Source organism: Pan paniscus, chromosome 18 (genome assembly GCF_029289425.2).
Source record: "Pan paniscus chromosome 18, NHGRI_mPanPan1-v2.0_pri, whole genome shotgun sequence".
NCBI lineage: Eukaryota > Metazoa > Chordata > Mammalia > Primates > Hominidae > Pan > Pan paniscus.
The window spans coordinates 16,693,968-16,838,146 of record NC_073267.2 but is presented as its reverse complement, the minus strand read 5'-3'; the positions used below and the strand labels follow the sequence as shown (position 1 = coordinate 16,838,146).

Sequence of the window (144,179 nt, the reverse complement as noted above, 5' to 3'; positions counted from 1 at the left end):
CAGGCACGGTGGCCCACATCTGTAATCCCAGCATTTTGGAAGGCTGAGGCAGGAGGATTGCTAGAGCCCAGGAGTTCAAGACCAGCCTGGGCAACATAGTGAGACCCCCGTCTCTTAATAAAATAAGAAAAAAGAAAAGAAAACCTTCCTTTTACATGAAGGCATCATACTTTAAATGTACACCCTATCTGCCCAGGAGGCTCACCTCTAGATTTGCATCCTACTGATGAACACACACCAAGATGGACATACAAGCATAAAGTGTGGAGAATGACAGAAAATATCCTGAATGTCCACCATGAGGGAACTGATTAATTTATACACATCCGTATACTGGAATATTACACAGCTGATAAAAAGAATAAGGAATGTCTATATGGACTGCTATGCAAAAACCTCAAAGATATATTGTTGAATGAAGTCAAGATGCAGTGTAATATGTACAATGGGCTATCATTTATAAAACTGGGAGGAGACATATATACATATATTTTTCTATATAAAGATTGTATCTCTGGAAAGTTTCAAGAGAAGCCAGCAACACTTGTGACCTTGGAGAAGAAGAACTGGTGGTTGGGATGGAAAACAAACTTAATTTTCACAGTATACTTTTTCTGGTACTGTTTAATTTTTTTTTTTTTTTACCATATGCACATGTTTCCTATTCAAAAGAGAATGTTTTTTAACTGGAAACAATGAAAAATCTTATAGGCATACAAACTAAATTAATTAGCCATCCCTATAGCTTCAACATGCATTTCAATTTGCAAGCACCCTGGCCTCCAAGATTGATTGATTGGCTGTAAATTGAGAACCTCAGCAATTTCCTTTCACACGGACAGATGTTGACATTGTTCCTGTGATTTTTCACAGATGTTTGCCTTCCAGCATCTTTAAAATCGAGTTTTCCGTCAATTTGGAAATCCCAAATTTCTCATATCAAATCGAGATGACAGGAAAATCAAAACCGTTATCACGTTTTGAAAGAGTTTATGGATGGCAAATGACACTGGGAAGGGAGATGTTTAAGGAGCAGCCGACGTCTCTTAACCCTTTCTCATCTCTTCCTGCCTCCGTTTACCTAAGCCAGCAAAAGGGGAAATTTGATTCAATATACAGACAAGGGCTTTAGAGTCTGCGTAGCTGTGCGATCTCACTTTGGCTCCAACTCTCTAGCTGTGATACTTTGAACCAGTTCATTAATTTGCCCAGCCTCCTCTCTCTCATCTGTAAAACGGGGATAATATCCCCAGCCTTGCAGTGTGATTTTACAATTCACTGATGCAAAAATGGAAAATGCATGGCATTTAGCACCCCCTAAATTTTTTTTCCTTTTTTTTTCCCTTTCCCTCCTCCTTCACCAATCCTCCAAGCAGCTTTTCTTCCTTCTTCACGTCCACATTTTGCTCATGAGATTCCAAGATTTACCCACTGAAGCTCTCATGAGATTCCCAGATTTACCCATTGTTGAGAAATCAGACAGAAACATCCCCCACCCCCTAGAATTCTCCTGACCTGTGTCCCTTCCCCTTAGGACTCTGCTCTCCCTCAGTGACAACAGGCAGGAATATGATCTACTCATACAAACCAAACCTCTGCTGTTTGTACATCTTAGCTAATGATGCCCAACACGCAGCCAACATTTACTAAGTCAGGCTCTTGAGAGCCACTTCATCTGCATGACACCACAAAATCCTCTCAGCAACAAAAAGGCACTATTATTATTTCTGTTTTAGAGATGTGGAAATGAGCACCAGAGGTAGATGTAACTTGTCAGATATCTAGGTGGTAGATCTGGAAATCAAAGAACCCTGAACCCCAACCACAGACACATCTTCAGTTCAGGCTGGGTCTCTACACTTTGTTATTTTTAACGGGGCATTACGCTCCCTGGATGGCTATGATGCTGCGGTTAACTCTGCTCTTGTGGATGAATGCAATTATCTGGGGAGCTCGCACTTATAAGATGTACAGCTATGGGCAACCTAAGGCACATCGTGGAGTCTTAATTTCCTCATCTGTCAAATGAGAATAGCAAGGATGGCAGGGAGGGATTAAGGAGCATTTTTGGAAAAGGAAGTGCTATGAAATGAATGTTTGTGCCTCCACCCCCAAACTGATATGTCGAAGCTGACACCCTAATTACCAGTGTTACGGTATTTGGGTATTTGAAGATGGGGCTTTGGTGATTATGTTTGGATGAGATCATAAGCGTAAGGTCCTGGTGATGCGATGTGTCCATATTAGAAGAGACACCAGAGATACCTTTCTCTCTCTCTCACTCTTGCTTGATCTCTCCCTCTCTCTCTTGCACTCTCTCTCATGCTTGCGTGCTCTCTCTCTCTCCCCTGTGAGGATACAACAAGAAGGCTTCCAACTGAAAGCCACAAAGAGGGCCCTCACTGGAGAACCGAATCACCCAGCACCTTGATCTTCGAATTCCCAGCCCCCAGAATAGTGAACAATAAATGTCTCCTGTTTAAGCCATGTAATATGTGGTATTTTGTATGGCAGCCTGAGCAGACTGCGACAGTAGATGGTTGGTCCTTCCTCCAACCAATAATAGATGGCTTGTCCTTTCCATCACCCACCTTGGGCAAGGCAAACAGGACAGTGAAGGCAAGCACATCTCACAGACACCAGCATTCATGTGCTAATGAGGCTCACTACTAGTATTGGAAAGATGGGAAGTCAAACAGAATTATGTCCTTGCGAACATACAATAACTTGGAAAATTTTATTGAAAGACATTAAGTTTGCATACACACAAAAATGAGTGAAGAGTTTTTTGTTCCATTGAATCATTTACAGGACATCTAAGAGAACACAAGTTTGAAATCTTATTATATTTTGTATAATGATACATAATAATTTCCATGATAAAGCTGATGTGTATTGAGGAGATCATATGTGCCAAGCACTCACTGTGTGTTAAGCATATTCTATTCATTGTACCATTTAATCCTCAAAATATGATCACCGCCTGTATTGATTGGGGTTTTCCAGAGAAACAGAACCAATGTCTAAACAGAGAGAGAGATTTCATGCAATTATGGGGGCTAACAAGTGCTGTCATCTGCAGGGTGAGGCAGCAAACTGGAGACCCCAGAGAACTGATGGTGTTAGTTCCAGTCCTAAGGCCAGCAGGCTCGAAACCCGGAAAGAGCAGTGTTTCAGTCTGAGTACAAAGGCAGAAAAAAGCCAATGGTGCAGTTTAAAAACCTTCAGGCAGGAGGAATTCTCTCTTACTTCGGAAAGGACCGACTTTTATTCTATTCAGGTCTTCCGTGGATTGGATGAAGTCCACCCACATTAGGAGGGGCAACTGCTTTCCTCAATCTGCCAATTTAAATGACAATCATCCCAAAACGCCCTCACCAACACACCCAAAATGATGTTTAGGCAAATAGCTGTGCACCCTGTATCCCTAAGAGTTAACACATAAAACCTACCATCCCATCACTCTTTCCAAATAGAAAAAGTGAAGCTCAGAGAGGTTAAGTCACTTCCCCAAAGTCACAGAGCTTCTTATAAGTGGTGGAGGGTTTGACTGAGGACCCATGCTCTATTGTAATCATAGAAAATCCTAGTGGAATTTTCCAATAGAATAAAATGCCTGCCCAGCCGCAGCCAAACGTTCCATAGACAATGTCTCTGGGCCTTTTGTGGCAGAAAAACCAACATAAGGAAAAGAAGGCTGGAGATGCCAGTTTTATCAAACTCCCATAAGGTAAAGGGAAATATCTTTCTGGAGAAAGGAGACTAAAGGAGAAAATTAACAGCCACTTTTCAGGGAGAGAGAAAGAGCGGGGACCCAGCCCCTCTGAGACTGTGGGCTGGGTGTGGCCTGAGCTGATTGGCAGCTCCATTGTAACTATACTGGAAAGGAATGACTCTACCAAAACTGAGCTAAAGCAGAGTTTGAAGCATTTTTAAAAACTCTGCCCAGGCCAGGCGTGGTGGCTCATGCCTGTAATCTCAGCACTTTGGGAAGCTGAGGCGGGCAGATCATTTGAGATCAGGAGTTCAAGACCAGCCTGGACAACATGGTGAAACCTCATCTCTACTAAAAATACAAAAATTAGCTGGGTGTGGTGGTGCACACCTGTAATCCCAGCACTTTGGGAGGCCAAGACAGGTGAATCACCTGAGGTCGGGAGTTTGAGACCAGCCAGGCCAACATGGTGAAATCCCATCTCTACTAAAAACACAAAAATTAGCTGAACATGGTGGTGGACACCTGTAATCCCAGCTACTTGGGAGGCTGAGGCAGGAGAATCACTTGAATCCAAGAGGCAGAGGTTGCGGTGAGCCAAGACTGCGCCACTGCACTCCAGCCTGGGTGACAGAGCGAGACTCCATCCAAAAAAAAAAAAAAAAATTCTCAGACAACAAGCAGTGATACAAGAGGTAAAAGGCATCTGGCTTTACGCTGCAAACAAAAGGGAAACAGGAAGTGAGAAAGCAGTTGGCCTCTAAGAAGCATCCATTTATTTTACCCTGCCAGGTGCCTACAAGGTGATGGTTTTGCCTCCCAAATATAATCAGGAGCCCAATCTCTGCATTCAGAGAAGTATATTTCAGCAACCCATAAGTAATCCAAAAGCAGTTCCCCACACACCAGCTCAAACAGTGTTACAGGGCAGGCATTCTTGGTGCCATCAGATCCAATGTCCCATGTTTTAAACAACAATTGAAAAGCCCTCTTTTTTTTTTTTTGAGACGGGGTCTCACTCTATAGTCCAGGCTGGAAGGCAGTGGTGGGATCTTGGCTCATTGCAACCTCCACCTCCTGAGTTCAAGTGATTCTCGTGCCTCAGCCTCCCGAGTAGCTGGGATTACAGATGCGTGCCACCATGCCCGGTACATTTTTTTTTTTGTATTTTTGGTAGAGACAGGGTTTCACCATGTTGGCCAGGCTGGTCTCGAACTCCTGACCTCAAATGATCCACCAGCCTCAGCCTCCCAAAGTGCTGGGATTATAGGCATGAGCCACCATGCCCAGCTGAAAAGCTCTCTTTTCTATCCTGAAAAAAAAAAAATGTGCTGATCCTATAACCCATCTACTCTTCTAACCAATCACAATTGTGCCCTAATTATAATAAAAAGGAGAAATGAAATGATGAGGATTTCTAATGAAATAATATATAGAGAAATGATATGGGTTTCCACCAGGAAAGACGGAGCAAAGCAGACAAGTGCTCACACACATGTGTGTAGAATAACCAGTGACAGTCACAAACACAGACAGCGTGGTGTGTTGTCACATCGGCTTTACTGAGAGTGCCATGTTCTTCAAAAGAGTGGCTCTTTCTTGATAAATTCCAGTACCAAACAGAGTCAAATCTTCTCTTGATTTACACCATAGCTGCTGCATTCTTGGAAACATCAGTGTTCATTCAACAGTTACATGTAAAGTAGAACATGTAAACATATAAAATAGAATAGGCAGATAAAATAGAAGAAGGTTGGACCGGGCGTGGTGGCTCACACCTGTAATCCTAGCACTTTGGGAGGCCGAGGTGGGCCGATCACAAGATCGAGACAGCAAGACCATCCTGGCCAACAGGGTGAAACCCCGTCTCTACTAAAAATACAAAAATTAGCTGGACGTGGTAGTACCCGCCTGTAGTCCCAGCTACTCCGGAGGCTGAGGCAGGAGAATCGCTGGAACCGGGGAGGCAGAGGTTGCAGTGAGCCGAGATGGCACCACTGCACTCCAGCCTGGGTGACACAGTGAGATTCTGTTTCAAAAAAAAAAAAAAAAAAAAAAAATAGAACAAGGTTATAGACTCTGATAATCATGGTTCTTCTAACCCATATGAATTTGGGATCTACACATATATATATTCAAAAAACTGCCCCACACCGTAATGACTCCCCCATCCCTATCATTAGGGCAACCAAAAGCTCTCTGCAGATTTAAAACACACACACACAAACACACACACACACACAAACACACACACACGGGACAATTCAGTCCCCAGTGAGAACCTCTGTAATAAAAGGTCCAATTCCTAACCCGCAATAATATTCTTTTTTTTTTTTTGAGACAGAGTCTCGCTGTCGCCCAGGCTGGAGTGCAGTGGTGCGATCTCAGCTCACTGCAAGCTCCGCCTCCCAGGTTCACGCCATTCTCCTGCCTCAGCCTCCCGAGTAGCTGGGACTACAGGCATCCGCCACCATGGCCGGCTTTTTTGTGTTTTTAGTAGAGACGGGGTTTCACTGTGTTAGCCAGGATGGTCTCGATCTCCTGACCTCGTGATCCGCCCGCCTCAGCCTCCAAAGTGCTGGGATTACAGGTGTGAGCCACCACGCCTGGCCCACAATAATATTCTTAAAGTCCCCTTTCCTGCCTCCTCAGTTCTCCCACAATTCCCAGTGTCCCCAGAACAAACCCCAAGAGATTTCTCTGCCCTTCCCCCAACCCCCAGGCAGAGACGTCTTCCAACTCTTCCCCAGCACTGTAACTCTCCACTCTGGTCAAGAGGACTCCACCTTGGGGAAAGAATGTTTGTACCGGGCACCAAACTAGACTTTGGAGATACACTAGTTCTTAGTATCTGCTAGTATCTGCTAGTGTGATAATTAAGGTAATTATTTAGACCAGGAATCTGCAAAATACAGCCTGAAGGCCAAATCCGAGATGCCTGTTTTCCTATGGCCTGAAAGCTAAGAATGGTTCTTACATTTTATTATTATTATTATTATTATTATTATTATTATTATTATTATTTTGAGATGGAGTCTCACTCTGTTGCCCAGGCTGGAGTGCAGTGGCACCATCTCAGCTCACTGCAACATCTGCCTGCCAGGTTCAAGCGATTCTACTGCCTCAGCCTCCTGAGTAGCTGGAATTACAGGCACCTGCCACCACACCTGGCTAATTTTTGTATTTTTAGTAGAGACAGGGCTTTACCATGTTGTCCAGGCTGGTCTCGAACTCCTGACCTCAGGTCATCCGCCCACCTCAGCCTCCCAAAGTACTGGGATTACAGGCATGAGCCACTGCGCCCAGCTAGTTCTTACATTTTAAATAGTTAGTGGGAAAAAGACAAAAGGAATAATACATCATTACATGAAAATTATATGAAATTCCAATTTCAGAGTTTATAAATAAAGTGTTGTCTGTGGCTGCTTTTGCACTACAACGGCAGGGTTGCATGGTTGCAAGAGAGCACATGGCCCCCAAAGCCTCAAATAATCCGCTATCTGGGCCTTTACAGTAAGGTTGTCAGCCCCTGGCTTAGGCACTAAACAAGTGCTTTCAAGCACCTACTATATGCCAGACACTAAGGTAATAGAGAGGGGAGACAATCAACAAGAGGCATTCTTTCTCAAAAGTTTTAGGCTGGGCACAGTGGCTCAAGCCTATAATCCCAGTACTTTGGGAGGTCGCGGCAGGAGGGTCAATTGAATACAGGAGTCCAAGACCAGCCTAGGCAACATAGTAAGACCCCGTCTCCTTAAAAAATGCAAAAAAAAAAATTAGTTGAGCATGGCAGTGTGTGCCTGTAGTCCCAGGTAGTTGGGAGGCTGAGGTGGGAGGATCACTTGAGCCCAGGAGGTCAAGGCTGCAGCAAGCCTAGCCATGATGGTGCAACGGCACTGCAGCCTGGGAGACAGAGTGAGACCCTGTCTCAAATAAATAAATTAATTAATTAATTAATTTAATTAAAAGCATGTTATTCAGAATCACATAGACTTGGGCTCAGCTCTTCAGCCATAAGCATGTTTCTTTTCTCTTTTTCTTTTTTTTTTTTTTTGTTGAGACAGAGCCTTGCTCTGTCACCCGGGTTGGAGTGCAGTGGCACGATCTTGGCTGACTGTAACCTCCACCTTGTGAGGTCAAGCGATTCTCCTACCTCAGCTTCCTGAGTAGCTGGGATTACAGGCACGTGCCACGACGCTCGGCTAATATTTGTTTTTCTTTTTTTTTTTTTTTTTTTTTTTGATACAGAGTTTCGCTCTTTTTGCCCAGGCTGGAGTGCAGTGGTGCAATCTCAGCTCACTGCAACCTCCTGCCTTCCGGGTTCAAGCGATTCTCCTGTCTCAGCTTCCCGAGTAGCTGGGATTACAGGCGCACGCCACCACACCTGGCCTAATGTTTGTATTTTTAGTAGAGACAGGGTTTCACCATGTTGGCCAGGCTGGTCTCGAATGCTGGACCTCGTGATCTGCCAGCCTCGGCCTCCCAAAGTGCTGGGATTACAAGCGTGAGCCACCGTGCCCGGCCCATGAGCATGTTTCTTGACCTCAGTTTCCCCTTCTGTAAAGCATGGTGTGGATTGTTCACCTCGCATGGGCATGTGACTATCAAATGAGACATCCTGTGCATGAGCCTCAGACAAAGAAAGGAGATCAGCAAGTAATATTTCCTTTCTAGTTCATCCTCTCTTCCCATGTATGCCAAGAAAGCAGGCGAGATTGAGTGAGGGAGGTCACATCCTCTTTGTCTAAATGTTTTCTTGTTAGAGAACATCTTTCTTCTTAACATCCCTTCCTACATAAAGAATCTCCGTCAGAGGAATATTAAAAGGCCCTAACCTACAGTTAGATGGAAGGCGAGACTCCGATCTCACAGCTGAATCTCTTTAGTCTACCTCTCTACCCATCTAATATTACCCCCTTCAAAAATAATAATAATAATATGAAAGTTGGGAAGTGGAAAACCATCCTCTGGAGTTTTCAAAAACTAATTCCGTTGTAATCATAGAAGACTGAAGGCAGGATTCATGACACATTTCTCTTCCTCCTGGGCAGATGAATCTACGATTTGTATTTGATTTTAAATGTGATTCTCCTGCATCTTCAGTGGGTTTGATTGATAGAGCACATGAGGCCACTCAGTAAAATGATACAGTGGAGATCAAAGCCTGAAAGATAATTTTTGCCAAAATGTCTGCAGCCGACAGTGAGTTATAAGCCTTTGTCTCCCACTTTATGGAATACAATTTTATTTAAAGCCAAAATCTGTCACTTTGGTATTGTTTATTGAAATGCATCCCACACCACGGTCCCGTGAAGAACAATGTCAAGTCAAAAGGTAAAAAAATCCAATGGTTACAAACAGCCCAGGACCAAATAAAGGAGGGAGAATGCTTCCAATCTGCATAAATATTACCCACCAGTGATGCATTTGGGGCAAGAAATGAAGTCATTCATCTGCAAAGTAAATATCTGGCATTGTCAGAGGTGCCTGACACAGCCCCATAAACTCAGTGAGTTCTGTTCCATTCAGCAGCTCACACATCTCTATTTGATAACTTTGCTTTATTTATGGGTCCACGATGAGAGTCATAACGGGGTTTTTATCTTTGCACAACTTTTTTACTTTATTTTTTGAGACAGGGTCTCACTCTGTCACCCAGGCTGGAAGTGCAGTGGTGTGATCACAGCTCACTGCAGCCTCGACCTCCTGTGCCCAGGCAATCCTCCCACCTCAGCCTCCCAAGTAGATGGGATTACAGAAATGCACTTCCACACCTTGCTAATTTATATTAATTTTTGTAGAGACGGGCTCTCCCTAGGTTGCTCAGGCTGGTCTTGAACTCCTGGGCTCAAGTGATCCTCCCACCTAGGCCTTCCAAATAGCTGGGACTACAGATGCACACCACCATACCCAGCTAATTTTTAAATTTTTTATAGAAAAGGAGTCTCACTATGTTGCCCAGGCTAGTCTCAGACTCCTGGCCTCAAGACATTCTCCCACCTTGGCCTCCCAAATTGCTGAGATTACAGGTGTGAGCCACTGTGCCCAGCTTGCACAGCTTTTTTAAACCTTTTTTTTTTTTTGCATTCATTCACGCTTTTCATACATCATGATTGAGGATCTACCCTGCAGACGCTATGGAGTTATCTAGAAGGCAGGAAGGCAGAGAATTAAGACCTTTGGTTAAAATATCTGGGGTTGAGCTCAGTGTTTCCTGCTCTCCAGCTATGTGATCTTGATCAGGTCTCTTCACCTGTCTGAACCTCAGTTTCCCCACTGCAAAGTGGAGAGCAAATGAGACCATGGACTTGGAAATGCTTCATACATTTCTGAGTGCCTCACAGATACGAAGCCCAAAGATAGCACCATTGTAGGCTCTGTCAGGACAATGAGGCCAAAGTTGTCACTGATGCCATAAAGTTGTCTCTACAGCAAAAGGTCCCTGGAATTAGCAGGAGGCTTTTGTGGAGCAAATGCCTCCTTTTCTGCGTAGAAAGTGAGATGCCTCAATCACTCTGCCTAGATGCCTCTAGATGCCTCAATTCCTCTGCCACCAACAGACTCTGTGACATTGGGTCACTTTTGAGATTTCTGGGTCCTGCCTACTTCACCAGAATGTCATGTTCTGGAACCTTCTCAGTCTCCAACCTCATCATTCACAAGCTTTTCTTATGCTTTGATAGAGGCTACGATTGCTTGTCAAAAAAAGAGCCTCTCTTCTCCTTTGCTAAGAGAACCCCAATTTTTAAAGTATTGAACAGTCACATGCTTTAGGAGAAGTTGCCCTTCTGGGCCTCAAGGAGTGAATCTTGACTGACCTAAACTAATCATAGTAATACTGACCCCCTGTCTAGTGATTGCTTAGGAATAGGCACGTGACCCATTGTGACCAATGAGAGTTGATGGAAATTTCCTCCTTGCTGTCAACAATGGACACAGGGAAGACACATTTTCTCCTCTGACCTTTGGACATTGACCGTTATTGTGTTAGGATGTGATGTATGGTGCTGTGGCACCCATTTTGTGATCATTAGAGGAAAAGACTGGAATTAAGCCCTTGCTCTGTAAGTCAGAGCAGAAAGATGGCAAGAGCCCAGGTCTTTGATGATACAACTGAACTACTGAATAAACCAACCCTAGACTCACCTACCCCCAAATTCCTTTTAATATGAGAGAATAATGTCCCATCTTGTTTAAGCAATTTCAGGTTTCCATTACTTACTAATGAATATATTTGGATTTCAAGTTGTTATTTCCTTGCATGGAATGCTTCTGACACAACTCACCCTTGCTAGCCTCAAGGGTGGTGGCCGAACTGGGGAGGGTCCAAGAGGAATTGCAAAAAACAGAGCTGCAAGGAGCAGCCTTATCTCTGACCGCTGTGGTGAGCCCTCCACTTTGTACACCCTCCCCCAACCGTGTGACTCTGGATCAGCCAATCAGGTGATCTCTCTTGGCACCTTGACTCATGATGCAAGAACACAGGCCCTATTGGGTTTCCATGAATTCTCTGCAGGGAGAGCAGGGGTCCCCAGATCAGCCTATCCCTAACGCATGCCCTTGGAGGAGTTGCCGCTACAAAGCCGTCTGGAGTCACCTTGTGTGGAGTGTTTTCCAAGGCTGGGCCTTCAGCAATGCTTTCGGCATGTTCTGTTTCTTTGGTAAGAGTCAGTTTCTGGGGTGAACAACTGAGAACTCAGGGACATAGACAAGAAATCATGTCTCATTCTTAAAAGCCTCAGCACAAGTCCTGGCATAGAGTAAGTGTTGATGGGAGGTTGGATGAATGAATAAAGGAGTGAGAAAGTTAATTGCTTCCCTTCTCTGGGCTGCTGTATCAATCAAGGTTGTGGCAGGAAATACATAGTAAACTCAAATGGGGTAACTAAAAAGAGTTTAGCAAAGGGCTATATATAGCTGTATAAGTGGGATTAAAAAAAAACAAAAACAAAAAGGAAGGTTGCAGTAGCCCTAACTAGCAGCAGTGAGGAGCCATTTCTACCCCTAGACCTGGAGGGGAAATAGTTATGGAACCCAAGGAGAGTAGCCACAGTCTTCAGGGAAAGACAGCTGCCTGGCAGGAGCTTCCAACCTATGGCAACCCAACAGGAAGGAGCCACAGAAATAAATATCTGAATCCCTCTCTCCTCCCACCTTCTAGTATTCTATGATCCCCACCCCATTGGCCAAACCCAAGCAGCCACAAGAGGATGGGAGACCCCATGTGATGTAGTCCATAGAAGTCAGCCTCCTGGGGTACAAAGCAGGAAATGGGGGTGGACAGTGGATGTAAAGGAGCAAATACAAAATATCCAGCACACATATTGCTATGGTTTGCATGTGTTCCCCAAAGTTCAAGTGCTGGAAACTTAATCCCTGATGCAACCGTGTTGAGAGGTGAGGCCTTCAAGAGGTGTTTGGATCATGGGGACATCATCTTTCTGAATGGATTAATGCCTTTATCATGGGAGCAGGTTGGTTTTCACAGGAGTAGGTGCTCTCTCTTACCCTCTCTCTCACCCATGTGATGCCTTGGGTCACACCATGATGCAGCAAGAAGGCCTTCACCAGATATAAGCTCTCAACCTCGGACTTCCCAGCCTCCAGAACTGTGAGCCAAGTAAATTTCTATTCATTGTAAATTACCTGGTCTGTGGTATTCTGTTATAGCAGCACAAAATGGACTAAGACGGATAGTATCTAGTGATAGGATAGACTACAAGAATCTCTTTCACCCAGATCCTGCAGCCACAAAAGGGCCAACGCTCTTTGGAGAGTTTATCTCTCACCCAAGCAGCCACCAGCATCATCAGCAAACAGCAATGTTCCTCTACACGCTTGTGTGTTTCCTTCATTGGTACAAGTTTCCACCATTGTTTTGTTCATAAGAGAAACCATTCTCCAAAGCCCAGAGTAATTATAGAGCCCAGAAGGCTTGGGGCTTTCTGAATTTGAAGCAGATTCAGGGCTCAAGAGAGCCAAGAAGTCATATCAATGCCAGGAATCTGGACCCCAGGCAGACAGCGTGGATAACCTACCCCAACAGAGGGGCAGGCTCTCTTCCTTTCACCCAAAAAATAGCAAACACATTTATTGATCACCGTGGGCCCTTTCCTTCCACCTGGAGGTTAGCAGGAACTTTCAAAGGTTTAGTGTCATCCATATCCCATTGTCTTCTTCATGCACAGAAAAGAGAATCTTCTTCATCTCTGGGCAGGAGACATGGACTCACACTCCCCTTATTCTGAATTTTTGCCCACTAAGCCATTTCACAGGAAGTTAGCCATGGTTTGTGGATTTTTAAATGCTTCTGGGAGGAGAAGGATTTACTAGTGATAAGAAAAAAAAATGCAAATGTTTTACTGATGAGATATGCATGTAAAGTGCTTGATATAATGCCTGACATGGAAAAACACTCAATAAATGTTAGTCATCAGTATTTATATCATCATTCCTTTTAATACACACCATCGACTGGGTGCAGTGGCTCACGCCTGTTATCCCAGCACTTTGGGAAGCAGAGGCGAGAGGATCACTTGAGCCCAGGAGTTTGAGACGAGCCTGGGCAACATAAGAAGACCCCATCTCTATATAAGAATCTTTAAAAATTACCTAGGTATGGTGGCATGTGCATACAGTCCCAGCTACTCAGGAGGCTGGGGTGGGAGGATCAATTGAACCCAGGAGGTCAAAATGAGGCTGCAGTGAGCCATGATAGTACAACAAAATAGTTAGAAAGAATGAATAAGGCCAGGCGAGGTGGCTTACTCCTGTAATCCCAACACTTTGGGAGGCCAAGGTGGGTGGATCACGAGGTCAGGACTTCGAGACCAGACTGGTCAATGTGGTGAAACCCCGTCTGTACTAAAAAATACAAAAGTTAGCCGGGCGTGGTGACAAGCGCCTGTAGTCCCAGCTACCCAGGAGGCTGAGGCAGGAGAATTCCTGGAACCTGGGAGGCAGAGGTTGCAGTGAGCCAAGATCGCACCACTGCACTCCAGCCTGGGTGACAGAGCAAGACTCCATCTCAAAAAAAAAAAAGAATGAATAAGACCTACTATTTGCTAGCACAGTGGGGTGACTATAATCAAAAACAATTTAATCGTACTTTTTAGAATAACTAAAAGAGAATAATTAGATTGTAACACAAAGGAAAACGCTTGAGATGATGGATACTGCATTTAGCCTGATGTGATAATTACACATTGCATGCCTATATCTCACGTAACCCATAAATATATACACCTACGATGTAGTCACAAAAACTAAAACTAAATATAAAACAACAAGCATTTATCACCTAATTGTCTGGATTTGGAACCCACAAGCCAACTCAGCTAAGTGCTCTGGCTTAGGGTCTCCCATGAGGCTGCAGGTAAGTTGTCAGCCAGGACTGCAGTCATCTGAGCGTTTCTGGGGCTGAAGACTAGGCTTCCAGGCTCACTGTGTGGTTGTCTCTATTCCTTACTGGCTCTTAGACAGAAACCTCAATTCCTCACCACGTGGGCCTCTCCGTAAAGTGCCTTAGTGTCCTCAAAACATGGCAGCTGGCTTCCTCCAAAGCGACTGATCCAAGAAAGAGAAAGAGCCAACAATGGAAGCTGCAGTCTTTCATGACGTAATCGCGGAAGTGACATAACATCACTTCTGCGGCATTGGTCACACACAAGCCCCAACATGGATCTTTCCAGCGTGGGAGGGGACTAAACAAGGGTGTGAATGGCAGCAGTCAGGGATTGTTGCGGGCCATCTTGAAAACTGGTTCCCTCAGAGGAGAGCTGGAAGGCTGGGGACAAGGACACAAGAGAGGCTTTTTTATTTTTTTATTTTTTTGAGACCGAGTCTCGCTCTCGTTGCCCGGGCTGAAGTGCAATGGCGCGATCTCAGCTCACTGCAACCTCCGCCTCCCGGGTTCCAGGAATTCTCCTGCCTCAGCCTCAGCAGGGTTCCCCAAGGGTACCTGTTGGCCTAGTTTGAGACTCTTGGCTCTGTTAGTGGGAGTCTCACACTATGCTCCAGGCTGCTGATTGTTCTGAGGGATTTCTCTCTCTTTCTTTCTAACACTAAGAAATAGGAACTTGGCCTCCCAGAGTGCTGGGATTACAGGCGTGAGCCACCGCACCTGGCCTGTCTGTAATCTTTAAAAGTAATAGCATATTAGCTCTGAGGGTCGGTTGGATTTTTTTTTTTTAAACAGTTGGCAGTCATTTGTAGCCAAGTCAGGTGAAAAGGGTAGGTGATCAAGCTCATTACAATTTTTATTGAAATAAAATTTATCTTCAGTAACGAGATTGATTTTTTGTGTGTGACTCCGGAGGGCAGTTTGCGCAGAGCAGTGGTTTTCAAACTCTTAACAAACTATCCCTGAGAGGAAAAGAGAATGAATTCATACTCTGTGGAGTGTAGCCCAAAATAACCTCTGCAAGGGTGAAATTTTCTTTGAAGTCTTATTTTACCTTAGGTATTTGTGAACTCTGCGTTCTATTTTGTGCCACACGTGTTTTAAATTACTATTACTCTACTAAAGTTTATTCATCCTCCAGGAAGATGATGATGTTTGTACTGTAGTTTTTTATGTCCCAGGGATACAGCAGGGTTCCCCAAGGGTACATGTTGGCCTAGTTTGAGACTCTTGGCTCAGTTAGTGGGAGTCTCAAACTATGCTCCAGGCTGGTGATTGTTCTGAGGGATTTCTCTTTCTTTCTAACACTAAGAAATAGGAAATATAGTTTTCAGTTTAAAAATAACATAATTAAAAAGTGTAGAAAAGTCTCTCTTGGCCGGGCACGGTGGCTCATGCCTGTAATACCAGCACTTTGGAAGGCCGAGGTGGGTGGATCACGAGGTTAGGAGTTTGAGACCAGCCTCGCCAACATGGCAAAATCCCATCTCTACTAAAAATACAAAAATTAGCTGGGTGTGGAGGCAGGCGGCTGTAATCCCAGCTACTCGGGAGGCTGAGGCAGGAGAATCGCTTGAACCCAGGAGGCGGAGGTTGCAGTGAGCTGAGAATGCACTACTGCACTCCAGCCTGGGTGACAGAGCAAGACTGTCTCAAAAAAAAAAAAAAATTACAGGCAAAGGAGGTTGCCCATGTTCTCATCGTTGGCAGCAGCAGCATCAAAATATGGCACCCACTCCAGTGATGCCTTTCCAGAAGAAGCAACACTCATGTGAAACCACCAGCTTTGCTTTGTTTTTGTTTTTGTTGTTGTTTTTTCAGAGACAGAGTCTCACTCTGTTGCTCAGGCTGGAGTGCAGTGGTGGGATCATAGCTCACTGCAGCCTTGAACTCCTGGGCTCAAGCGATCCTCCTGCTTCAGCCTCCCCAGTAGCTGTGGCTACAGGTGCACACCAGCACGCCTTGCTAATTCAAAAAAAAAAAAAAAAGAAAAGAATTGTAGAGATAGGGTCTCGCTATATTGCCCAGGCTGGTCTCAAACTTCTGACCTCAAGTGATCCTCCTGCCTTGGCCTCCCAAAGTGGCAGGATTACAGGCATAATCCAGCCATTGTCCCTGGCCTGGCTTTTTTTTTTTTTTTTTTTTAATGTAGCTCATGACCACAAATGGAGTTTCCTTGCTCTCTCTTTTTCCCATTTGGTACTTTTCTTTCTCTCCCATGCACTCCCCTTCAAACCAAAAGTGAATCTTGTTATTTCTTGAAAAATGTGTAGATGTTGAAGGGATGAAAAACCTGAACTCTAACGTCTGACTATCTGAACCCAAATTCTAGCTGCCCCACTCAGTTGCTGTGTGACTGTGAGTAAGTTCTTACCCTCTCTGAGCCTGTTTCTTCACTTGGAAAATAAAAGTATACATATATACAGCTGTTAGCCAGAACTCAGCCTAGGGTAACCTTTCAATAAATATCAGCATCATCAAGGAAATCGCTTGACAAATTAATTTTAATTAAGCAATGAGGGTCTATAACAGTGATGACTTCTGACCAACCAACCAGCCCAATGGCTGACAAAGGACTGATAACACTTTACATTTTTATAATTTCCCTAGATTTCAAATTCTCCATAAGGAGCAAGTACAGTTTTTATAATCAGACATAGAATTCGCATTCACTCTGCTCATCCTGACCCTAGCCACTGGCCACCAATTTCTGGGTTGGCTGCTCCAACCTGAGAGCACAGCTACTGGAATCAGAGGCAGAGGAGCTCCTCTTGCGTTTCGTTGCTGGTTTCCCTTGGTTTTGCAAAAATAAATAAATAATAAAATAGGGATACACCCTTCAGACAGCAGGTAACTTCCTAAGCTAAGATGAACAGGAGGAAATTTAAATGTCTTTCCCTGGTTCAAATCCCCTACCCTCTCCCATCTGCCTACCCTGGGCTCCAACACTCGGGAGAAAGACCATAAGTCGTTCAGATGATGCTTTGGAGCTGGACAATCAATCGTGATCAAAAACGGGGCATGGGAGCCCTGCTAACGTGGAGTGATGAGAGAAAATCAGGCTGAATTAGAGAAGGGTACATTCTGGAGTGTGTTTTACAACCCCATTAGTTCTAAGCACATAAGGATTTCAAATCAAGGAGCATCCACACACACACAAACTCTTGGATTACTTAAGAGATAAGGCGGATCCAAAATTAGCATATAGATCAGAGGCATGCAGTTGAGTGCTGCTAAAGTGGGCTATAAATGCTTGGGGGAAAATAAATCAGTTGTTTTTCTGAAGAAAGCTTTACAACATTCCAAAATCTTGTCCAGGAAGTGTGAACTCTAAGTCCAATGGACTGAACTGTGTCCCCTCAAAATTGATATGTTGAAGCCTTAACTTCCATTATGATGGTATTAGGAGGGGGGCTTTTTTGGAAGACTATTAGTTTAGATGAGATCATGAGGATGAGGTCTTCGTGATGGAATTAGCATCCTTAGAAGAAAAGACACCAGACGCCTTGCTCTCTTGCTCTGTCTCTCCTCTTCCCTCCCTCTCTCTCTCTCTCCCTCTCTACCTCTGCTCCCCTCACCCCCCACTTCCTCCGTCATGTGAGAATGCAGACAGAAAGCAGCTTTCTGCAAGCCAGGAGGAGGGTCCGCTGGGAACTACATCAGCCAGATTGTGGCACTTCTCAGCCTCCAAAACTGTGAGAAATAGATTTCTGTTGCTTAAGCCATCCAGTTTATACTATTTTGTTATTGCAGCCTGATATGGTTCGGATTTGTGTCCTGACCCAAATCTCACCTCGAATCGTAATCCCCAGTGTTGGAGGAGGGGCCTGGGGGAGGGGGATTGGATCATGGGGACAGACTTCCCCCTTGCTGTTCTCATGACGGTGAGTGAGTTCTCACAAGATCTGATTGTTTAAAAGTGTGTAGCACTTTCCCCTTTGCTCTCTTCCTCCTACTCCAGCCATGTAGGACATGCCAGCTTCCCTTTCACCTTCTGCCATGATTGTAAGTTTCCTGAGGCTTCCTCAGCTATGCTTCCTGTACAGCCTGCAAAACTGTGAGCCAATTAAACCTCTTTTGTTTATAAATTACCCAGTCTCAGGTATTTCTTTATAACAATGCAAGAAGAGACTAATACATAGCCCAAACTAACTAAGACAAACCCACTCTGACCCATTCTGACACCCAAACTAACTAAGTCCTGGTTTGAACCCTTCACTATTGTGTCACCTTGGGGCAAGTCACCCAACTTCTCCAAATGTTTGTTTCCCACCAGGAAAATGGAAATGACAGTATCTCTCTTTCCTACCCTGCAAGCCTATCAGGAGGATCAAAAGGGACATGGCAAGCAAATACTTTCTAAACTGTAAAGTGCTGTGCAAACGCAAGACAGCATTACTCTCTTTTTATGGAGTTATTTATACTCTACCTGGTTACAGCAGAGGATTTATGGTAGATGTCAGTAAGGCTCTTTATTTTGAATTTTAAGAGAGAAATAAGAATCTTTGTTATCTGTAGAGAAACAAATATAATTTCCATGGGGCACTAATATAATATAATATAAATATATCTTACCGAATAAACCCTTTGCTCAGACGTAATGAAAAGATAAATTCCCCTTCAACCTAATGAAGTTTCAGTGGCTCACATATTCTGAATTTGCCGAACAGAAATGCGATCAGGTGCCTACTAAGTGCAGTACCCAGCACAATGTCTAGCATTGAAACATACAGTGTATACACTAGCACCTCCACCAAACCCATATCCAGCATGCAAAACATACCCTTTTCAAGTCAGAAGCACATAGATAGATTTTTTGGAGTTCAAAAGGTCTTAATGCAAACTGGCTCCAATTCCTTTTTTTTTTTTTTTTTAATCTTTGAAACATTGGTTAAGTCTTCTCAGAGCTATCATTTTGCACACATGGAAACTTTAGGCCACCCATCCTTCAAGTGTCTTGGGGTAATGAGAGATGCTGAAGGTTAAGGACCTAGCGTACTACTAATAGATTTTCAACAAATGGTAGCTACTGTTATTTCTCATCATTGCAGATTTTAGAGTGCCAATTCTCAGAGAACTTCAGATAAAACTCCTACCCTTCTTAAGGCAAAAAACAACGGCATTAACTTTTTTTTTTAATTAACCTAAGTTCCCATTATGTTTAGAGAAGAGATCACAATGATAAATGCTTGCCCTGTCTCTCTTTTTTAAAAATTTACTGTTCTTACATGTGACATATACTGTGGTACTTAGTGTCACCCTACAAAGAATAAATTTAAATTGAAGAAACAGAAACACGGGAAAGTCCTTGTTTGGGTTTAATTTGTATTTGACTACAATAAAATTCTATCCTGGAAGCTAGAGTCATAAAACTAAAAGTCAGGAAGGAAAAGAATGGCTAATTAAGCTCTGAAACTAAAAGCTCTTTCTTTATTGCTATTTCTTTAAGTCCTAACAATTGGTCAGGCACAGGGGCTTAGCTGTGCCATTCTAGTTAATGGTCGGTTACAAATTTCCACCATAAACTCATCTTCCTTCTAGCAACTTAAATCTCAGGCACTGGGATGTAATAAGGAGAGAAAGCTCTTAGGCCCAGGGCAATCTCTCTCTCAATCCCAATCTCCCTTCCCCCCATCCCTATCCCACCACAATAAATGTTAGTAAGAGCTTTTGGTTGCATGCCCAGAAATCTAACTCTAGCTAAATTAATCAAGAAACGAATATACTGGTTTATCCAGCTGAGGTCATTTACGGAAAGGGAATGCTAAGGTTTGAATGTGTCTCCTCCAAAATTCATGTTGAAACTTAATCCTCATTGCAGTGGTATTAAGAGGTGGGGCTTTTTAGAAAGTGATTCAGTCAGGAGAGCTTGGCCCTTAAGGAATGAATTCATGCCTTATAAAGGGGTAGAGGGAACTAACTTAGGCCCTTTTGCCCTTCCACCTTCCACATATGAGGATACAGCATTCATGCCCTCCAGAGGACACAAGGCACCACCTTAGAAGCAAGGAACAGAGCCCCTTACCAGACACAAAATGTGCCTGTGCCTTGATCCTGGACTCCTCAGCCTCCAGAACGGTGAGAAATAAGTTTCTGTCCTTTATAAGTTATCTAGTCTTGGCTATTTTGTTACAGCAGCAAAAACAGACTAAGACAGGAAGAGAAAAGAACCAGAGCCCCAGGGACTAGAAACAGGACTCACTGCCTCAAAGTACATGTATACTCTCTCTCTCTCTCTCTCTCTCTCTCTCTCTCTCTCCATTTGTCTTCACTGTTTGTCTTTGCTCAGCCTTATTCTCCATCTCTCTCCATGTGGGAGGGCAAGTAGAGGCTGGCACCTCCAGATATATATCCTCTCTGTTCAAGAACCACAATAAATTAATCCCCAGGGAAGATTCTGATGCCTGTGCCACTCCATGGTCCAACACTGCTGGGTGGATAGAGCCTGATGTTTGACCAGATATGTGCCACTTACCAACCATAGCAGACACTGGCAATGGCCACCCATGTCCCTTGGACCCTCCCCATCCCATACAAGCTGAAGGCATCCCTCTGCAAGCATGTGCAACTCCCCACCTGAAGGCCTTTTCTCGGCCTCGGCGAGACAGGCCAGAAGTTCAAGGATGTCAAAGTCCCTGAGAGCATCCCTTGGTCAATGTCAGATGAGTGATGAAAGATAAATATCTCAGTTTTCTCAACACTCAGGCGGGACACTTTGAGGTGTGTTCCGTGCCATCAACCAAAGCCCACCAAAAGGACCAAGCCCCGGCTGCCCGTAGAAGTAACTTACTCATTACCTTGCTCTATTCTGGTTTAGATTTCCTTGTCTCATTTTGCCCTGTGATGGTTAATTTTATGTGTCAACCTGACTGGGACGCTGAGTGCCCAGATAATTGGTAAAACATTATTCTGGGTGTTCCCGTGAAGGTGTTTTCAGATGAGATTAACATTTAAATGGGTAGACTGAGGAAAGCAGGTTGCACTCCAGGTGTGCGTGGTCCTCATCCAATCAGTTGAAGGTCTAAATAGAACAAAAGGCCAACCCTTGCCTGAGTCAGAGAGATCTCCTCCTGCCTGAGGGCCTTCAAACTGAAACGTCAAAATTTTCCTGCCTTTAGACTCAAACTGAAACACGGCTCTTTCTGGATCTCAAGCCTGCTGGTTTTCAGACTGGAACTACACCATTGGGTCTCCTGGGTCTCCAGCTTACTGACTCATCCTGCAGATCTTAGGACTTGTCAGCCTCCATAATTGCATATACACACACACACACACACACACACACACACATATAAAAGTGCATATAGATACATATATGTATGTGTATGTATATATACACATATACACACATATATGTGTGTCGGTGTGTGTGTGTGTATATATATGTATATGTGTGTGTGTGTATATATATATGTGTATATATATATATACATATATATATATACATATATATATAAAGACCATAGGGAAGTCTCTAAGCCAAAGCTGGGGACAGGGGAATCCTGTGTCTCCTGGGGAGGGGTCTGCTTTAGTGTCCCTACCATGCTCAGTCATTAGCCAGGAGCACCTCATGGAAGGAAGCATATGGATTCCCCATATGCTTATAGATGTGTGTGTGTGCGTGTGTGTATATGTATATGCATATGTGTGTGTGTATGTGTGTGTGCTATTCTATTGGTTCTACTTCTCTAAAGAACCCTGACTAATACACCCCCATTCTCCTACTGGTGCTTCCCAGAGTCACCCTACAAATAAACCATTACATGGAAATCCTCATCACAGGATCTGCCTCTGGGAAAACCCAGCCTAAGACATCCATGACTTTCATAGGAGAAGAAAGAGCTCTAGAATTGGCAGCCTTACTGAACCATGTGGAAGAGGAAAGGAGAGCACCTAAACAAAAGGGTATTAACCAATTAAAATAACCTAAACCCACACTTGTCCAAATTGCTGAGCAAGTGGGATGGGATGAAACAACTTTCAACCAGTGTCCAAATATTGCTGTGACTCCTAGACTGGCTTGACACAAAGGCAGTGTCCACCAGCTCTAAACATCCATCTCAACTAAGATTTCTCCAGGAAGGCTAGAACTGACACCCTCTGCTTAGGTTCTCAGTGACTTCACCCAGCCAGCAAAGGAGCTCTTAGGAAGGCAGACAAGCCTTGAAGTCTGTCTGCTCAGACTCCAGCTACCTGCTCTATTCCTGCTTTATCAACCTCTAGCTTAGTCGCTCAATCTCCAGCTTTGCTCCTTCCCATTAGATTCTATGGCTGAACCTGACTTCCACAGTTCGTTTCTCAGATGAATTTAAGGCAAGGGTTGCAAACTTAAATGCACACATGGGCAGACAAGTAACACAAATGAGTGAAGAGTACAGATTAGGGCAACTGGGTCTGGTGGAGACTGTGGCAAACTAGAGAGCACACACCCTATCTAAGGAGGCAGCGAGGACTCAATTTTGCAAGATTTGTGGAATGGACTCCCAATGTTGCCAAACTGCCACTATTTTTTAAAGAGAAGCAGGAAATCCAGGGGTTTTTTAAGATGTAAAACACACAGTTTGTTGAATGCTGGCAACTGATTTTTTTTTTTTTTTTTTGAGACAAGAGTCTCACTCTGTTGCCCAGGCTGGAGTGCAGTGGCATGATCTCAGCTCACTGCAGCCTCCTCCTCCCACATTCAAGAAATTCTCCTGCCTCAGCCTCCTAAGTAGCTGGGATTACAGGGGTGCACCACCATACCCAGCTAATTTTTGTATTTTTAGTAGAGACGAGGTTTCCCCTTGTTGGCCACACTGGTCTCCAGCTCCTAATCTCAAGTGATCTGCCTGCCTTGGCCTCCCAGAATGCTGGGGTTACAGGTGTGAGCCACAGCACCCAGCCCTGATTTTTTTTAATGTAAATACTGTATGAACCCAGACAAATGTTCTGCCAGGCCAGTGCTGCATGGCTCACCACGTGCTGGCCCTGAGAATGGGCCTCATCGACCTCCCTCTACAGGGAGTGTAATTAACCAGGGCCCCAGCTGCTGCGCTGGGGAATCCATATGCTTCCTTCCATGAGGTGCTCCTGGCTAATGACTGAGCATGGCAGGGACACTAAAGCAGACCCCTCCCCGGGAGACACAGGATTCCCCTGTCCCCGGCTTTGGCTTAGGGACTTCCCTATGGTGTTCGCACCCTAACTTTTTTCTCCTCTCTCTTTTACTCAGAGTCAGACTTGCATTACTGTCTCAGGTTCTCCCAGCTTCATGTGGCACCTTCTTTGCTTTCTCTCAAGGGCATTTCCCTTAATAAAAATCACATATGTGTAATCCTGTATGGGAGTTTGTTTCTCAGAACTGGGCTGACACACCATCTTGCAAACTCTGCTTTCGGCATTCAGCTCACACTTACTTACACCCTCCAAACTCCAACTATTTAGGGCTAATTCCATTCCAGCTCCCACCCCTTGAATCCCTTCCCCCCTCCCCCCGCTTCCTCCTCCCATTCTGCTTTCCTGGAAACAGCATTTCCACTTACTTTTGAACAATGGTCCTTCCTTCACTGTTCATTCATGGAGTTTGGATAGCACCATCTTCTAAAGCTAGGGCTGAGCACATGATCAGGACTGACTAATCACCCTCTTCTACTTCCTTAGCCACAATAATTCATTCAGAGATGGGCACCTGACTCTTACAATGCAATGAGAGTCAGCTTCTTATGCCAGTGCTTTTGGCAAAGGTAAGTTCATTTTCCCCTGGGATTACTAAGCTGGTAGGAGGTAAGTCAGCAGCTGCTGATGGCATAAGAAAAGGGCCTGATAATGAAGCCAACATGGATGAAAAGAGAGCTGAGAAGTAGAGATCAGACAGATTTCAAAGCATATCATTTAAGCATCTGGATCCAGCCATACTTGAAGTCCAGTCTATCTGTGGGCTTTGAAGTTGCATGGAACAATAGCAAGATGTAGCTGAGAGAGTTTTGGCTAATATACCACCTCACCTCTCGTTCAGTTTCATGGAATATAACAGACATTGCCAACTAAAATTTACAAACAGCATTGATATAAAAGCTCCGCCATTTAAAAAAGGAAACTTTCTTATTCTTTCACTGTGTGGCCTTGGGAAATTTCTAATCCGTTCTGAACTTCAGCTTTTTTCCCTCTCAAATGTAGCAAATACAACATAACTTGCTTGCCATGGAGGGAAATCAGATGCCCTTATCTAGGAAAGTAAAGATAGAGGTATAAAACATTGTTATTTCAAAAAAAAAAATCCAGCACATAAGTCTAGGAGCATTGAACAAGGGTCAGATTGCATGGATTCAGATTCCAGCTCCATTACTAACTGGCTGTGTGACCTTGGACAACTCAATTGACCTCTCTGGCCCTCAGTTTCCTTATCAGTAAGATGGAAACTCCAATCATATCTATTGCACGGGATAGTTGTAGAAATTAATAGATACATAAGTGCTTGGTGCAACATGTGGCACTCAAAATATGTGTGGTATGATTGTTATTGACACAATGGTTGACCCATGAATGATTGTGATGCCAACCCCCTCACAGTTGGAAATCCACCTATAACTTTTGACTGCCCCAAAACGTAGCTACTAATAGCCTATTGTTGACCAGAAGTCTTACCAATAACACAAACAATATACACATATGTTGTATTTTATATGATTATACACTGTATTCTTACAATAAAATAAGCTAGAGAAAACAATATATGATTAAGAAAATCATAAGGAAGACAAAATGTATTTATTATTCATTAAGTGGAAGTGGATCATCATAAACGTCTTCATCCTCATTGTCTTCACATTGAGGAGACTGAGGAAGAGGAGGAAGAGGAGGAATTGGTTTCGCCGTCTCAGAGGTGGCAAAAACAGAAAAAAATCCATGTATAAGTGGACCCATGCGGTTCAAATCCATGTTATTCAAGGGCCAACTGTATTTATATTACAATAAATGCTGTTAATGTTGTCACTGTTGACCCTTCTATTCCATTCCCAACATCACTTCCTACGCCCAGTGGAAAATTCCATCTTAAAATCCCCCAGCCCAACCCCTCTTCAGTAGACTCAGATAGATGGCTTGTCAAGGGCATGACTTAACTTCTCCAAACACAACCAGCCCAGTTTCAACTGCCATTTGGGGAACTTTCCCAATTATCACATTTCCGCACATCAAGTATGAATTACTTTAATTGCCCCAGAAGAACGCACTGTTGAAACATTTGACTTGCCCAGAACTAATTGTCTGTCAAAAAGATATTTTGCAGCCAAGCTAATCTCTTAATTGGACATCTAATTTAACTGAAAACCTTTTTCCCTGCTTATTTTATGCTTTCTTCTCCTGTTTTTGCCAAATTCTGGATGCTGGGCACTGCTTTCAGAAATTATCTTGTTATTTTCTATTATAAAAGTAATACATGTTCATTATAGAAAAACTGGAAAAAAAAAATTCCAAATGAAGAAAAACAGTTGATCCTAGACTCATTGCCCAGAGAAAGACTATGAACATTTTAGCAAGTCTCCCTTCCAAGTTTTCCTGGAATAGATGTCTCTACATAGTTAATAAAAACATATATTCAATTTTTGCAGCTTTTTGTTCGACTTTACATTTTAAGTTGAACGTTTACACTTCCCATTCCAAGATCTTCAGAAACATGTTTAGAAACAGAAGAATATCCCAACAACGGTCTGTTTAACCTCTTCCCCTAATGCTGAACTATTGTTGCTTTAAGAATACATTTTCTGTGTGTGTTTCAGATGTAGTTTCCTTAGGAAAGATTCTCTATGCTGTGCAACAATTCCCCATGTGTCTCTTACATTTCTGCACATCTTGTGTCAGCTTTTGTTCTAGACCGTCTTTATAAGGATGTTTGTATAGCTAATAGCATTGGAAGATAGGGTTAATATAGTAGAAGACAGATTTATTTGCTGATTAGGATTATAACAATAATATCTCCGGACCAGGCACAGTGGCTCATGCCTGTAATCCCACCAATTTGTGAGGCTGAGGCAGGCAGATGACCTGAGGTTGGGAGTTCAAGACCAGCCTGGCCAATATGGTGAAACTGCCATCTCTACTACAAACACTTAAAAAATTAGCTGGGTGTGGTGGTGGGTGCCTGTAATCCCAGCTACTTGGGAGACAGGTGGGAGAATTGCTTGAACCCAAGAGGCAGGGGTTGCAATGAGCTAAGATCATTCCACTGCACTCCAACATGGGTGTGACAGAGCAAGACTCTACCTCAAAAAAACAAAAAACAAAAAAAAAGAAGAAGAAAAAGAAAGGATTATAATGACAATGTCTCCCTCCATCCAGGGTAAAGGTTGAAAAGACCAAGATTCCTAAACTTGGGGTTCCTCAGGTGTGATGCAAATCCACTGCAGGCACAGATTCTACCTGGATCCATCCGTGTATTACTCATTTCTCACACTGCTAATAAAAACATACCCAAGGCTGGGTGTGGTGTCTCACACCTGTAATCCTAACACCTTGGGAGGCCGAGGTGGGCAGATTGCCTGAGCTCAGGAGTTTGAGACCAGCCTGGGCAACATGGTGAAACCTCATCTCTACTAAAATACAAAAAATTAGCCAGGTATTGTGGTGCACACCTATAATCCTAGCTACTCAGGAGGCTGAGGTGGGAGAATCGCTTGAACCCGGGAGGTGGAGGTTGCAGTGAGCCAAGAATGCGCCACTGCACTCCAGCCTGGGCGACAGAGTGAGACTCTGTCTCAAAAAGAGAAAAAAAGAAGGCTAGGCATGGCTGTAATCTCAGCACTTTGGGATGCTGAGGTGGGCAGATCACCTGAGGTCAGGAGTTCAAGACCAGCCTGACCAACATGGAGAAACCCCATCTCTACTAAATATACAAAATTAGCTGGGTGTGGTGGTGCATGCCTGTAATCCCAGCTACTCAGGAGGCTGAGGCAGGACAATTGCTTGAACCTGGGAGGCAGAGGTTGGGGTGAGCTGAGATCCTGCCATTGCACTCCAGCCTGGGTGACAGAGCAAGACACCATCTCAAAAAAACAAACAAACAAACAAACAAAAAACAGGGGCAGACACTGTCAACACCAAAAGTCATCCTCTTGTCTTAATTCTTCTTGCTAACAGAACCCCAGTTCTTTCAAGGGTCCCTATCTCAGAAGTTGGGCTCAGTCCCTAGAGGGGGTGGGCATGCAAACCAGGTCTAGTTAATGAGCTATTTGAGGGAGGGGGCCCTCTGGGGGTAGAAGGTTAATAAAAAGTTTGGTTATTTTATTTTTATGCTTTTATTTTTTTAGAGACAGGACCTTGCTCTGTTGCCCAGGCTAGAGTACAGTGCCACAATCATAGCTCACTGCAGCCTCGAACTCCTGGGCTAAAGGAAGGTGGGGACTAGAAGATGGATAAGCACTCCACACTTGTTAGCTATCTATTATTGCTGTTAGCACTGTCATTATCAGTTTTTTTTTTTTTTTTTTTTTTTTTGATGGAGTCTCGCTCTGTCACCCAGGCTGAGTCACTGCAACCTCCGCCTCCCAGGTTCAAGCAATTCTCCTGCCTCAGCCTCCCAAGTAGCTGGGAGTACAGGCGCCTGCCACCACGCCCGACTAATTTTTGTATTTTTAGTAGAGACAGGGTTTCACCATATTGGCCAGGCTGGTCTCAAACTCCTGACCTTGTGATCCGCCCGCCTCGGCCTCCCAAAGTGCTAGGATTACAGGCGTCAGCCACCACGCCCAGCCCTTTTTGTTTTTTTTCTTTTTGAAACAGGGTCTCGCTCTGTCACCCAGGCTGGAGTGCAGTGGTGCAATCTTGGCTCACTGCAACCTCCACCTCCCAGGTTCAAGCAATTCTCCTGCCTCAGCCTCTCGAGTAGCTGGGAGTACAGGCACGTGCCGCCACGCCCAGCTAATTTTTGCATTTTTAGTAGAGATGGGGTTTCTCCATGTTGGCCAGGCTGGTCTCGAACTCCTGACCTCAGGTGATCTTCCCGCCTCGGCCTCCCAAAGTGCTGGAATTACAGGCGTAAGCCACCACACACGGCCCTTTATCGGTATTATTATTATTAACTTTTACTAAGGAAAGAGGGAGGCCCTTGGCCAGGCCCTAGGATTGCTGGCCTTCCAGGGAGCGTGTTACCCAGGGAAGTGGCATAAAATTACAGAATTGGGAAGCTAAGAGGTAGCTCTAGACATCACACCTCTAACCTTTTTGATATTCTGTTGCTCCATCTACAAATGGCATTTAGAACTTTTGTTCTTAAAGAGTCACAAATCACATGCAGGAAGCTTGAAACCAGTCCTGTTACCTTCCTATGCTCTGATGCCACCTGGGAATTTGAGCTGGTGTTTCGGGTAAGAGAACAGCTTATAACCAGGCTTTTCAGGACAATGAAGACTGCCTTTCAGTGGGAAGATGAACAATCTGCCTAAGTCATAAGAATGTTACAATGGACTTTGGGGACTTGGGGGGAAGAGTGGAAGGGGGTCGAGGGATAAAAGGCTATAAATATGGGGCAGCGTATAGTGCTCAGATGATGGGTGCACCAATATCTCACAAATCACCACTAAAGAACTTACTCATGTAACCAAATACCACTTGTACCCCAATAACTTATGGGGGAAAAAATCTACCCAAAGAATAAAACTAAATCGAGACTTTAAAAGTGAGACATTAAGGAAGTTGACTCTTAGCTGACCTGGACACAGGCCTATCATGGTAAGTGCTGCAGGTGAACAAACAGCAGCAATTTGACCCTTCTTCCTTATACATCAAATTCCTTTTTTTAAAAAATTATTTTTGAGACAGAGTCTCGCTCTGTTGCCCAGGCTGGAGTGCAGTGGCACGATCTCGGCTCACTGCAACCTCTGCCTCCCGGGTTCAAGCCATTCTCCTGCCTCAGCCTCCCGAGCAGCTGGGATTATAGGCACCCACCAGCACGTCCGGCTAATTTTTGTATTTTTAGTAGAGATAGGGTTTCGCCATGTTGGCCAGGCTGGTCTTGAACTCCTGACTTCAGGTGATCCACCCACTTTGGCCTCCCAAAGTGCTGGGATTAGAGACATGAGCCACTGCACCTGGCCCAAATTTCATTTTTTTTTTTTAGACAGAGACAGTGTCTTGCTCTGTCACCCAGTCTGCAATCAGTGGCGTGATCATAGCTCACTGCAGCCTCAAACTCCTGGGCTCAAGAGATCCTCCTGCCTCAGCCTCCTGAGTAGCTGGGACTACAGGTACATGCCACCATGTCCGACTACTATTTTTATTTTTTGTAAAGATGGGGTCTCATTATGTTGCCCAGGCTGGCCTGAAATTCCTGGGCTCAAGCCATCCTCCCACCTCAGCCTCCCAAAGTGCTGGGATTACAGATGTGAGCCACCACACCCAGCCCAAATTCCAATTTCCTAAAGAATCTGGGGCTCTCTGTGTTTTAAGACTATTAGGCTCTCCCCAGTTTCAGGGGATGAATCTTGAGCAGTCTGATGGAGGGCTGGCAAACCATTGCCTAAACCCGGCCCACCACCTGCTTTTGTACGGCTCAGGAGCTGGAAATGGCTTTTACATTTTTAAGTAGTTAGAAAAGATCAAAAGTGTAATAATACCTCCTAACACATAAAAATTAGATGAAATTCAAATCTCAGTCTCCATAAATAAACCCATTCACTTATTTATTATCATCTATAGCTGCTTTCACACTGCAACAGCAGAACAGAGTGGTTGCTACAGAAACTGTGTGGCCACAAGCCTGAAATATTTATTCTCTGGCTCTTCAGAGGAAAAGATCTTAGGAAGCCAGAGGTTCTCAAACTCAGTGTCCATCAGAAACCCCCAGAGGGCACGTTTAAACATAGACTATGGGCCGGGTGCAGTGGCTCACGCCTGTAATTCTAACACTTTGGGAGGCCGAGAGTTTGAGACCAGAGCATTGTTTAAGCCAAGAGTTTGAGACCAGACTGGACAACATAGCAAGACCCTGTCTCTACAAAAAATAAAAAAAATAGCTGGGTGTGGGGGTGCACACCTGTAGTCCTGGCTACATGGGAGGCTGAGGCAGGAGGATCGCTCGAGCCCAGGAGTTGGAGGCTGCAATGCGCTATGATAGTGTCACTGTACTCCTGCCTGGGCAACAGAGACCCCGATTCTAGTAAATAAATAAATAAAAACATAGATCCCACCCCAGAGTTTCTGATTTAGTAGGTCTGAGCTGGGGTCTGAGAATTTGCAGTTCTTAAAATTGCCTAGACATGGCAGATGCTGCTGGCCTGGGGATCTCACTTTAAGAACCACTGGTCTAAGGCAACCTTGGTAATTCCATTCCCCTTGCCAGCAACTGGCTTAGAAAAGGGCACGTGATACATTTCTGACCAATGAGATGAAGGAGAAGTCAGCTGGCAGCTTCTGAGAAAATGAGAAAATGATCATAAAAAGGGATAGATGGGCTGGGCATGGTGGCTCACATCTGTAACCCTAGTGCTTTGGGAGGTTGAGGCAAGAGGATCACTTGAGGCCCAGAGTTCGAGACCAGCCTGGGCAACAGAGGGAGACCTCATCTCTAGAAAAAACTCTAAAGTTAGCTGGGTATGGTAGCATGCACCTATAGTCCCAGCTACTCAGGAAACTGAAGGAGGATCACTTCAGCCTAGAAGTTCAAGGCTGCAGCGAGCTATGATTGCACCACTACACTCCAGTCTGGGTGACAGAGCGAGACCCTGTCTCAAAAACAAGCGGGGAACAAGTGGAAGAAGGCTCTCTTCTCTCTTGTCCATATTATCTGGAGACCATGATGGGGTGTGGCTGAGGGCAAGAGCCAGCTGCTAAGAATGGAATAGTGGAAAAGTGGAAGGAAACAAGGCCCACCATTCCACAATGGAGCCACTGAATCAATTAACCACATGGCCCCCTGCAGAGAAACAATAACTTCCATTAGCATCTACACCACTTCCAGTTGGGTTCTCAGTGATTTGAAGCCAAACACAACCTACCTGGCAACCCTACAACTTCACCCCTCACCACTGTTTGGACACTACCAAACTTAGGCCATGATGATTAAGGCCAGGCATGAGCTCCACCCTCCCTGCCACCCTATGAGGAATAAAGCAGATATGGGGAAGGTGAAAGGGCATGATTTAGGGATCCATAAAGCCCCAGATTGGAGCCTTAGTTCTACAACTCAATAATGGTGGGCTAGAGCTCTATGCACCCCATACTCTAGGATGGGGACTCATACCTGCATGGTTGACTAGTGCAGTCATGTCTGTGCATCTGAGCAGTTATTTTCTTCTCTGGACCATTATTAACCATCAGAGCTAGCATTTGTCCCCAGGTCCCGGGCACTGTGCAAGTCTTCACCTACATTATCCTACTACCTCATAAGATAGTTTGGATGTGTGTCCCCTCCAAACCTCATGTTGAAATGTGATCCCCAATGTTGGAGGCGGGGCTTGGCGAGAGGTATTTGGGTGGTGGGAGCAGATCCCTCATGAATAGCTTGGTGCCCTCCCTGAGTAATGAGTGAGTTCTCACTCTTTTAGTTCACGGCGAGGTCTGATTGTTAAAAAAGTGTTTGGCACCCTTCCTGTCTCTCTCTCACCCCTCTTCTCACCATGTGACACACCTGCTCCCCTTTCACCCTCCACAGTGAAGAAAAGCTTCCTGAGGTCTCACCAGAAGCAGATGCTGGCATCATGCTTCTTGTACAGTCTGCAGAACCGTGAGCTAAACAAACCTCTTTTCTTATAAATTACCCACCCTCAAGCATTCCTTTATGGCAACGCAAAACAGGCTAAGACACCTCAATGGACTAATACATAACAGCCCCATAAGGTGAGTGCCACCATCTCCCCCACCTTACAGATTAGGAAACAGGGGCTCTGAAAAACTGTGGCTCACTCAAGGTCATACCGCTTGTTAAGTGCAGAGATAGGATTCCAACTCAGAGGCATCTGGCTCAAGAACCCACGTGTCTGTGTTTCAGGTTGCAATGCTGAGGTTAAACAAGAGGATGTGTGCTAGGAGCCCCAGCACACCACAGGGGCTGGGAAACATTATTGCATCGAGTTTGAGTCCAACACACGGTCTCATTCCTCCCCCCACCACTCAGCCTAGAAAAAGGGTCGGAAGGTTGACTCCACTTTCAGAAGCTTGCCAGCTCCAGCCAGTCAGCCAGAGTGAAGCTGACAAGAGCAATGAGGGAAATACGGAAAGAGAAATCCAGATGTGGACAATGAGGCCGTGTCCCCTGAGAACTGTGGTGGCAGCGGGACTCAAAGGTCCAGGCCTGCTCAGTGTGGCTGCGGCTCGGGTTCCTGGGCCACAGGGCTGCCTTACCTGCCAGTTTCCGTGCCTGGCTGACTCCCCCCACCGCCCCTCTGGCTTCCACACCAGCCCACTGATGCCACCCCAGAGAACTCGGCTGTTGGCCTTGCTCCTCTAGAGGGCAGGTGGATGCGGTGAAACGGGCAGCGATTCCAGAGCCATCACAACTCCTGGCTGAAACCAAACATGACAGATTTACCACTGGGCAGGCTGCTCCATTTATTATTTAACGCTCGCAATAAATATTTGCATGACCCAGTGCTGGAGGGAACGCTCTGTGATAACTCACTGCATTTTCCTGTCAAACACCAGCACAGTCGGATTCCGAAGCTGCAGCAGAGAATATTTTATGCTATTCTAAAAATCCAGGTGATGGCCCCTTGTTAGAAAACCTTTTCTCATCCATTTCCATAGAGGAAAAAAGGAGCAGGGAGACCTTAGCTCCGAGAAGCAACTAGAGGAGGAAGAGGAGGAGGAGGAAGATGCTGACAGGTGACATTTACTTAGCACCTACTGAGCGCCAGGCCCTAAGCTAAGGACTTCACACTCATTCATTCAACACCTCTCTCTAGAGGGTAGGGTTGCCAGACTTAACAAGTAAAAATATACGACACCCAATTCAATTTTAAATCCAGTGAAATAAGGAATGATTTTTAAAATACAAGTTATGTATCTGATGTAATACTGGAAAATTATTCAATGTTTATCTAAGGTTCAAATTTGGGTGCAGTGGCACGCGCTTATATTCCCAGCTACTTGGAAGGCTGAGGCAGGGAAATCACTTGAACCCGGGAGGCAGAAGTTGCAGTGAGCCAAGATCATGCCACTGCACTCCAGCCTGGGCGACAGAGCGAGACTCTGTCTCAAAAAAAAAAAAAAATAGAACAAACTGGGCTACAAAGTTTTGCCAGGCATGGTGGCTCACGCCTGTCACCCCAGCACTTTGGGAGGCCAAGGTGGGCAGATCACCTGAGATCAGGAGTTCGAGACCAACCTGGCCAACAGGGCAAAAACCCATCTCTACTAAAAATACAAACATTAGCCAGGCCTGGTGGTGCATGTCTGTAATTCCAGCTACACAGGAGGCTGAGGCATCAGAATCCCTTGAACCTGGGAGGCAGAGGTTGCAGTGAGCCAAGATCATGCCACGGCACTCCAGCCTGGGAGATAGAGTGAGACTCTGTCTCAAAAAAAAAAAAAAAAAAAAAAAGTAACTGGGCATCCTGTTTGTATCTGGTAACACTCCTTAAGGTTGGACTAACTATGCGAAGACACTGAATTTAAAAGGCTTTTCTTTTCATTTATTTTTTAAGAGACGTATCTGTGTAACTCAGGCTGCAGTGCAATGGCCATTCACAGGGATGATCAGGGCTCACTGCAGCCTCAAACTCCCAGGCTTAAGAGATGGTCCCACCTCAGCCTCCCAAGCAGCCGGGACTACAAGTACATGACACTGCGTCTGGTGTTCAGTGGTGCAATCATGGCTCACTGCAGCCTCGAACTCCTGGGCTCAAGCAATCCTCTTGCCTCAGCCACCAGAGTAGCTAGAACTACGGGTATACAGCACCACGCCTCGCTATTTTTTTTTTATTTTTTATTTTTTTTGTAGAGATGGGGTCTCAATGTGTTGCCCAGGCTGATCTCAAACTCCTGGTCTCAAGTGATCCTCCTACCTCAGTCTCCCAAAGCACTGGAATTACAGGCATGAGCCACCACGTCCAGCCTCTTTTTTTTCTTTAAGGAGGCTTATTTTTTAGTGTGGGTTAGGGAAGAGCCATGTGCGAAGTTGACTCTGGAGCAGAGATGTCAAAGATGAGAAAGAGCTACCCATAACAAAAAAATGGGGAACAGGATTCCTGGCAAAGACCCCACAAAGACCCTGGGGCTGGAAACCATGCGGGGCATTGGAGGAGTCAAGGGAGGTGACACTTTTGGAGCTGAGTAATGGAGAGGAAAGTGACAGGAGCAGACTGCACAGGGCCTTGGTCACAATGAAGGATTTGGATGCTATTCTAAGTTAAAGGGAAGGCATGGGAAAGCTTTTCAGCTGGAAGTGGCCAAACTGGGGACCGACTCTGGCTGTACGGATTTCTGAGCCTGGAGATGGCACAGAGGACCTGACATTGGCAGGAAAAGAAAAGAGGAGGAACAAGAACACGAGAAATTGCCTTAAAAGGGAGCTGGTCAGGACTCACCAGAAAAGTTCACGCAATAACAAACCTGCCGCCCACAACGGACATCTCCACATTTTCCCAGAGCTGTCCCCCAGCCAGGCGGCCGGAGTGAGGGGATGCCGACGGTGACAATGCTATCAATTTCCATTTTGCTTTTGCCAAATACAGAAAAGGACACTTCAAAACTTTTAAAAATAACTTCCAAACAACTCAAGGGTGAAAAAAAAGAAAGAGGTAAAAAATTACAGTCTGCCTGCTTGAGAATAGCGATAATGAAAATAAGTAATAGAAATAAGAACAGCTGCTTTTGCACACGTTATGTCATCTGCTCCTTAGCACTCTATGAAGCAGGCAGAACAGGTCATGGTATCCCCATTTCATAGATAAGGAAACTGAGACCCAGAAACATAGGATACAACAGAGAGGAAATGATCAGGTGGGTGAGAAGCTATGTTTGTCTGGCCCCAAAGCCTGGGTTCCCCAAAGCCCTCTGCAGGCTGATATGAGCCTAACCCCAGCTCAGCTCCTGGCTCTCAGCCATCTCATCCTCCCAGCCCAGCTATGGGGAGCAAGATACCTCCTACCATGTCCCTTGCAGCCTTCCTCCCTCGCCTGCAGGGGCTTCCTGCCTGGAAAGCCTGTTCCTTTGCCCTTCTTCTCCAGAGGATTCACGTACCTCAGCACATGTTCGACGACAAAGTCACAGCACTGCAGGGACACCTCCCCTGGAGAGGAACACGATGGTAGAGTGGAAGGGGCACAGCTTTGCCATTAGAATGCCTGAGTTCAAATCCCAGCTCAATCACCAACTGGTTGGGTATCCTTAAGCTCTTCCAAGGAGTAGGGGATAATCCAATCCATCCCCACAGGATCCTGGTGGGGATTAAATGAGATGCTGTATGTAAAACATCAACACAGGGCCAGGTGCCATGACTCACACCTGTAACACCAGCACATTGGGAGGTGGAGGCAGGACAATCGCTTGAAGCCAGGAGTTTGAGACTAACCTGGGCAACATAGCCAGACCCCTATCTATACAATAAAATGTCTTTTTAATTAGCTGGGTGTGATAGCCCATGCCTGTAATCCCAGCTACTTGGGAAGCTGAGACAGGAAGATTGCTTAAGCCCAGGAGTTCAAAGCTGTAGTGAGCTATGATCATGCCACTGAACTCCAGCCATGGTGACAGAACTAGACCCCAACTCTAAAAAAATAAAAAACATTAAAAAAAAAAAAAACAGCACAGTGCCTGGCATACAGTCAGCACCTAATAAGTAGTAGCTGTTTTTTGTTTTTTGTTTTTTTTTCCATCTCTGAAAAAAAAAATCAGCCATTTTTTAAAATTAGCTGAGTGTAATGGTATATCTCTGTAATCCCAGCTACTTGGGAAGCTGAAGCAGGAGGACTGCTTAACCCCAGGAGTTTGAAGCTTCAGCGAGCTATGATTGTGCCACTGAACTCCAGCCATGGTGACAGAACAAGACCCAATCCCTGAAAATAAATAAATCAATTGGCACAGTGCCTGGCATACAGTCAGCACCTAATAAGTAGTAGCTGTTAGAATAATTACAAAAGGCCAGGCGTGGTGGCTCACACCTGTAATCCCAACACTTTCAGAGGCCAAGGAGGGTGGATGGCCTGAGGTCAGGAGTTTAAGACCAGCATGGCCAACACAGTGAAACCCCATCTCTGCTAAAAATACACACACATGCAAAACAAATCACTGGGCATGGTGGCACATGCCTGTAGTTAGTCTCAGCTTCTTGAGAGGCTGAGGCAAGAAAATCGCTTGAACCCAGGATGCAGAGATTGCAGTGAGCCAAGATAGTACCACTGCACTCCAGCCTGGGTGATAGAGCAAGACTTTGTCTCAAAACAAACAAACAAAAACAAAAAAAACACTCAAATCATGGGATTGAGTGTTCAATCATTCAATCAATTTTTATTGAATGCCTACTACATGCTAGGTACTTAGGGATATAACAGGAAATAAGACATACGTGATTCTACCTTAATGAAACTTAGAAGAAGGAATATACTTATGGTATAGTGAAAGAAACATATTTATTAGAAATCAAACATAAAAAGCATAAAAAGTGTTGAAGAGTGCTCTAAAAGAACAGAGGTTTCTGTGAATCATCTGATTTATTTATTTATTTATTTATTTATTTATTTATTTATTTATTTTGAGACAGAGTTTTGCTCTGTCACCCAGGCTGGAGTGCAGTGGCGTGATCTCAGCTCACTGCAACCTCCGCCTCCCAGGTTCAAGCGATTCTCCTGCCTCAGCCTCCCAAGTAGCTGGGATTACAGGCACCCGCCACCATGCCTGGCTTATTTTTGTATTTTTAGTAGACACGGGGTTTTACTATGTTGGCCAGGCTGGTCTTGAACTCCTGATGTCAGGTGATCTGCCTGCCTCAGCCTCCCAAAGTGCTGGGATTACAGGCGTGAGCCGCTGCACCCAGCCCGGAATCATCTACTTTAGACTGAGGCATCTGAGACGCGCTCAAAGGACATTTCAGTGGAGAACCATGAGTGTGAAGGAGGGAGTCACACGGAGACTGGGAAGGGACGGACATTTGTAGGACAGACGGCAACACGTGCAAAGCTTGTGCTGGGAGGTGAAGGGAGAACAACTCGCTGGAGGAAGCAAGGAAGGGGAGATTTAGTTAGAGCAGACAGCCAGGATCAGAGCATGCAGGGTCTGATAATTTATTTCCAAGTTATTCTGAAATCAAAGAGAAGCAGGCTTTTAAGCTAAGAATGTGGTACATCGGCTGGCATAGAATAAGAGTTCAAAAAAAGTGTAAGCTCCCTTCCCTATCCTGAAATAACCAAAGTAAATAAAAATGGCCCCTCTGTTTTGAATTATTTATTTATTTTTGCTTTCAAACTGTTTTCTTAAAAAAAAAAAACAAAAAAAAACTATAGAGTAGTGAGTGGGGGCAGGGGGGTAAGGGGTGGAATACTCAAAACATGTTCAAAATCAAACGAGCCAGAAACTCCTAGCTGGAAATTTTCTCTCTAGATCTCTGCAGGAATCAGTGGAACCATGAGAGACAGAGTCGAAAGCAGCAGAGCCTGGAATTATTTCTCTAAGCAAGACCCAGACGCCAGGCAGGTAGTGAAATTGCTCCTGCCCCACCTCCATCCTTGCTGCCTATCTGAGAACAGAGTCTGCCAACCCCTCCTGACGAGAGACTGACCCCTCATGGCCACTGCAGGCTGGAAGCCATAAGCTTAAACCACTTCGATACCATGAAAGCAAAATGTATGGTTGGCAAAAAGCAAAAAAAAAAAAAAAAAAAAACTGGTTACTGGCGAGTGCAGAACCACAGTCTGGGTGGATGACATATTATCTAGCATGAATCTTGGTGTGACTTAGGCCCTTCTTAGTCCTCTAAAATTCATCACATTTTGTTTATTCGTTCACTACCCACTTACAGTAGATGCCAAGAAATATATATAACAAGATTATAGATATAAATTTAAAATTAGGACTAAAGAAAGATAATCTAGAATAAGAGGTAAAAGTAGAACAGAGCAGGATGGAAGGTAGAATAAAGATATACAGGCCAGAAGGCCAGTTACTAAACTGGATTTGAGAACATGGCGCTGAGTTCCCTGGTGGCCAAGTCAAAAAGGGCAGTTGGAGATGTTCTCATGGTCCACAAAAAGAAACACACTTAACTTTGCAGAACAAGCACTGTCCTGCCGTGTGACCTCAGATAAGTGATTTAACCTACTTAGACTCAGCTGCCTCATTGCCAAAAAGTTAGTGAAAACTATTGAATGTTTAGGTAAAAAGTTGTAATAAAAAACAAGAATGGGAAAGGATTCCCTATTTAAAATGGTGTTGGGAAAACTGGCTAGCCATATGCAGAAAACTGAAACTGGGCCCCTTCCTTACACCTGATACAAAAATTAACTCAAGATTGATTAAAGTCTTAAATGTTAGACCTAAAACCATAAAAACCCAAGAAGAAAACCTAGGCAATACCATTCAGGACATAGGCATGGGCAAAGCCTTCATGACTGAAACACCAAAAGCAATGGCAACAAAAGCCAAAATTGACAAGTGGGATCTAATTAAACTAAAGAGCTTCTGCACAGCAAAACAAACTATCATCAGAGTGAACAGGCAACTTACAGAATGGGAGAAAAGTTTTGCAATCTATCCATCGGGCTAATATCCAGAATCCACAAGGAACTTAAACATATTTACAAGAGAAAAACAACCCCATCCAAAAGTGGCCAGAGGATATGAACAGACACTTCTCAAAAGAAGACATTTATGTGGCCAACAAACATGTGAAGAAAAGCTCATCATCACTGGTCATTAGAGAAATGCAAATCATTGTCAGAGTGCTCAGAGAGGGCATGTTCCCTGGGTCTTGGTGGATTTAGAGGTCAAGGGACCATTTCTGGAAGCTCACAGTGTGCCAGGGCAGCTTATATCAGAGCTCCACTCTTTTTCTTTCTTTTTTTTTTTTTTTTAAGACAGAGTCTCACTGTTGCCCAGGCTGGAGTGCAGTGGCACCATTTCGGCTCACTGCAACCTCCACCTCCCGGGGCCAAGAGATTCTCCTGCCTCAGCCTCCTGAGTAGCTGGGACTACAGGCATGCACCACCACCACACCTGGCTAATTTTTGTATTTTTAGTAGAGACGGGGTTTCACCATGTTAGCAAGGCTGGTCTCGAACTCCTGACCTCAGGTGATCCACCTGCCTTGGCCTCTGAAAGTGCTGAGATTACAGGCATGAGCCACTGCACTTGGCCAGATATCTGCTCTGGAAGACTCCCCAGGCTGGAGGGCACTGCCACAAGCAGACAGTATGGCGAGGGTCCCTATGGCCACCTGGCAGGCAAGGTGGATTCTGGAGGGAGGTGGCCTGGGAGCAGGCTGAGGATGGGGTGAGGGTATTTGAGCAGCAGAGATGGATAGATTGCACCAGTCTGCGTGACCGGGCATAACTGGAGGGACAGTAAATGACTCTTGTGTGAGAGGATGAGGGAGGGGTGAGAGGGGCTGACTACCCCCAGGACTTGAGGTGCAGTGAGACTCCTTAGCTTTATCCAGACTCATGGGAGCCATGGAGGTTTGAGGCAGAGGCGTGGGCTGCTGGGAGAGTGAGGACTCACCATCCAGAGAGGAAGGTGAGGCTTTCAACTCTAAATGCCGTTTTATTTTCGTGTGTGTTTTTTTTTTTTTTTGAGACGGAGTTTCACTCTTATTGCCCCAGCTGGAGTGTGATAGCATGAGCTCAGCTCACTGCAACCTCTGCCTCCCGGGTTCAAGCGATTCTACTGCCTCACCCTCCCAAGTAGCTGGGATTACAGGCATGCACCACCATGTGTGGCTAATTTTATATTTTTAGTAGAAACAGGGTTTCTCCGTGTTGGTCAGGCTGGTCTGGAACTCCTGACTTCAGGTGATCCGCCCGCCTTGGCCTCCCAAAGTGCTGGGATTACAGGCAGGAGCCACTGTGCCTGGCCCCAAATGTGTTTTACATTTTCTTCCTATTTGATTCATCTTTGTCGTGCAACATAAATATGCTACTTTTCCACTGATAAAAAGACAAAATGGAATTTAAAATTGGCCTGGACTTCTCAAAAAAGTCAGTGTGATGAAAACATGTTCTAGATAAAACAGAAATGAGACTGGGCATGGTGGCTCATGCCTGGAATCCCAGTGCCTTGGGAGGCCAAGGAAGGAGAATCACTTGAGGCCAGGAGTTTGTGACCAGCCTGGGCAACATAGTGAGACCGCAGATCTACTAAAAATTTAAAAATTAGCTGGGCATGGTGGTGCATGCCCATATGTCGGGAGGCTGAGGCAGGAGGATCGCTTGAGCCCAGGATCTGGAGGCTGCAGTGAGCTATGATTGTGCCACTGCACTCCAGTGTGGGTGACAGAGTGAGACCCTGTCTCTATTTAAAAAAAGAGAGACAAGATGATCAGGATGAGTGCAGTGGCTCACGCCTATAATCCCAGCACTTTGGGAGGCCAAAGCAGGTGGATCACATGAGGTCAGGAGTTTGAGACCGGCCCAGCCTAGATGGTGAAACCCCGTTTCTACTAGAAATACAAAAATCAGCTGGGTGTGGTGGGGCACGCCTGTGATCCCAGCTACTCGGGAGACTGAGGCTGGACAATTGCTTGAACCTGGGAGGCAGAAGTTGCTGTGAGCAAGATTACACCACTGTGCTCCAGCCTGGGCAACAGGAATGAGACTCTGTCTCAAAAAAAAAAAAAAAAAAAAAAAAAAAAAGGGATGATCAAACACAATGCATCAACCTCCCGGAGCCGTATAAACCCTAAACCTAAACCAGGATGCAGGGAAGCCTGTGTGTGAGTTTCCACTCTATTGCTGGTACCACTCGGCTCTGGCAACCCGGAAGGCCACCTTCCCCTGTTGTTACTGTGTAAGGAGGAAGGAGCACTGGTTTCCAAGTCAGAAGCCTGGGTTGAAGCCTCTGCTTGAGTTCCTGCTGGCTGTGGGAATGTGGGGTTACCTTTCCCGGCTGGCCTCGTTTCCTACATGTCCAATGCAGGGGTTCCAGTCACATGCATTGGGCACCATTACATGTCCAAGCTGTGCCAGGATCTAGAAAAATGGCTGGGCTCAGGCCAAGGGGCCTTCCTATCTGGCAGTGAAAATAAGAGGAGATACCAAGGGCCCTGAGCCTGAGTCTGGAGGAAAAGTCATGAGCACAGGGCAGTGCCAGGGCCTGGGAGCTGCCACAGAGGAGCCCACCTTGGTGACAGACACCTGTAGGCTCATATGATGCCGAGTGCCCAATACAGGGAACTGGACAAAGGTTTCATGCACGACTCTTTTCCCTCCTTGGCTACCTTGAGGACCTTGATTATAATAGTTAGCCTTTTTCTTTCTTTCTTTTTTTGAGACTCTTGCTCTGTCGCCCAGGTTGGAATGCAGTGGCAAAATCTTGGCTCACTGCAATCTTCGCCTCTCAGGTTCAAGTGACTCTCCTTCCTCAGCCTCCCTAGTAGCTGGGATTACAGGCGTGCACCACTATGCTCGGCTAATTTTTGTATTTTTACTACAGATGGGGTTTCACCATGTTGGCCAGGCTGATCTTGAACTGCTGACCTCAGGTGATCTGCCCGCCTGGGCCTCCCAAAATCTTGGGATTACAGGTGTGAGCCACTGAGCCCAGCCGGATTATAATAGCCTTTTCATGCACCAGGGGCTTTATACTCATTATCTCATTTCATTCATATGAGTTGAAGTCAGCTTATCCCCCATTTCACAGATGAGGAAACCAAGGCCCAGAGAGGTTAGGAATTTGTCCAAGGTCACACAGCCAGGAAGTAGGACTCAAACCCAGCCAGGCTGTAACACCTACGCTCTTCTCAGGCTCATGCCCTTCCCAGGGGTCTGGGAAGCCCTGACCTGCAGCCTGTCACCTTTGTTTACCCCCCAGCCTCCAGGATATTATGTGTGCACCGGCGTGGGATCCTGGAACTGGCAGGAATTGTGGGTTGTGTTGGTCCCTGAACCCCCATCGCCTATGTGAAATATGGTTGCTTTCGTGGCTTGGGAGGCCATGGCCAGCCCCGCGATGCCATTGACTGGTGAGTGCATGCCTGGGACCAGGCTACAAAATCCCTCACACTCTGGGGTAGTCAAGGCTTATGAGGAAGTACCCAAAACTGAAGCTGGGGTTTGGTCCAGGGAGATCCCAGTGTGCAGTACTACTTTGCAGGCAGGCAGAGGCCTCTTGGATAACATGGCCAGTGAAGCCAGATCTTGGTACTAGCTGAGCCTTACCCTGGCCATGGGCTGAAAACGTTGCCTTAAAAAATTGGCCAGGAGCGGTGGCTCACTCCTGTAATCCCAGCACTTTGGGAGGCCGAGGCGGGCAAATCACTTGAGGTCAGGAGTTCAAGACCAGCCTGGCCAATATGGTGAAACCCCATCTCTACTAAAAATGCAAAAATTAGCTGTGTGTGGTGGCAGGCGTCTGTAATCTCAGCTACTCGGGAGACTGAGGCAGGAGAATTGCTTGAACCCGGGAGGCAGAGTTTGCAGTGAGTTGAGATTGCACCGCTGTATTCCAACCTGGACAACAGTGCCAAACCCTGTCTCAAAAGAAAATAATAATAATAATATAAAGTGATCAGGTGTGTTGACTCATGCCTGTAATCCCACCACTTTGGGTCGAGGCAGGAGGATCACTGGAGCCCAGGAGTTTCAAACGAGCCTAGGCAACAGAGTGAGACCCTGTCTCTATATTAAACACACACACACGCGCATGCATGCACACACACACAGACATACAAAGGCAGCCAGACTATGCACTAGGAACTGCCCTGGGAATCCCTTTGTGTTCTCACAACAATCCCATTTCACATGAAAAACCTAGGCACAGAAATATTCAGTAACGTGTCCAGGTGCGGTGGCTCACGCCTGTAATCCCAGTACTTTGGGAGGCTGAGGCAGGCAGATCACGAGGTCAGGAGTTCGAGACCATCCTGGCCAACATGGTGAAACCCCGTCTCTACTAAAAATACAAAAATTAGCTGTGTGTTGTGGCAGGTGCCTGTAATTCCAGCTACTCAGGAAGCTGAGGCAGGAGAATTGCTTGAACCCGGGAGGCAGAGGTTGCAATGAGCCGAGATCACACCACTGCACTCCAACCTGGGTGACAGAGCAAAACTCCGTCTGAAAAAAAAAAAAAGAAATATTAAGTAACTTGTCTGAGGCCACATAGTTACCAAGACGTGGGAGCTGGGACTTGAACCCAGGCAGTCTGGCTGGATTCATGCCTGCAGCCTCTGCACTCCTGCTACTTACTGTGTGAGAAGCGTCTGTTCTGTGGAAGGTTGTGGGCTGAGATCTTTCCATGACTTCCACTCATTTACCCCCAAGGCTGTTCTTCAAGACGGGCATGACAGTTATGCCCATTTTACAGATGGGGCCCTGAGGCTCACAAGGGCACGCCACTCACCCATTTCCACAAAGCTATAGTCAGTTAGCAGAGGGCAGAATTCGGCCGCCTCTCCCCTAGCTTGAAGGCTGTGATTGACACAGAGGTTTTTTTGTTGTCGTTGCTGTTGTTTGTTCCTTTTTCTTTTTTTTGAGACAGGGTCTTGCTCTGTCATCCCGGCTGGAGTGCAGTGGTGCGATGTCAGCTCACTGCAAACTCTGCCTCCAAGATGCAAATGATTCTCGTGCCTCAGCCTCCCAAGTAGCTGGAATTACAGGTGTGCACTACCACGCCCAGCTGTTTTTTGTAGAGATGGGGTTAGTAGAGATTTGTTTAATAGAGACGGGGTTTCACCATGGTCTCTACTAAACCCTGTCTCTACTAAAAATACAAAAATTACCCAGGCGTGGTGGCACATGCCTGTAGTCCCAGCTACTCAAGAGGCTGAGGCAGGAGAATCACTTGAACCTGGGAGGTGGAGGTTGCAGTGACCCAAAATCATGCACTCTAGCCTGGGGTCTCGCTTTTGCCCAGGTTAGAGTGCAGTGGCACAATCACGGTGGCTCACTGCAGCCTCAAACTCCTGGGCTGAAGGGAATCCTCCCACCTCAGCCTCCCAAGTAGCTAGGACTATAGGCATGTGCCATCATGGCGAGTTAATTTTTTGTGTGTTTTTATTGTCTCGAGACAGAGTCTTGCTCTGTTGCTCAGGCTGGACTGCAATGGCGTGATCTTGGCTCACCGCAACCTCCACCTCCTGGGTTCAAGCAATTCTCCTACTTCAGCCTCCCGAGTAGCTGGGATTACAGGTGCGTGCCATCATGCCTGGCTAATCTTGTATTTTTAGTAGAGACAGGGTTTCGCCATGTTGGTCAGGCTGCTCTCGAACTCCTGACCTCGTGATCCACCTGCCTCGGCCTCTCAAAGTGTTGGGATTACAGGCATGAGCCACTGAGCCTGGCCTGGTGAGCTAATTTTTAAATTTGTTATAGAGACAAGAGTCTCTCTTATGTTGCCCAGGCTGGTCTCGACCCCCTGGCCTCAAGTGATCCTCCCACCTCAGCCTCCCAAAGTGCTGGGATTACAGATGGGTGTCACCGCACCTGGCCTCTGAGGAGGATTTCATTATAAACCTGCCCTGAAGGGAGGGAATCCAATTTTATGAGCGGGTGTAGCCTGGTGAGGCCTGGATGACCTCCGGAGGCAGGGGCTTGTGCCTGGGCTGAGGCCTAAGGGACAATGGGCAGACATGAAGTTGCCCCAGGCAGAGGGTACAGTGTGGGCAAAGTCAGGAAGTGGCAGGGCTTGGATCACTCCAGGAAGAGAGAGGAGTCATGTGTCACAGGAGCTCGAGACCCAGAGAGGCAGGCAGGCAGGCAGGGACCAAGCTTGGGCACAGCCAGGAAGGCAGGACAGGGCATGGTGGGGCCAATGGAATCATTACCCAAGTCGGGGATTTTCAGGGAAACAGCTTAGATAAGGCCAGGTGTACAGTAGCTCCCACCTGTAATCCCAGCATTTGGGGAGGCTGAGGTAGGAGGACTGCTTGAGCCTGGGAGTTCGAGACCAGCCTAGGCAACATAGTGAGACCCCATATCCACAAAAAATTTAAAAAAGGAGTTTGTGTTCCTGTAGTAGCAGACTTGGGAGGTTGAGGTGGCAGTATCACTTGAGCCCGGGAGTTCAAGGCTAAAGTGAGCTGATTGAGCCATTGCACTCCAGCCTGAGCAACAGAGAGATACGCTGTCTCAAAGGAAATACAAATTAAAAAACCAGCCGGGCATGCTGGCGTGTGCCTGTAGTCTCAGCTACTTGGGACACTAAAGTGGGAGGATCGCTTGAGCCCAGGAGTTCAAGGCTGCCGTGAGCTATGATTGTGCCTCTGCAGTCCAGCCTGGGCGACAGAGAAAGACCCTGTCTCTTAAAAAAAAAAAAAAAATCATAGATAAGAGGATGCTGTGCCTCCCTGGGGGTCTTCAGTCACCCATGGTCCTGGCAAGAGAGGAGGGCCAGGAGAGAGCTTCACCTACCTGCTGTCCTGCCCATGTGACATCCGCAGGTGCTGCCATGGCCACGACTGTTGTTACACTCGAGCTGAGGCGGCCGGCTGCAGCCCCAAGACAGAGCGCTACTCCTGGCAGTGCGTCAATCAGAGCATCCTGTGCGGTGAGTCCCAGCACCACCATGCCACCCACCCCGAGTATCCCCTGGGCATCCTGGCATAGCCAGATGACTTCCATGCCCCTGTTGCAATAACCACTGCTTCCAACTCTCTATAGACCACCCCTTGGGTATATCTAATGTAAGTGATATTTATTTTTTGAGTCAGTCTCACTCTGTCACCCAGGCTAGAGTGTGCTGATGTGATCTCGGCTCACTACAACCTCTGCCTCCTGGGTTCAAGCGATTCTCATGCCTCAGCCTCCCAAGTGGCTGGGACTACAGGCATGCACCATCACGCCCAGCTAATTTTTGTATTTTTTTCAGTAGAGGTGGGGTTTCACCAAGTTGGCTGGGCTGGTCTCAAACTCCCCACCTCAAGTGCTCTGCCCGCCTCGGGCTCCCAAAGTGCTGGGATTACAGGCATGAGCCGTGGTGTGTGGCCCTAATGTGAGTGATCTTTAACACTGAGCACTTGAAAAAGAAAACCCTGAAGAAACCTAATTCTTTGATGTCTGGACGACAAGGAAGAAGATAGAAATGGCATCAGATAATAAACAGTGTAAATGTTTATCAGAAAGAGGCTGGTGGTCGGGACAAGTAGGAGGATCGCTTGAGTCCACGAGTGCATCTCTACAAAAAAGTTAAAGGATTTTTTAACATTGGCCAGGCGTGGTGGCACACATCTGTGATCCCAGCTACTTGGGAGGCTGGGGCAGGAGGATTGCTTGAAGCCCAGGAGGTTGAGGCTGCAGTGAGCTGTGATCGAGCCACTGCACTCCAGCCTGGGTGACAGAGCAAAATCCAGCCTCAAAAAAAAAAAACCAAATAATAATATTTTACATAACCAACCACTTCTAAAGATTAAAAAAAAACCCTACGATTAAAAACCTCAGGTCCCTCAGGCAATCATACCAGATATTGAAACAAAGCAATAACATAAGGACTGCAGTATTCATTTTATTTTTATATTATTTATTTATTCTTTGTTAGTTTCTTATCATCCGCTCAGGGTGGAAGCGGAGTTATGAGACACTCGGGAGGTGTCTTGAGATTATAATCCGCTGAGGGTGGAAGGGGAGGGAGCGGACACTCGGGAGGTGTCTTGAGGCTCAGGGAGTTATCCTTTATAGAACGTTGTTGAGGTGGAGGAGGTGGCTGGCGGCACATCCTGGTTTTTAAAGTTTCAGCTGTGAGGTAGGGCCGGTGGGGCAATCCTGAAGAATGACGATACTCCGCTGCCGCCATTCTGACCTGTAGGGCCAAAGGAGGGAATGTTTTCACACATATTCATTTGATGGACAAAATTACCGCCACCAACACAGTCTGCACCTTCTGTTGCTGGTGATAGATTTTTGCACCTTTCCATCCTCCAGGTTTCAGAATAGCAGTATCAGTGTCATAATATCACCCTTCCACTGAGTACTGCCGACAGCTGGGGGGTAAAGAAAAGTCACTGGGACACACTGTTGTCTCCACATGCCACTGTGTCTGTCTGCAAATGTAGGCAGGCTGGGGTCCTGCCCCAGGGAAGACAGAGTCATAACGGAGTAATACAGAAGCATGTTTGAGACACAGGAGTGTCTATGTCTATCCTCATTCCTCCCTCACAGCCATCACCAGAGCATGTTTCTTGCACCAGGTCAACAGACAGTAAGAGACAGTAAGAGAGGCATGAAAAGCCCATTGTCCACACATGTTGCAGCTTCTTTTTGGAGAATGTTTTCCAGGCCTTTTATGTTCTGTCTCTGATTCTCAGAACTCTGCAAGGTCAGTGTGACCACCCTGCTCCAAATCCAAGAAAACAGAGGTTTCCAGAGGAAGGAGAAATTGTGCCCAGGGTCACACAGCTTGCAAGAGGCAGAGTGGAAGTTGATTCCAGCTCTGCCTGCAGGACCCTCTCATTTCCCCTCTGTTTCCCTTCTTGACAAAGAATCTTCTTCACTCTGGAGGTGCCACCCATGAGAACAAAGAGCTCTGGAGAGATGTGGATTCCTGAAGAGCTGCAGGGGAACTGGGAGAGGGTTTTCTGACAGAACAATCTTACCTCAAGAAGTCAGTTAGGCATGGCTGTAATATTTCTTTTCACTCCCAGGTAATACCAAATTGTAAGTGCACTAGGACATAAAGAATACTTTTGTCCATGCAAAAATGAGGTGGGAATTCTAAGCAAAGCAAGTTTTAAAACTGTGTTTCACTTCAAGTGTACAAGTCCCATCACGTGTAATCATAGGACTCGGCAGCTTTTGAAGGTACAGAGGCCACACAAGAACCAGCTTAGCTGAGCATCATTTAAGGCCTTCATTTGGAATTGTCCCTGTGGGTAATAAGTTGCATTCACTCTTCACTAATTTACAGTCAGGGCCCATTTGCTATAACAAATACGGAACCTCTGACACTTAGAATATTAGATCGGGGCCCCACTGGGTGGGGATGAAGGTGTTTTTGCACAACACGGTTACCAAGAGGGATGGGACTGTGATGCTTGTAGGCAGCCTTCCTCTCTGCCATCTCCCTCTGCAGGGCTTGAGCACAGAGCCGTAGGGAGAAAAATGTATCCATGTCCTGACCTGGCAGACTATGTCCAAAAGCAAGGAAAACAAGCAAACTTACCCAGTTGCAAAGAGGCTTTCTTGCAGAAGAGGGGATCTGAAAAAGCCAACACATGAGAAATTGAATGTTGAGAGAGTCTAAGGGCCGTGGCATCATCTGCATCAGCACTGAACTATCCTGCAGCTGCGGGGAGGAAGCTCCTTACTTTGCATTTGTAGTAGTCCTCTGCCCGCCGCCGCAACGCTTGCACACGTTCAAACAGTTCCCTATGGATTACAATCACTTTCATCAGATAAAGCACCACTTTCAGGATGATTTTAAATAATCTGCCACGTTTCTGTTATCCTCACAACTGTACCCTTACACACTCTATCTCTACCTAGAAAACTTATTTCAGATGGCTGTAAGAGTACAGTCTGAGCCGGTCACGGTGGCTCACGCCTGTAATCCCAGCACTCTGGGAGGGCGAGGCGGATGGATCACGAGGTCAGGAGATTGAGACCATCCTGGCTAATACGGTGAAACCCCGTCTCTACTAAAAATACAAAACATTAGCTGGGCGTGGTGGCAGGCACCTGTAATCCCAGCTACTCGGGAGGCTGAGGCAGGGGAATCACTTGAACCTGGGAGGCGGAGGTTGCAGTGAGCCAAGATCACGTCATTGCACTCCAGCCTGGGTGACACAGCGAGACTCCATCTCAGAAAAACAAAAACAAAAACAAAAAAACTGTACAGTCTGATCCAAACTGTTGCTATATTGATTCCTCCTCTTGCTTATTGCCTGCTGACTTCTGAGATGATAGTTTCCTTCCCCATTCTCAGTAGATCCCTAATTCATCCTTCATTGAGCATCTTTTATCGTAAAGCTGTATTCTCTTTGTATTAATATCCTTACCGTGTTTCACAGGGCAGAAACAGCTGGGCTTATAAACAGGCATAGTCCTTTTGAAGGATGTGGTTGATCCTACAACAACACACTTTCCTAAGGATGACAACAACTCACCCCACCCCTAGAATGGCTGGTATGAACTGAGTTTCCACACACTCTAGCTGGCAATGGGGTCAGGAGACGTTTTGCTGCTTCACATCTTTTGGTCACTGGTAAATATTAAGGTACTTTGTTTTCTGTTTTGTGAACTCTCTCTCTCTCTCTCACGATATGTCTTCTGACCATTTGTTTCTATTTATGCATTTACTGGGTCTAAACATTGTACAAAGGTTAAAAACAACACTCCAATGGGCGTTTCCCAAGAGGGTGGGGTTCAGTTTCTGAACTCACTTGTAGGTTTGTATTTCTTTCATATCCAATTTCCCATTTTCCTCTGCCTCTGATAGCTGCCTCTCCTTTTCTGCATGCTCACGTCCTTTCGTACGTAGTTTCCTCAGACTAGAAGGGAGAGAAATGCACACACATGATCCACCAGCCCGTGTGGGATTCCCTCTGCCCTTCTGGCATCTGAAGGCTGTGATTCAAAGATCCCCCCCTGCAACCTTCCCATAAATGAACCAACTGATTCTCACAACTGAAGGAAGAATGGACACCTCCCATTGAGGGACAAAAAAAAATCACACTCTGGCCTGCTGGCAAGTCACCTGTCATTTCCAGCTCATCTTCATAGTTCCATAGTTAGTCCTATTCTTTAGTAAATATAAAGACTATTAAAAGCTTCTATGAGGTGCACTATGTGTGTCTCTGGGGTCAGTCTTGTGCTTGACACAGCAAAAGCTCATTTTAGTTCAGTGTGAAAAACCAGACCTCACCAATTCATCACAACTAACTCCATCGGAAGCAGAGGATTGCTCCTCATCTGACTCCTCCTGTGTGAGACCTGATTCTCAGTCAGAGGCTGATGCCGGAACTGAGACCATCAGCCATAGAGAGATCCTTCCAGAATATGGTGTCATTAACCCCGCAGTTCACTACTGCACTTTGCCATGATTCAGGACTGGAACTCTTGTCATCGACTTTAAAGATCCTGAAAAGGCAATCTGAATGCTGGGCGCATCTATTGAATTAGAAATGATTGGAATGGCTCCTAAGTCAGGGTGTTATGTCCTGAAAATAGGTGACAACAGCAAACCATCCACCCTGGTGTTGACTGACTTTAACAAGGTTCAGTTCACAGAGATTGAGGGCAGAAAAAGGAAAGGGCCTAAAAAGGGTAAGTTTGCTGTGTTGCCCTCACACCACTTGATTCATGGTCCTGATCCTAAGGATCTCACCTGATACTTGGTTTTATAGGAAGGATGTGTAAAACTCCCAGAACGCTACGAATCAGGGACGAAAACACTTCAAAGAGAAAGTTAATGAACTTGTTTCTGACCACAGGGCATCCTTCAGCACATGCTGTCTGGAGTGGCCTCCAACAAGGAGTGTGTGGTGAGGTGCTGAGAATGCAATGGGAGCAGGGTCCTGTCCCCACGCTACAGAAGCTCACAGTTTAATGCAAATGAGAAGCCAGTGAGGACATCACTACTCCTGCTGTGCACTTGGGAACTAGAAACACAAAACCTGACTCTGGAGGGAAGCTAAGGAAGCATTCTACTCTTGAGTTGACATAAGTGCATCTGAAGCTTCTGATCTCCGATGAGAACAATGGAGGACACCAAACAGAATATGAAACCCATGATTGAATACATCAAATTGCTAACATGGCAGTAAACAGACACGAGGTGAAGACGGAGAAGAAGGAAACCCAGGACGAAAGTCAGCCTCGCATTTGGAACCCATTTCCCTGAGTTTCATTGCTGAATTCCAGAAGGAACTACTGAGATGCAAAGAAGCAGAGCAGCTTTTGCACACATGCATGGGGTTAGATGGAAAACAAGTGGACTGAGGGTCTGCCAATGAAAGCGACCCATACTGAAGTCCACTGGCTCTGGTTGAGACCCAGAAGGGTCATGCAACAGAATAGAGGTGGACAGGAAATACCCTGGCCTTTGTAGGGACTGAGCCTGCACCGAAGACCTCAATTGCAGCCTGTATGGAGGACCCCTGACCATCCCCCAGAAGTAGACTCCCATCTCTTCTGCAGCAAGATAACATGCTACTAGGCCTCAATTCATTGCTAAATATTTTTTAACAAGTATCTCACATTTAACAAAAAAAGATCAGTCATATGGCAGCAAAATACAATGTCATATGACCAAAACATGAAAGACTGTGAAAATGAATCTGGAGGTGACCCAAGCATTGAATTCAACAATCCAGGCTGGGTGCGGTGGCTCACACTGGGAGGCTGAGGTAGGCAGATCACCTGAGGTCAGGAGTTCAAGACTAGCCTGGCCAACATGGTGAACCCCTGTCTCTACTAAAAATACAAAAATTGGGCTGGGCACGGTGGCTCACACCTGTAATCCCAGCACATTGGGAGGCCGAGGTGTGCGGATCATGACGTCAGGAGTTCTAGACCAGCTTGGCCAATATGGTGAAACCCCGCCTGTACTAAAAATACAAAAATTATCCGGGCATGGTGGCATATGCCTGTAGTCCCAGCTACTCAAGAGGCTGAGGGATAAGAATCGTTTGAACCTGGGAGGCGGAGGTTGCAGTGAGCCAAGATCATGCCACTGCACTCTAGCCTGGGTGACAGAGTGAGACTCTGTCTCAAAAAAAAAAAAAAAAAAAAAAAAAAAAATTGGCCGAATGTGGCGGCACACACCTGTAATACAAGCTACTCGGGAAGCTGAGGCAGAGTTGCTTCAAACTGGGAGGCAGAGGTTGCAGTGAGCCAAGATTGAACCATAGCACTCCAGCCTGGGTGACAGAGCGAGACTCTATCTCAAAATTAAAAAAAAAAAAAAGGCTGGGTGTGGTGGCTCACGCCTCTAATGCCAGCACTTTGGGAGGCTGAGGCGGGTGGATTACCTGAGGTCAGAAGTTCGAGACCAGCCTGGACAACATGGTGAAACCCCATCTCTAGGAAAAATACAAAAATTAGCTCGGCGTGGTGGTGGGCACCTGTAATCCCAGCTACTTGGGAGGCTGAGGCAGGAGAATTGCTTGAACCCAAAAGGCAGTGAGCTGACATTGTGCCATTGCACTACAGCCTGGGCAACAAGAGCAAAGCTCCATCTCAGGAAAAAAAAAAAAAAAAGAGAGAGAAAGGAAAACCAATGCCAGTACTAGCAACTCCTCTTCCCCCAAAAAAATTACAAACAAGAATGTAGGAAGGGAAAGGAATTATACATCTTAAACTAATGAAGCAGAAAGGACAAACTCAATTTTGAACCCACTGAATTTGCCACAAATATTGTAGAAAATATTCTCAAGGACAGTTGTCTACTTTGATTGGCACATGGTTCATACAACAGTATTTGTGTCAAGGCACATCTTACTGTTCTTTGGTGGTCTTCCTCTTTCCATTGATTTTGTCATGATGGTTGACTTTTGTTATCACCTTCATCTTATGGATTTTAGCTGGAACTTTGGTTTTCACCTGTCTCCATAAAGTAAAGATGGCTTCCAGGACAATTTTAATTCCTAGAAAGGAAGAAACTCTTTTCTTTGTGTGCATACAAATGGACCTCAGCCCTTGGTCAGAGTGAGGAGAGGAGAAGGTGAGAAACCTGAGGGCAAGAAGCTGTTCTTTCCCTTTCCAGGGCAAACTCATTTCCACACTATGGGGACTCCAACAGAGCCATACCTTCCTGTCTACGGTGGTTGGACCTCCTGGCTCTCTGCTGTACATCCGTGGATCCACCATGTCCATTTTGAGACGGGAAGAGAGTCTTCAGGAAAGACACCTAGGAAATAATAATATAAGAATGACGGCTGGGCACGCTGGCTCATGCGTATAATCCCAGTACTTTGGGGGCCGAGGCAGGTGGATCACGGGGTCAGGAGTTCAAGACCAGCCTGGCTAAGATGGTGAAACCCCGTAGCTACTAAAAATACAAAAATTAGCCGGGCATGGCAGCGGGCGCCTGTAATCCGAGCTACTCGGGAGGCTGAGGCACAAAACCGTTGGAAGCTGGGAGGTGGAGGTTGCAGTGAGACGAGATCACACCACTGCACTCCAGCCTGAGCGACAGAATGAGACTCTGTCACACTCACACACACACACACACACACACACACACACACACACACACAAGAATGACATGAGGCTGGCACGGTGGCTCACTCCTGTAATCCCAGCACTTTGGGAGGCCGAGGCAGGCGGATCACCTGAGGTCGGGAGTTTGAGACCAGCCTCACCAACATGGAGAAATGCTGCCTCTGCTAAAAATACAAAATTAGCCAGGCATGGTGGTGCATGCCTGTAATCCCAGCTAGTCGGGAGGCTGAGGTAGGAGAATCACTTGAACCCAGCAGGAAAAGGTTGTGGTGAGCTGAGATTGTGCCATTGCACTCCAACCTGGGCAACAAAATTTAAACTCTGTCTCAAAACAAAAAAAAAAAAAAAAAAAAAAAAAAAAAAAAAAGGCCAGCTGCGGTAGCTCACGCCTGTAATCCCAGCACTTTGGGAGGTCGAGGCGGGTGAATCACAGGGTCAAGAGATGGAGACCATCCTGGGCAACATGGTGAAACCCCGTCTCTACTAAAAATACAAAAATTAGCTGAGCATGGTGATGCACGCCTGTAGTCCCAGCTACTCGGGAGGCTGAGGCAGGAGAACTGCTTGAACCCAGGAGGCAGAGGTTGCAGTGAGCCAAGATCCCACCACTGCACTCCAGCCTGGTGACAGAGTGAGACTCCGTCTCAAAAAAAAAAAAAAAAAAAAAATGACATGAATATACTTCACACAGCTGAACTGCACACTTCAACACGGTTAGATGGTAATTATCATCTTGTAAGTATTTTACCACAGGTTAACATGTTTCACAACTTGAAAAGGAAGTAATTACCTTCAGCTCTCTGAGTTCTAGAATTTGTAACATTTCACCCCCTGCTCCTTCCTGATCTGCACTGGAGCATCTTCCTTCTGTCCCTGCTCTACTCAGAGTTTACTTTCCCTTCCCTCACATCAGCTTCGATGAGGCTGGTTTGAACTTAACGCAAAACATTCTCACTAATGACTGAATTCCCACCAAGATTTCCATATTATCACAGTATGCTTTTAATCTTCGAAGATATTAAATATTTGTTCTCATCATAGCTAAAATGCAATGCAAATCCCATCTCAGATGTGGGTCAGATACCTATGAATCTCCTGAGGTAGTCATTGAAATGACTTTTTTCTTGAGACGGAGTGTCACTCAACCATGCTGAAGTGCAGTGGCGCTACCGTGGCTCACGGCAACCTCCCAGATTCAAACGATTCTTGTGCCTCGGCCTCCCAAGTAGCTGGGATTACAGGTGCCCGCTGCCATGCCTGGCTAATTTTTGTCTTTTTAGTAGAGATGGGGTTTCACCATGTTGGCCCATCTGGTCTTGAACTCCTGACCTCAAGTGATCCACCTGCCTCAGCCTCCCAAAGTGCTGGGATTACAGGCATGAGCCACCACACCTGGCCTGAAATAATATCTTTCAAATTCTTTGTAGAATTTGTTTTTTCCTGATTTCTGCACATAGGATCAAAAAAAATCATGTACTACGATTTCGAGAGAAGCAACAGGTAATCTAAAAAGATGAAAAGCGCAACCACATCTATCCCACAGCTACTGCTAGATTTCATAGGAAAGGTAGCTGGTCCACTTTGGAGCTAGGAGAAATGTCAAACACATGAAGAAATGACAAGCAAAGAAATGCCATCACGCATGAATGCTTCATGGCACCCATGATGTCCCTGCTTAGGAGGTAATGGTACAGATGACTAGATGACAAGGACAAAGATGAGAGGTGCAAAGTTGTCCAAGTCCAACAGCTCAACTGAACTTTCCTAAATGGAATTGTTAAAAAGTGGTAAATCTAAAAACTTCCCCTGGCTCACGTGGTGGCTCACGCTTGTAATCCCAGCACTTTGGGAGGCTGAGGCGGGTGGATCATTTGAGGTCGGGTTTTGAGACTAGCCTGGCCAACATGGTAAAACCCCGACTCTACTAAAAATACAAAAATTAGCTGGGCATGGTGGTGGGCACCTGTAATCCCAGCTACTTGAGAGGCTGAGGCAGGGGAATCACTTGAAGCCAGGAGGTGGAGGTTGCAGTGAGCCGAGCTCACACCATTATACTCCAGCCTGGGCAACAGGAGGAGACACGTCTTGGGACTGAGAAAAGAAAAAAAAAAAAAAAAAAAAAGCTTCCTCCAATTTATACCGAAAATTCTCTGTTCAGGACTAAGTGGCACAGAGAATGTTAAATGTGCCTAGATATCTTCATAACTCATATATTTTCTGTTTTCTACATATCTTGAAAGGCAGTGCCAAATGACGTGTAATTATCTAGGCGGTAAAACTGAAACATACTTCCTCTTCCCTTGAATATAAAAAAGCATTGTGGTATTAGTACTTTTATCTTGGATCATTGTTCAGAAGGAGGTTCAGCCCCCAGATGGCCACATTTTTACTGTCATGAATGGCAAGACAAAATGTAGAGCTCAACTTCCCCAAAGGAAAAAAGGCTCAAAAGACAAATTATGGCACAACTTAGCAGCCAAATTCTTACCAAGTACAGACTTTTGACATACTGATCTCTCTCCAGTTGCAAGTGGGAACATGCACTTTGAATGATGTCATTCAAAATTACCCTGCCCAGACACACTTTTCATTGATTCTCTTGGAGGGCAGTTCTAAGAGATTCTCTGGGGCTTTCTCTGCATGAGACCCAGTGCAGTTCTGCCCTTCACCTTCCGGCAGTTTGTCACCTCGTCCCTATGACCTCAGAGGAACTTTGTCTCAGGCCAACTGTTTGTTCCTTGGGCTCTTTCATTTCCCCTAAAAATCATTTGCTGCCCCTCTAAATGGCCTACATCTCCATCTATCTCCCTCTCCCCTCAGAAGAGGGTGCTCTTTAAGCATCAACCATCCAGCCCTTCTAGCAGTCTCATTTTTCAGCTGGTTCCCATGTTTATGCCTGTTCTATGTTTTTCTTTTCCTGTTAAGCTGTCTGTTGTCAGCTCATTTCTGCAGTGAATCTTCAGAGTGGAGATTGGAAGTTTTCCTTCCACCCATACGATAGAACTATAAAGCAGAAGAGTTTAGAAAGACTTTCCTATTTAAGTGACGAAACCTCATACTCCATTTGTGACAAATAGCACAAAGGTTAAAAAAACTTATTTTTGACCAAAAGCTCTGTTGACATTCTATTAAACACCGACCTATTTAATTTTCATAATGTAAATGGCAGATATTTTCATATTTCTTATGCTAATAAATCATTTCCCTGATTTTTGGGGTAAAACCACATATTCATAATGAAGTCCAGAAACGTGAATTGTTTCATATAACTTATTCTTATTTGTGATTACAAGTATACCTCTACAGAAAGTTAGTATACTCACAGAAAGGTAACTTGTGCGGAGGGAGATGGCAAATTTATAACTTCTCAGAAACACAGTAATGATAAGTAACCAAAGACTTCCACCAAAGTCAGTCCCACGATGACGAAGGTCAGCCAGAGTATTGATAACCTGGAATAATAATAGTTGAAATAATGAAAAGGTCAATGACACTGACAATATTTCACTCAGAAAGAATCATCCTTAGAAACCGTCAACCTCCTCCAAAAGGTAACCACATCCCTCAGATATCACCGTGGGATTCCACTGCTACAAAAAAGAACAGAAGTTAGAGAAGTCTCATGTTTTTCAGATGGCTGGTAGTGTTTTTAGGCATTGCAAATGTGGGGTGTTGTCTTTCTTGGTATAAAGCAGGGATATCCAATCTTTTGACTTCCCTGCCTATATTAAAAGAAGCAAAGTTGTCTTGAGCCACACATAACATACACTGACACTAACAACAGCTGATGATCTTAAAAAAACCTCTTTTTTTTTTTTTGAGACAGAGTTCCGCTCCACTCAGTCGCCCAGGCTGGAGTGCAGTGGTGCAATCTCAGCTCACTGCAACCTCCAGCTCCTGGGCTCAAGCCATTCTCCTCTCTCAGCCTCCCGAGCAGCTGAGATTACAGGTCTCTGCCACCATGCCCGACTAATTTTTGTATTTTTAGTAGAGATGAGGTTTCACCATGTTGGCCAGTCTGGCCTTCAACTCCCGACAGGCGATCTGCCTGCCTCGGCCTCCCAAAGTGCTGGGATTACAGGTGTGAACCACCGTGCCCGGCCATTGTTTTTGTTTTTGTTTTTGTTTGTTGTTTCTTTTTGAGATGGGGTCTCACTCTGTCACCCAGGCTGGAGTGCAGTGGTGTGCTCTCGGCTCACTGCAACCTCTGCCTCTCAGGTTCAAGTGATTCTCCTGCCTCAGCCTCCTGAGTAGCTGGGAGTACAGGTGCCTGACAGTGCACTCAGCAAATTGTTTTATTTTTTGCAGAGATGGGGATTTGCCATGTTGGCCAGGGTGGTCTCGAACTCCTGACCTCAGGTAATCTGCCCGCCTCAGCCTCCCAAAGTGCTGGGATTACAGGCATGAGCCACTGTACCTGGCCAAAATCTCCTAATGTTTTAAGAAAGTTTACAAATTTGTGCTGAACTGCATTCAAAACTGTCCTGGGCCACATGCAGCCCGTCACTCATGGCTAAGACAAGCTAAGTATAAAGTAATTATCTTTCCTTTTCTTTTTGTTTTGAGACAAAGTCTTGCTCTGTCACCCAGGCTAGATTGCAGTGGCATGATCTCAGCTCACTGCAACCTCCGCCTCCCGGGTTCAAGCGATTCTCCTGCCTCAGCTACTGAGTAACTGGGATTACAGGCGCCTGCCACCACGCTCGGCTAATTTTTGTATTTTTAGTAGAAACAGGGTTTCACCATCTTGGCCAGGCTGGTCTCCAACTCCTGACCTCATGATCCACCTGCCTCGGCCTCCCAAAGTGCTGGGAATACAAGTGTGAGCCACTGCACCTGGCCAGTAGTTATCTTTTCTTTAGTTATTTACTTGTTTTTTAAATTGATGTATAACATTGGATGCATTTATTATATATCACATGGTAAAAGAATCCCTCTAAATAATACTTCTCTCTTGGATTATATGAATCTTTGTCATTTAAAGCTCAGCATAAGTAAAAAAAAAAAAAAAAAAAAATACAATGAAGAGATTACTTCATTCACAAATAAGTATCGAATTTTAGTGCTTAAAAATTAACAAGGTGGGCCGGGCGTGGTGGCTCACGCCTGCAATCCCAGCACTTTGGGAAGCCGAGGTGGGTGGACCGCGAGATCAGGAGATTGAGACCATCCTAGCTAACACGGTGAAACCAATCTCTACTAAAAATACAAAAAATTAGCAGGGCATGGTGGCACCCGCCTATAGTTCCAGCTACTTGGGAGGCTGAGGCAGAAGAATCACTTGAACCCGGGAGGCAGAGGTTGCAGTGAGCCGAGATCGCACCACTGCACTTCAGCCTGGGTGACAGAGCGAGACTCTGTCTCAAAAAAAAAAAAAAAAAAAAAAAAAAAAATTACCAAGGTGGAGATCATGAAAATGGCATGAATAGTGTGGGATTTCTCTAAGATTGTTGACATTAATTCCATTAGACTCTTATGTGAGTGAAGACGATAACATTTCTACATCGATTCCTCAGGATTTAACTATATATTCTTGAAAACATCTCAATTTTAAATGTTTCTTTCAAGATGGTGAATTAAACAGAGATAGCCCTTCAACAGGTTGAACTCAGCATATGCTGAGTCTGAAATGGAAATGATGGACTTAGAGAACCATACAACAATGGTCATGATTTCAGAAACATGGTGTTGAGCAGAATAAAGCAGACACAAAAGAGTACCTATGGCATGGCATGCATCTGTATACACGAAATTCCAGAATAAGCAAGCTAACCTAGGATAAGAAAGAGACTGGCTGGGAAGAGTGAGAGTTCACTTTCTGGGGTGACATAATAGTGTAGATCTTGGCTGGGCACGGTGGTTCATGCCTGTAATCCCAATGCTTTGGGAGGCCGAGGCGGGCGGATCACCTGAGGTCGGGAGTTCAAAACCAGCCTGACCAACATGGAGAAACCCTATCTCTACTAAAAATACAAAATTAGCTGGGAGTGGTGGCACATGTCTGTAATCCCAGCCACTCGGGAGGCTGAGGCAGGAGAATCGCTCGAATCTGGGAAGCAGAGGTTGCGGTGAGCTGATATTGCCCCATTGCACTCCAGCCTCGGCAACAAAGGAGAAACTGTCTCAAAAAAATAAATAAATAAATAAAATAATGTAGATCTTGAAAGGGGGTTGGTTTATGCTGGTGTATGTACTTTCCAAAGTTAGTAAACTTACACTTAAGGTTATATAGTTTGGCCAGGCGCGGTGGCTCACGCCTGTAATCCCAGCACTGGGAGGCCGAGGCAGGCGGATCACGAGGTGAAGAGATGGAGACTATCCTGGCGAACATGGTGAAACCCCGTCTGTACTACAAATACAGAAATTAGCCAGGCGTTGTAATCAGAGCTACTCAGGAGGCTGAGGCGGGACAATTGCTTGAACCCCGGAAGCGGAGGTTGCAGCGAGCCGAGATCTTGCCACTGCACTCCAGCTCTGTCTAAAAAAAAAAAAAGTCATCAAACCAGATGACACAAATCAAATGACATTTCACTTCGTTTTGGTCCGTTTTGTTTGTTAGAGACAAGAGTGCAGCGGGGCCATCTCGGCTCACTGCAACGGCCAGCTCCTGGGCCCAAGCGATCCTCCCACCTCAGCCTCTCCAGTAACTGGGATAACAGGTACGCACCACCAGGCCTGACTAATCTTTTTTGGAATTTTTTGTAGAGATGGGGTTTTGCTATGATGCCCTGGCTAGTCTTCAACTCCTGGACTCAAGTGATCTGCCCACCTCGGCCCCCTAAAGTGCTGGGATTACAGGCCTGAGCTGTGTCATTTCATGCCGCGTGACACAGCCCAGTAAAAAGGAAGAAACCACGCGGGTCCAGCGTCTACTCACACAGGTGGACTGATGGCTGATAAATCCCAGCAGGAGCCAAAAGAGGAGCCGAAAGAGCAGCCACAGCACCCGTCCACTCACACAGGTGGACTGATGGCTGATAAATGCCAGCAGGAGCCAAAAGAGGAGCCAAAAGAGCAGCCACCGCACCCGCATGTCCTGGTCCTTTCAGGCGCCCTGAGGCGGCCAGGACAGAGGTGGAGGTGGCTTAGGGCAGGGGGGAGGGAAGGGCACGGGGACCGGGGCCGGATCTGAGTTGGGGAGGAGGAGGGGAGGGGGAGGGGAAGGGGAGGGGGAGGGGAAGGGGAGGGGAAGGTGAGGGGGAGGGGAAGGGGAGGGGAAGGGGAGGGGAAGGGGGGAAGTAAGGGGAGGGGAAGGGGAGGGGAAGGGGGGAAGTAAGGGAAGGGAAAGGAGGAGAAGGGGGCTGTTGGGCACCTGGAGGAGGTGGAGGAGGAGGAGGAGAAGAAGAAAGGGTCTGGGAAAGGATCTGGTTCAAATTAAGTACTCAAGCGCTGGTGGAAGGCTTAGCTACAGGTCACGGAGAAGATCAGGGAAGCAACAGGACACGCGGGGCAAGGGAGCGTGAGGCTTAGGAGCAATTAGAGGGAGACTAAGGTTCTGCTTTCCACCAAACCTTCTTCGGTCTGGGCCCTCCCTTAGCAACCCTGGGGCTTCATACTCCCTCTCCACCAATCCCTGATGACCCCGGTGGTGCCTCACAATGGACATTCCAAGTAGCGCCCGCATCATTCCAATGACCCCTCCCCCATCTCAGTCCCCCACGCTCCTCCCAAGGCCAGGTCCTCTCTGGAACCTTCACAAACCTGATTTCTGGTCCTCCCCAACCAGCTCCCTGTCCCTGCTTCTGGGCGCTCCTTCCTTCCTGAGCTCCCAGGGTTCCTCAAGGTCACTTTTGGCGACAAAACATAAAAAACAAATGATGGCAGGATGGCAGGAAGAACCTCATACCCAAGCAGAGTGCCAGGGTTTACAGCCTCCGCTCAGCCATTCATATCTTAAGCAACAAAACATCAGCAGGATGCGGAAGGTCCCGATAGTAAAACATCTCCATCACATCCATGTAGCCATCCGCCCATCAACCTGTATCTCAGGAACAAATGTACATACATTCATTTTAAGCAGGCATGGTACATTTACAAAAATTAACCTGACTTATTTTGTTCCAGCAAATCTCAATATGTTTGAGAGCAATCCAATCACACAGCATGTTTCTGATCATATAACTGTGCTAGAAGTCAATGATTAAAAGCTAATTCAAAATTATTATTTGCTTGGAAATTCAAAGTGCCCTTATAAGACATAAACATAAGAAAGAATCCAAAATGAAACAAGATTGCCTTTCAACTCAATGATAAGATCATAACATGGCAATAAAATGTCTCCCTCTGGCCTGGGAATTCCTCTTTGTGCCACAAGGTTGTGTGATCTCAAATCACCCCTAACCCACCTAGACATTTTAACATCCGAAACCGAGTGATGATGTCCTTATCTATATCATCTTACTGCCTGTGTGTGTGGACTTTAAATTCTGAACCCAAATGAGGGGGAGAAAACCAAGTTGACTTTCATGATTGATCTCTCAGGGATGTCCAAGGAATCTGTGCATTTCAAGAAACAAAGTTCATCAGCTTCTCTCCTAAGGTATTTGCCCACAATACCCAGAGGGCTTGGCAGCATCGTGTGTGATGGGTGGGGAGCTCCAAGCAGGTGGGCAGGACCCAGGGGCCTGGTGACCAGGACAGACCCCCACTGTCCATCACCTTTCCTGGCCCTGTCCTCGGCTAAACTTCCCACAGGCCTTCTGCCCGATCACACAGAGTGTGCCCAAACTCACTCAGGCCTCTGGCAGCTGAAAACCACTGCTTTAAATCCCTTTACCATTTACTATGACATAAGGTTATTGTTAACAGGAAATATTCGATTGATGCTACAAATGGAAAGCCAATGCCTTTACCATAAATAGAAAAACAACCCTAAGAAACAAGCAAAACAAAAACAAAACAGGGGCTGGGTGTGGTGGCTCACGCCTGTAATCCCAGCACTTTGGGAGGCCGAGGTGGGCGGATCACAAGGTCAGGAGTTCCAGACCAGCCTGGCCAATATGGTGAAACCCTGTCTCTAATAAAATACAAAAATTAGCCGGGTGTGGTGGTAGGCGCCTGTAGTCCCACCTACTTGGGAGGCTGAGGCAGGAGAATAGTTTGAACCCAGGAGGCAGAGTCTGCCGTGAGCCGAGATTGCACCACTGCACTCCAGCCTAGGCGACAGAGCGAGACTGTGTCTCAAAAACAGCAACAACTACAAACAAACAAAAAACAGGGTTAACAAAACGATGGAATTCAATTCTATATATATGCTGCAGCCATGTTCCAGCCCTAGATTTCGCTGGGCATGGTGGCTCACGCCTGTAATCCCAGCACTTTGGGAGGCTGAGGCAGGCGGATCACGAGGTTAGGAGTTCAAGACCAGCCTGACCAACATGGTGAAACCCTGTCTCTACTAAAAATACAAAAATTAGCTGAGCATGGTGGCGCACGCCTGTAGTCCCAGCTACTCGGGAGGCTGAGGCAGGAGAACTGCTTGAACCCAGGAGGCAGAGGTTGCAGTGAGCCAAGATCCCACCACTGCACTCCAGCCTGGTGACAGAGTGAGACTCCGTCTCAAAAAAAAAAAAAAAAAATGACATGAATATACTTCACACAACTGAACTGCACACTTCAACACGGTTAGATGGTAATTATCATCTTGTAAGTATTTTACCACAGGTTAACATGTTTCACAACCTGAAAAGGAAGTAATTACCTTCAGCTCTCTGAGTTCTAGAATTTGTAACATTTCACCCCCTGCTCCTTCCTGATCCGCACTGGAGCATCTTTCTTCTGTCCCTGCTCTACTCAGAGTTCACTTTCCCTTCCCTCACATCAGCTTCGTTGAGGCCGGTTTGAACTTAACGCAAAACATTCTCACTAATGACTGAATTCCCACCAAGATTTCCATATTATCACAGTATGCTTTTAATCTTCGAAGACATTAAATATTTGTTCTCATCATAGCTAAAATGCAATGCAAATCCCATCTCAGATGTGGGTCAGATACCTATGAATCTCCTGAGGTAGTCATTGAAATGACTTTTTTCTTGAGACGGAGTGTCACTCAACCATGCTGAAGTGCAGTGGCGCTACCGTGGCTCACGGCAACCTCCACCTCCCAGATTCAAGCGATTCTTGTGCCTCGGCCTCCCAAGTAGCTGGGATTACAGGTGCCTGCTACCATGCCTGGCTAATTTTTGTCTTTTTAGTAGAGATGGGATTTCACTATGTTGGCCCATCTGGTCTTGAACTGCTGACCTCAAGTGATCCACCTGCCTCAGCCTCCCAAAGTGCTGGGATTACAGGCATGAGCCACCACACCTGGCCTGAAATAATATCTTTCAAATTCTTTGTAGAATTTGTTTTTTCCTGATTTCTGCACATAGGATCAAAAAAAAATCATGTACTAGGATTTCGAGAGAAGCAATGGGTAATCTAAAAAGATGAGAAGAGCAACCACGTCTATCCCACAGCTACTGCTAGATTTCATAGGAAAGGTAGCTGGCCCAGTTTGGAGCTAGGAGAAATGTCAAACACACGAAGAAATGAGAGGCAAAGAAATGCCATCACGCATGAATGCTTCATGGCACCCATGATGTCCCTGCTTAGGAGGTAATGGTATAGATGACTAGATGACAAGGACAAAGATGAGAGGTGCAAAGTTGTCCAAGTCCAACAGCTCAACTGAACTTTCTTAAATGGAATTGTTAAAAAGTGGTAAATTTAAAAACTTCCCCTGGCTCACGTGGTGGCTCACGCTTGTAATCCCAGCACTTTGGGAGGCTGAGGCGGGTGGATCATTTGAGGTCGGGTTTTGAGACTAGCCTGGCCAACATGGTAAAACCCCGACTCTACTAAAAATACAAAAATTAGCTGGGCATGGTGGTGGGCACCTGTAATCCCAGCTACTTGAGAGGCTGAGGCAGGGGAATCACTTGAAGCCAGGAGGTGGAGGTTGCAGTGAGCCGAGCTCACACCATTATACTCCAGCCTGGGCAACAGAGGGAGACACGTCTTGGGAGTGAGAAAAGAAAAAAAAAAAAAAAAAAAAAAAAAGCTTCCTCCAATTTATACCGAAAATTCTCTGTTCAGGACTAAGTGGCACAGAGAATGTTAAATGTGCCTAGATATCTTCATAACTCATATATTTTCTGTTTTCTACATATCTTGAAAGGCAGTGCCAAATGACGTGTAATTATCTAGGCGGTAAAACTGAAACATACTTCCTCTTCCCTTGAATATAAAAAAGCATTGTGGTATTAGTACTTTTATCTTGGATCATTGTTCAGAAGGAGGTTCAGCCCCCAGACGACCACATTTTTACTGTCATGAATGGCAAGACAAAATGTAGAGCTCAACTTCCCCAAAGGAAAAAAGGCTCAAAAGACAAATTATGGCACAACTTAGCAGCCAAATTCTTACCAAGTACAGACTTTTGACATACTGATCTCTCTCCAGTTGCAAGTGGGAACATGCACTTTGAATGATGTCATTCAAAATTACCCTGCCCAGACACACTTTTCATTGATTCTCTTGGAGGGCAGTTCTAAGAGATTCTCTGGGGCTTTCTCTGCATCATGAGACCCAGTGCAGTTCTGCCCTTCACCTTCCGGCAGTTTGTCACCTCGTCCCTATGACCTCAGAGGAACTTTGTCTCAGGCCAACTGTTTGTTCCTTGGGCTCTTTCATTTCCCCTAAAAATCATTTGCTGCCCCTCTAAATGGCCTACATCTCCATCTATCTCCCTCTCCCCTCAGAAGAGGGTGCTCTTTAAGCATCAACCATCCAGCCCTTCTAGCAGTCTCATTTTTCAGCTGGTTCCCATGTTTATGCCTGTTCTATGTTTTTCTTTTCCTGTTAAGCTGTCTGTTGTCAGCTCATTTCTGCAGTGAATCTTCAGAGTGGAGATTGGAAGTTTTCCTTCCACCCATACGATAGAACTATAAAGCAGAAGAGTTTAGAAAGACTTTCCTATTTAAGTGACGAAACCTCATACTCCATTTGTGACAAATAGCACAAAGGTTAAAAAAACTTATTTTTGACCAAAAGCTCTGTTGACATTCTATTAAACACCGACCTATTTAATTTTCATAATGTAAATGGCAGATATTTTCATATTTCTTATGCTAATAAATCATTTCCCTGATTTTTGGGGTAAAACCACATATTCATAATGAAGTCCAGAAACGTGAATTGTTTCATATAACTTATTCTTATTTGTGATTACAAGTATACCTCTACAGAAAGTTAGTATACTCACAGAAAGGTAACTTGTGCGGAGGGAGATGGCAAATTTATAACTTCTCAGAAACACAGTAATGATAAGTAACCAAAGACTTCCACCAAAGTCAGTCCCACGATGACGAAGGTCAGCCAGAGTATTGATAACCTGGAATAATAATAGTTGAAATAATGAAAAGGTCAATGACACTGACAATATTTCACTCAGAAAGAATCATCCTTAGAAACCGTCAACCTCCTCCAAAAGGTAACCACATCCCTCAGATATCACCGTGGGATTCCACTGCTACAAAAAAGAACAGAAGTTAGAGAAGTCTCATGTTTTTCAGATGGCTGGTAGTGTTTTTAGGCATTGCAAATGTGGGGTGTTGTCTTTCTTGGTATAAAGCAGGGATATCCAATCTTTTGACTTCCCTGCCTATATTAAAAGAAGCAAAGTTGTCTTGAGCCACACATAACATACACTGACACTAACAACAGCTGATGATCTTAAAAAAACCTCTTTTTTTTTTTTTTTGACACAGAGTTCCGCTCCACTCAGTCGCCCAGGCTGGAGTGCAGTGGTGCAATCTCAGCTCACTGCAACCTCCAGCTCCTGGGCTCAAGCCATTCTCCTCCCTCAGCCTCCCGAGCAGCTGAGATTACAGGTCTCTGCCACCACGCCCGACTAATTTTTGTATTTTTAGTAGAGATGAGGTTTCACCATGTTGGCCAGTCTGGCCTTCAACTCCCGACAGGCGATCTGCCTGCCTCGGCCTCCCAAAGTGCTGGGATTACAGGTGTGAACCACCGTGCCCGGCCATTGTTTTTGTTTTTGTTTTTGTTTGTTGTTTCTTTTTGAGATGGGGTCTCACTCTGTCACCCAGGCTGGAGTGCAGTGGTGTGCTCTCGGCTCACTGCAACCTCTGCCTCTCAGGTTCAAGTGATTCTCCTGCCTCAGCCTCCTGAGTAGCTGGGAGTACAGGTGCCTGACAGTGCACTCAGCAAATTTTTTTATTTTTTGTGGAGATGGGGTTTTGCCATGTTGGCCAGGGTGGTCTCGAACTCCTGACCTCAGGTAATCTGCCCGCCTCAGCCTCCCAAAGTGCTGGGATTACAGGCATGAGCCACTGTACCTGGCCAAAATCTCCTAATGTTTTAAGAAAGTTTACAAATTTGTGCTGAACTGCATTCAAAACTGTCCTGGGCCACATGCAGCCCGTCACTCATGGCTAAGACAAGCTAAGTATAAAGTAATTATCTTTCCTTTTCTTTTTGTTTTAAGACAAAGTCTTGCTCTGTCACCCAGGCTAGATTGCAGTGGCATGATCTCAGCTCACTGCAACCTCCGCCTCCCGGGTTCAAGCGATTCTCCTGCCTCAGCTACTGAGTAACTGGGATTACAGGCGCCTGCCACCACGCTCGGCTAATTTTTGTATTTTTAGTAGAAACAGGGTTTCACCATCTTGGCCAGGCTGGTCTCCAACTCCTGACCTCATGATCCACCTGCCTCGGCCTCCCAAAGTGCTGGGAATACAAGTGTGAGCCACTGCACCTGGCCAGTAGTTATCTTTTCTTTAGTTATTTACTTGTTTTTTAAATTGATGTATAACATTGGATGCATTTATTATATATCACATGGTAAAAGAATCCCTCTAAATAATACTTCTCTCTTGGATTATATGAATCTTTGTCATTTAAAGCTCAGCATAAGTAAAAAAAAAAAAAAAAATACAATGAAGAGATTACTTCATTCACAAATAAGTATCGAATTTTAGTGCTTAAAAATTAACAAGGTGGGCCGGGCGTGGTGGCTCACGCCTGCAATCCCAGCACTTTGGGAAGCCGAGGTGGGTGGACCGCGAGATCAGGAGATTGAGACCATCCTAGCTAACACGGTGAAACCAATCTCTACTAAAAATACAAAAAATTAGCAGGGCATGGTGGCACCCGCCTATAGTTCCAGCTACTTGGGAGGCTGAGGCAGAAGAATCACTTGAACCCGGGAGGCAGAGGTTGCAGTGAGCCGAGATCGCACCACTGCACTTCAGCCTGGGTGACAGAGCGAGACTCTGTCTCAAAAAAAAAAAAAAAAAAAAAAAAAAAAAAAAAAAAAATTACCAAGGTGGAGATCATGAAAATGGCATGAATAGTGTGGGATTTCTCTAAGATTGTTGACATTAATTCCATTAGACTCTTATGTGAGTGAAGACGATAACATTTCTACATCGATTCCTCAGGATTTAACTATATATTCTTGAAAACATCTCAATTTTAAATGTTTCTTTCAAGATGGTGAATTAAACAGAGATAGCCCTTCAACAGGTTGAACTCAGCATATGCTGAGTCTGAAATGGAAATGATGGACTTAGAGAACCATACAACAATGGTCATGATTTCAGAAACATGGTGTTGAGCAGAATAAAGCAGACACAAAAGAGTACCTATGGCATGGCATGCATCTGTATACACGAAATTCCAGAATAAGCAAGCTAACCTAGGATAAGAAAGAGACTGGCTGGGAAGAGTGAGAGTTCACTTTCTGGGGTGACATAATAGTGTAGATCTTGGCTGGGCACGGTGGTTCATGCCTGTAATCCCAATGCTTTGGGAGGCCGAGGCGGGCGGATCACCTGAGGTCGGGAGTTCAAAACCAGCCTGACCAACATGGAGAAACCCTATCTCTACTAAAAATACAAAATTAGCTGGGAGTGGTGGCACATGTCTGTAATCCCAGCCACTCGGGAGGCTGAGGCAGGAGAATCGCTCGAATCTGGGAAGCAGAGGTTGCGGTGAGCTGATATTGCCCCATTGCACTCCAGCCTCGGCAACAAGGGAGAAACTGTCTCAAAAAAATAAATAAATAAATAAAATAATGTAGATCTTGAAAGGGGGTTGGTTTATGCTGGTGTATGTACTTTCCAAAATTAGTAAACTTACACTTAAGGTTATATAGTTTGGCCAGGCGCGGTGGCTCACGCCTGTAATCCCAGCACTGGGAGGCCGAGGCAGGCGGATCACGAGGTGAAGAGATGGAGACTATCCTGGCGAACATGGTGAAACCCCGTCGCTACTAAAAATACAGAAATTAGCCAGGCGTTGTAATCAGAGCTACTCAGGAGGCTGAGGCGGGACAATTGCTTGAACCCCGGAAGCGGAGGTTGCAGTGAGCCGAGATCTTGCCACTGCACTCCAGCTCTGTCTAAAAAAAAAAAAAGTCATCAAACCAGATGACACAAATCAAATGACATTTCACTTCGTTTTGGTCCGTTTTGTTTGTTAGAGACAAGAGTGCAGCGGGGCCATCTCGGCTCACTGCAACGGCCAGCTCCTGGGCCCAAGCGATCCTCCCACCTCAGCCTCTCCAGTAACTGGGATAACAGGTACGCACCACCAGGCCCGACTAATCTTTTTTGGAATTTTTTGTAGAGATGGGGTTTTGCTATGATGCCCTGGCTAGTCTTCAACTCCTGGACTCAAGTGATCTGCCCACCTCGGCCCCCTAAAGTGCTGGGATTACAGGCCTGAGCTGTGTCATTTCATGCCGCGTGACACAGCCCAGTAAAAAGGAAGAAACCCCGCGGGTCCAGCGTCTACTCACACAGGTGGACTGATGGCTGATAAATCCCAGCAGGAGCCAAAAGAGGAGCCGAAAGAGCAGCCACAGCACCCGTCCACTCACACAGGTGGACTGATGGCTGATAAATGCCAGCAGGAGCCAAAAGAGGAGCCAAAAGAGCAGCCACAGCACCCGCATGTCCTGGTCCTTTCAGGCGCCCTGAGGCGGCCAGGACAGAGGTGGAGGTGGCTTAGGGCAGGGGGGAGGGAACGGGACGGGGACCGGGGGCCGGATCTGAGTTGGGGAGGGGGAGGGGAGGGGAGGGGGAGGGGAAGGGGAGGGGAAGGGGAGGGGAAGGGGAGGGGAAGGGGAGGGGGAGGGGAGGGGGAGGGGAGGGGGAGGGGAAGGGGAGGGGAAGGGGGGAAGTAAGGGGAGGGGAAGGGGAGGGGAAGGGGGGAAGTAAGGGAAGGGAAAGGAGGAGAAGGGGGCTGTTGGGCACCTGGAGGAGGTGGAGGAGGAGGAGGAGAAGAAGAAAGGGTCTGGGAAAGGATCCGGTTCAAATTAAGTACTCAAGCGCTGGTGGAAGGCTTAGCTACAGGTCACGGAGAAGATCAGGGAAGCAACAGGACACGCGGGGCAAGGGAGCGTTGAGGCTTAGGAGCAATTAGAGGGAGACTAAGGTTCTGCTTTCCACCAAACCTTCTTCGGTCTGGGCCCTCCCTTAGCAACCCTGGGGCTTCATACTCCCTCTCCACCAATCCCTGATGACCCCGGTGGTGCCTCACAATGGACATTCCAAGTAGCGCCCGCATCATTCCAATGACCCCTCCTCCATCTCAGTCCCCCACGCTCCTCCCAAGGCCAGGTCCTCTCTGGAACCTTCACAAACCTGATTTCTGGTCCTCCCCAACCAGCTCCCTGTCCCTGCTTCTGGGCGCTCCTTCCTTCCTGAGCTCCCAGGGTTCCTCAAGGTCACTTTTGGCGACAAAACATAAAAAACAAATGATGGCAGGATGGCAGGAAGAACCTCATACCCAAGCAGAGTGCCAGGGTTTACAGCCTCCGCTCAGCCATTCATATCTTAAGCAACAAAACATCAGCAGGATGCGGAAGGTCCCGATAGTAAAACATCTCCATCACATCCATGTAGCCATCCGCCCATCAACCTGTATCTCAGGAACAAATGTACATACATTCATTTTAAGCAGGCATGGTACATTTACAAAAATTAACCTGACTTATTTTGTTCCAGCAAATCTCAATATGTTTGAGAGCAATCCAATCACACAGCATGTTTCTGATCATATAACTGTGCTAGAAGTCAACGATTAAAAGCTAATTCAAAATTATTATTTGCTTGGAAATTCAAAGTGCCCTTATAAGACATAAACATAAGAAAGAATCCAAAATGAAACAAGATTGCCTTTCAACTCAATGATAAGATCATAACATGGCAATAAAATGTCTCCCTCTGGCCTGGGAATTCCTCTTTGTGCCACAAGGTTGTGTGATCTCAAATCACCCCTAACCCACCTAGACATTTTAACATCCGAAACCGAGTGATGATGTCCTTATCTATATCATCTTACTGCCTGTGTGTGTGGACTTTAAATTCTGAACCCAAATGAGGGGGAGAAAACCAAGTTGACTTTCATGATTGATCTCTCAGGGATGTCCAAGGAATCTGTGCATTTCAAGAAACAAAGTTCATCAGCTTCTCTCCTAAGGTATTTGCCCACAATACCCAGAGGGCTTGGCAGCATCGTGTGTGATGGGTGGGGAGCTCCAAGCAGGTGGGCAGGACCCAGGGGCCTGGTGACCAGGACAGACCCCCACTGTCCATCACCTTTCCTGGCCCTGTCCTCGGCTAAACTTCCCACAGGCCTTCTGCCCGATCACACAGAGTGTGCCCAAACTCACTCAGGCCTCTGGCAGCTGAAAACCACTGCTTTAAATCCCTTTACCATTTACTATGACATAAGGTTATTGTTAACAGGAAATATTCGATTGATGCTACAAATGGAAAGCCAATGCCTTTACCATAAATAGAAAAACAACCCTAAGAAACAAGCAAAACAAAAACAAAACAGGGGCTGGGTGTGGTGGCTCACGCCTGTAATCCCAGCACTTTGGGAGGCCGAGGTGGGCGGATCACAAGGTCAGGAGTTCCAGACCAGCCTGGCCAATATGGTGAAACCCTGTCTCTAATAAAATACAAAAATTAGCCGGGTGTGGTGGTAGGCGCCTGTAGTCCCACCTACTTGGGAGGCTGAGGCAGGAGAATAGTTTGAACCCAGGAGGCAGAGTCTGCCGTGAGCCGAGATTGCACCACTGCACTCCAGCCTAGGCGACAGAGCGAGACTGTGTCTCAAAAACAGCAACAACTACAAACAAACAAAAAACAGGGTTAACAAAACGATGGAATTCAATTCTATTTATATGCTGCAGCCATGTTCCAGCCCTAGATTTCGCTGGGCATGGTGGCTCACGCCTGTAATCCCAGCACTTTGGGAGGCTGAGGCAGGCGGATCACGAGGTTAGGAGTTCAAGACCAGCCTGACCAACATGGTGAAACCCTGTCTCTACTAAAAATACAAAAATTAGCTGAGCATGGTGGCGCACGCCTGTAGTCCCAGCTACTCGGGAGGCTGAGGCAGGAGAACTGCTTGAACCCAGGAGGCAGAGGTTGCAGTGAGCCAAGATCCCACCACTGCACTCCAGCCTGGTGACAGAGTGAGACTCCGTCTCAAAAAAAAAAAAAAAAAATGACATGAATATACTTCACACAACTGAACTGCACACTTCAACACGGTTAGATGGTAATTATCATCTTGTAAGTATTTTACCACAGGTTAACATGTTTCACAACCTGAAAAGGAAGTAATTACCTTCAGCTCTCTGAGTTCTAGAATTTGTAACATTTCACCCCCTGCTCCTTCCTGATCCGCACTGGAGCATCTTTCTTCTGTCCCTGCTCTACTCAGAGTTCACTTTCCCTTCCCTCACATCAGCTTCGTTGAGGCCGGTTTGAACTTAACGCAAAACATTCTCACTAATGACTGAATTCCCACCAAGATTTCCATATTATCACAGTATGCTTTTAATCTTCGAAGACATTAAATATTTGTTCTCATCATAGCTAAAATGCAATGCAAATCCCATCTCAGATGTGGGTCAGATACCTATGAATCTCCTGAGGTAGTCATTGAAATGACTTTTTTCTTGAGACGGAGTGTCACTCAACCATGCTGAAGTGCAGTGGCGCTACCGTGGCTCACGGCAACCTCCACCTCCCAGATTCAAGCGATTCTTGTGCCTCGGCCTCCCAAGTAGCTGGGATTACAGGTGCCTGCTACCATGCCTGGCTAATTTTTGTCTTTTTAGTAGAGATGGGATTTCACTATGTTGGCCCATCTGGTCTTGAACTGCTGACCTCAAGTGATCCACCTGCCTCAGCCTCCCAAAGTGCTGGGATTACAGGCATGAGCCACCACACCTGGCCTGAAATAATATCTTTCAAATTCTTTGTAGAATTTGTTTTTTCCTGATTTCTGCACATAGGATCAAAAAAAAATCATGTACTAGGATTTCGAGAGAAGCAATGGGTAATCTAAAAAGATGAGAAGAGCAACCACGTCTATCCCACAGCTACTGCTAGATTTCATAGGAAAGGTAGCTGGCCCAGTTTGGAGCTAGGAGAAATGTCAAACACACGAAGAAATGAGAGGCAAAGAAATGCCATCACGCATGAATGCTTCATGGCACCCATGATGTCCCTGCTTAGGAGGTAATGGTATAGATGACTAGATGACAAGGACAAAGATGAGAGGTGCAAAGTTGTCCAAGTCCAACAGCTCAACTGAACTTTCCTAAATGGAATTGTTAAAAAGTGGTAAATTTAAAAACTTCCCCTGGCTCACGTGGTGGCTCACGCTTGTAATCCCAGCACTTTGGGAGGCTGAGGCGGGTGGATCATTTGAGGTCGGGTTTTGAGACTAGCCTGGCCAACATGGTAAAACCCCAACTCTACTAAAAATACAAAAATTAGCTGGGCATGGTGGTGGGCACCTGTAATCCCAGCTACTTGAGAGGCTGAGGCAGGGGAATCACTTGAAGCCAGGAGGTGGAGGTTGCAGTGAGCCGAGCTCACACCATTATACTCCAGCCTGGGCAACAGAGGGAGACACGTCTTGGGGGTGAGAAAAGAAAGAAAAAAAAAAAAAAAAAGCTTCCTCCAATTTATACCGAAAATTCTCTGTTCAGGACTAAGTGGCACAGAGAATGTTAAATGTGCCTAGATATCTTCATAACTCATATATTTTCTGTTTTCTACATATCTTGAAAGGCAGTGCCAAATGACGTGTAATTATCTAGGCGGTAAAACTGAAACATACTTCCTCTTCCCTTGAATATAAAAAAGCATTGTGGTATTAGTACTTTTATCTTGGATCATTGTTCAGAAGGAGGTTCAGCCCCCAGATGACCACATTTTTACTGTCATGAATGGCAAGACAAAATGTAGAGCTCAACTTCCCCAAAGGAAAAAAGGCTCAAAAGACAAATTATGGCACAACTTAGCAGCCAAATTCTTACCAAGTACAGACTTTTGACATACTGATCTCTCTCCAGTTGCAAGTGGGAACATGCACTTTGAATGATGTCATTCAAAATTACCCTGCCCAGACACACTTTTCATTGATTCTCTTGGAGGGCAGTTCTAAGAGATTCTCTGGGGCTTTCTCTGCATCATGAGACCCAGTGCAGTTCTGCCCTTCACCTTCCGGCAGTTTGTCACCTCGTCCCTATGACCTCAGAGGAACTTTGTCTCAGGCCAACTGTTTGTTCCTTGGGCTCTTTCATTTCCCCTAAAAATCATTTGCTGCCCCTCTAAATGGCCTACATCTCCATCTATCTCCCTCTCCCCTCAGAAGAGGGTGCTCTTTAAGCATCAACCATCCAGCCCTTCTAGCAGTCTCATTTTTCAGCTGGTTCCCATGTTTATGCCTGTTCTATGTTTTTCTTTTCCTGTTAAGCTGTCTGTTGTCAGCTCATTTCTGCAGTGAATCTTCAGAGTGGAGATTGGAAGTTTTCCTTCCACCCATGCGATAGAACTATAAAGCAGAAGAGTTTAGAAAGACTTTCCTATTTAAGTGACGAAACCTCATACTCCATTTGTGACAAATAGCACAAAGGTTAAAAAAACTTATTTTTGACCAAAAGCTCTGTTGACATTCTATTAAACACCGACCTATTTAATTTTCATAATGTAAATGGCAGATATTTTCATATTTCTTATGCTAATAAATCATTTCCCTGATTTTTGGGGTAAAACCACATATTCATAATGAAGTCCAGAAACGTGAATTGTTTCATATAACTTATTCTTATTTGTGATTACAAGTATACCTCTACAGAAAGTTAGTATACTCACAGAAAGGTAACTTGTGCGGAGGGAGATGGCAAATTTATAACTTCTCAGAAACACAGTAATGATAAGTAACCAAAGACTTCCACCAAAGTCAGTCCCACGATGACGAAGGTCAGCCAGAGTATTGATAACCTGGAATAATAATAGTTGAAATAATGAAAAGGTCAATGACACTGACAATATTTCACTCAGAAAGAATCATCCTTAGAAACCGTCAACCTCCTCCAAAAGGTAACCACATCCCTCAGATATCACCGTGGGATTCCACTGCTACAAAAAAGAACAGAAGTTAGAGAAGTCTCATGTTTTTCAGATGGCTGGTAGTGTTTTTAGGCATTGCAAATGTGGGGTGTTGTCTTTCTTGGTATAAAGCAGGGATATCCAATCTTTTGACTTCCCTGCCTATATTAAAAGAAGCAAAGTTGTCTTGAGCCACACATAACATACACTGACACTAACAACAGCTGATGATCTTAAAAAAACCTCTTTTTTTTTTCTTTTGACACAGAGTTCCGCTCCACTCAGTCGCCCAGGCTGGAGTGCAGTGGTGCAATCTCAGCTCACTGCAACCTCCAGCTCCTGGGCTCAAGCCATTCTCCTCCCTCAGCCTCCCGAGCAGCTGAGATTACAGGTCTCTGCCACCACGCCCGACTAATTTTTGTATTTTTAGTAGAGATGAGGTTTCACCATGTTGGCCAGTCTGGCCTTCAACTCCCGACAGGCGATCTGCCTGCCTCGGCCTCCCAAAGTGCTGGGATTACAGGTGTGAACCACCGTGCCCGGCCATTGTTTTTGTTTTTGTTTTTGTTTTTGTTTGTTGTTTCTTTTTGAGATGGGGTCTCACTCTGTCACCCAGGCTGGAGTGCAGTGGTGTGCTCTCGGCTCACTGCAACCTCTGCCTCTCAGGTTCAAGTGATTCTCCTGCCTCAGCCTCCTGAGTAGCTGGGAGTACAGGTGCCTGACAGTGCACTCAGCAAATTTTTTTATTTTTTGTGGAGATGGGGTTTTGCCATGTTGGCCAGGGTGGTCTCGAACTCCTGACCTCAGGTAATCTGCCCGCCTCAGCCTCCCAAAGTGCTGGGATTACAGGCATGAGCCACTGTACCTGGCCAAAATCTCCTAATGTTTTAAGAAAGTTTACAAATTTGTGCTGAACTGCATTCAAAACTGTCCTGGGCCACATGCAGCCCGTCACTCATGGCTAAGACAAGCTAAGTATAAAGTAATTATCTTATCTTTCCTTTTCTTTTTGTTTTGAGACAAAGTCTTGCTCTGTCACCCAGGCTAGATTGCAGTGGCATGATCTCAGCTCACTGCAACCTCCGCCTCCCGGGTTCAAGCGATTCTCCTGCCTCAGCTACTGAGTAACTGGGATTACAGGCGCCTGCCACCACGCTCGGCTAATTTTTGTATTTTTAGTAGAAACAGGGTTTCACCATCTTGGCCAGGCTGGTCTCCAACTCCTGACCTCATGATCCACCTGCCTCGGCCTCCCAAAGTGCTGGGAATACAAGTGTGAGCCACTGCACCTGGCCAGTAGTTATCTTTTCTTTAGTTATTTACTTGTTTTTTAAATTGATGTATAACATTGGATGCATTTATTATATATCACATGGTAAAAGAATCCCTCTAAATAATACTTCTCTCTTGGATTATATGAATCTTTGTCATTTAAAGCTCAGCATAAGTAAAAAAAAAAAAAAAAAAAAATACAATGAAGAGATTACTTCATTCACAAATAAGTATCGAATTTTAGTGCTTAAAAATTAACAAGGTGGGCCGGGCGTGGTGGCTCACGCCTGCAATCCCAGCACTTTGGGAAGCCGAGGTGGGTGGACCGCGAGATCAGGAGATTGAGACCATCCTAGCTAACACGGTGAAACCAATCTCTACTAAAAATACAAAAAATTAGCAGGGCATGGTGGCACCCGCCTATAGTTCCAGCTACTTGGGAGGCTGAGGCAGAAGAATCACTTGAACCCGGGAGGCAGAGGTTGCAGTGAGCCGAGATCGCACCACTGCACTTCAGCCTGGGTGACAGAGCGAGACTCTGTCTCAAAAAAAAAAAAAAAAAAAAAAAAAAAAATTACCAAGGTGGAGATCATGAAAATGGCATGAATAGTGTGGGATTTCTCTAAGATTGTTGACATTAATTCCATTAGACTCTTATGTGAGTGAAGACGATAACATTTCTACATCGATTCCTCAGGATTTAACTATATATTCTTGAAAACATCTCAATTTTAAATGTTTCTTTCAAGATGGTGAATTAAACAGAGATAGCCCTTCAACAGGTTGAACTCAGCATATGCTGAGTCTGAAATGGAAATGATGGACTTAGAGAACCATACAACAATGGTCATGATTTCAGAAACATGGTGTTGAGCAGAATAAAGCAGACACAAAAGAGTACCTATGGCATGGCATGCATCTGTATACACGAAATTCCAGAATAAGCAAGCTAACCTAGGATAAGAAAGAGACTGGCTGGGAAGAGTGAGAGTTCACTTTCTGGGGTGACATAATAGTGTAGATCTTGGCTGGGCACGGTGGTTCATGCCTGTAATCCCAATGCTTTGGGAGGCCGAGGCGGGCGGATCACCTGAGGTCGGGAGTTCAAAACCAGCCTGACCAACATGGAGAAACCCTATCTCTACTAAAAATACAAAATTAGCTGGGAGTGGTGGCACATGTCTGTAATCCCAGCCACTCGGGAGGCTGAGGCAGGAGAATCGCTCGAATCTGGGAAGCAGAGGTTGCGGTGAGCTGATATTGCCCCATTGCACTCCAGCCTCGGCAACAAAGGAGAAACTGTCTCAAAAAAATAAATAAATAAATAAAATAATGTAGATCTTGAAAGGGGGTTGGTTTATGCTGGTGTATGTACTTTCCAAAGTTAGTAAACTTACACTTAAGGTTATATAGTTTGGCCAGGCGCGGTGGCTCACGCCTGTAATCCCAGCACTGGGAGGCCGAGGCAGGCGGATCACGAGGTGAAGAGATGGAGACTATCCTGGCGAACATGGTGAAACCCCGTCTGTACTACAAATACAGAAATTAGCCAGGCGTTGTAATCAGAGCTACTCAGGAGGCTGAGGCGGGACAATTGCTTGAACCCCGGAAGCGGAGGTTGCAGCGAGCCGAGATCTTGCCACTGCACTCCAGCTCTGTCTAAAAAAAAAAAAAGTCATCAAACCAGATGACACAAATCAAATGACATTTCACTTCGTTTTGGTCCGTTTTGTTTGTTAGAGACAAGAGTGCAGCGGGGCCATCTCGGCTCACTGCAACGGCCAGCTCCTGGGCCCAAGCGATCCTCCCACCTCAGCCTCTCCAGTAACTGGGATAACAGGTACGCACCACCAGGCCTGACTAATCTTTTTTGGAATTTTTTGTAGAGATGGGGTTTTGCTATGATGCCCTGGCTAGTCTTCAACTCCTGGACTCAAGTGATCTGCCCACCTCGGCCCCCTAAAGTGCTGGGATTACAGGCCTGAGCTGTGTCATTTCATGCCGCGTGACACAGCCCAGTAAAAAGGAAGAAACCACGCGGGTCCAGCGTCTACTCACACAGGTGGACTGATGGCTGATAAATCCCAGCAGGAGCCAAAAGAGGAGCCGAAAGAGCAGCCACAGCACCCGTCCACTCACACAGGTGGACTGATGGCTGATAAATGCCAGCAGGAGCCAAAAGAGGAGCCAAAAGAGCAGCCACCGCACCCGCATGTCCTGGTCCTTTCAGGCGCCCTGAGGCGGCCAGGACAGAGGTGGAGGTGGCTTAGGGCAGGGGGGAGGGAAGGGCACGGGGACCGGGGCCGGATCTGAGTTGGGGAGGAGGAGGGGAGGGGGAGGGGAAGGGGAGGGGGAGGGGAAGGGGAGGGGAAGGTGAGGGGGAGGGGAAGGGGAGGGGAAGGGGAGGGGAAGGGGGGAAGTAAGGGGAGGGGAAGGGGAGGGGAAGGGGGGAAGTAAGGGAAGGGAAAGGAGGAGAAGGGGGCTGTTGGGCACCTGGAGGAGGTGGAGGAGGAGGAGGAGAAGAAGAAAGGGTCTGGGAAAGGATCTGGTTCAAATTAAGTACTCAAGCGCTGGTGGAAGGCTTAGCTACAGGTCACGGAGAAGATCAGGGAAGCAACAGGACACGCGGGGCAAGGGAGCGTGAGGCTTAGGAGCAATTAGAGGGAGACTAAGGTTCTGCTTTCCACCAAACCTTCTTCGGTCTGGGCCCTCCCTTAGCAACCCTGGGGCTTCATACTCCCTCTCCACCAATCCCTGATGACCCCGGTGGTGCCTCACAATGGACATTCCAAGTAGCGCCCGCATCATTCCAATGACCCCTCCCCCATCTCAGTCCCCCACGCTCCTCCCAAGGCCAGGTCCTCTCTGGAACCTTCACAAACCTGATTTCTGGTCCTCCCCAACCAGCTCCCTGTCCCTGCTTCTGGGCGCTCCTTCCTTCCTGAGCTCCCAGGGTTCCTCAAGGTCACTTTTGGCGACAAAACATAAAAAACAAATGATGGCAGGATGGCAGGAAGAACCTCATACCCAAGCAGAGTGCCAGGGTTTACAGCCTCCGCTCAGCCATTCATATCTTAAGCAACAAAACATCAGCAGGATGCGGAAGGTCCCGATAGTAAAACATCTCCATCACATCCATGTAGCCATCCGCCCATCAACCTGTATCTCAGGAACAAATGTACATACATTCATTTTAAGCAGGCATGGTACATTTACAAAAATTAACCTGACTTATTTTGTTCCAGCAAATCTCAATATGTTTGAGAGCAATCCAATCACACAGCATGTTTCTGATCATATAACTGTGCTAGAAGTCAATGATTAAAAGCTAATTCAAAATTATTATTTGCTTGGAAATTCAAAGTGCCCTTATAAGACATAAACATAAGAAAGAATCCAAAATGAAACAAGATTGCCTTTCAACTCAATGATAAGATCATAACATGGCAATAAAATGTCTCCCTCTGGCCTGGGAATTCCTCTTTGTGCCACAAGGTTGTGTGATCTCAAATCACCCCTAACCCACCTAGACATTTTAACATCCGAAACCGAGTGATGATGTCCTTATCTATATCATCTTACTGCCTGTGTGTGTGGACTTTAAATTCTGAACCCAAATGAGGGGGAGAAAACCAAGTTGACTTTCATGATTGATCTCTCAGGGATGTCCAAGGAATCTGTGCATTTCAAGAAACAAAGTTCATCAGCTTCTCTCCTAAGGTATTTGCCCACAATACCCAGAGGGCTTGGCAGCATCGTGTGTGATGGGTGGGGAGCTCCAAGCAGGTGGGCAGGACCCAGGGGCCTGGTGACCAGGACAGACCCCCACTGTCCATCACCTTTCCTGGCCCTGTCCTCGGCTAAACTTCCCACAGGCCTTCTGCCCGATCACACAGAGTGTGCCCAAACTCACTCAGGCCTCTGGCAGCTGAAAACCACTGCTTTAAATCCCTTTACCATTTACTATGACATAAGGTTATTGTTAACAGGAAATATTCGATTGATGCTACAAATGGAAAGCCAATGCCTTTACCATAAATAGAAAAACAACCCTAAGAAACAAGCAAAACAAAAACAAAACAGGGGCTGGGTGTGGTGGCTCACGCCTGTAATCCCAGCACTTTGGGAGGCCGAGGTGGGCGGATCACAAGGTCAGGAGTTCCAGACCAGCCTGGCCAATATGGTGAAACCCTGTCTCTAATAAAATACAAAAATTAGCCGGGTGTGGTGGTAGGCGCCTGTAGTCCCACCTACTTGGGAGGCTGAGGCAGGAGAATAGTTTGAACCCAGGAGGCAGAGTCTGCCGTGAGCCGAGATTGCACCACTGCACTCCAGCCTAGGCGACAGAGCGAGACTGTGTCTCAAAAACAGCAACAACTACAAACAAACAAAAAACAGGGTTAACAAAACGATGGAATTCAATTCTATATATATGCTGCAGCCATGTTCCAGCCCTAGATTTCGCTGGGCATGGTGGCTCACGCCTGTAATCCCAGCACTTTGGGAGGCTGAGGCAGGCGGATCACGAGGTTAGGAGTTCAAGACCAGCCTGACCAACATGGTGAAACCCTGTCTCTACTAAAAATACAAAAATTAGCTGAGCATGGTGGCGCACGCCTGTAGTCCCAGCTACTCGGGAGGCTGAGGCAGGAGAACTGCTTGAACCCAGGAGGCAGAGGTTGCAGTGAGCCAAGATCCCACCACTGCACTCCAGCCTGGTGACAGAGTGAGACTCCGTCTCAAAAAAAAAAAAAAAAAATGACATGAATATACTTCACACAACTGAACTGCACACTTCAACACGGTTAGATGGTAATTATCATCTTGTAAGTATTTTACCACAGGTTAACATGTTTCACAACCTGAAAAGGAAGTAATTACCTTCAGCTCTCTGAGTTCTAGAATTTGTAACATTTCACCCCCTGCTCCTTCCTGATCCGCACTGGAGCATCTTTCTTCTGTCCCTGCTCTACTCAGAGTTCACTTTCCCTTCCCTCACATCAGCTTCGTTGAGGCCGGTTTGAACTTAACGCAAAACATTCTCACTAATGACTGAATTCCCACCAAGATTTCCATATTATCACAGTATGCTTTTAATCTTCGAAGACATTAAATATTTGTTCTCATCATAGCTAAAATGCAATGCAAATCCCATCTCAGATGTGGGTCAGATACCTATGAATCTCCTGAGGTAGTCATTGAAATGACTTTTTTCTTGAGACGGAGTGTCACTCAACCATGCTGAAGTGCAGTGGCGCTACCGTGGCTCACGGCAACCTCCACCTCCCAGATTCAAGCGATTCTTGTGCCTCGGCCTCCCAAGTAGCTGGGATTACAGGTGCCTGCTACCATGCCTGGCTAATTTTTGTCTTTTTAGTAGAGATGGGATTTCACTATGTTGGCCCATCTGGTCTTGAACTGCTGACCTCAAGTGATCCACCTGCCTCAGCCTCCCAAAGTGCTGGGATTACAGGCATGAGCCACCACACCTGGCCTGAAATAATATCTTTCAAATTCTTTGTAGAATTTGTTTTTTCCTGATTTCTGCACATAGGATCAAAAAAAAATCATGTACTAGGATTTCGAGAGAAGCAATGGGTAATCTAAAAAGATGAGAAGAGCAACCACGTCTATCCCACAGCTACTGCTAGATTTCATAGGAAAGGTAGCTGGCCCAGTTTGGAGCTAGGAGAAATGTCAAACACACGAAGAAATGAGAGGCAAAGAAATGCCATCACGCATGAATGCTTCATGGCACCCATGATGTCCCTGCTTAGGAGGTAATGGTATAGATGACTAGATGACAAGGACAAAGATGAGAGGTGCAAAGTTGTCCAAGTCCAACAGCTCAACTGAACTTTCTTAAATGGAATTGTTAAAAAGTGGTAAATTTAAAAACTTCCCCTGGCTCACGTGGTGGCTCACGCTTGTAATCCCAGCACTTTGGGAGGCTGAGGCGGGTGGATCATTTGAGGTCGGGTTTTGAGACTAGCCTGGCCAACATGGTAAAACCCCGACTCTACTAAAAATACAAAAATTAGCTGGGCATGGTGGTGGGCACCTGTAATCCCAGCTACTTGAGAGGCTGAGGCAGGGGAATCACTTGAAGCCAGGAGGTGGAGGTTGCAGTGAGCCGAGCTCACACCATTATACTCCAGCCTGGGCAACAGAGGGAGACACGTCTTGGGAGTGAGAAAAGAAAAAAAAAAAAAAAAAAAAAAAAGCTTCCTCCAATTTATACCGAAAATTCTCTGTTCAGGACTAAGTGGCACAGAGAATGTTAAATGTGCCTAGATATCTTCATAACTCATATATTTTCTGTTTTCTACATATCTTGAAAGGCAGTGCCAAATGACGTGTAATTATCTAGGCGGTAAAACTGAAACATACTTCCTCTTCCCTTGAATATAAAAAAGCATTGTGGTATTAGTACTTTTATCTTGGATCATTGTTCAGAAGGAGGTTCAGCCCCCAGACGACCACATTTTTACTGTCATGAATGGCAAGACAAAATGTAGAGCTCAACTTCCCCAAAGGAAAAAAGGCTCAAAAGACAAATTATGGCACAACTTAGCAGCCAAATTCTTACCAAGTACAGACTTTTGACATACTGATCTCTCTCCAGTTGCAAGTGGGAACATGCACTTTGAATGATGTCATTCAAAATTACCCTGCCCAGACACACTTTTCATTGATTCTCTTGGAGGGCAGTTCTAAGAGATTCTCTGGGGCTTTCTCTGCATCATGAGACCCAGTGCAGTTCTGCCCTTCACCTTCCGGCAGTTTGTCACCTCGTCCCTATGACCTCAGAGGAACTTTGTCTCAGGCCAACTGTTTGTTCCTTGGGCTCTTTCATTTCCCCTAAAAATCATTTGCTGCCCCTCTAAATGGCCTACATCTCCATCTATCTCCCTCTCCCCTCAGAAGAGGGTGCTCTTTAAGCATCAACCATCCAGCCCTTCTAGCAGTCTCATTTTTCAGCTGGTTCCCATGTTTATGCCTGTTCTATGTTTTTCTTTTCCTGTTAAGCTGTCTGTTGTCAGCTCATTTCTGCAGTGAATCTTCAGAGTGGAGATTGGAAGTTTTCCTTCCACCCATACGATAGAACTATAAAGCAGAAGAGTTTAGAAAGACTTTCCTATTTAAGTGACGAAACCTCATACTCCATTTGTGACAAATAGCACAAAGGTTAAAAAAACTTATTTTTGACCAAAAGCTCTGTTGACATTCTATTAAACACCGACCTATTTAATTTTCATAATGTAAATGGCAGATATTTTCATATTTCTTATGCTAATAAATCATTTCCCTGATTTTTGGGGTAAAACCACATATTCATAATGAAGTCCAGAAACGTGAATTGTTTCATATAACTTATTCTTATTTGTGATTACAAGTATACCTCTACAGAAAGTTAGTATACTCACAGAAAGGTAACTTGTGCGGAGGGAGATGGCAAATTTATAACTTCTCAGAAACACAGTAATGATAAGTAACCAAAGACTTCCACCAAAGTCAGTCCCACGATGACGAAGGTCAGCCAGAGTATTGATAACCTGGAATAATAATAGTTGAAATAATGAAAAGGTCAATGACACTGACAATATTTCACTCAGAAAGAATCATCCTTAGAAACCGTCAACCTCCTCCAAAAGGTAACCACATCCCTCAGATATCACCGTGGGATTCCACTGCTACAAAAAAGAACAGAAGTTAGAGAAGTCTCATGTTTTTCAGATGGCTGGTAGTGTTTTTAGGCATTGCAAATGTGGGGTGTTGTCTTTCTTGGTATAAAGCAGGGATATCCAATCTTTTGACTTCCCTGCCTATATTAAAAGAAGCAAAGTTGTCTTGAGCCACACATAACATACACTGACACTAACAACAGCTGATGATCTTAAAAAAACCTCTTTTTTTTTTTTTTTGACACAGAGTTCCGCTCCACTCAGTCGCCCAGGCTGGAGTGCAGTGGTGCAATCTCAGCTCACTGCAACCTCCAGCTCCTGGGCTCAAGCCATTCTCCTCCCTCAGCCTCCCGAGCAGCTGAGATTACAGGTCTCTGCCACCACGCCCGACTAATTTTTGTATTTTTAGTAGAGATGAGGTTTCACCATGTTGGCCAGTCTGGCCTTCAACTCCCGACAGGCGATCTGCCTGCCTCGGCCTCCCAAAGTGCTGGGATTACAGGTGTGAACCACCGTGCCCGGCCATTGTTTTTGTTTTTGTTTTTGTTTGTTGTTTCTTTTTGAGATGGGGTCTCACTCTGTCACCCAGGCTGGAGTGCAGTGGTGTGCTCTCGGCTCACTGCAACCTCTGCCTCTCAGGTTCAAGTGATTCTCCTGCCTCAGCCTCCTGAGTAGCTGGGAGTACAGGTGCCTGACAGTGCACTCAGCAAATTTTTTTATTTTTTGTGGAGATGGGGTTTTGCCATGTTGGCCAGGGTGGTCTCGAACTCCTGACCTCAGGTAATCTGCCCGCCTCAGCCTCCCAAAGTGCTGGGATTACAGGCATGAGCCACTGTACCTGGCCAAAATCTCCTAATGTTTTAAGAAAGTTTACAAATTTGTGCTGAACTGCATTCAAAACTGTCCTGGGCCACATGCAGCCCGTCACTCATGGCTAAGACAAGCTAAGTATAAAGTAATTATCTTTCCTTTTCTTTTTGTTTTAAGACAAAGTCTTGCTCTGTCACCCAGGCTAGATTGCAGTGGCATGATCTCAGCTCACTGCAACCTCCGCCTCCCGGGTTCAAGCGATTCTCCTGCCTCAGCTACTGAGTAACTGGGATTACAGGCGCCTGCCACCACGCTCGGCTAATTTTTGTATTTTTAGTAGAAACAGGGTTTCACCATCTTGGCCAGGCTGGTCTCCAACTCCTGACCTCATGATCCACCTGCCTCGGCCTCCCAAAGTGCTGGGAATACAAGTGTGAGCCACTGCACCTGGCCAGTAGTTATCTTTTCTTTAGTTATTTACTTGTTTTTTAAATTGATGTATAACATTGGATGCATTTATTATATATCACATGGTAAAAGAATCCCTCTAAATAATACTTCTCTCTTGGATTATATGAATCTTTGTCATTTAAAGCTCAGCATAAGTAAAAAAAAAAAAAAAAATACAATGAAGAGATTACTTCATTCACAAATAAGTATCGAATTTTAGTGCTTAAAAATTAACAAGGTGGGCCGGGCGTGGTGGCTCACGCCTGCAATCCCAGCACTTTGGGAAGCCGAGGTGGGTGGACCGCGAGATCAGGAGATTGAGACCATCCTAGCTAACACGGTGAAACCAATCTCTACTAAAAATACAAAAAATTAGCAGGGCATGGTGGCACCCGCCTATAGTTCCAGCTACTTGGGAGGCTGAGGCAGAAGAATCACTTGAACCCGGGAGGCAGAGGTTGCAGTGAGCCGAGATCGCACCACTGCACTTCAGCCTGGGTGACAGAGCGAGACTCTGTCTCAAAAAAAAAAAAAAAAAAAAAAAAAAAAAAAAAAAAATTACCAAGGTGGAGATCATGAAAATGGCATGAATAGTGTGGGATTTCTCTAAGATTGTTGACATTAATTCCATTAGACTCTTATGTGAGTGAAGACGATAACATTTCTACATCGATTCCTCAGGATTTAACTATATATTCTTGAAAACATCTCAATTTTAAATGTTTCTTTCAAGATGGTGAATTAAACAGAGATAGCCCTTCAACAGGTTGAACTCAGCATATGCTGAGTCTGAAATGGAAATGATGGACTTAGAGAACCATACAACAATGGTCATGATTTCAGAAACATGGTGTTGAGCAGAATAAAGCAGACACAAAAGAGTACCTATGGCATGGCATGCATCTGTATACACGAAATTCCAGAATAAGCAAGCTAACCTAGGATAAGAAAGAGACTGGCTGGGAAGAGTGAGAGTTCACTTTCTGGGGTGACATAATAGTGTAGATCTTGGCTGGGCACGGTGGTTCATGCCTGTAATCCCAATGCTTTGGGAGGCCGAGGCGGGCGGATCACCTGAGGTCGGGAGTTCAAAACCAGCCTGACCAACATGGAGAAACCCTATCTCTACTAAAAATACAAAATTAGCTGGGAGTGGTGGCACATGTCTGTAATCCCAGCCACTCGGGAGGCTGAGGCAGGAGAATCGCTCGAATCTGGGAAGCAGAGGTTGCGGTGAGCTGATATTGCCCCATTGCACTCCAGCCTCGGCAACAAGGGAGAAACTGTCTCAAAAAAATAAATAAATAAATAAAATAATGTAGATCTTGAAAGGGGGTTGGTTTATGCTGGTGTATGTACTTTCCAAAGTTAGTAAACTTACACTTAAGGTTATATAGTTTGGCCAGGCGCGGTGGCTCACGCCTGTAATCCCAGCACTGGGAGGCCGAGGCAGGCGGATCACGAGGTGAAGAGATGGAGACTATCCTGGCGAACATGGTGAAACCCCGTCGCTACTAAAAATACAGAAATTAGCCAGGCGTTGTAATCAGAGCTACTCAGGAGGCTGAGGCGGGACAATTGCTTGAACCCCGGAAGCGGAGGTTGCAGTGAGCCGAGATCTTGCCACTGCACTCCAGCTCTGTCTAAAAAAAAAAAAAGTCATCAAACCAGATGACACAAATCAAATGACATTTCACTTCGTTTTGGTCCGTTTTGTTTGTTAGAGACAAGAGTGCAGCGGGGCCATCTCGGCTCACTGCAACGGCCAGCTCCTGGGCCCAAGCGATCCTCCCACCTCAGCCTCTCCAGTAACTGGGATAACAGGTACGCACCACCAGGCCCGACTAATCTTTTTTGGAATTTTTTGTAGAGATGGGGTTTTGCTATGATGCCCTGGCTAGTCTTCAACTCCTGGACTCAAGTGATCTGCCCACCTCGGCCCCCTAAAGTGCTGGGATTACAGGCCTGAGCTGTGTCATTTCATGCCGCGTGACACAGCCCAGTAAAAAGGAAGAAACCCCGCGGGTCCAGCGTCTACTCACACAGGTGGACTGATGGCTGATAAATCCCAGCAGGAGCCAAAAGAGGAGCCGAAAGAGCAGCCACAGCACCCGTCCACTCACACAGGTGGACTGATGGCTGATAAATGCCAGCAGGAGCCAAAAGAGGAGCCAAAAGAGCAGCCACAGCACCCGCATGTCCTGGTCCTTTCAGGCGCCCTGAGGCGGCCAGGACAGAGGTGGAGGTGGCTTAGGGCAGGGGGGAGGGAACGGGACGGGGACCGGGGGCCGGATCTGAGTTGGGGAGGGGGAGGGGAGGGGAGGGGGAGGGGAAGGGGAGGGGAAGGGGAGGGGAAGGGGAGGGGAAGGGGAGGGGGAGGGGAGGGGGAGGGGAGGGGGAGGGGAAGGGGAGGGGAAGGGGGGAAGTAAGGGGAGGGGAAGGGGAGGGGAAGGGGGGAAGTAAGGGAAGGGAAAGGAGGAGAAGGGGGCTGTTGGGCACCTGGAGGAGGTGGAGGAGGAGGAGGAGAAGAAGAAAGGGTCTGGGAAAGGATCCGGTTCAAATTAAGTACTCAAGCGCTGGTGGAAGGCTTAGCTACAGGTCACGGAGAAGATCAGGGAAGCAACAGGACACGCGGGGCAAGGGAGCGTTGAGGCTTAGGAGCAATTAGAGGGAGACTAAGGTTCTGCTTTCCACCAAACCTTCTTCGGTCTGGGCCCTCCCTTAGCAACCCTGGGGCTTCATACTCCCTCTCCACCAATCCCTGATGACCCCGGTGGTGCCTCACAATGGACATTCCAAGTAGCGCCCGCATCATTCCAATGACCCCTCCTCCATCTCAGTCCCCCACGCTCCTCCCAAGGCCAGGTCCTCTCTGGAACCTTCACAAACCTGATTTCTGGTCCTCCCCAACCAGCTCCCTGTCCCTGCTTCTGGGCGCTCCTTCCTTCCTGAGCTCCCAGGGTTCCTCAAGGTCACTTTTGGCGACAAAACATAAAAAACAAATGATGGCAGGATGGCAGGAAGAACCTCATACCCAAGCAGAGTGCCAGGGTTTACAGCCTCCGCTCAGCCATTCATATCTTAAGCAACAAAACATCAGCAGGATGCGGAAGGTCCCGATAGTAAAACATCTCCATCACATCCATGTAGCCATCCGCCCATCAACCTGTATCTCAGGAACAAATGTACATACATTCATTTTAAGCAGGCATGGTACATTTACAAAAATTAACCTGACTTATTTTGTTCCAGCAAATCTCAATATGTTTGAGAGCAATCCAATCACACAGCATGTTTCTGATCATATAACTGTGCTAGAAGTCAACGATTAAAAGCTAATTCAAAATTATTATTTGCTTGGAAATTCAAAGTGCCCTTATAAGACATAAACATAAGAAAGAATCCAAAATGAAACAAGATTGCCTTTCAACTCAATGATAAGATCATAACATGGCAATAAAATGTCTCCCTCTGGCCTGGGAATTCCTCTTTGTGCCACAAGGTTGTGTGATCTCAAATCACCCCTAACCCACCTAGACATTTTAACATCCGAAACCGAGTGATGATGTCCTTATCTATATCATCTTACTGCCTGTGTGTGTGGACTTTAAATTCTGAACCCAAATGAGGGGGAGAAAACCAAGTTGACTTTCATGATTGATCTCTCAGGGATGTCCAAGGAATCTGTGCATTTCAAGAAACAAAGTTCATCAGCTTCTCTCCTAAGGTATTTGCCCACAATACCCAGAGGGCTTGGCAGCATCGTGTGTGATGGGTGGGGAGCTCCAAGCAGGTGGGCAGGACCCAGGGGCCTGGTGACCAGGACAGACCCCCACTGTCCATCACCTTTCCTGGCCCTGTCCTCGGCTAAACTTCCCACAGGCCTTCTGCCCGATCACACAGAGTGTGCCCAAACTCACTCAGGCCTCTGGCAGCTGAAAACCACTGCTTTAAATCCCTTTACCATTTACTATGACATAAGGTTATTGTTAACAGGAAATATTCGATTGATGCTACAAATGGAAAGCCAATGCCTTTACCATAAATAGAAAAACAACCCTAAGAAACAAGCAAAACAAAAACAAAACAGGGGCTGGGTGTGGTGGCTCACGCCTGTAATCCCAGCACTTTGGGAGGCCGAGGTGGGCGGATCACAAGGTCAGGAGTTCCAGACCAGCCTGGCCAATATGGTGAAACCCTGTCTCTAATAAAATACAAAAATTAGCCGGGTGTGGTGGTAGGCGCCTGTAGTCCCACCTACTTGGGAGGCTGAGGCAGGAGAATAGTTTGAACCCAGGAGGCAGAGTCTGCCGTGAGCCGAGATTGCACCACTGCACTCCAGCCTAGGCGACAGAGCGAGACTGTGTCTCAAAAACAGCAACAACTACAAACAAACAAAAAACAGGGTTAACAAAACGATGGAATTCAATTCTATTTATATGCTGCAGCCATGTTCCAGCCCTAGATTTCGCTGGGCATGGTGGCTCACGCCTGTAATCCCAGCACTTTGGGAGGCTGAGGCAGGCGGATCACGAGGTTAGGAGTTCAAGACCAGCCTGACCAACATGGTGAAACCCTGTCTCTACTAAAAATACAAAAATTAGCTGAGCATGGTGGCGCACGCCTGTAGTCCCAGCTACTCGGGAGGCTGAGGCAGGAGAACTGCTTGAACCCAGGAGGCAGAGGTTGCAGTGAGCCAAGATCCCACCACTGCACTCCAGCCTGGTGACAGAGTGAGACTCCGTCTCAAAAAAAAAAAAAAAAAATGACATGAATATACTTCACACAACTGAACTGCACACTTCAACACGGTTAGATGGTAATTATCATCTTGTAAGTATTTTACCACAGGTTAACATGTTTCACAACCTGAAAAGGAAGTAATTACCTTCAGCTCTCTGAGTTCTAGAATTTGTAACATTTCACCCCCTGCTCCTTCCTGATCCGCACTGGAGCATCTTTCTTCTGTCCCTGCTCTACTCAGAGTTCACTTTCCCTTCCCTCACATCAGCTTCGTTGAGGCCGGTTTGAACTTAACGCAAAACATTCTCACTAATGACTGAATTCCCACCAAGATTTCCATATTATCACAGTATGCTTTTAATCTTCGAAGACATTAAATATTTGTTCTCATCATAGCTAAAATGCAATGCAAATCCCATCTCAGATGTGGGTCAGATACCTATGAATCTCCTGAGGTAGTCATTGAAATGACTTTTTTCTTGAGACGGAGTGTCACTCAACCATGCTGAAGTGCAGTGGCGCTACCGTGGCTCACGGCAACCTCCACCTCCCAGATTCAAGCGATTCTTGTGCCTCGGCCTCCCAAGTAGCTGGGATTACAGGTGCCTGCTACCATGCCTGGCTAATTTTTGTCTTTTTAGTAGAGATGGGATTTCACTATGTTGGCCCATCTGGTCTTGAACTGCTGACCTCAAGTGATCCACCTGCCTCAGCCTCCCAAAGTGCTGGGATTACAGGCATGAGCCACCACACCTGGCCTGAAATAATATCTTTCAAATTCTTTGTAGAATTTGTTTTTTCCTGATTTCTGCACATAGGATCAAAAAAAAATCATGTACTAGGATTTCGAGAGAAGCAATGGGTAATCTAAAAAGATGAGAAGAGCAACCACGTCTATCCCACAGCTACTGCTAGATTTCATAGGAAAGGTAGCTGGCCCAGTTTGGAGCTAGGAGAAATGTCAAACACACGAAGAAATGAGAGGCAAAGAAATGCCATCACGCATGAATGCTTCATGGCACCCATGATGTCCCTGCTTAGGAGGTAATGGTATAGATGACTAGATGACAAGGACAAAGATGAGAGGTGCAAAGTTGTCCAAGTCCAACAGCTCAACTGAACTTTCCTAAATGGAATTGTTAAAAAGTGGTAAATTTAAAAACTTCCCCTGGCTCACGTGGTGGCTCACGCTTGTAATCCCAGCACTTTGGGAGGCTGAGGCGGGTGGATCATTTGAGGTCGGGTTTTGAGACTAGCCTGGCCAACATGGTAAAACCCCAACTCTACTAAAAATACAAAAATTAGCTGGGCATGGTGGTGGGCACCTGTAATCCCAGCTACTTGAGAGGCTGAGGCAGGGGAATCACTTGAAGCCAGGAGGTGGAGGTTGCAGTGAGCCGAGCTCACACCATTATACTCCAGCCTGGGCAACAGAGGGAGACACGTCTTGGGGGTGAGAAAAGAAAGAAAAAAAAAAAAAAAAAGCTTCCTCCAATTTATACCGAAAATTCTCTGTTCAGGACTAAGTGGCACAGAGAATGTTAAATGTGCCTAGATATCTTCATAACTCATATATTTTCTGTTTTCTACATATCTTGAAAGGCAGTGCCAAATGACGTGTAATTATCTAGGCGGTAAAACTGAAACATACTTCCTCTTCCCTTGAATATAAAAAAGCATTGTGGTATTAGTACTTTTATCTTGGATCATTGTTCAGAAGGAGGTTCAGCCCCCAGATGACCACATTTTTACTGTCATGAATGGCAAGACAAAATGTAGAGCTCAACTTCCCCAAAGGAAAAAAGGCTCAAAAGACAAATTATGGCACAACTTAGCAGCCAAATTCTTACCAAGTACAGACTTTTGACATACTGATCTCTCTCCAGTTGCAAGTGGGAACATGCACTTTGAATGATGTCATTCAAAATTACCCTGCCCAGACACACTTTTCATTGATTCTCTTGGAGGGCAGTTCTAAGAGATTCTCTGGGGCTTTCTCTGCATCATGAGACCCAGTGCAGTTCTGCCCTTCACCTTCCGGCAGTTTGTCACCTCGTCCCTATGACCTCAGAGGAACTTTGTCTCAGGCCAACTGTTTGTTCCTTGGGCTCTTTCATTTCCCCTAAAAATCATTTGCTGCCCCTCTAAATGGCCTACATCTCCATCTATCTCCCTCTCCCCTCAGAAGAGGGTGCTCTTTAAGCATCAACCATCCAGCCCTTCTAGCAGTCTCATTTTTCAGCTGGTTCCCATGTTTATGCCTGTTCTATGTTTTTCTTTTCCTGTTAAGCTGTCTGTTGTCAGCTCATTTCTGCAGTGAATCTTCAGAGTGGAGATTGGAAGTTTTCCTTCCACCCATGCGATAGAACTATAAAGCAGAAGAGTTTAGAAAGACTTTCCTATTTAAGTGACGAAACCTCATACTCCATTTGTGACAAATAGCACAAAGGTTAAAAAAACTTATTTTTGACCAAAAGCTCTGTTGACATTCTATTAAACACCGACCTATTTAATTTTCATAATGTAAATGGCAGATATTTTCATATTTCTTATGCTAATAAATCATTTCCCTGATTTTTGGGGTAAAACCACATATTCATAATGAAGTCCAGAAACGTGAATTGTTTCATATAACTTATTCTTATTTGTGATTACAAGTATACCTCTACAGAAAGTTAGTATACTCACAGAAAGGTAACTTGTGCGGAGGGAGATGGCAAATTTATAACTTCTCAGAAACACAGTAATGATAAGTAACCAAAGACTTCCACCAAAGTCAGTCCCACGATGACGAAGGTCAGCCAGAGTATTGATAACCTGGAATAATAATAGTTGAAATAATGAAAAGGTCAATGACACTGACAATATTTCACTCAGAAAGAATCATCCTTAGAAACCGTCAACCTCCTCCAAAAGGTAACCACATCCCTCAGATATCACCGTGGGATTCCACTGCTACAAAAAAGAACAGAAGTTAGAGAAGTCTCATGTTTTTCAGATGGCTGGTAGTGTTTTTAGGCATTGCAAATGTGGGGTGTTGTCTTTCTTGGTATAAAGCAGGGATATCCAATCTTTTGACTTCCCTGCCTATATTAAAAGAAGCAAAGTTGTCTTGAGCCACACATAACATACACTGACACTAACAACAGCTGATGATCTTAAAAAAACCTCTTTTTTTTTTCTTTTGACACAGAGTTCCGCTCCACTCAGTCGCCCAGGCTGGAGTGCAGTGGTGCAATCTCAGCTCACTGCAACCTCCAGCTCCTGGGCTCAAGCCATTCTCCTCCCTCAGCCTCCCGAGCAGCTGAGATTACAGGTCTCTGCCACCACGCCCGACTAATTTTTGTATTTTTAGTAGAGATGAGGTTTCACCATGTTGGCCAGTCTGGCCTTCAACTCCCGACAGGCGATCTGCCTGCCTCGGCCTCCCAAAGTGCTGGGATTACAGGTGTGAACCACCGTGCCCGGCCATTGTTTTTGTTTTTGTTTTTGTTTTTGTTTGTTGTTTCTTTTTGAGATGGGGTCTCACTCTGTCACCCAGGCTGGAGTGCAGTGGTGTGCTCTCGGCTCACTGCAACCTCTGCCTCTCAGGTTCAAGTGATTCTCCTGCCTCAGCCTCCTGAGTAGCTGGGAGTACAGGTGCCTGACAGTGCACTCAGCAAATTTTTTTATTTTTTGTGGAGATGGGGTTTTGCCATGTTGGCCAGGGTGGTCTCGAACTCCTGACCTCAGGTAATCTGCCCGCCTCAGCCTCCCAAAGTGCTGGGATTACAGGCATGAGCCACTGTACCTGGCCAAAATCTCCTAATGTTTTAAGAAAGTTTACAAATTTGTGCTGAACTGCATTCAAAACTGTCCTGGGCCACATGCAGCCCGTCACTCATGGCTAAGACAAGCTAAGTATAAAGTAATTATCTTATCTTTCCTTTTCTTTTTGTTTTGAGACAAAGTCTTGCTCTGTCACCCAGGCTAGATTGCAGTGGCATGATCTCAGCTCACTGCAACCTCCGCCTCCCGGGTTCAAGCGATTCTCCTGCCTCAGCTACTGAGTAACTGGGATTACAGGCGCCTGCCACCACGCTCGGCTAATTTTTGTATTTTTAGTAGAAACAGGGTTTCACCATCTTGGCCAGGCTGGTCTCCAACTCCTGACCTCATGATCCACCTGCCTCGGCCTCCCAAAGTGCTGGGAATACAAGTGTGAGCCACTGCACCTGGCCAGTAGTTATCTTTTCTTTAGTTATTTACTTGTTTTTTAAATTGATGTATAACATTGGATGCATTTATTATATATCACATGGTAAAAGAATCCCTCTAAATAATACTTCTCTCTTGGATTATATGAATCTTTGTCATTTAAAGCTCAGCATAAGTAAAAAAAAAAAAAAAAAAAAATACAATGAAGAGATTACTTCATTCACAAATAAGTATCGAATTTTAGTGCTTAAAAATTAACAAGGTGGGCCGGGCGTGGTGGCTCACGCCTGCAATCCCAGCACTTTGGGAAGCCGAGGTGGGTGGACCGCGAGATCAGGAGATTGAGACCATCCTAGCTAACACGGTGAAACCAATCTCTACTAAAAATACAAAAAATTAGCAGGGCATGGTGGCACCCGCCTATAGTTCTAGCTACTTGGGAGTATGAGGCAGAAGAATCACTTGAACCCGGGAGGCAGAGGTTGCAGTGAGCCGAGATCGCACCACTGCACTTCAGCCTGGGTGACAGAGCGAGACTCTGTCTCAAAAAAAAAAAAAAAAAAAAAAAAAATTACCAAGGTGGAGATCATGAAAATGGCATGAATAGTGTGGGATTTCTCTAAGATTGTTGACATTAATTCCATTAGACTCTTATGTGAGTGAAGACGATAACATTTCTACATCGATTCCTCAGGATTTAACTATATATTCTTGAAAACATCTCAATTTTAAATGTTTCTTTCAAGATGGTGAATTAAACAGAGATAGCCCTTCAACAGGTTGAACTCAGCATATGCTGAGTCTGAAATGGAAATGATGGACTTAGAGAACCATACAACAATGGTCATGATTTCAGAAACATGGTGTTGAGCAGAATAAAGCAGACACAAAAGAGTACCTATGGCATGGCATGCATCTGTATACACGAAATTCCAGAATAAGCAAGCTAACCTAGGATAAGAAAGAGACTGGCTGGGAAGAGTGAGAGTTCACTTTCTGGGGTGACATAATAGTGTAGATCTTGGCTGGGCACGGTGGTTCATGCCTGTAATCCCAATGCTTTGGGAGGCCGAGGCGGGCGGATCACCTGAGGTCGGGAGTTCAAAACCAGCCTGACCAACATGGAGAAACCCTATCTCTACTAAAAATACAAAATTAGCTGGGAGTGGTGGCACATGTCTGTAATCCCAGCCACTCGGGAGGCTGAGGCAGGAGAATCGCTCGAATCTGGGAAGCAGAGGTTGCGGTGAGCTGATATTGCCCCATTGCACTCCAGCCTCGGCAACAAGGGAGAAACTGTCTCAAAAAAATAAATAAATAAATAAAATAATGTAGATCTTGAAAGGGGGTTGGTTTATGCTGGTGTATGTACTTTCCAAAGTTAGTAAACTTACACTTAAGGTTATATAGTTTGGCCAGGCGCGGTGGCTCACGCCTGTAATCCCAGCACTGGGAGGCCGAGGCAGGCGGATCACGAGGTGAAGAGATGGAGACTATCCTGGCGAACATGGTGAAACCCCGTCGCTACTAAAAATACAGAAATTAGCCAGGCGTTGTAATCAGAGCTACTCAGGAGGCTGAGGCGGGACAATTGCTTGAACCCCGGAAGCGGAGGTTGCAGTGAGCCGAGATCTTGCCACTGCACTCCAGCTCTGTCTAAAAAAAAAAAAAGTCATCAAACCAGATGACACAAATCAAATGACATTTCACTTCGTTTTGGTCCGTTTTGTTTGTTAGAGACAAGAGTGCAGCGGGGCCATCTCGGCTCACTGCAACGGCCAGCTCCTGGGCCCAAGCGATCCTCCCACCTCAGCCTCTCCAGTAACTGGGATAACAGGTACGCACCACCAGGCCCGACTAATCTTTTTTGGAATTTTTTGTAGAGATGGGGTTTTGCTATGATGCCCTGGCTAGTCTTCAACTCCTGGACTCAAGTGATCTGCCCACCTCGGCCCCCTAAAGTGCTGGGATTACAGGCCTGAGCTGTGTCATTTCATGCCGCGTGACACAGCCCAGTAAAAAGGAAGAAACCCCACGGGTCCAGCGTCTACTCACACAGGTGGACTGATGGCTGATAAATCCCAGCAGGAGCCAAAAGAGGAGCCGAAAGAGCAGCCACAGCACCCGTCCACTCACACAGGTGGACTGATGGCTGATAAATGCCAGCAGGAGCCAAAAGAGGAGCCAAAAGAGCAGCCACAGCACCCGCATGTCCTGGTCCTTTCAGGCGCCCTGAGGCGGCCAGGACAGAGGTGGAGGTGGCTTAGGGCAGGGGGGAGGGAACGGGACGGGGACCGGGGGCCGGATCTGAGTTGGGGAGGGGGAGGGGAGGGGAGGGGGAGGGGAAGGGGAGGGGAAGGGGAGGGGAAGGGGAGGGGAAGGGGAGGGGGAGGGGAGGGGGAGGGGAAGGGGAGGGGAAGGGGGGAAGTAAGGGGAGGGGAAGGGGAGGGGAAGGGGGGAAGTAAGGGAAGGGAAAGGAGGAGAAGGGGGCTGTTGGGCACCTGGAGGAGGTGGAGGAGGAGGAGGAGAAGAAGAAAGGGTCTGGGAAAGGATCCGGTTCAAATTAAGTACTCAAGCGCTGGTGGAAGGCTTAGCTACAGGTCACGGAGAAGATCAGGGAAGCAACAGGACACGCGGGGCAAGGGAGCGTTGAGGCTTAGGAGCAATTAGAGGGAGACTAAGGTTCTGCTTTCCACCAAACCTTCTTCGGTCTGGGCCCTCCCTTAGCAACCCTGGGGCTTCATACTCCCTCTCCACCAATCCCTGATGACCCCGGTGGTGCCTCACAATGGACATTCCAAGTAGCGCCCGCATCATTCCAATGACCCCTCCCCCATCTCAGTCCCCCACGCTCCTCCCAAGGCCAGGTCCTCTCTGGAACCTTCACAAACCTGATTTCTGGTCCTCCCCAACCAGCTCCCTGTCCCTGCTTCTGGGCGCTCCTTCCTTCCTGAGCTCCCAGGGTTCCTCAAGGTCACTTTTGGCGACAAAACATAAAAAACAAATGATGGCAGGATGGCAGGAAGAACCTCATACCCAAGCAGAGTGCCAGGGTTTACAGCCTCCGCTCAGCCATTCATATCTTAAGCAACAAAACATCAGCAGGATGCGGAAGGTCCCGATAGTAAAACATCTCCATCACATCCATGTAGCCATCCGCCCATCAACCTGTATCTCAGGAACAAATGTACATACATTCATTTTAAGCAGGCATGGTACATTTACAAAAATTAACCTGACTTATTTTGTTCCAGCAAATCTCAATATGTTTGAGAGCAATCCAATCACACAGCATGTTTCTGATCATATAACTGTGCTAGAAGTCAACGATTAAAAGCTAATTCAAAATTATTATTTGCTTGGAAATTCAAAGTGCCCTTATAAGACATAAACATAAGAAAGAATCCAAAATGAAACAAGATTGCCTTTCAACTCAATGATAAGATCATAACATGGCAATAAAATGTCTCCCTCTGGCCTGGGAATTCCTCTTTGTGCCACAAGGTTGTGTGATCTCAAATCACCCCTAACCCACCTAGACATTTTAACATCCGAAACCGAGTGATGATGTCCTTATCTATATCATCTTACTGCCTGTGTGTGTGGACTTTAAATTCTGAACCCAAATGAGGGGGAGAAAACCAAGTTGACTTTCATGATTGATCTCTCAGGGATGTCCAAGGAATCTGTGCATTTCAAGAAACAAAGTTCATCAGCTTCTCTCCTAAGGTATTTGCCCACAATACCCAGAGGGCTTGGCAGCATCGTGTGTGATGGGTGGGGAGCTCCAAGCAGGTGGGCAGGACCCAGGGGCCTGGTGACCAGGACAGACCCCCACTGTCCATCACCTTTCCTGGCCCTGTCCTCGGCTAAACTTCCCACAGGCCTTCTGCCCGATCACACAGAGTGTGCCCAAACTCACTCAGGCCTCTGGCAGCTGAAAACCACTGCTTTAAATCCCTTTACCATTTACTATGACATAAGGTTATTGTTAACAGGAAATATTCGATTGATGCTACAAATGGAAAGCCAATGCCTTTACCATAAATAGAAAAACAACCCTAAGAAACAAGCAAAACAAAAACAAAACAGGGGCTGGGTGTGGTGGCTCACGCCTGTAATCCCAGCACTTTGGGAGGCCGAGGTGGGCGGATCACAAGGTCAGGAGTTCCAGACCAGCCTGGCCAATATGGTGAAACCCTGTCTCTAATAAAATACAAAAATTAGCCGGGTGTGGTGGTAGGCGCCTGTAGTCCCACCTACTTGGGAGGCTGAGGCAGGAGAATAGTTTGAACCCAGGAGGCAGAGTCTGCCGTGAGCCGAGATTGCACCACTGCACTCCAGCCTAGGCGACAGAGCGAGACTGTGTCTCAAAAACAGCAACAACTACAAACAAACAAAAAACAGGGTTAACAAAACGATGGAATTCAATTCTATTTATATGCTGCAGCCATGTTCCAGCCCTAGATTTCGCTGGGCATGGTGGCTCACGCCTGTAATCCCAGCACTTTGGGAGGCTGAGGCAGGCGGATCACGAGGTTAGGAGTTCAAGACCAGCCTGACCAACATGGTGAAACCCTGTCTCTACTAAAAATACAAAAATTAGCTGAGCATGGTGGCGCACGCCTGTAGTCCCAGCTACTCGGGAGGCTGAGGCAGGAGAACTGCTTGAACCCAGGAGGCAGAGGTTGCAGTGAGCCAAGATCCCACCACTGCACTCCAGCCTGGTGACAGAGTGAGACTCCGTCTCAAAAAAAAAAAAAAAAAATGACATGAATATACTTCACACAACTGAACTGCACACTTCAACACGGTTAGATGGTAATTATCATCTTGTAAGTATTTTACCACAGGTTAACATGTTTCACAACCTGAAAAGGAAGTAATTACCTTCAGCTCTCTGAGTTCTAGAATTTGTAACATTTCACCCCCTGCTCCTTCCTGATCCGCACTGGAGCATCTTTCTTCTGTCCCTGCTCTACTCAGAGTTCACTTTCCCTTCCCTCACATCAGCTTCGTTGAGGCCGGTTTGAACTTAACGCAAAACATTCTCACTAATGACTGAATTCCCACCAAGATTTCCATATTATCACAGTATGCTTTTAATCTTCGAAGACATTAAATATTTGTTCTCATCATAGCTAAAATGCAATGCAAATCCCATCTCAGATGTGGGTCAGATACCTATGAATCTCCTGAGGTAGTCATTGAAATGACTTTTTTCTTGAGACGGAGTGTCACTCAACCATGCTGAAGTGCAGTGGCGCTACCGTGGCTCACGGCAACCTCCACCTCCCAGATTCAAGCGATTCTTGTGCCTCGGCCTCCCAAGTAGCTGGGATTACAGGTGCCTGCTACCATGCCTGGCTAATTTTTGTCTTTTTAGTAGAGATGGGATTTCACTATGTTGGCCCATCTGGTCTTGAACTGCTGACCTCAAGTGATCCACCTGCCTCAGCCTCCCAAAGTGCTGGGATTACAGGCATGAGCCACCACACCTGGCCTGAAATAATATCTTTCAAATTCTTTGTAGAATTTGTTTTTTCCTGATTTCTGCACATAGGATCAAAAAAAAATCATGTACTAGGATTTCGAGAGAAGCAATGGGTAATCTAAAAAGATGAGAAGAGCAACCACGTCTATCCCACAGCTACTGCTAGATTTCATAGGAAAGGTAGCTGGCCCAGTTTGGAGCTAGGAGAAATGTCAAACACACGAAGAAATGAGAGGCAAAGAAATGCCATCACGCATGAATGCTTCATGGCACCCATGATGTCCCTGCTTAGGAGGTAATGGTATAGATGACTAGATGACAAGGACAAAGATGAGAGGTGCAAAGTTGTCCAAGTCCAACAGCTCAACTGAACTTTCTTAAATGGAATTGTTAAAAAGTGGTAAATTTAAAAACTTCCCCTGGCTCACGTGGTGGCTCACGCTTGTAATCCCAGCACTTTGGGAGGCTGAGGCGGGTGGATCATTTGAGGTCGGGTTTTGAGACTAGCCTGGCCAACATGGTAAAACCCCGACTCTACTAAAAATACAAAAATTAGCTGGGCATGGTGGTGGGCACCTGTAATCCCAGCTACTTGAGAGGCTGAGGCAGGGGAATCACTTGAAGCCAGGAGGTGGAGGTTGCAGTGAGCCGAGCTCACACCATTATACTCCAGCCTGGGCAACAGAGGGAGACACGTCTTGGGAGTGAGAAAAGAAAAAAAAAAAAAAAAAAAAAAAAGCTTCCTCCAATTTATACCGAAAATTCTCTGTTCAGGACTAAGTGGCACAGAGAATGTTAAATGTGCCTAGATATCTTCATAACTCATATATTTTCTGTTTTCTACATATCTTGAAAGGCAGTGCCAAATGACGTGTAATTATCTAGGCGGTAAAACTGAAACATACTTCCTCTTCCCTTGAATATAAAAAAGCATTGTGGTATTAGTACTTTTATCTTGGATCATTGTTCAGAAGGAGGTTCAGCCCCCAGACGACCACATTTTTACTGTCATGAATGGCAAGACAAAATGTAGAGCTCAACTTCCCCAAAGGAAAAAAGGCTCAAAAGACAAATTATGGCACAACTTAGCAGCCAAATTCTTACCAAGTACAGACTTTTGACATACTGATCTCTCTCCAGTTGCAAGTGGGAACATGCACTTTGAATGATGTCATTCAAAATTACCCTGCCCAGACACACTTTTCATTGATTCTCTTGGAGGGCAGTTCTAAGAGATTCTCTGGGGCTTTCTCTGCATCATGAGACCCAGTGCAGTTCTGCCCTTCACCTTCCGGCAGTTTGTCACCTCGTCCCTATGACCTCAGAGGAACTTTGTCTCAGGCCAACTGTTTGTTCCTTGGGCTCTTTCATTTCCCCTAAAAATCATTTGCTGCCCCTCTAAATGGCCTACATCTCCATCTATCTCCCTCTCCCCTCAGAAGAGGGTGCTCTTTAAGCATCAACCATCCAGCCCTTCTAGCAGTCTCATTTTTCAGCTGGTTCCCATGTTTATGCCTGTTCTATGTTTTTCTTTTCCTGTTAAGCTGTCTGTTGTCAGCTCATTTCTGCAGTGAATCTTCAGAGTGGAGATTGGAAGTTTTCCTTCCACCCATACGATAGAACTATAAAGCAGAAGAGTTTAGAAAGACTTTCCTATTTAAGTGACGAAACCTCATACTCCATTTGTGACAAATAGCACAAAGGTTAAAAAAACTTATTTTTGACCAAAAGCTCTGTTGACATTCTATTAAACACCGACCTATTTAATTTTCATAATGTAAATGGCAGATATTTTCATATTTCTTATGCTAATAAATCATTTCCCTGATTTTTGGGGTAAAACCACATATTCATAATGAAGTCCAGAAACGTGAATTGTTTCATATAACTTATTCTTATTTGTGATTACAAGTATACCTCTACAGAAAGTTAGTATACTCACAGAAAGGTAACTTGTGCGGAGGGAGATGGCAAATTTATAACTTCTCAGAAACACAGTAATGATAAGTAACCAAAGACTTCCACCAAAGTCAGTCCCACGATGACGAAGGTCAGCCAGAGTATTGATAACCTGGAATAATAATAGTTGAAATAATGAAAAGGTCAATGACACTGACAATATTTCACTCAGAAAGAATCATCCTTAGAAACCGTCAACCTCCTCCAAAAGGTAACCACATCCCTCAGATATCACCGTGGGATTCCACTGCTACAAAAAAGAACAGAAGTTAGAGAAGTCTCATGTTTTTCAGATGGCTGGTAGTGTTTTTAGGCATTGCAAATGTGGGGTGTTGTCTTTCTTGGTATAAAGCAGGGATATCCAATCTTTTGACTTCCCTGCCTATATTAAAAGAAGCAAAGTTGTCTTGAGCCACACATAACATACACTGACACTAACAACAGCTGATGATCTTAAAAAAACCTCTTTTTTTTTTTTTTTGACACAGAGTTCCGCTCCACTCAGTCGCCCAGGCTGGAGTGCAGTGGTGCAATCTCAGCTCACTGCAACCTCCAGCTCCTGGGCTCAAGCCATTCTCCTCCCTCAGCCTCCCGAGCAGCTGAGATTACAGGTCTCTGCCACCACGCCCGACTAATTTTTGTATTTTTAGTAGAGATGAGGTTTCACCATGTTGGCCAGTCTGGCCTTCAACTCCCGACAGGCGATCTGCCTGCCTCGGCCTCCCAAAGTGCTGGGATTACAGGTGTGAACCACCGTGCCCGGCCATTGTTTTTGTTTTTGTTTTTGTTTGTTGTTTCTTTTTGAGATGGGGTCTCACTCTGTCACCCAGGCTGGAGTGCAGTGGTGTGCTCTCGGCTCACTGCAACCTCTGCCTCTCAGGTTCAAGTGATTCTCCTGCCTCAGCCTCCTGAGTAGCTGGGAGTACAGGTGCCTGACAGTGCACTCAGCAAATTTTTTTATTTTTTGTGGAGATGGGGTTTTGCCATGTTGGCCAGGGTGGTCTCGAACTCCTGACCTCAGGTAATCTGCCCGCCTCAGCCTCCCAAAGTGCTGGGATTACAGGCATGAGCCACTGTACCTGGCCAAAATCTCCTAATGTTTTAAGAAAGTTTACAAATTTGTGCTGAACTGCATTCAAAACTGTCCTGGGCCACATGCAGCCCGTCACTCATGGCTAAGACAAGCTAAGTATAAAGTAATTATCTTTCCTTTTCTTTTTGTTTTAAGACAAAGTCTTGCTCTGTCACCCAGGCTAGATTGCAGTGGCATGATCTCAGCTCACTGCAACCTCCGCCTCCCGGGTTCAAGCGATTCTCCTGCCTCAGCTACTGAGTAACTGGGATTACAGGCGCCTGCCACCACGCTCGGCTAATTTTTGTATTTTTAGTAGAAACAGGGTTTCACCATCTTGGCCAGGCTGGTCTCCAACTCCTGACCTCATGATCCACCTGCCTCGGCCTCCCAAAGTGCTGGGAATACAAGTGTGAGCCACTGCACCTGGCCAGTAGTTATCTTTTCTTTAGTTATTTACTTGTTTTTTAAATTGATGTATAACATTGGATGCATTTATTATATATCACATGGTAAAAGAATCCCTCTAAATAATACTTCTCTCTTGGATTATATGAATCTTTGTCATTTAAAGCTCAGCATAAGTAAAAAAAAAAAAAAAAATACAATGAAGAGATTACTTCATTCACAAATAAGTATCGAATTTTAGTGCTTAAAAATTAACAAGGTGGGCCGGGCGTGGTGGCTCACGCCTGCAATCCCAGCACTTTGGGAAGCCGAGGTGGGTGGACCGCGAGATCAGGAGATTGAGACCATCCTAGCTAACACGGTGAAACCAATCTCTACTAAAAATACAAAAAATTAGCAGGGCATGGTGGCACCCGCCTATAGTTCCAGCTACTTGGGAGGCTGAGGCAGAAGAATCACTTGAACCCGGGAGGCAGAGGTTGCAGTGAGCCGAGATCGCACCACTGCACTTCAGCCTGGGTGACAGAGCGAGACTCTGTCTCAAAAAAAAAAAAAAAAAAAAAAAAAAAAAAAAAAAAAAAATTACCAAGGTGGAGATCATGAAAATGGCATGAATAGTGTGGGATTTCTCTAAGATTGTTGACATTAATTCCATTAGACTCTTATGTGAGTGAAGACGATAACATTTCTACATCGATTCCTCAGGATTTAACTATATATTCTTGAAAACATCTCAATTTTAAATGTTTCTTTCAAGATGGTGAATTAAACAGAGATAGCCCTTCAACAGGTTGAACTCAGCATATGCTGAGTCTGAAATGGAAATGATGGACTTAGAGAACCATACAACAATGGTCATGATTTCAGAAACATGGTGTTGAGCAGAATAAAGCAGACACAAAAGAGTACCTATGGCATGGCATGCATCTGTATACACGAAATTCCAGAATAAGCAAGCTAACCTAGGATAAGAAAGAGACTGGCTGGGAAGAGTGAGAGTTCACTTTCTGGGGTGACATAATAGTGTAGATCTTGGCTGGGCACGGTGGTTCATGCCTGTAATCCCAATGCTTTGGGAGGCCGAGGCGGGCGGATCACCTGAGGTCGGGAGTTCAAAACCAGCCTGACCAACATGGAGAAACCCTATCTCTACTAAAAATACAAAATTAGCTGGGAGTGGTGGCACATGTCTGTAATCCCAGCCACTCGGGAGGCTGAGGCAGGAGAATCGCTCGAATCTGGGAAGCAGAGGTTGCGGTGAGCTGATATTGCCCCATTGCACTCCAGCCTCGGCAACAAGGGAGAAACTGTCTCAAAAAAATAAATAAATAAATAAAATAATGTAGATCTTGAAAGGGGGTTGGTTTATGCTGGTGTATGTACTTTCCAAAGTTAGTAAACTTACACTTAAGGTTATATAGTTTGGCCAGGCGCGGTGGCTCACGCCTGTAATCCCAGCACTGGGAGGCCGAGGCAGGCGGATCACGAGGTGAAGAGATGGAGACTATCCTGGCGAACATGGTGAAACCCCGTCGCTACTAAAAATACAGAAATTAGCCAGGCGTTGTAATCAGAGCTACTCAGGAGGCTGAGGCGGGACAATTGCTTGAACCCCGGAAGCGGAGGTTGCAGTGAGCCGAGATCTTGCCACTGCACTCCAGCTCTGTCTAAAAAAAAAAAAAGTCATCAAACCAGATGACACAAATCAAATGACATTTCACTTCGTTTTGGTCCGTTTTGTTTGTTAGAGACAAGAGTGCAGCGGGGCCATCTCGGCTCACTGCAACGGCCAGCTCCTGGGCCCAAGCGATCCTCCCACCTCAGCCTCTCCAGTAACTGGGATAACAGGTACGCACCACCAGGCCCGACTAATCTTTTTTGGAATTTTTTGTAGAGATGGGGTTTTGCTATGATGCCCTGGCTAGTCTTCAACTCCTGGACTCAAGTGATCTGCCCACCTCGGCCCCCTAAAGTGCTGGGATTACAGGCCTGAGCTGTGTCATTTCATGCCGCGTGACACAGCCCAGTAAAAAGGAAGAAACCCCGCGGGTCCAGCGTCTACTCACACAGGTGGACTGATGGCTGATAAATCCCAGCAGGAGCCAAAAGAGGAGCCGAAAGAGCAGCCACAGCACCCGTCCACTCACACAGGTGGACTGATGGCTGATAAATGCCAGCAGGAGCCAAAAGAGGAGCCAAAAGAGCAGCCACAGCACCCGCATGTCCTGGTCCTTTCAGGCGCCCTGAGGCGGCCAGGACAGAGGTGGAGGTGGCTTAGGGCAGGGGGGAGGGAACGGGACGGGGACCGGGGGCCGGATCTGAGTTGGGGAGGGGGAGGGGAGGGGAGGGGGAGGGGAAGGGGAGGGGAAGGGGAGGGGAAGGGGAGGGGAAGGGGAGGGGGAGGGGAGGGGGAGGGGAGGGGGAGGGGAAGGGGAGGGGAAGGGGGGAAGTAAGGGGAGGGGAAGGGGAGGGGAAGGGGGGAAGTAAGGGAAGGGAAAGGAGGAGAAGGGGGCTGTTGGGCACCTGGAGGAGGTGGAGGAGGAGGAGGAGAAGAAGAAAGGGTCTGGGAAAGGATCCGGTTCAAATTAAGTACTCAAGCGCTGGTGGAAGGCTTAGCTACAGGTCACGGAGAAGATCAGGGAAGCAACAGGACACGCGGGGCAAGGGAGCGTTGAGGCTTAGGAGCAATTAGAGGGAGACTAAGGTTCTGCTTTCCACCAAACCTTCTTCGGTCTGGGCCCTCCCTTAGCAACCCTGGGGCTTCATACTCCCTCTCCACCAATCCCTGATGACCCCGGTGGTGCCTCACAATGGACATTCCAAGTAGCGCCCGCATCATTCCAATGACCCCTCCTCCATCTCAGTCCCCCACGCTCCTCCCAAGGCCAGGTCCTCTCTGGAACCTTCACAAACCTGATTTCTGGTCCTCCCCAACCAGCTCCCTGTCCCTGCTTCTGGGCGCTCCTTCCTTCCTGAGCTCCCAGGGTTCCTCAAGGTCACTTTTGGCGACAAAACATAAAAAACAAATGATGGCAGGATGGCAGGAAGAACCTCATACCCAAGCAGAGTGCCAGGGTTTACAGCCTCCGCTCAGCCATTCATATCTTAAGCAACAAAACATCAGCAGGATGCGGAAGGTCCCGATAGTAAAACATCTCCATCACATCCATGTAGCCATCCGCCCATCAACCTGTATCTCAGGAACAAATGTACATACATTCATTTTAAGCAGGCATGGTACATTTACAAAAATTAACCTGACTTATTTTGTTCCAGCAAATCTCAATATGTTTGAGAGCAATCCAATCACACAGCATGTTTCTGATCATATAACTGTGCTAGAAGTCAACGATTAAAAGCTAATTCAAAATTATTATTTGCTTGGAAATTCAAAGTGCCCTTATAAGACATAAACATAAGAAAGAATCCAAAATGAAACAAGATTGCCTTTCAACTCAATGATAAGATCATAACATGGCAATAAAATGTCTCCCTCTGGCCTGGGAATTCCTCTTTGTGCCACAAGGTTGTGTGATCTCAAATCACCCCTAACCCACCTAGACATTTTAACATCCGAAACCGAGTGATGATGTCCTTATCTATATCATCTTACTGCCTGTGTGTGTGGACTTTAAATTCTGAACCCAAATGAGGGGGAGAAAACCAAGTTGACTTTCATGATTGATCTCTCAGGGATGTCCAAGGAATCTGTGCATTTCAAGAAACAAAGTTCATCAGCTTCTCTCCTAAGGTATTTGCCCACAATACCCAGAGGGCTTGGCAGCATCGTGTGTGATGGGTGGGGAGCTCCAAGCAGGTGGGCAGGACCCAGGGGCCTGGTGACCAGGACAGACCCCCACTGTCCATCACCTTTCCTGGCCCTGTCCTCGGCTAAACTTCCCACAGGCCTTCTGCCCGATCACACAGAGTGTGCCCAAACTCACTCAGGCCTCTGGCAGCTGAAAACCACTGCTTTAAATCCCTTTACCATTTACTATGACATAAGGTTATTGTTAACAGGAAATATTCGATTGATGCTACAAATGGAAAGCCAATGCCTTTACCATAAATAGAAAAACAACCCTAAGAAACAAGCAAAACAAAAACAAAACAGGGGCTGGGTGTGGTGGCTCACGCCTGTAATCCCAGCACTTTGGGAGGCCGAGGTGGGCGGATCACAAGGTCAGGAGTTCCAGACCAGCCTGGCCAATATGGTGAAACCCTGTCTCTAATAAAATACAAAAATTAGCCGGGTGTGGTGGTAGGCGCCTGTAGTCCCACCTACTTGGGAGGCTGAGGCAGGAGAATAGTTTGAACCCAGGAGGCAGAGTCTGCCGTGAGCCGAGATTGCACCACTGCACTCCAGCCTAGGCGACAGAGCGAGACTGTGTCTCAAAAACAGCAACAACTACAAACAAACAAAAAACAGGGTTAACAAAACGATGGAATTCAATTCTATTTATATGCTGCAGCCATGTTCCAGCCCTAGATTTCGCTGGGCATGGTGGCTCACGCCTGTAATCCCAGCACTTTGGGAGGCTGAGGCAGGCGGATCACGAGGTTAGGAGTTCAAGACCAGCCTGACCAACATGGTGAAACCCTGTCTCTACTAAAAATACAAAAATTAGCTGAGCATGGTGGCGCACGCCTGTAGTCCCAGCTACTCGGGAGGCTGAGGCAGGAGAACTGCTTGAACCCAGGAGGCAGAGGTTGCAGTGAGCCAAGATCCCACCACTGCACTCCAGCCTGGTGACAGAGTGAGACTCCGTCTCAAAAAAAAAAAAAAAAAATGACATGAATATACTTCACACAACTGAACTGCACACTTCAACACGGTTAGATGGTAATTATCATCTTGTAAGTATTTTACCACAGGTTAACATGTTTCACAACCTGAAAAGGAAGTAATTACCTTCAGCTCTCTGAGTTCTAGAATTTGTAACATTTCACCCCCTGCTCCTTCCTGATCCGCACTGGAGCATCTTTCTTCTGTCCCTGCTCTACTCAGAGTTCACTTTCCCTTCCCTCACATCAGCTTCGTTGAGGCCGGTTTGAACTTAACGCAAAACATTCTCACTAATGACTGAATTCCCACCAAGATTTCCATATTATCACAGTATGCTTTTAATCTTCGAAGACATTAAATATTTGTTCTCATCATAGCTAAAATGCAATGCAAATCCCATCTCAGATGTGGGTCAGATACCTATGAATCTCCTGAGGTAGTCATTGAAATGACTTTTTTCTTGAGACGGAGTGTCACTCAACCATGCTGAAGTGCAGTGGCGCTACCGTGGCTCACGGCAACCTCCACCTCCCAGATTCAAGCGATTCTTGTGCCTCGGCCTCCCAAGTAGCTGGGATTACAGGTGCCTGCTACCATGCCTGGCTAATTTTTGTCTTTTTAGTAGAGATGGGATTTCACTATGTTGGCCCATCTGGTCTTGAACTGCTGACCTCAAGTGATCCACCTGCCTCAGCCTCCCAAAGTGCTGGGATTACAGGCATGAGCCACCACACCTGGCCTGAAATAATATCTTTCAAATTCTTTGTAGAATTTGTTTTTTCCTGATTTCTGCACATAGGATCAAAAAAAAATCATGTACTAGGATTTCGAGAGAAGCAATGGGTAATCTAAAAAGATGAGAAGAGCAACCACGTCTATCCCACAGCTACTGCTAGATTTCATAGGAAAGGTAGCTGGCCCAGTTTGGAGCTAGGAGAAATGTCAAACACACGAAGAAATGAGAGGCAAAGAAATGCCATCACGCATGAATGCTTCATGGCACCCATGATGTCCCTGCTTAGGAGGTAATGGTATAGATGACTAGATGACAAGGACAAAGATGAGAGGTGCAAAGTTGTCCAAGTCCAACAGCTCAACTGAACTTTCCTAAATGGAATTGTTAAAAAGTGGTAAATTTAAAAACTTCCCCTGGCTCACGTGGTGGCTCACGCTTGTAATCCCAGCACTTTGGGAGGCTGAGGCGGGTGGATCATTTGAGGTCGGGTTTTGAGACTAGCCTGGCCAACATGGTAAAACCCCAACTCTACTAAAAATACAAAAATTAGCTGGGCATGGTGGTGGGCACCTGTAATCCCAGCTACTTGAGAGGCTGAGGCAGGGGAATCACTTGAAGCCAGGAGGTGGAGGTTGCAGTGAGCCGAGCTCACACCATTATACTCCAGCCTGGGCAACAGAGGGAGACACGTCTTGGGGGTGAGAAAAGAAAGAAAAAAAAAAAAAAAAAGCTTCCTCCAATTTATACCGAAAATTCTCTGTTCAGGACTAAGTGGCACAGAGAATGTTAAATGTGCCTAGATATCTTCATAACTCATATATTTTCTGTTTTCTACATATCTTGAAAGGCAGTGCCAAATGACGTGTAATTATCTAGGCGGTAAAACTGAAACATACTTCCTCTTCCCTTGAATATAAAAAAGCATTGTGGTATTAGTACTTTTATCTTGGATCATTGTTCAGAAGGAGGTTCAGCCCCCAGATGACCACATTTTTACTGTCATGAATGGCAAGACAAAATGTAGAGCTCAACTTCCCCAAAGGAAAAAAGGCTCAAAAGACAAATTATGGCACAACTTAGCAGCCAAATTCTTACCAAGTACAGACTTTTGACATACTGATCTCTCTCCAGTTGCAAGTGGGAACATGCACTTTGAATGATGTCATTCAAAATTACCCTGCCCAGACACACTTTTCATTGATTCTCTTGGAGGGCAGTTCTAAGAGATTCTCTGGGGCTTTCTCTGCATCATGAGACCCAGTGCAGTTCTGCCCTTCACCTTCCGGCAGTTTGTCACCTCGTCCCTATGACCTCAGAGGAACTTTGTCTCAGGCCAACTGTTTGTTCCTTGGGCTCTTTCATTTCCCCTAAAAATCATTTGCTGCCCCTCTAAATGGCCTACATCTCCATCTATCTCCCTCTCCCCTCAGAAGAGGGTGCTCTTTAAGCATCAACCATCCAGCCCTTCTAGCAGTCTCATTTTTCAGCTGGTTCCCATGTTTATGCCTGTTCTATGTTTTTCTTTTCCTGTTAAGCTGTCTGTTGTCAGCTCATTTCTGCAGTGAATCTTCAGAGTGGAGATTGGAAGTTTTCCTTCCACCCATACGATAGAACTATAAAGCAGAAGAGTTTAGAAAGACTTTCCTATTTAAGTGACGAAACCTCATACTCCATTTGTGACAAATAGCACAAAGGTTAAAAAAACTTATTTTTGACCAAAAGCTCTGTTGACATTCTATTAAACACCGACCTATTTAATTTTCATAATGTAAATGGCAGATATTTTCATATTTCTTATGCTAATAAATCATTTCCCTGATTTTTGGGGTAAAACCACATATTCATAATGAAGTCCAGAAACGTGAATTGTTTCATATAACTTATTCTTATTTGTGATTACAAGTATACCTCTACAGAAAGTTAGTATACTCACAGAAAGGTAACTTGTGCGGAGGGAGATGGCAAATTTATAACTTCTCAGAAACACAGTAATGATAAGTAACCAAAGACTTCCACCAAAGTCAGTCCCACGATGACGAAGGTCAGCCAGAGTATTGATAACCTGGAATAATAATAGTTGAAATAATGAAAAGGTCAATGACACTGACAATATTTCACTCAGAAAGAATCATCCTTAGAAACCGTCAACCTCCTCCAAAAGGTAACCACATCCCTCAGATATCACCGTGGGATTCCACTGCTACAAAAAAGAACAGAAGTTAGAGAAGTCTCATGTTTTTCAGATGGCTGGTAGTGTTTTTAGGCATTGCAAATGTGGGGTGTTGTCTTTCTTGGTATAAAGCAGGGATATCCAATCTTTTGACTTCCCTGCCTATATTAAAAGAAGCAAAGTTGTCTTGAGCCACACATAACATACACTGACACTAACAACAGCTGATGATCTTAAAAAAACCTCTTTTTTTTTTCTTTTGACACAGAGTTCCGCTCCACTCAGTCGCCCAGGCTGGAGTGCAGTGGTGCAATCTCAGCTCACTGCAACCTCCAGCTCCTGGGCTCAAGCCATTCTCCTCCCTCAGCCTCCCGAGCAGCTGAGATTACAGGTCTCTGCCACCACGCCCGACTAATTTTTGTATTTTTAGTAGAGATGAGGTTTCACCATGTTGGCCAGTCTGGCCTTCAACTCCCGACAGGCGATCTGCCTGCCTCGGCCTCCCAAAGTGCTGGGATTACAGGTGTGAACCACCGTGCCCGGCCATTGTTTTTGTTTTTGTTTTTGTTTTTGTTTTTGTTTGTTGTTTCTTTTTGAGATGGGGTCTCACTCTGTCACCCAGGCTGGAGTGCAGTGGTGTGCTCTCGGCTCACTGCAACCTCTGCCTCTCAGGTTCAAGTGATTCTCCTGCCTCAGCCTCCTGAGTAGCTGGGAGTACAGGTGCCTGACAGTGCACTCAGCAAATTTTTTTATTTTTTGTGGAGATGGGGTTTTGCCATGTTGGCCAGGGTGGTCTCGAACTCCTGACCTCAGGTAATCTGCCCGCCTCAGCCTCCCAAAGTGCTGGGATTACAGGCATGAGCCACTGTACCTGGCCAAAATCTCCTAATGTTTTAAGAAAGTTTACAAATTTGTGCTGAACTGCATTCAAAACTGTCCTGGGCCACATGCAGCCCGTCACTCATGGCTAAGACAAGCTAAGTATAAAGTAATTATCTTATCTTTCCTTTTCTTTTTGTTTTGAGACAAAGTCTTGCTCTGTCACCCAGGCTAGATTGCAGTGGCATGATCTCAGCTCACTGCAACCTCCGCCTCCCGGGTTCAAGCGATTCTCCTGCCTCAGCTACTGAGTAACTGGGATTACAGGCGCCTGCCACCACGCTCGGCTAATTTTTGTATTTTTAGTAGAAACAGGGTTTCACCATCTTGGCCAGGCTGGTCTCCAACTCCTGACCTCATGATCCACCTGCCTCGGCCTCCCAAAGTGCTGGGAATACAAGTGTGAGCCACTGCACCTGGCCAGTAGTTATCTTTTCTTTAGTTATTTACTTGTTTTTTAAATTGATGTATAACATTGGATGCATTTATTATATATCACATGGTAAAAGAATCCCTCTAAATAATACTTCTCTCTTGGATTATATGAATCTTTGTCATTTAAAGCTCAGCATAAGTAAAAAAAAAAAAAAAAAAAATACAATGAAGAGATTACTTCATTCACAAATAAGTATCGAATTTTAGTGCTTAAAAATTAACAAGGTGGGCCGGGCGTGGTGGCTCACGCCTGCAATCCCAGCACTTTGGGAAGCCGAGGTGGGTGGACCGCGAGATCAGGAGATTGAGACCATCCTAGCTAACACGGTGAAACCAATCTCTACTAAAAATACAAAAAATTAGCAGGGCATGGTGGCACCCGCCTATAGTTCCAGCTACTTGGGAGGCTGAGGCAGAAGAATCACTTGAACCCGGGAGGCAGAGGTTGCAGTGAGCCGAGATCGCACCACTGCACTTCAGCCTGGGTGACAGAGCGAGACTCTGTCTCAAAAAAAAAAAAAAAAAAAAAAAAAAAATTACCAAGGTGGAGATCATGAAAATGGCATGAATAGTGTGGGATTTCTCTAAGATTGTTGACATTAATTCCATTAGACTCTTATGTGAGTGAAGACGATAACATTTCTACATCGATTCCTCAGGATTTAACTATATATTCTTGAAAACATCTCAATTTTAAATGTTTCTTTCAAGATGGTGAATTAAACAGAGATAGCCCTTCAACAGGTTGAACTCAGCATATGCTGAGTCTGAAATGGAAATGATGGACTTAGAGAACCATACAACAATGGTCATGATTTCAGAAACATGGTGTTGAGCAGAATAAAGCAGACACAAAAGAGTACCTATGGCATGGCATGCATCTGTATACACGAAATTCCAGAATAAGCAAGCTAACCTAGGATAAGAAAGAGACTGGCTGGGAAGAGTGAGAGTTCACTTTCTGGGGTGACATAATAGTGTAGATCTTGGCTGGGCACGGTGGTTCATGCCTGTAATCCCAATGCTTTGGGAGGCCGAGGCGGGCGGATCACCTGAGGTCGGGAGTTCAAAACCAGCCTGACCAACATGGAGAAACCCTATCTCTACTAAAAATACAAAATTAGCTGGGAGTGGTGGCACATGTCTGTAATCCCAGCCACTCGGGAGGCTGAGGCAGGAGAATCGCTCGAATCTGGGAAGCAGAGGTTGCGGTGAGCTGATATTGCCCCATTGCACTCCAGCCTCGGCAACAAGGGAGAAACTGTCTCAAAAAAATAAATAAATAAATAAAATAATGTAGATCTTGAAAGGGGGTTGGTTTATGCTGGTGTATGTACTTTCCAAAGTTAGTAAACTTACACTTAAGGTTATATAGTTTGGCCAGGCGCGGTGGCTCACGCCTGTAATCCCAGCACTGGGAGGCCGAGGCAGGCGGATCACGAGGTGAAGAGATGGAGACTATCCTGGCGAACATGGTGAAACCCCGTCGCTACTAAAAATACAGAAATTAGCCAGGCGTTGTAATCAGAGCTACTCAGGAGGCTGAGGCGGGACAATTGCTTGAACCCCGGAAGCGGAGGTTGCAGTGAGCCGAGATCTTGCCACTGCACTCCAGCTCTGTCTAAAAAAAAAAAAAGTCATCAAACCAGATGACACAAATCAAATGACATTTCACTTCGTTTTGGTCCGTTTTGTTTGTTAGAGACAAGAGTGCAGCGGGGCCATCTCGGCTCACTGCAACGGCCAGCTCCTGGGCCCAAGCGATCCTCCCACCTCAGCCTCTCCAGTAACTGGGATAACAGGTACGCACCACCAGGCCCGACTAATCTTTTTTGGAATTTTTTGTAGAGATGGGGTTTTGCTATGATGCCCTGGCTAGTCTTCAACTCCTGGACTCAAGTGATCTGCCCACCTCGGCCCCCTAAAGTGCTGGGATTACAGGCCTGAGCTGTGTCATTTCATGCCGCGTGACACAGCCCAGTAAAAAGGAAGAAACCCCACGGGTCCAGCGTCTACTCACACAGGTGGACTGATGGCTGATAAATCCCAGCAGGAGCCAAAAGAGGAGCCGAAAGAGCAGCCACAGCACCCGTCCACTCACACAGGTGGACTGATGGCTGATAAATGCCAGCAGGAGCCAAAAGAGGAGCCAAAAGAGCAGCCACAGCACCCGCATGTCCTGGTCCTTTCAGGCGCCCTGAGGCGGCCAGGACAGAGGTGGAGGTGGCTTAGGGCAGGGGGGAGGGAACGGGACGGGGACCGGGGGCCGGATCTGAGTTGGGGAGGGGGAGGGGAGGGGAGGGGGAGGGGAAGGGGAGGGGAAGGGGAGGGGAAGGGGAGGGGAAGGGGAGGGGGAGGGGAGGGGGAGGGGAAGGGGAGGGGAAGGGGGGAAGTAAGGGGAGGGGAAGGGGAGGGGAAGGGGGGAAGTAAGGGAAGGGAAAGGAGGAGAAGGGGGCTGTTGGGCACCTGGAGGAGGTGGAGGAGGAGGAGGAGAAGAAGAAAGGGTCTGGGAAAGGATCCGGTTCAAATTAAGTACTCAAGCGCTGGTGGAAGGCTTAGCTACAGGTCACGGAGAAGATCAGGGAAGCAACAGGACACGCGGGGCAAGGGAGCGTTGAGGCTTAGGAGCAATTAGAGGGAGACTAAGGTTCTGCTTTCCACCAAACCTTCTTCGGTCTGGGCCCTCCCTTAGCAACCCTGGGGCTTCATACTCCCTCTCCACCAATCCCTGATGACCCCGGTGGTGCCTCACAATGGACATTCCAAGTAGCGCCCGCATCATTCCAATGACCCCTCCCCCATCTCAGTCCCCCACGCTCCTCCCAAGGCCAGGTCCTCTCTGGAACCTTCACAAACCTGATTTCTGGTCCTCCCCAACCAGCTCCCTGTCCCTGCTTCTGGGCGCTCCTTCCTTCCTGAGCTCCCAGGGTTCCTCAAGGTCACTTTTGGCGACAAAACATAAAAAACAAATGATGGCAGGATGGCAGGAAGAACCTCATACCCAAGCAGAGTGCCAGGGTTTACAGCCTCCGCTCAGCCATTCATATCTTAAGCAACAAAACATCAGCAGGATGCGGAAGGTCCCGATAGTAAAACATCTCCATCACATCCATGTAGCCATCCGCCCATCAACCTGTATCTCAGGAACAAATGTACATACATTCATTTTAAGCAGGCATGGTACATTTACAAAAATTAACCTGACTTATTTTGTTCCAGCAAATCTCAATATGTTTGAGAGCAATCCAATCACACAGCATGTTTCTGATCATATAACTGTGCTAGAAGTCAACGATTAAAAGCTAATTCAAAATTATTATTTGCTTGGAAATTCAAAGTGCCCTTATAAGACATAAACATAAGAAAGAATCCAAAATGAAACAAGATTGCCTTTCAACTCAATGATAAGATCATAACATGGCAATAAAATGTCTCCCTCTGGCCTGGGAATTCCTCTTTGTGCCACAAGGTTGTGTGATCTCAAATCACCCCTAACCCACCTAGACATTTTAACATCCGAAACCGAGTGATGATGTCCTTATCTATATCATCTTACTGCCTGTGTGTGTGGACTTTAAATTCTGAACCCAAATGAGGGGGAGAAAACCAAGTTGACTTTCATGATTGATCTCTCAGGGATGTCCAAGGAATCTGTGCATTTCAAGAAACAAAGTTCATCAGCTTCTCTCCTAAGGTATTTGCCCACAATACCCAGAGGGCTTGGCAGCATCGTGTGTGATGGGTGGGGAGCTCCAAGCAGGTGGGCAGGACCCAGGGGCCTGGTGACCAGGACAGACCCCCACTGTCCATCACCTTTCCTGGCCCTGTCCTCGGCTAAACTTCCCACAGGCCTTCTGCCCGATCACACAGAGTGTGCCCAAACTCACTCAGGCCTCTGGCAGCTGAAAACCACTGCTTTAAATCCCTTTACCATTTACTATGACATAAGGTTATTGTTAACAGGAAATATTCGATTGATGCTACAAATGGAAAGCCAATGCCTTTACCATAAATAGAAAAACAACCCTAAGAAACAAGCAAAACAAAAACAAAACAGGGGCTGGGTGTGGTGGCTCACGCCTGTAATCCCAGCACTTTGGGAGGCCGAGGTGGGCGGATCACAAGGTCAGGAGTTCCAGACCAGCCTGGCCAATATGGTGAAACCCTGTCTCTAATAAAATACAAAAATTAGCCGGGTGTGGTGGTAGGCGCCTGTAGTCCCACCTACTTGGGAGGCTGAGGCAGGAGAATAGTTTGAACCCAGGAGGCAGAGTCTGCCGTGAGCCGAGATTGCACCACTGCACTCCAGCCTAGGCGACAGAGCGAGACTGTGTCTCAAAAACAGCAACAACTACAAACAAACAAAAAACAGGGTTAACAAAACGATGGAATTCAATTCTATTTATATGCTGCAGCCATGTTCCAGCCCTAGATTTCGCTGGGCATGGTGGCTCACGCCTGTAATCCCAGCACTTTGGGAGGCTGAGGCAGGCGGATCACGAGGTTAGGAGTTCAAGACCAGCCTGACCAACATGGTGAAACCCTGTCTCTACTAAAAATACAAAAATTAGCTGAGCATGGTGGCGCACGCCTGTAGTCCCAGCTACTCGGGAGGCTGAGGCAGGAGAACTGCTTGAACCCAGGAGGCAGAGGTTGCAGTGAGCCAAGATCCCACCACTGCACTCCAGCCTGGTGACAGAGTGAGACTCCGTCTCAAAAAAAAAAAAAAAAATGACATGAATATACTTCACACAACTGAACTGCACACTTCAACACGGTTAGATGGTAATTATCATCTTGTAAGTATTTTACCACAGGTTAACATGTTTCACAACCTGAAAAGGAAGTAATTACCTTCAGCTCTCTGAGTTCTAGAATTTGTAACATTTCACCCCCTGCTCCTTCCTGATCCGCACTGGAGCATCTTTCTTCTGTCCCTGCTCTACTCAGAGTTCACTTTCCCTTCCCTCACATCAGCTTCGTTGAGGCCGGTTTGAACTTAACGCAAAACATTCTCACTAATGACTGAATTCCCACCAAGATTTCCATATTATCACAGTATGCTTTTAATCTTCGAAGACATTAAATATTTGTTCTCATCATAGCTAAAATGCAATGCAAATCCCATCTCAGATGTGGGTCAGATACCTATGAATCTCCTGAGGTAGTCATTGAAATGACTTTTTTCTTGAGACGGAGTGTCACTCAACCATGCTGAAGTGCAGTGGCGCTACCGTGGCTCACGGCAACCTCCACCTCCCAGATTCAAGCGATTCTTGTGCCTCGGCCTCCCAAGTAGCTGGGATTACAGGTGCCTGCTACCATGCCTGGCTAATTTTTGTCTTTTTAGTAGAGATGGGATTTCACTATGTTGGCCCATCTGGTCTTGAACTGCTGACCTCAAGTGATCCACCTGCCTCAGCCTCCCAAAGTGCTGGGATTACAGGCATGAGCCACCACACCTGGCCTGAAATAATATCTTTCAAATTCTTTGTAGAATTTGTTTTTTCCTGATTTCTGCACATAGGATCAAAAAAAAATCATGTACTAGGATTTCGAGAGAAGCAATGGGTAATCTAAAAAGATGAGAAGAGCAACCACGTCTATCCCACAGCTACTGCTAGATTTCATAGGAAAGGTAGCTGGCCCAGTTTGGAGCTAGGAGAAATGTCAAACACACGAAGAAATGAGAGGCAAAGAAATGCCATCACGCATGAATGCTTCATGGCACCCATGATGTCCCTGCTTAGGAGGTAATGGTATAGATGACTAGATGACAAGGACAAAGATGAGAGGTGCAAAGTTGTCCAAGTCCAACAGCTCAACTGAACTTTCTTAAATGGAATTGTTAAAAAGTGGTAAATTTAAAAACTTCCCCTGGCTCACGTGGTGGCTCACGCTTGTAATCCCAGCACTTTGGGAGGCTGAGGCGGGTGGATCATTTGAGGTCGGGTTTTGAGACTAGCCTGGCCAACATGGTAAAACCCCGACTCTACTAAAAATACAAAAATTAGCTGGGCATGGTGGTGGGCACCTGTAATCCCAGCTACTTGAGAGGCTGAGGCAGGGGAATCACTTGAAGCCAGGAGGTGGAGGTTGCAGTGAGCCGAGCTCACACCATTATACTCCAGCCTGGGCAACAGAGGGAGACACGTCTTGGGAGTGAGAAAAGAAAAAAAAAAAAAAAAAAAAAAAAGCTTCCTCCAATTTATACCGAAAATTCTCTGTTCAGGACTAAGTGGCACAGAGAATGTTAAATGTGCCTAGATATCTTCATAACTCATATATTTTCTGTTTTCTACATATCTTGAAAGGCAGTGCCAAATGACGTGTAATTATCTAGGCGGTAAAACTGAAACATACTTCCTCTTCCCTTGAATATAAAAAAGCATTGTGGTATTAGTACTTTTATCTTGGATCATTGTTCAGAAGGAGGTTCAGCCCCCAGACGACCACATTTTTACTGTCATGAATGGCAAGACAAAATGTAGAGCTCAACTTCCCCAAAGGAAAAAAGGCTCAAAAGACAAATTATGGCACAACTTAGCAGCCAAATTCTTACCAAGTACAGACTTTTGACATACTGATCTCTCTCCAGTTGCAAGTGGGAACATGCACTTTGAATGATGTCATTCAAAATTACCCTGCCCAGACACACTTTTCATTGATTCTCTTGGAGGGCAGTTCTAAGAGATTCTCTGGGGCTTTCTCTGCATCATGAGACCCAGTGCAGTTCTGCCCTTCACCTTCCGGCAGTTTGTCACCTCGTCCCTATGACCTCAGAGGAACTTTGTCTCAGGCCAACTGTTTGTTCCTTGGGCTCTTTCATTTCCCCTAAAAATCATTTGCTGCCCCTCTAAATGGCCTACATCTCCATCTATCTCCCTCTCCCCTCAGAAGAGGGTGCTCTTTAAGCATCAACCATCCAGCCCTTCTAGCAGTCTCATTTTTCAGCTGGTTCCCATGTTTATGCCTGTTCTATGTTTTTCTTTTCCTGTTAAGCTGTCTGTTGTCAGCTCATTTCTGCAGTGAATCTTCAGAGTGGAGATTGGAAGTTTTCCTTCCACCCATACGATAGAACTATAAAGCAGAAGAGTTTAGAAAGACTTTCCTATTTAAGTGACGAAACCTCATACTCCATTTGTGACAAATAGCACAAAGGTTAAAAAAACTTATTTTTGACCAAAAGCTCTGTTGACATTCTATTAAACACCGACCTATTTAATTTTCATAATGTAAATGGCAGATATTTTCATATTTCTTATGCTAATAAATCATTTCCCTGATTTTTGGGGTAAAACCACATATTCATAATGAAGTCCAGAAACGTGAATTGTTTCATATAACTTATTCTTATTTGTGATTACAAGTATACCTCTACAGAAAGTTAGTATACTCACAGAAAGGTAACTTGTGCGGAGGGAGATGGCAAATTTATAACTTCTCAGAAACACAGTAATGATAAGTAACCAAAGACTTCCACCAAAGTCAGTCCCACGATGACGAAGGTCAGCCAGAGTATTGATAACCTGGAATAATAATAGTTGAAATAATGAAAAGGTCAATGACACTGACAATATTTCACTCAGAAAGAATCATCCTTAGAAACCGTCAACCTCCTCCAAAAGGTAACCACATCCCTCAGATATCACCGTGGGATTCCACTGCTACAAAAAAGAACAGAAGTTAGAGAAGTCTCATGTTTTTCAGATGGCTGGTAGTGTTTTTAGGCATTGCAAATGTGGGGTGTTGTCTTTCTTGGTATAAAGCAGGGATATCCAATCTTTTGACTTCCCTGCCTATATTAAAAGAAGCAAAGTTGTCTTGAGCCACACATAACATACACTGACACTAACAACAGCTGATGATCTTAAAAAAACCTCTTTTTTTTTTTTTTTGACACAGAGTTCCGCTCCACTCAGTCGCCCAGGCTGGAGTGCAGTGGTGCAATCTCAGCTCACTGCAACCTCCAGCTCCTGGGCTCAAGCCATTCTCCTCCCTCAGCCTCCCGAGCAGCTGAGATTACAGGTCTCTGCCACCACGCCCGACTAATTTTTGTATTTTTAGTAGAGATGAGGTTTCACCATGTTGGCCAGTCTGGCCTTCAACTCCCGACAGGCGATCTGCCTGCCTCGGCCTCCCAAAGTGCTGGGATTACAGGTGTGAACCACCGTGCCCGGCCATTGTTTTTGTTTTTGTTTTTGTTTGTTGTTTCTTTTTGAGATGGGGTCTCACTCTGTCACCCAGGCTGGAGTGCAGTGGTGTGCTCTCGGCTCACTGCAACCTCTGCCTCTCAGGTTCAAGTGATTCTCCTGCCTCAGCCTCCTGAGTAGCTGGGAGTACAGGTGCCTGACAGTGCACTCAGCAAATTTTTTTATTTTTTGTGGAGATGGGGTTTTGCCATGTTGGCCAGGGTGGTCTCGAACTCCTGACCTCAGGTAATCTGCCCGCCTCAGCCTCCCAAAGTGCTGGGATTACAGGCATGAGCCACTGTACCTGGCCAAAATCTCCTAATGTTTTAAGAAAGTTTACAAATTTGTGCTGAACTGCATTCAAAACTGTCCTGGGCCACATGCAGCCCGTCACTCATGGCTAAGACAAGCTAAGTATAAAGTAATTATCTTTCCTTTTCTTTTTGTTTTAAGACAAAGTCTTGCTCTGTCACCCAGGCTAGATTGCAGTGGCATGATCTCAGCTCACTGCAACCTCCGCCTCCCGGGTTCAAGCGATTCTCCTGCCTCAGCTACTGAGTAACTGGGATTACAGGCGCCTGCCACCACGCTCGGCTAATTTTTGTATTTTTAGTAGAAACAGGGTTTCACCATCTTGGCCAGGCTGGTCTCCAACTCCTGACCTCATGATCCACCTGCCTCGGCCTCCCAAAGTGCTGGGAATACAAGTGTGAGCCACTGCACCTGGCCAGTAGTTATCTTTTCTTTAGTTATTTACTTGTTTTTTAAATTGATGTATAACATTGGATGCATTTATTATATATCACATGGTAAAAGAATCCCTCTAAATAATACTTCTCTCTTGGATTATATGAATCTTTGTCATTTAAAGCTCAGCATAAGTAAAAAAAAAAAAAAAAAATACAATGAAGAGATTACTTCATTCACAAATAAGTATCGAATTTTAGTGCTTAAAAATTAACAAGGTGGGCCGGGCGTGGTGGCTCACGCCTGCAATCCCAGCACTTTGGGAAGCCGAGGTGGGTGGACCGCGAGATCAGGAGATTGAGACCATCCTAGCTAACACGGTGAAACCAATCTCTACTAAAAATACAAAAAATTAGCAGGGCATGGTGGCACCCGCCTATAGTTCCAGCTACTTGGGAGGCTGAGGCAGAAGAATCACTTGAACCCGGGAGGCAGAGGTTGCAGTGAGCCGAGATCGCACCACTGCACTTCAGCCTGGGTGACAGAGCGAGACTCTGTCTCAAAAAAAAAAAAAAAAAAAAAAAAAAAAAAAAAAAATTACCAAGGTGGAGATCATGAAAATGGCATGAATAGTGTGGGATTTCTCTAAGATTGTTGACATTAATTCCATTAGACTCTTATGTGAGTGAAGACGATAACATTTCTACATCGATTCCTCAGGATTTAACTATATATTCTTGAAAACATCTCAATTTTAAATGTTTCTTTCAAGATGGTGAATTAAACAGAGATAGCCCTTCAACAGGTTGAACTCAGCATATGCTGAGTCTGAAATGGAAATGATGGACTTAGAGAACCATACAACAATGGTCATGATTTCAGAAACATGGTGTTGAGCAGAATAAAGCAGACACAAAAGAGTACCTATGGCATGGCATGCATCTGTATACACGAAATTCCAGAATAAGCAAGCTAACCTAGGATAAGAAAGAGACTGGCTGGGAAGAGTGAGAGTTCACTTTCTGGGGTGACATAATAGTGTAGATCTTGGCTGGGCACGGTGGTTCATGCCTGTAATCCCAATGCTTTGGGAGGCCGAGGCGGGCGGATCACCTGAGGTCGGGAGTTCAAAACCAGCCTGACCAACATGGAGAAACCCTATCTCTACTAAAAATACAAAATTAGCTGGGAGTGGTGGCACATGTCTGTAATCCCAGCCACTCGGGAGGCTGAGGCAGGAGAATCGCTCGAATCTGGGAAGCAGAGGTTGCGGTGAGCTGATATTGCCCCATTGCACTCCAGCCTCGGCAACAAGGGAGAAACTGTCTCAAAAAAATAAATAAATAAATAAAATAATGTAGATCTTGAAAGGGGGTTGGTTTATGCTGGTGTATGTACTTTCCAAAGTTAGTAAACTTACACTTAAGGTTATATAGTTTGGCCAGGCGCGGTGGCTCACGCCTGTAATCCCAGCACTGGGAGGCCGAGGCAGGCGGATCACGAGGTGAAGAGATGGAGACTATCCTGGCGAACATGGTGAAACCCCGTCGCTACTAAAAATACAGAAATTAGCCAGGCGTTGTAATCAGAGCTACTCAGGAGGCTGAGGCGGGACAATTGCTTGAACCCCGGAAGCGGAGGTTGCAGTGAGCCGAGATCTTGCCACTGCACTCCAGCTCTGTCTAAAAAAAAAAAAAGTCATCAAACCAGATGACACAAATCAAATGACATTTCACTTCGTTTTGGTCCGTTTTGTTTGTTAGAGACAAGAGTGCAGCGGGGCCATCTCGGCTCACTGCAACGGCCAGCTCCTGGGCCCAAGCGATCCTCCCACCTCAGCCTCTCCAGTAACTGGGATAACAGGTACGCACCACCAGGCCCGACTAATCTTTTTTGGAATTTTTTGTAGAGATGGGGTTTTGCTATGATGCCCTGGCTAGTCTTCAACTCCTGGACTCAAGTGATCTGCCCACCTCGGCCCCCTAAAGTGCTGGGATTACAGGCCTGAGCTGTGTCATTTCATGCCGCGTGACACAGCCCAGTAAAAAGGAAGAAACCCCGCGGGTCCAGCGTCTACTCACACAGGTGGACTGATGGCTGATAAATCCCAGCAGGAGCCAAAAGAGGAGCCGAAAGAGCAGCCACAGCACCCGTCCACTCACACAGGTGGACTGATGGCTGATAAATGCCAGCAGGAGCCAAAAGAGGAGCCAAAAGAGCAGCCACAGCACCCGCATGTCCTGGTCCTTTCAGGCGCCCTGAGGCGGCCAGGACAGAGGTGGAGGTGGCTTAGGGCAGGGGGGAGGGAACGGGACGGGGACCGGGGGCCGGATCTGAGTTGGGGAGGGGGAGGGGAGGGGAGGGGGAGGGGAAGGGGAGGGGAGGGGGAGGGGAAGGGGAGGGGAAGGGGAGGGGAAGGGGAGGGGAAGGGGAGGGGGAGGGGAGGGGGAGGGGAGGGGGAGGGGAAGGGGAGGGGAAGGGGGGAAGTAAGGGGAGGGGAAGGGGAGGGGAAGGGGGGAAGTAAGGGAAGGGAAAGGAGGAGAAGGGGGCTGTTGGGCACCTGGAGGAGGTGGAGGAGGAGGAGGAGAAGAAGAAAGGGTCTGGGAAAGGATCCGGTTCAAATTAAGTACTCAAGCGCTGGTGGAAGGCTTAGCTACAGGTCACGGAGAAGATCAGGGAAGCAACAGGACACGCGGGGCAAGGGAGCATTGAGGCTTAGGAGCAATTAGAGGGAGACTAAGGTTCTGCTTTCCACCAAACCTTCTTCGGTCTGGGCCCTCCCTTAGCAACCCTGGGGCTTCATACTCCCTCTCCACCAATCCCTGATGACCCCGGTGGTGCCTCACAATGGACATTCCAAGTAGCGCCCGCATCATTCCAATGACCCCTCCCCCATCTCAGTCCCCCACGCTCCTCCCAAGGCCAGGTCCTCTCTGGAACCTTCACAAACCTGATTTCTGGTCCTCCCCAACCAGCTCCCTGTCCCTGCTTCTGGGCGCTCCTTCCTTCCTGAGCTCCCAGGGTTCCTCAAGGTCACTTTTGGCGACAAAACATAAAAAACAAATGATGGCAGGATGGCAGGAAGAACCTCATACCCAAGCAGAGTGCCAGGGTTTACAGCCTCCGCTCAGCCATTCATATCTTAAGCAACAAAACATCAGCAGGATGCGGAAGGTCCCGATAGTAAAACATCTCCATCACATCCATGTAGCCATCCGCCCATCAACCTGTATCTCAGGAACAAATGTACATACATTCATTTTAAGCAGGCATGGTACATTTACAAAAATTAACCTGACTTATTTTGTTCCAGCAAATCTCAATATGTTTGAGAGCAATCCAATCACACAGCATGTTTCTGATCATATAACTGTGCTAGAAGTCAACGATTAAAAGCTAATTCAAAATTATTATTTGCTTGGAAATTCAAAGTGCCCTTATAAGACATAAACATAAGAAAGAATCCAAAATGAAACAAGATTGCCTTTCAACTCAATGATAAGATCATAACATGGCAATAAAATGTCTCCCTCTGGCCTGGGAATTCCTCTTTGTGGCACAAGGTTGTGTGATCTCAAATCACCCCTAACCCACCTAGACATTTTAACATCCGAAACCGAGTGATGATGTCCTTATCTATATCATCTTACTGCCTGTGTGTGTGGACTTTAAATTCTGAACCCAAATGAGGGGGAGAAAACCAAGTTGACTTTCATGATTGATCTCTCAGGGATGTCCAAGGAATCTGTGCATTTCAAGAAACAAAGTTCATCAGCTTCTCTCCTAAGGTATTTGCCCACAATACCCAGAGGGCTTGGCAGCATCGTGTGTGATGGGTGGGGAGCTCCAAGCAGGTGGGCAGGACCCAGGGGCCTGGTGACCAGGACAGACCCCCACTGTCCATCACCTTTCCTGGCCCTGTCCTCGGCTAAACTTCCCACAGGCCTTCTGCCCGATCACACAGAGTGTGCCCAAACTCACTCAGGCCTCTGGCAGCTGAAAACCACTGCTTTAAATCCCTTTACCATTTACTATGACATAAGGTTATTGTTAACAGGAAATATTCGATTGATGCTACAAATGGAAAGCCAATGCCTTTACCATAAATAGAAAAACAACCCTAAGAAACAAGCAAAACAAAAACAAAACAGGGGCTGGGTGTGGTGGCTCACGCCTGTAATCCCAGCACTTTGGGAGGCCGAGGTGGGCGGATCACAAGGTCAGGAGTTCCAGACCAGCCTGGCCAATATGGTGAAACCCTGTCTCTAATAAAATACAAAAATTAGCCGGGTGTGGTGGTAGGCGCCTGTAGTCCCACCTACTTGGGAGGCTGAGGCAGGAGAATAGTTTGAACCCAGGAGGCAGAGTCTGCCGTGAGCCGAGATTGCACCACTGCACTCCAGCCTAGGCGACAGAGCGAGACTGTGTCTCAAAAACAGCAACAACTACAAACAAACAAAAAACAGGGTTAACAAAACGATGGAATTCAATTCTATTTATATGCTGCAGCCATGTTCCAGCCCTAGATTTCGCTGGGCATGGTGGCTCACGCCTGTAATCCCAGCACTTTGGGAGGCTGAGGCAGGCGGATCACGAGGTTAGGAGTTCAAGACCAGCCTGACCAACATGGTGAAACCCTGTCTCTACTAAAAATACAAAAATTAGCTGAGCATGGTGGCGCACGCCTGTAGTCCCAGCTACTCGGGAGGCTGAGGCAGGAGAACTGCTTGAACCCAGGAGGCAGAGGTTGCAGTGAGCCAAGATCCCACCACTGCACTCCAGCCTGGTGACAGAGTGAGACTCCGTCTCAAAAAAAAAAAAAAAAAATGACATGAATATACTTCACACAACTGAACTGCACACTTCAACACGGTTAGATGGTAATTATCATCTTGTAAGTATTTTACCACAGGTTAACATGTTTCACAACCTGAAAAGGAAGTAATTACCTTCAGCTCTCTGAGTTCTAGAATTTGTAACATTTCACCCCCTGCTCCTTCCTGATCCGCACTGGAGCATCTTTCTTCTGTCCCTGCTCTACTCAGAGTTCACTTTCCCTTCCCTCACATCAGCTTCGTTGAGGCCGGTTTGAACTTAACGCAAAACATTCTCACTAATGACTGAATTCCCACCAAGATTTCCATATTATCACAGTATGCTTTTAATCTTCGAAGACATTAAATATTTGTTCTCATCATAGCTAAAATGCAATGCAAATCCCATCTCAGATGTGGGTCAGATACCTATGAATCTCCTGAGGTAGTCATTGAAATGACTTTTTTCTTGAGACGGAGTGTCACTCAACCATGCTGAAGTGCAGTGGCGCTACCGTGGCTCACGGCAACCTCCACCTCCCAGATTCAAGCGATTCTTGTGCCTCGGCCTCCCAAGTAGCTGGGATTACAGGTGCCTGCTACCATGCCTGGCTAATTTTTGTCTTTTTAGTAGAGATGGGATTTCACTATGTTGGCCCATCTGGTCTTGAACTGCTGACCTCAAGTGATCCACCTGCCTCAGCCTCCCAAAGTGCTGGGATTACAGGCATGAGCCACCACACCTGGCCTGAAATAATATCTTTCAAATTCTTTGTAGAATTTGTTTTTTCCTGATTTCTGCACATAGGATCAAAAAAAAATCATGTACTAGGATTTCGAGAGAAGCAATGGGTAATCTAAAAAGATGAGAAGAGCAACCACGTCTATCCCACAGCTACTGCTAGATTTCATAGGAAAGGTAGCTGGCCCAGTTTGGAGCTAGGAGAAATGTCAAACACACGAAGAAATGAGAGGCAAAGAAATGCCATCACGCATGAATGCTTCATGGCACCCATGATGTCCCTGCTTAGGAGGTAATGGTATAGATGACTAGATGACAAGGACAAAGATGAGAGGTGCAAAGTTGTCCAAGTCCAACAGCTCAACTGAACTTTCCTAAATGGAATTGTTAAAAAGTGGTAAATTTAAAAACTTCCCCTGGCTCACGTGGTGGCTCACGCTTGTAATCCCAGCACTTTGGGAGGCTGAGGCGGGTGGATCATTTGAGGTCGGGTTTTGAGACTAGCCTGGCCAACATGGTAAAACCCCGACTCTACTAAAAATACAAAAATTAGCTGGGCATGGTGGTGGGCACCTGTAATCCCAGCTACTTGAGAGGCTGAGGCAGGGGAATCACTTGAAGCCAGGAGGTGGAGGTTGCAGTGAGCCGAGCTCACACCATTATACTCCAGCCTGGGCAACAGAGGGAGACACGTCTTGGGAGTGAGAAAAGAAAAAAAAAAAAAAAAAAAAAAAAAAGCTTCCTCCAATTTATACCGAAAATTCTCTGTTCAGGACTAAGTGGCACAGAGAATGTTAAATGTGCCTAGATATCTTCATAACTCATATATTTTCTGTTTTCTACATATCTTGAAAGGCAGTGCCAAATGACGTGTAATTATCTAGGCGGTAAAACTGAAACATACTTCCTCTTCCCTTGAATATAAAAAAGCATTGTGGTATTAGTACTTTTATCTTGGATCATTGTTCAGAAGGAGGTTCAGCCCCCAGACGGCCACATTTTTACTGTCATGAATGGCAAGACAAAACGTAGAGCTCAACTTCCCCAAAGGAAAAAAGGCTCAAAAGACAAATTATGGCACAACTTAGCAGCCAAATTCTTACCAAGTACAGACTTTTGACATACTGATCTCTCTCCAGTTGCAAGTGGGAACATGCACTTTGAATGATGTCATTCAAAATTACCCTGCCCAGACACACTTTTCATTGATTCTCTTGGAGGGCAGTTCTAAGAGATTCTCTGGGGCTTTCTCTGCATCATGAGACCCAGTGCAGTTCTGCCCTTCACCTTCCGGCAGTTTGTCACCTCGTCCCTATGACCTCAGAGGAACTTTGTCTCAGGCCAACTGTTTGTTCCTTGGGCTCTTTCATTTCCCCTAAAAATCATTTGCTGCCCCTCTAAATGGCCTACATCTCCATCTATCTCCCTCTCCCCTCAGAAGAGGGTGCTCTTTAAGCATCAACCATCCAGCCCTTCTAGCAGTCTCATTTTTCAGCTGGTTCCCATGTTTATGCCTGTTCTATGTTTTTCTTTTCCTGTTAAGCTGTCTGTTGTCAGCTCATTTCTGCAGTGAATCTTCAGAGTGGAGATTGGAAGTTTTCCTTCCACCCATACGATAGAACTATAAAGCAGAAGAGTTTAGAAAGACTTTCCTATTTAAGTGACGAAACCTCATACTCCATTTGTGACAAATAGCACAAAGGTTAAAAAAACTTATTTTTGACCAAAAGCTCTGTTGACATTCTATTAAACACCGACCTATTTAATTTTCATAATGTAAATGGCAGATATTTTCATATTTCTTATGCTAATAAATCATTTCCCTGATTTTTGGGGTAAAACCACATATTCATAATGAAGTCCAGAAACGTGAATTGTTTCATATAACTTATTCTTATTTGTGATTACAAGTATACCTCTACAGAAAGTTAGTATACTCACAGAAAGGTAACTTGTGCGGAGGGAGATGGCAAATTTATAACTTCTCAGAAACACAGTAATGATAAGTAACCAAAGACTTCCACCAAAGTCAGTCCCACGATGACGAAGGTCAGCCAGAGTATTGATAACCTGGAATAATAATAGTTGAAATAATGAAAAGGTCAATGACACTGACAATATTTCACTCAGAAAGAATCATCCTTAGAAACCGTCAACCTCCTCCAAAAGGTAACCACATCCCTCAGATATCACCGTGGGATTCCACTGCTACAAAAAAGAACAGAAGTTAGAGAAGTCTCATGTTTTTCAGATGGCTGGTAGTGTTTTTAGGCATTGCAAATGTGGGGTGTTGTCTTTCTTGGTATAAAGCAGGGATATCCAATCTTTTGACTTCCCTGCCTATATTAAAAGAAGCAAAGTTGTCTTGAGCCACACATAACATACACTGACACTAACAACAGCTGATGATCTTAAAAAAACCTCTTTTTTTTTTTTTTTTTGAGACAGAGTTCCGCTCCACTCAGTCGCCCAGGCTGGAGTGCAGTGGTGCAATCTCAGCTCACTGCAACCTCCAGCTCCTGGGCTCAAGCCATTCTCCTCCCTCAGCCTCCCGAGCAGCTGAGATTACAGGTCTCTGCCACCACGCCCGACTAATTTTTGTATTTTTAGTAGAGATGAGGTTTCACCATGTTGGCCAGTCTGGCCTTCAACTCCCGACAGGCGATCTGCCTGCCTCGGCCTCCCAAAGTGCTGGGATTACAGGTGTGAACCACCGTGCCCGGCCATTGTTTTTGTTTTTGTTTTTGTTTTTGTTTGTTGTTTCTTTTTGAGATGGGGTCTCACTCTGTCACCCAGGCTGGAGTGCAGTGGTGTGCTCTCGGCTCACTGCAACCTCTGCCTCTCAGGTTCAAGTGATTCTCCTGCCTCAGCCTCCTGAGTAGCTGGGAGTACAGGTGCCTGACAGTGCACTCAGCAAATTTTTGTATTTTTTGTGGAGATGGGGTTTTGCCATGTTGGCCAGGGTGGTCTCGAACTCCTGACCTCAGGTAATCTGCCCGCCTCAGCCTCCCAAAGTGCTGGGATTACAGGCATGAGCCACTGTACCTGGCCAAAATCTCCTAATGTTTTAAGAAAGTTTACAAATTTGTGCTGAACTGCATTCAAAACTGTCCTGGGCCACATGCAGCCCGTCACTCATGGCTAAGACAAGCTAAGTATAAAGTAATTATCTTTCCTTTTCTTTTTGTTTTAAGACAAAGTCTTGCTCTGTCACCCAGGCTAGATTGCAGTGGCATGATCTCAGCTCACTGCAACCTCCGCCTCCCGGGTTCAAGCGATTCTCCTGCCTCAGCTACTGAGTAACTGGGATTACAGGCGCCTGCCACCACGCTCGGCTAATTTTTGTATTTTTAGTAGAAACAGGGTTTCACCATCTTGGCCAGGCTGGTCTCCAACTCCTGACCTCATGATCCACCTGCCTCGGCCTCCCAAAGTGCTGGGAATACAAGTGTGAGCCACTGCACCTGGCCAGTAGTTATCTTTTCTTTAGTTATTTACTTGTTTTTTAAATTGATGTATAACATTGGATGCATTTATTATATATCACATGGTAAAAGAATCCCTCTAAATAATACTTCTCTCTTGGATTATATGAATCTTTGTCATTTAAAGCTCAGCATAAGTTAAAAAAAAAAAAAATACAATGAAGAGATTACTTCATTCACAAATAAGTATCGAATTTTAGTGCTTAAAAATTAACAAGGTGGGCCGGGCGTGGTGGCTCACGCCTGCAATCCCAGCACTTTGGGAAGCCGAGGTGGGTGGACCGCGAGATCAGGAGATTGAGACCATCCTAGCTAACACGGTGAAACCAATCTCTACTAAAAATACAAAAAATTAGCAGGGCATGGTGGCACCCGCCTATAGTTCCAGCTACTTGGGAGGCTGAGGCAGAAGAATCACTTGAACCCGGGAGGCAGAGGTTGCAGTGAGCCGAGATCGCACCACTGCACTTCAGCCTGGGTGACAGAGCGAGACTCTGTCTCAAAAAAAAAAAAAAAAAAAAAAAAAAAAAAAAAAAATTACCAAGATGGAGATCATGAAAATGGCATGAATAGTGTGGGATTTCTCTAAGATTGTTGACATTAATTCCATTAGACTCTTATGTGAGTGAAGACGATAACATTTCTACATCGATTCCTCAGGATTTAACTATATATTCTTGAAAACATCTCAATTTTAAATGTTTCTTTCAAGATGGTGAATTAAACAGAGATAGCCCTTCAACAGGTTGAACTCAGCATATGCTGAGTCTGAAATGGAAATGATGGACTTAGAGAACCATACAACAATGGTCATGATTTCAGAAACATGGTGTTGAGCAGAATAAAGCAGACACAAAAGAGTACCTATGGCATGGCATGCATCTGTATACACGAAATTCCAGAATAAGCAAGCTAACCTAGGATAAGAAAGAGACTGGCTGGGAAGAGTGAGAGTTCACTTTCTGGGGTGACATAATAGTGTAGATCTTGGCTGGGCACGGTGGTTCATGCCTGTAATCCCAATGCTTTGGGAGGCCGAGGCGGGCGGATCACCTGAGGTCGGGAGTTCAAAACCAGCCTGACCAACATGGAGAAACCCTATCTCTACTAAAAATACAAAATTAGCTGGGAGTGGTGGCACATGTCTGTAATCCCAGCCACTCGGGAGGCTGAGGCAGGAGAATCGCTCGAATCTGGGAAGCAGAGGTTGCGGTGAGCTGATATTGCCCCATTGCACTCCAGCCTCGGCAACAAGGGAGAAACTGTCTCAAAAAAATAAATAAATAAATAAAATAATGTAGATCTTGAAAGGGGGTTGGTTTATGCTGGTGTATGTACTTTCCAAAGTTAGTAAACTTACACTTAAGGTTATATAGTTTGGCCAGGCGCGGTGGCTCACGCCTGTAATCCCAGCACTGGGAGGCCGAGGCAGGCGGATCACGAGGTGAAGAGATGGAGACTATCCTGGCGAACATGGTGAAACCCCGTCGCTACTAAAAATACAGAAATTAGCCAGGCGTTGTAATCAGAGCTACTCAGGAGGCTGAGGCGGGACAATTGCTTGAACCCCGGAAGCGGAGGTTGCAGTGAGCCGAGATCTTGCCACTGCACTCCAGCTCTGTCTAAAAAAAAAAAAAGTCATCAAACCAGATGACACAAATCAAATGACATTTCACTTCGTTTTGGTCCGTTTTGTTTGTTAGAGACAAGAGTGCAGCGGGGCCATCTCGGCTCACTGCAACGGCCAGCTCCTGGGCCCAAGCGATCCTCCCACCTCAGCCTCTCCAGTAACTGGGATAACAGGTACGCACCACCAGGCCCGACTAATCTTTTTTGGAATTTTTTGTAGAGATGGGGTTTTGCTATGATGCCCTGGCTAGTCTTCAACTCCTGGACTCAAGTGATCTGCCCACCTCGGCCCCCTAAAGTGCTGGGATTACAGGCCTGAGCTGTGTCATTTCATGCCGCGTGACACAGCCCAGTAAAAAGGAAGAAACCCCGCGGGTCCAGCGTCTACTCACACAGGTGGACTGATGGCTGATAAATCCCAGCAGGAGCCAAAAGAGGAGCCGAAAGAGCAGCCACAGCACCCGTCCACTCACACAGGTGGACTGATGGCTGATAAATGCCAGCAGGAGCCAAAAGAGGAGCCAAAAGAGCAGCCACAGCACCCGCATGTCCTGGTCCTTTCAGGCGCCCTGAGGCGGCCAGGACAGAGGTGGAGGTGGCTTAGGGCAGGGGGGAGGGAACGGGACGGGGACCGGGGGCCGGATCTGAGTTGGGGAGGGGGAGGGGAGGGGAGGGGGAGGGGAAGGGGAGGGGGAGGGGAAGGGGAGGGGAAGGGGAGGGGAAGGGGAGGGGAAGGGGGGAAGTAAGGGGAGGGGAAGGGGAGGGGAAGGGGGGAAGTAAGGGAAGGGAAAGGAGGAGAAGGGGGCTGTTGGGCACCTGGAGGAGGTGGAGGAGGAGGAGGAGAAGAAGAAAGGGTCTGGGAAAGGATCCGGTTCAAATTAAGTACTCAAGCGCTGGTGGAAGGCTTAGCTACAGGTCACGGAGAAGATCAGGGAAGCAACAGGACACGCGGGGCAAGGGAGCATTGAGGCTTAGGAGCAATTAGAGGGAGACTAAGGTTCTGCTTTCCACCAAACCTTCTTCGGTCTGGGCCCTCCCTTAGCAACCCTGGGGCTTCATACTCCCTCTCCACCAATCCCTGATGACCCCGGTGGTGCCTCACAATGGACATTCCAAGTAGCGCCCGCATCATTCCAATGACCCCTCCTCCATCTCAGTCCCCCACGCTCCTCCCAAGGCCAGGTCCTCTCTGGAACCTTCACAAACCTGATTTCTGGTCCTCCCCAACCAGCTCCCTGTCCCTGCTTCTGGGCGCTCCTTCCTTCCTGAGCTCCCAGGGTTCCTCAAGGTCACTTTTGGCGACAAAACATAAAAAACAAATGATGGCAGGATGGCAGGAAGAACCTCATACCCAAGCAGAGTGCCAGGGTTTACAGCCTCCGCTCAGCCATTCATATCTTAAGCAACAAAACATCAGCAGGATGCGGAAGGTCCCGATAGTAAAACATCTCCATCACATCCATGTAGCCATCCGCCCATCAACCTGTATCTCAGGAACAAATGTACATACATTCATTTTAAGCAGGCATGGTACATTTACAAAAATTAACCTGACTTATTTTGTTCCAGCAAATCTCAATATGTTTGAGAGCAATCCAATCACACAGCATGTTTCTGATCATATAACTGTGCTAGAAGTCAACGATTAAAAGCTAATTCAAAATTATTATTTGCTTGGAAATTCAAAGTGCCCTTATAAGACATAAACATAAGAAAGAATCCAAAATGAAACAAGATTGCCTTTCAACTCAATGATAAGATCATAACATGGCAATAAAATGTCTCCCTCTGGCCTGGGAATTCCTCTTTGTGGCACAAGGTTGTGTGATCTCAAATCACCCCTAACCCACCTAGACATTTTAACATCCGAAACCGAGTGATGATGTCCTTATCTATATCATCTTACTGCCTGTGTGTGTGGACTTTAAATTCTGAACCCAAATGAGGGGGAGAAAACCAAGTTGACTTTCATGATTGATCTCTCAGGGATGTCCAAGGAATCTGTGCATTTCAAGAAACAAAGTTCATCAGCTTCTCTCCTAAGGTATTTGCCCACAATACCCAGAGGGCTTGGCAGCATCGTGTGTGATGGGTGGGGAGCTCCAAGCAGGTGGGCAGGACCCAGGGGCCTGGTGACCAGGACAGACCCCCACTGTCCATCACCTTTCCTGGCCCTGTCCTCGGCTAAACTTCCCACAGGCCTTCTGCCCGATCACACAGAGTGTGCCCAAACTCACTCAGGCCTCTGGCAGCTGAAAACCACTGCTTTAAATCCCTTTACCATTTACTATGACATAAGGTTATTGTTAACAGGAAATATTCGATTGATGCTACAAATGGAAAGCCAATGCCTTTACCATAAATAGAAAAACAACCCTAAGAAACAAGCAAAACAAAAACAAAACAGGGGCTGGGTGTGGTGGCTCACGCCTGTAATCCCAGCACTTTGGGAGGCCGAGGTGGGCGGATCACAAGGTCAGGAGTTCCAGACCAGCCTGGCCAATATGGTGAAACCCTGTCTCTAATAAAATACAAAAATTAGCCGGGTGTGGTGGTAGGCGCCTGTAGTCCCACCTACTTGGGAGGCTGAGGCAGGAGAATAGTTTGAACCCAGGAGGCAGAGTCTGCCGTGAGCCGAGATTGCACCACTGCACTCCAGCCTAGGCGACAGAGCGAGACTGTGTCTCAAAAACAGCAACAACTACAAACAAACAAAAAACAGGGTTAACAAAACGATGGAATTCAATTCTATTTATATGCTGCAGCCATGTTCCAGCCCTAGATTTCGCTGGGCATGGTGGCTCACGCCTGTAATCCCAGCACTTTGGGAGGCTGAGGCAGGCGGATCACGAGGTTAGGAGTTCAAGACCAGCCTGACCAACATGGTGAAACCCTGTCTCTACTAAAAATACAAAAATTAGCTGAGCATGGTGGCGCACGCCTGTAGTCCCAGCTACTCGGGAGGCTGAGGCAGGAGAACTGCTTGAACCCAGGAGGCAGAGGTTGCAGTGAGCCAAGATCCCACCACTGCACTCCAGCCTGGTGACAGAGTGAGACTCCGTCTCAAAAAAAAAAAAAAAAAATGACATGAATATACTTCACACAACTGAACTGCACACTTCAACACGGTTAGATGGTAATTATCATCTTGTAAGTATTTTACCACAGGTTAACATGTTTCACAACCTGAAAAGGAAGTAATTACCTTCAGCTCTCTGAGTTCTAGAATTTGTAACATTTCACCCCCTGCTCCTTCCTGATCCGCACTGGAGCATCTTTCTTCTGTCCCTGCTCTACTCAGAGTTCACTTTCCCTTCCCTCACATCAGCTTCGTTGAGGCCGGTTTGAACTTAACGCAAAACATTCTCACTAATGACTGAATTCCCACCAAGATTTCCATATTATCACAGTATGCTTTTAATCTTCGAAGACATTAAATATTTGTTCTCATCATAGCTAAAATGCAATGCAAATCCCATCTCAGATGTGGGTCAGATACCTATGAATCTCCTGAGGTAGTCATTGAAATGACTTTTTTCTTGAGACGGAGTGTCACTCAACCATGCTGAAGTGCAGTGGCGCTACCGTGGCTCACGGCAACCTCCACCTCCCAGATTCAAGCGATTCTTGTGCCTCGGCCTCCCAAGTAGCTGGGATTACAGGTGCCTGCTACCATGCCTGGCTAATTTTTGTCTTTTTAGTAGAGATGGGATTTCACTATGTTGGCCCATCTGGTCTTGAACTGCTGACCTCAAGTGATCCACCTGCCTCAGCCTCCCAAAGTGCTGGGATTACAGGCATGAGCCACCACACCTGGCCTGAAATAATATCTTTCAAATTCTTTGTAGAATTTGTTTTTTCCTGATTTCTGCACATAGGATCAAAAAAAAATCATGTACTAGGATTTCGAGAGAAGCAATGGGTAATCTAAAAAGATGAGAAGAGCAACCACGTCTATCCCACAGCTACTGCTAGATTTCATAGGAAAGGTAGCTGGCCCAGTTTGGAGCTAGGAGAAATGTCAAACACACGAAGAAATGAGAGGCAAAGAAATGCCATCACGCATGAATGCTTCATGGCACCCATGATGTCCCTGCTTAGGAGGTAATGGTATAGATGACTAGATGACAAGGACAAAGATGAGAGGTGCAAAGTTGTCCAAGTCCAACAGCTCAACTGAACTTTCCTAAATGGAATTGTTAAAAAGTGGTAAATTTAAAAACTTCCCCTGGCTCACGTGGTGGCTCACACTTGTAATCCCAGCACTTTGGGAGGCTGAGGCGGGTGGATCATTTGAGGTCGGGTTTTGAGACTAGCCTGGCCAACATGGTAAAACCCCGACTCTACTAAAAATACAAAAATTAGCTGGGCATGGTGGTGGGCACCTGTAATCCCAGCTACTTGAGAGGCTGAGGCAGGGGAATCACTTGAAGCCAGGAGGTGGAGGTTGCAGTGAGCCGAGCTCACACCATTATACTCCAGCCTGGGCAACAGAGGGAGACACGTCTTGGGAGTGAGAAAAGAAAAAAAAAAAAAAAAAAAAAAAAAAGCTTCCTCCAATTTATACCGAAAATTCTCTGTTCAGGACTAAGTGGCACAGAGAATGTTAAATGTGCCTAGATATCTTCATAACTCATATATTTTCTGTTTTCTACATATCTTGAAAGGCAGTGCCAAATGACGTGTAATTATCTAGGCGGTAAAACTGAAACATACTTCCTCTTCCCTTGAATATAAAAAAGCATTGTGGTATTAGTACTTTTATCTTGGATCATTGTTCAGAAGGAGGTTCAGCCCCCAGACGGCCACATTTTTACTGTCATGAATGGCAAGACAAAACGTAGAGCTCAACTTCCCCAAAGGAAAAAAGGCTCAAAAGACAAATTATGGCACAACTTAGCAGCCAAATTCTTACCAAGTACAGACTTTTGACATACTGATCTCTCTCCAGTTGCAAGTGGGAACATGCACTTTGAATGATGTCATTCAAAATTACCCTGCCCAGACACACTTTTCATTGATTCTCTTGGAGGGCAGTTCTAAGAGATTCTCTGGGGCTTTCTCTGCATCATGAGACCCAGTGCAGTTCTGCCCTTCACCTTCCGGCAGTTTGTCACCTCGTCCCTATGACCTCAGAGGAACTTTGTCTCAGGCCAACTGTTTGTTCCTTGGGCTCTTTCATTTCCCCTAAAAATCATTTGCTGCCCCTCTAAATGGCCTACATCTCCATCTATCTCCCTCTCCCCTCAGAAGAGGGTGCTCTTTAAGCATCAACCATCCAGCCCTTCTAGCAGTCTCATTTTTCAGCTGGTTCCCATGTTTATGCCTGTTCTATGTTTTTCTTTTCCTGTTAAGCTGTCTGTTGTCAGCTCATTTCTGCAGTGAATCTTCAGAGTGGAGATTGGAAGTTTTCCTTCCACCCATACGATAGAACTATAAAGCAGAAGAGTTTAGAAAGACTTTCCTATTTAAGTGACGAAACCTCATACTCCATTTGTGACAAATAGCACAAAGGTTAAAAAAACTTATTTTTGACCAAAAGCTCTGTTGACATTCTATTAAACACCGACCTATTTAATTTTCATAATGTAAATGGCAGATATTTTCATATTTCTTATGCTAATAAATCATTTCCCTGATTTTTGGGGTAAAACCACATATTCATAATGAAGTCCAGAAACGTGAATTGTTTCATATAACTTATTCTTATTTGTGATTACAAGTATACCTCTACAGAAAGTTAGTATACTCACAGAAAGGTAACTTGTGCGGAGGGAGATGGCAAATTTATAACTTCTCAGAAACACAGTAATGATAAGTAACCAAAGACTTCCACCAAAGTCAGTCCCACGATGACGAAGGTCAGCCAGAGTATTGATAACCTGGAATAATAATAGTTGAAATAATGAAAAGGTCAATGACACTGACAATATTTCACTCAGAAAGAATCATCCTTAGAAACCGTCAACCTCCTCCAAAAGGTAACCACATCCCTCAGATATCACCGTGGGATTCCACTGCTACAAAAAAGAACAGAAGTTAGAGAAGTCTCATGTTTTTCAGATGGCTGGTAGTGTTTTTAGGCATTGCAAATGTGGGGTGTTGTCTTTCTTGGTATAAAGCAGGGATATCCAATCTTTTGACTTCCCTGCCTATATTAAAAGAAGCAAAGTTGTCTTGAGCCACACATAACATACACTGACACTAACAACAGCTGATGATCTTAAAAAAACCTCTTTTTTTTTTTTTTTTGAGACAGAGTTCCGCTCCACTCAGTCGCCCAGGCTGGAGTGCAGTGGTGCAATCTCAGCTCACTGCAACCTCCAGCTCCTGGGCTCAAGCCATTCTCCTCCCTCAGCCTCCCGAGCAGCTGAGATTACAGGTCTCTGCCACCACGCCCGACTAATTTTTGTATTTTTAGTAGAGATGAGGTTTCACCATGTTGGCCAGTCTGGCCTTCAACTCCCGACAGGCGATCTGCCTGCCTCGGCCTCCCAAAGTGCTGGGATTACAGGTGTGAACCACCGTGCCCGGCCATTGTTTTTGTTTTTGTTTTTGTTTTTGTTTGTTGTTTCTTTTTGAGATGGGGTCTCACTCTGTCACCCAGGCTGGAGTGCAGTGGTGTGCTCTCGGCTCACTGCAACCTCTGCCTCTCAGGTTCAAGTGATTCTCCTGCCTCAGCCTCCTGAGTAGCTGGGAGTACAGGTGCCTGACAGTGCACTCAGCAAATTTTTTTATTTTTTGTGGAGATGGGGTTTTGCCATGTTGGCCAGGGTGGTCTCGAACTCCTGACCTCAGGTAATCTGCCCGCCTCAGCCTCCCAAAGTGCTGGGATTACAGGCATGAGCCACTGTACCTGGCCAAAATCTCCTAATGTTTTAAGAAAGTTTACAAATTTGTGCTGAACTGCATTCAAAACTGTCCTGGGCCACATGCAGCCCGTCACTCATGGCTAAGACAAGCTAAGTATAAAGTAATTATCTTTCCTTTTCTTTTTGTTTTAAGACAAAGTCTTGCTCTGTCACCCAGGCTAGATTGCAGTGGCATGATCTCAGCTCACTGCAACCTCCGCCTCCCGGGTTCAAGCGATTCTCCTGCCTCAGCTACTGAGTAACTGGGATTACAGGCGCCTGCCACCACGCTCGGCTAATTTTTGTATTTTTAGTAGAAACAGGGTTTCACCATCTTGGCCAGGCTGGTCTCCAACTCCTGACCTCATGATCCACCTGCCTCGGCCTCCCAAAGTGCTGGGAATACAAGTGTGAGCCACTGCACCTGGCCAGTAGTTATCTTTTCTTTAGTTATTTACTTGTTTTTTAAATTGATGTATAACATTGGATGCATTTATTATATATCACATGGTAAAAGAATCCCTCTAAATAATACTTCTCTCTTGGATTATATGAATCTTTGTCATTTAAAGCTCAGCATAAGTTAAAAAAAAAAAAAAATACAATGAAGAGATTACTTCATTCACAAATAAGTATCGAATTTTAGTGCTTAAAAATTAACAAGGTGGGCCGGGCGTGGTGGCTCACGCCTGCAATCCCAGCACTTTGGGAAGCCGAGGTGGGTGGACCGCGAGATCAGGAGATTGAGACCATCCTAGCTAACACGGTGAAACCAATCTCTACTAAAAATACAAAAAATTAGCAGGGCATGGTGGCACCCGCCTATAGTTCCAGCTACTTGGGAGGCTGAGGCAGAAGAATCACTTGAACCCGGGAGGCAGAGGTTGCAGTGAGCCGAGATCGCACCACTGCACTTCAGCCTGGGTGACAGAGCGAGACTCTGTCTCAAAAAAAAAAAAAAAAAAAAAAAAAAAAAAAAAAAATTACCAAGATGGAGATCATGAAAATGGCATGAATAGTGTGGGATTTCTCTAAGATTGTTGACATTAATTCCATTAGACTCTTATGTGAGTGAAGACGATAACATTTCTACATCGATTCCTCAGGATTTAACTATATATTCTTGAAAACATCTCAATTTTAAATGTTTCTTTCAAGATGGTGAATTAAACAGAGATAGCCCTTCAACAGGTTGAACTCAGCATATGCTGAGTCTGAAATGGAAATGATGGACTTAGAGAACCATACAACAATGGTCATGATTTCAGAAACATGGTGTTGAGCAGAATAAAGCAGACACAAAAGAGTACCTATGGCATGGCATGCATCTGTATACACGAAATTCCAGAATAAGCAAGCTAACCTAGGATAAGAAAGAGACTGGCTGGGAAGAGTGAGAGTTCACTTTCTGGGGTGACATAATAGTGTAGATCTTGGCTGGGCACGGTGGTTCATGCCTGTAATCCCAATGCTTTGGGAGGCCGAGGCGGGCGGATCACCTGAGGTCGGGAGTTCAAAACCAGCCTGACCAACATGGAGAAACCCTATCTCTACTAAAAATACAAAATTAGCTGGGAGTGGTGGCACATGTCTGTAATCCCAGCCACTCGGGAGGCTGAGGCAGGAGAATCGCTCGAATCTGGGAAGCAGAGGTTGCGGTGAGCTGATATTGCCCCATTGCACTCCAGCCTCGGCAACAAGGGAGAAACTGTCTCAAAAAAATAAATAAATAAATAAAATAATGTAGATCTTGAAAGGGGGTTGGTTTATGCTGGTGTATGTACTTTCCAAAGTTAGTAAACTTACACTTAAGGTTATATAGTTTGGCCAGGCGCGGTGGCTCACGCCTGTAATCCCAGCACTGGGAGGCCGAGGCAGGCGGATCACGAGGTGAAGAGATGGAGACTATCCTGGCGAACATGGTGAAACCCCGTCGCTACTAAAAATACAGAAATTAGCCAGGCGTTGTAATCAGAGCTACTCAGGAGGCTGAGGCGGGACAATTGCTTGAACCCCGGAAGCGGAGGTTGCAGTGAGCCGAGATCTTGCCACTGCACTCCAGCTCTGTCTAAAAAAAAAAAAAGTCATCAAACCAGATGACACAAATCAAATGACATTTCACTTCGTTTTGGTCCGTTTTGTTTGTTAGAGACAAGAGTGCAGCGGGGCCATCTCGGCTCACTGCAACGGCCAGCTCCTGGGCCCAAGCGATCCTCCCACCTCAGCCTCTCCAGTAACTGGGATAACAGGTACGCACCACCAGGCCCGACTAATCTTTTTTGGAATTTTTTGTAGAGATGGGGTTTTGCTATGATGCCCTGGCTAGTCTTCAACTCCTGGACTCAAGTGATCTGCCCACCTCGGCCCCCTAAAGTGCTGGGATTACAGGCCTGAGCTGTGTCATTTCATGCCGCGTGACACAGCCCAGTAAAAAGGAAGAAACCCCGCGGGTCCAGCGTCTACTCACACAGGTGGACTGATGGCTGATAAATCCCAGCAGGAGCCAAAAGAGGAGCCGAAAGAGCAGCCACAGCACCCGTCCACTCACACAGGTGGACTGATGGCTGATAAATGCCAGCAGGAGCCAAAAGAGGAGCCAAAAGAGCAGCCACAGCACCCGCATGTCCTGGTCCTTTCAGGCGCCCTGAGGCGGCCAGGACAGAGGTGGAGGTGGCTTAGGGCAGGGGGGAGGGAACGGGACGGGGACCGGGGGCCGGATCTGAGTTGGGGAGGGGGAGGGGAGGGGAGGGGGAGGGGAAGGGGAGGGGGAGGGGAAGGGGAGGGGAAGGGGAGGGGAAGGGGAGGGGAAGGGGGGAAGTAAGGGGAGGGGAAGGGGAGGGGAAGGGGGGAAGTAAGGGAAGGGAAAGGAGGAGAAGGGGGCTGTTGGGCACCTGGAGGAGGTGGAGGAGGAGGAGGAGAAGAAGAAAGGGTCTGGGAAAGGATCCGGTTCAAATTAAGTACTCAAGCGCTGGTGGAAGGCTTAGCTACAGGTCACGGAGAAGATCAGGGAAGCAACAGGACACGCGGGGCAAGGGAGCGTTGAGGCTTAGGAGCAATTAGAGGGAGACTAAGGTTCTGCTTTCCACCAAACCTTCTTCGGTCTGGGCCCTCCCTTAGCAACCCTGGGGCTTCATACTCCCTCTCCACCAATCCCTGATGACCCCGGTGGTGCCTCACAATGGACATTCCAAGTAGCGCCCGCATCATTCCAATGACCCCTCCCCCATCTCAGTCCCCCACGCTCCTCCCAAGGCCAGGTCCTCTCTGGAACCTTCACAAACCTGATTTCTGGTCCTCCCCAACCAGCTCCCTGTCCCTGCTTCTGGGCGCTCCTTCCTTCCTGAGCTCCCAGGGTTCCTCAAGGTCACTTTTGGCGACAAAACATAAAAAACAAATGATGGCAGGATGGCAGGAAGAACCTCATACCCAAGCAGAGTGCCAGGGTTTACAGCCTCCGCTCAGCCATTCATATCTTAAGCAACAAAACATCAGCAGGATGCGGAAGGTCCCGATAGTAAAACATCTCCATCACATCCATGTAGCCATCCGCCCATCAACCTGTATCTCAGGAACAAATGTACATACATTCATTTTAAGCAGGCATGGTACATTTACAAAAATTAACCTGACTTATTTTGTTCCAGCAAATCTCAATATGTTTGAGAGCAATCCAATCACACAGCATGTTTCTGATCATATAACTGTGCTAGAAGTCAACGATTAAAAGCTAATTCAAAATTATTATTTGCTTGGAAATTCAAAGTGCCCTTATAAGACATAAACATAAGAAAGAATCCAAAATGAAACAAGATTGCCTTTCAACTCAATGATAAGATCATAACATGGCAATAAAATGTCTCCCTCTGGCCTGGGAATTCCTCTTTGTGCCACAAGGTTGTGTGATCTCAAATCACCCCTAACCCACCTAGACATTTTAACATCCGAAACCGAGTGATGATGTCCTTATCTATATCATCTTACTGCCTGTGTGTGTGGACTTTAAATTCTGAACCCAAATGAGGGGGAGAAAACCAAGTTGACTTTCATGATTGATCTCTCAGGGATGTCCAAGGAATCTGTGCATTTCAAGAAACAAAGTTCATCAGCTTCTCTCCTAAGGTATTTGCCCACAATACCCAGAGGGCTTGGCAGCATCGTGTGTGATGGGTGGGGAGCTCCAAGCAGGTGGGCAGGACCCAGGGGCCTGGTGACCAGGACAGACCCCCACTGTCCATCACCTTTCCTGGCCCTGTCCTCGGCTAAACTTCCCACAGGCCTTCTGCCCGATCACACAGAGTGTGCCCAAACTCACTCAGGCCTCTGGCAGCTGAAAACCACTGCTTTAAATCCCTTTACCATTTACTATGACATAAGGTTATTGTTAACAGGAAATATTCGATTGATGCTACAAATGGAAAGCCAATGCCTTTACCATAAATAGAAAAACAACCCTAAGAAACAAGCAAAACAAAAACAAAACAGGGGCTGGGTGTGGTGGCTCACGCCTGTAATCCCAGCACTTTGGGAGGCCGAGGTGGGCGGATCACAAGGTCAGGAGTTCCAGACCAGCCTGGCCAATATGGTGAAACCCTGTCTCTAATAAAATACAAAAATTAGCCGGGTGTGGTGGTAGGCGCCTGTAGTCCCACCTACTTGGGAGGCTGAGGCAGGAGAACAGTTTGAACCCAGGAGGCAGAGTCTGCCGTGAGCCGAGATTGCACCACTGCACTCCAGCCTAGGCGACAGAGCGAGACTGTGTCTCAAAAACAGCAACAACTACAAACAAACAAAAAACAGGGTTAACAAAACGATGGAATTCAATTCTATTTATATGCTGCAGCCATGTTCCAGCCCTAGATTTCGCTGGGCATGGTGGCTCACGCCTGTAATCCCAGCACTTTGGGAGGCTGAGGCAGGCGGATCACGAGGTTAGGAGTTCAAGACCAGCCTGACCAACATGGTGAAACCCTGTCTCTACTAAAAATACAAAAATTAGCTGAGCATGGTGGCGCACGCCTGTAGTCCCAGCTACTCGGGAGGCTGAGGCAGGAGAACTGCTTGAACCCAGGAGGCAGAGGTTGCAGTGAGCCAAGATCCCACCACTGCACTCCAGCCTGGTGACAGAGTGAGACTCCGTCTCAAAAAAAAAAAAAAAAAATGACATGAATATACTTCACACAACTGAACTGCACACTTCAACACGGTTAGATGGTAATTATCATCTTGTAAGTATTTTACCACAGGTTAACATGTTTCACAACCTGAAAAGGAAGTAATTACCTTCAGCTCTCTGAGTTCTAGAATTTGTAACATTTCACCCCCTGCTCCTTCCTGATCCGCACTGGAGCATCTTTCTTCTGTCCCTGCTCTACTCAGAGTTCACTTTCCCTTCCCTCACATCAGCTTCGTTGAGGCCGGTTTGAACTTAACGCAAAACATTCTCACTAATGACTGAATTCCCACCAAGATTTCCATATTATCACAGTATGCTTTTAATCTTCGAAGACATTAAATATTTGTTCTCATCATAGCTAAAATGCAATGCAAATCCCATCTCAGATGTGGGTCAGATACCTATGAATCTCCTGAGGTAGTCATTGAAATGACTTTTTTCTTGAGACGGAGTGTCACTCAACCATGCTGAAGTGCAGTGGCGCTACCGTGGCTCACGGCAACCTCCACCTCCCAGATTCAAGCGATTCTTGTGCCTCGGCCTCCCAAGTAGCTGGGATTACAGGTGCCTGCTACCATGCCTGGCTAATTTTTGTCTTTTTAGTAGAGATGGGATTTCACTATGTTGGCCCATCTGGTCTTGAACTGCTGACCTCAAGTGATCCACCTGCCTCAGCCTCCCAAAGTGCTGGGATTACAGGCATGAGCCACCACACCTGGCCTGAAATAATATCTTTCAAATTCTTTGTAGAAT

The 144,179-nt window shown here is 46.0% G+C and overlaps 2 protein-coding genes across 2 annotated transcripts; both read right to left on the bottom strand.

The window, feature by feature from the left end:
- Positions 1-46,664: 46,664 nt before the first annotated feature.
- LOC134729411 (nuclear pore complex-interacting protein family member A9-like) lies at positions 46,665-53,036 on the bottom strand. Its single transcript, XM_063598434.1, has 6 exons — positions 52,910-53,036; positions 52,602-52,768; positions 49,543-49,650; positions 48,469-48,529; positions 48,324-48,359; positions 46,665-46,964 (listed from the first exon to the last, which is right to left on the bottom strand). Exons 1-6 carry the CDS (start codon positions 52,973-52,975, stop codon positions 46,719-46,721), a joined length of 684 nt encoding a protein of 227 aa, XP_063454504.1. The 5' UTR covers positions 52,976-53,036; the 3' UTR covers positions 46,665-46,718.
- A 3,613-nt stretch (positions 53,037-56,649) lies between these two features.
- LOC134729351 (uncharacterized) lies at positions 56,650-127,900 on the bottom strand (the record flags this gene model as incomplete). Its single annotated transcript, XM_063597953.1, has 9 exons — positions 127,857-127,900; positions 119,254-119,416; positions 110,303-110,431; positions 101,351-101,479; positions 92,406-92,534; positions 83,457-83,585; positions 74,521-74,649; positions 65,571-65,699; positions 56,650-56,775 (listed from the first exon to the last, which is right to left on the bottom strand). Coding segments are annotated over exons 1-9 (1,107 nt in total), but the record flags the coding sequence as incomplete, so codon positions are not given.
- Positions 127,901-144,179: the final 16,279 nt, after the last annotated feature.

What these genes read in the sequence shown, in the direction of transcription:
- LOC134729411 (XM_063598434.1), bottom strand. Translation starts at nt 52,975, where the DNA reads ATGGACATGGTGGATCCACGGATGTACAGCAGAGAGCCAGGAGGTCCA. An exon ending in AGGAAGACCACCAAAGAACA is followed by an intron (nt 49,651 to 52,601) that starts GTAAGATGTGCC and finishes TCTCCCTTCTAG; the next exon opens with TCTGAGGAAACTACGTACGA. An exon ending in AAAGAAATACAAACCTACAA is followed by an intron (nt 48,530 to 49,542) that starts GTGAGTTCAGAA and finishes TGTAATCCATAG; the next exon opens with GGAACTGTTTGAACGTGTGC.